The 144,179-nt window shown below is 41.2% G+C and overlaps 5 protein-coding genes, 2 long non-coding RNA genes and 1 pseudogene across 8 annotated transcripts; 2 read left to right on the top strand and 6 right to left on the bottom strand.

Moving 5' to 3' along the window:
* Positions 1-17,989: 17,989 nt before the first annotated feature.
* On the bottom strand, positions 17,990-19,556 carry LOC307044524 (uncharacterized protein). The gene is made up of 2 exons (XM_079689833.1): positions 19,118-19,556; positions 17,990-18,969 (listed from the first exon to the last, which is right to left on the bottom strand). The coding sequence occupies exons 1-2, from the start codon at positions 19,244-19,246 to the stop codon at positions 18,196-18,198; spliced, it is 903 nt and encodes a 300-aa protein (XP_079545959.1). The 5' UTR covers positions 19,247-19,556; the 3' UTR covers positions 17,990-18,195.
* A 15,629-nt stretch (positions 19,557-35,185) lies between these two features.
* On the bottom strand, positions 35,186-81,704 carry fxn (frataxin). The gene is made up of 6 exons (XM_079688575.1): positions 81,516-81,704; positions 80,386-80,463; positions 79,527-79,600; positions 79,326-79,446; positions 38,729-38,826; positions 35,186-35,536 (listed from the first exon to the last, which is right to left on the bottom strand). The coding sequence occupies exons 1-6, from the start codon at positions 81,552-81,554 to the stop codon at positions 35,398-35,400; spliced, it is 549 nt and encodes a 182-aa protein (XP_079544701.1). The 5' UTR covers positions 81,555-81,704; the 3' UTR covers positions 35,186-35,397.
* A 967-nt stretch (positions 81,705-82,671) lies between these two features.
* LOC307043775 lies at positions 82,672-97,458 on the top strand. Its single transcript, XR_013809447.1, has 2 exons — positions 82,672-83,479; positions 97,029-97,458. It is a non-coding gene; the product is annotated as an uncharacterized lncRNA (long non-coding RNA).
* Positions 93,081-96,794, bottom strand: LOC307043771 (putative nuclease HARBI1; annotated as a pseudogene). Its single transcript has one exon. The product of its transcript is annotated as a putative nuclease HARBI1 (transcript).
* A 1,864-nt stretch (positions 97,459-99,322) lies between the features above and the next one.
* LOC307044374 (3-hydroxy-3-methylglutaryl-coenzyme A reductase-like) lies at positions 99,323-116,924 on the bottom strand. The gene is made up of 20 exons (XM_079689546.1): positions 116,768-116,924; positions 114,822-114,998; positions 113,533-113,644; positions 112,801-112,888; positions 112,632-112,716; positions 112,446-112,551; positions 111,462-111,568; positions 110,738-110,857; positions 110,452-110,612; positions 109,708-109,946; positions 109,469-109,629; positions 105,019-105,213; positions 104,772-104,930; positions 104,091-104,248; positions 103,880-103,985; positions 102,940-103,110; positions 102,179-102,319; positions 101,917-102,075; positions 101,196-101,350; positions 99,323-100,363 (listed from the first exon to the last, which is right to left on the bottom strand). Exons 2-20 carry the CDS (start codon positions 114,984-114,986, stop codon positions 100,312-100,314), a joined length of 2,640 nt encoding a protein of 879 aa, XP_079545672.1. The 5' UTR covers positions 114,987-114,998; positions 116,768-116,924; the 3' UTR covers positions 99,323-100,311.
* Positions 116,925-132,800: 15,876 nt separating this feature from the next.
* LOC307044583 (E3 SUMO-protein ligase ZBED1-like) lies at positions 132,801-134,675 on the bottom strand (the record flags this gene model as incomplete). The annotated part of the gene is made up of 2 exons (XM_079689893.1): positions 132,801-134,513; positions 134,655-134,675. The coding sequence occupies 2 exons, from the start codon at positions 134,673-134,675 to the stop codon at positions 132,801-132,803; spliced, it is 1,734 nt and encodes a 577-aa protein (XP_079546019.1).
* A 2,410-nt stretch (positions 134,676-137,085) lies between these two features.
* LOC307044582 (zinc finger BED domain-containing protein 5-like) lies at positions 137,086-138,219 on the bottom strand (the record flags this gene model as incomplete). The annotated part of the gene is made up of 1 exon (XM_079689892.1): positions 137,086-138,219. The coding sequence occupies one exon, from the start codon at positions 138,217-138,219 to the stop codon at positions 137,086-137,088; it is 1,134 nt and encodes a 377-aa protein (XP_079546018.1).
* A 3,189-nt stretch (positions 138,220-141,408) lies between these two features.
* Positions 141,409-143,116, top strand: LOC307044949. The gene is made up of 3 exons (XR_013809749.1): positions 141,409-141,521; positions 141,701-142,232; positions 142,670-143,116. It is a non-coding gene; the product is annotated as an uncharacterized lncRNA (long non-coding RNA).
* The last annotated feature ends 1,063 nt before the right edge of the window (positions 143,117-144,179 follow it).

Genomic DNA, 144,179 nt, shown 5'->3' with positions numbered 1-144,179 from the left:
TTAGATGAAAATAAAACAAAAAATGTCCAGTATCAAAGACTCATTTCACTTCAGGGTGATAGCAGGACATCCCATCTAGTCACTCAGAAAAAATCAGGACATTCTGATGTAGAGTTTCAAAATAAAAGACCTTTGAAATCTCTATTGTATGAGTTATCATCCATGTTTTTAGATGAGAATAAAACAAAAACTGTCCAGTATCATAGATCCATCTCACTCCAGGTTGATAGCAGGACACCCCATCTAGTCACTCAGAAAAAATCAGGACATTCTGATGTACGGTTTCAAAATAAAAGACCTTTGAAGTCTCATATATGAGCTATCATCCCTGTTTTTAGATGAGAATAAAACAAAAACTGTCCAGTATCATAGATCCATCTCACTCCAGGGTGATAGCAGGACACCCCATGTAGTCACTCAGAAAAAATCAGGACATTCTGATGTACAATTTCAAAATAAAAGACCTTTGGGGACAGGGATGATAGCTCATATATGACACTTCAAAGGTCTTTTATTTTGAAACTGTACATCAGAATTTCCTGATTTTTTCTGAGTGACGACATGGGGTGTCCTGCTATCACCCTGAAGTGAAATGAGTCTTTGATACTGCACAGTTTTTGTTTTATTCTCATCTAAACACAGAGGGATGATTTTTTTTTTGGACTCTACCGTAATGCATAGGATATTAATATCACGTGAGGGCTGGCTTGACTAGGTTTTCCCGAGTGGAGGATGGCTTGACCGCAGTTAGTTTAGCATACTCAACCCGACTCAGCCTGGTTGTTCCTGGCCCTAGAACCACGATTTTATGGGGCCATTACATCACCCGAAGTCCCAATTTAAGGGGTCATTTCTCCCAAAAAAAAAAATGTTACTCACTATATCAACAGCCCCACCAAAGATATTTTCCACCAGCCGCCACTGCCTGTTAGATAAATGCACGTTTTTTCATCCGGATAATATCCACATGTCTACCCTACTTTTATAATTTTCGAATCATAAATCTATCGATTAGATTTATGATAGACTTTTGAAACTACAAGAAGATAAGGAGGACTTTTACAAACAAGTATTAGAGATTTTTGTCCAGAAGGATAGGCAAATGGACTCCATCTTCAAGTCAAGGTAAGACCGCAATTTTATTGAAAATGGGATCTTACTAAGAGAGAACAATTACATATTTAAATGATAAAATTACATTTTTTGAGTATCCTTTTGTTGAACTGTCTGTTTAAAATTAATCGAAGCATCAGACAAAAAAAGCTTTTGAAAATAATATTATATTTTGATTTAGGGGAAAATATTATATTTGTAAACCTGAAGAGTCAGTGCCAGTGCCTCACCAGCCATGAACCTCACTGCAGAAGCTTATATTTAGAAATCTAAGTTTTCTGTGCCCCACCACTTTTGTACATAACGCCACTGTGTAGCATGACCGGTCGTGTCCACATCCGGTCTCCTACATCCTGTTAGCTCTATCACAATAAAAGCATAACAGCTAACACCACATCTCCCTTTCTTAAGAAAACAGAACAGACTGTCACATTTATATACTGTGACTCAGAAAATTCAAAATCAGGTGATAAACTGAAAACTCTGCAAGAACCTCAGAACATGTCATCACACTTCTTTCTGCACAATCACATAGCTATTTACTCAAAAATAGAACATTGCACTCTTAAGGCTTCTCATGAAAAATAAAAAAACAACCACTGAGTCAGGCAATATCCTTGTGAGCATAAGTGATCTAAACATCAAAACACAAAATTATTCAACATTCTTCCCTTTTCACATTGTCTTTTTTTTTTTTTCTCTTTTTTTTTCTCACATTCATTTGTCTCCCCCCCCCCACAGTTCACAAGTCCAGTCTGTGAGGTTTTATCACCACTCTGCCATACCTAGTGGTAGGGCTGTGTGTGTGTGTACGGACAGGTGTGTGCCCCTTGGGAGCCTGTGTTGGTGACTCAGGGCGTTCTGGAGAACCCAGTGTAGGCTCACCTGGTTGGGGTGGTGTGCTGGGTGTTGGAGTGTGAGGTGTGTGTGGTATAGTCTCTGGAAAAGGGACAAGATAGTGTCTGTTCCGCCTGATGGTGCCTGAAGGCCCGTCCACTATGTAGGAACGTGGAGCTGAGTGCGACGAAACCACTGTGCCTTGAGACTTTGTATCTGTAATCCACACTGGCAAACCTGGTGTGAGCTGACTTAGATCTCTCACACGGTGCCTTTTGTTGTAATTTGCAGTGTCCTTCGCCCTCCTCTCCTTTTCTTTAGCTGCCACAACAGTGCTGTCTGGAAGCTCTGGGGTGAGTAGAGAGGGATGCTGGGGCACTGGAGTGCGCAGTCTCCTACCCATGAGGAGCTGGGCAGGACTGTAGCCATTAGCAAGTGGTGTAGCTCTATAGGCCAACAGAGCCAGATAAGGATCCTTAGCTTTCTTTAGCAGCTGTTTCACAGTCTGAACGTGACGTTCCGCCTCCCCGTTACTCTGAGCGAACCTAGGGCTACTAGTGACATGTTTGAACCCGTAGGCTACTGCAAAGTCCTTGAACTGTTGACTGGACTACTGGGGGCCATTGTCACTAAAAAAATTCTCTGGGACCCCATGTCTAGAGAATATTGATTTGAGATGCACAATGACATCCTGAGATCGTGTGGGAGTTAGTTTCTACATACCTAGAGTAGTAGTCCACTACTAGTAGGTAGTTATCATGGTTGAGTGTGAATAAATCAGAACCTACTTTTTGCCATGGTCTCTCTGGGAGCTCACTGGACATTAATGGCTCCACAGGATTGCCAGCTCTTTGATGCATGTTTTGCAATTTCTCACCAGCTCGTTTAATTGGCCGCTCAAGCCAGGTCACCATACCGTCTCTCTGGCCCGCTCTCTGCACCTGGTCATCCCCTGATGTCCCTCGTGTAGTGCATCGAAGACAGTGTTGCGCATCGCTGTGGGAATGACTAGTCTGGAGCCCATGAGCAGGAGTCCATTATGTACAGTAAGTACAGCTCTATCAGGCCAGTAAGCTTTAACTGGACCTGTGAGCTGGCTGCGGTCAGGCCATCCTCTCTGACAGTATGACATGACTTCAGAGCAAACACTGTCTTCCTGCAGTCGCTCTCTCAGTTGTGCCATGTATGTTGAGCTGGCGGGCATGCTATTGATTATTTCAACCACATAGATGTTTGTGTATTCCATTAAGTCGTTGTCTGTCAGTTTTGAACTTGAGTTTTGACTGACAGGTGAACGTGAGAGAGTGTCGGCTGTAAACAGGGCTTTGCCAGGTGTACCTCATGAGTCTGAGTCGAAACCGCTGGATCTTGGGAGGAAGCTCAGTTAGTGCCTGGAGACCTAGCAGGCTGACAAGTGGCTTGTAGTCAGTTTCCATGGCAAAATGTCTCCCAATTAGGAAGTCTCTAAAATGCTCGCACCCCCATGTCAATCCTAGCGCCTCCTTCTCCACCTGGGCGTACCTCTGTTCTGTCTCTTTCATAGAGCGCGATGCATACGCGACTGGTTTCCACTGCTCTCCCTCCTTCTGTAGGAGGACCGCACCCAGTCCGTAGGAAGAGGCATCCGCAGACAGTTTCAGCTCTTTGTTGGGGTCGTAAAGTGTCAGCACTGGAGGTGATGTGAGATCATTTTTCAGCTGGTCAAACGCTTTGTGTTGTGCACAGCCCCAGACCCACTGATACTTCTTTGAGAGAAGGTCTCTCAGCGGCTTGTCCTTTTCGGCTAGACCTGGAATGTATTTTCCCAGCTGGTTTAACATTCCCAGGAAACTGCAAACCTCTCCTGTGTTGGACGGCTCTCTCATGGACATGACAGCCTTTACCTTGTCTGGGTCTGGCTGCACACCGTCAGCTGACAGAATATGACCTAGGAACTTGACTTCACGTTTGCTTAGCTCACACTTCTCCATGTTTAGTGTGACCCCGGCGTCTTGGAGCTTGTTGAAGACAGTGTGTAGTCTGATGTCGTGCTGCTGTTGATCTCTCCCCCAGATGAGGACATCATCCATGTGACATACAACCCCCTGCAGCCCGTCGATAATCATTGACATGGTCCGCTGAAAATGTTCTGGAGCTGACGCTATGCCGAAGGGCAGTCTGTTAAAGTAAAAGCGCCCAAAGGGAGTTATGAACGTTGTGTACAGTGACGACCCTGGGGATAATGGAATCTGCCAAAATCCTCTGTTGGCATCTAACTTGCTGAAGATCTGGGCTCCTGCCAGAGATCCAATTGTCTGCTCAACTGAAGGCAATATGTATTTCTCTCTGCGAACTGCTTCGTTGAGGCGGGTGAGGTCGACGCACATGCGCACTGAGCCAGTCTTTGTAGGCACCGGAACAATGCCCGAACACCAGTCGGTCGGCTCTTCAACTCTGGAGATGACCCCAATGTCCTCCATTTTTTTGAGCTCCTCTTTCACTTTGTCGAGTAGAGGGATAGGGACCCGTCTAGGTGTGGCCAGGGAATAGGGAATAGCGTCTGGCCTGAGTTTAATAGTGTATGGCTGCTGCATCATACCTAAACCCTGACACAACTTTGGGTAGGACTCTTCCTTCTCTGACTTGTCTATGCTGTCTGCTCTGTAGACTAGTTTAAGCTTTACACTTGCTGGTCTGCTTAACAAGGCTACGTTTAAGTCATTGACAACGTAAAAATCCTCCTGTATCACCTGCTCTCCTTTGCATAGTGACTCTCTGTATCTGCCTTAAACAGATAGAAGCATGCGACCTGGGCCAAATAGTGGTCTGTTAGGCTTAGCTAACTGTGTGTTGCTCTCAGCAATGGCATAGTAGGTCTGGGCTGGAATAACTGAGACATCAGCTCCTATGTCTATCTTAAACCTGACCTTATGGTCCCTTATAGTCAAATCAGCATACCATGGATCTAAACCTGCATCTACTGAGCCTAGGAACAAGGGAGTGTCATCATCATCATAGAATCTTTCTGTTTCTACAGCATGTACTGCTTTGGTAGATTTACATACTTTACTGTAATGACCTCTCTTTCCACATGCATGACATGCCACCTCTCTGGCTGGGCACTGTGGATTTGCATGACCAGGGGACTTTCCACATCTGTAGCATGACTGGCGATCAGATGATGGCTGTGGTTTTGTTTATGGGTTTATTGGTTGATGGGGGGACTTTGGGGTGAATGGGTTTTGTCTTCTGCCTTTTGTTACTGCATCAATGTCCATTCTACCCCCTCCTCTGAGGTCTGTTTGCTGCCTTTTAATCACTTCGGACTGTCTGGCCATATTGACTGCTTTTTCAAGCGTCAAATCCTTGTCTAACTGCATCCTCTCAGCTAGACTGGTGTCTCTCAACCCCACTACGAGCCGGTCTCTTATTAACTCGTCGCGGAGTGCTCCGTATTTGCAGTTTTCTGCTAGGGCAGGGGTTCCCAAACTTTTTCAGCATGAGACCCAAAACAGAAATGTTGTGGGACCCGAGCTCAAAAAATGTCATGATTTTCCATAATATCTACATTTATAAACAAAGAATGCAACACACCATGAATTTAAAATGAAAATGTTTATTTAATTATAAAAGTGCTTCGCAGCAATTAGGTTTCTCACCATAACAACCTTCCCTTTGAGCTTGCCCAGAAAAAATAAGGATCAAAGCAGAGAGACAAAACATGGGAAGTGCAGTCAAGTATATAAAGTACAAATCAAATTTAAATTATACAATTATCAAAAGTGCAATATTAAGTTTGTCACTAGCTCAAAAACTATGTACACACCATTTTAAACTATTTTAAATGAACCAGGAACAAACATGTTGTAAACAGAAAGGGACAAAACACTAACTATAGAAAGTGCAGTCAAGTGTATACAGTACATCACAGGTGAAACCACATTTAAATGATCAGAAGTAATCATTAAATGATATTAAGTTTGTCACTATATCAAAAACTATGTACACACATTTTTTAAACACTTTTAAATGAACAGAGCTGTTGTAAAACACTGAGAGACTAAGAAACTCCAACACTTGGCAACTGATTAACTTTACTGACTTATTTACAATATGTTCTCATCTGACATGCTAGAAGGGGTATTATATCATATATTGATACATGATATAATATTACATTACATTGCATTTAGCTGACGCTTTTATCCAAAGCGATATAGCGATAATATAATAACAATTACATCTAATGAGAGGTATGTGGCTGGTTGAAGTTTTCAACCAGCAGATGTATTCTGGGCTGAGTTATTGACGGTGCCAATCTGAGGTCATGCTCAGGATTTAGCCTGTTTCTGTGTTTGTTTTTCAGGTATGCTAAAGTAGAAAACCCAGATTCACACAAGTATGTGGTGCCAAACTGTATCAATACTTGTACAGCTATCTTAGCCAAGCAGGAGAACTCAGTCTGCTGGAAATGAACAACCCAAAACTGTGCCAAAGAGGTTGTTTCAAACAGCATCTTACTGCCCCTGTTAACCTGCAGTGTGACCAGTGCCTCTAATGGCACATTTACACTGCAGGCCTTGCTCAGCCTCGCTCCGTTTAGTTAGGCCAGGGGTCTGCAACCTTTTTGACCAAAAGAGCCATTTTGCTCCTTTTTCACAAATTATTTTTTGTCTGGAACCTTAAAACATATTTCATAGTTTGATAGCTAATAAAGTTGTATTTATTGTTATATCAGACAAAAACTACAGTTTTTTTGCATTTATTAGGCTATTTATTACATTATATACAACTGTTAACCTCTAATAAGAAACAAAGAACTCCTATAAGGAGAATTACAAATAATACACAGGCCTACTTTAAGATAAATTAAACACAGCACTTGGGTAGTCCTCTGCACATTTGAAGGAAAAAAATATATAATTAAAATGGGCCCACTTTGAAATAAATAAAACATATAGCTGCACCCTAAAAAGAGTTAAAGGTAGGGTAGGTAAGAATGGAGAAACCAGCTCGAGTGCGCTAGAATTTGAAAATACACAACCGGAAAAAATAGCAGTAGGGCCTGGCTCATTTCGTGGCTTCTGCAGGCAGTGGCAAGTACTTCCGGCATCTGCCACAGAGGCCGCTACTCCGTGGTATCTGTGGCAAGTATATGCCACAGATGCCACAACTTGCCGTGGCAAGTATATGCCACAACCATGCCACAACTTGCCGTGGCAAGTATATGCCACAACTTATATATGCCACAACTTGCCGTGGCAAGTAAATGCCACAAGTTAAGAGTTAAGAGAAGGTTTACGGTAGCTGCCACTCGCCTTCCGTGGCAAATGCTGATATTTAAACCCGTATTTATCGCGTAAAATGTCGCTGTTTTGGCATGACTTTATCGGACTGATCTGTACACAAGACTGATGATCTGTTACTGATGGTCCGATCTCTATTTTTCAAAAAGATTAAACATTATATGTTCTATAGATTTTACGTGGAGAACGTGGTTTGTTAAAATAAAACAACGTGCTATTTTTATGATAATACTCAAGATATATTATTATAAAACATCATCCTTAAAATTCTTTTTTTAAATGTATTTTTAAATGTTCTAAATTTGAAAAAACTAGATAAAAATAAACTCAAGTTAAAATCTTGTTTTTCATGCCCCAAGAGCAATAAAAACACTTGGTAAAAAAATCCTGAGTGAGGCTTTCATAATTCATGCATGAAAGGGTTAAGAAAGACACATGTTTCTATTGGTTTTAGTAAGATGATTTATTATAGTGTATTCTTACATATTCAGTAGGCTATATTGTTTATTCTTTAGATACTCTGTAGATAAATATCTACTAATAATGTGTAAATTATTTCCTGTTTTTTTTTATTATTATTATTTTATGTTTCCTATCCCTTATCACTGCTGTAACGCAAAGATTTCAACATTTTAGATAAATAAAGTAAATACAATGTATCATATCAAAATCTGTTTATGTTAATTAGCAACACAATGATTTGATATTTGCATGCATGACATATAACCTTTTTACTGATGCACAAAAAAAGTTTTAACAAGGGTGTAATTATATTACATTGTAACCCTCTTTCCTCAACATATTAAATCAACTTTATACGGTTAAATGAGGATTGCTTGGGGTATCATGCTTAAGAGAACATTCTTCATGTTTATTTAAGTATTTATTCTTCTGATGGTGCTGCCCTAAGTCTGTAGCCAAGTCTAATAACACCATTGTACACGTTGCTGTGTCAATACAGATATTTATTTTTTGATTATTTGTCTTTACTAGTAACAATACACCTGGTTATTGTAGCTAGCAGTGGAAACTCCCCTCAAGAAGCGACAATTGCCAAGGGCTTGCGTTGCAACGCTCACTTGCCAATATTTTTTTTTTTATTACAATATAGGCCTATGTTTAGCCTACTATCATAGATATAGCACGTTTGTTTATTTTAACAAACAACGTAGGCTATTCCAAGTAAAATTGAATATAAATGATAATTTATTATCTTTTTGAAAAATAGAGATCGCACATCAGTCCTGTGTACAGATCAGTCCGATAAAGTCATGCCTAAAGAGCGACATTTTACACGATAAATACGAGTTTAAATATCAGCATTTGCCACGGAAGGCGAGTGGCAGCTACTGTAAAACTTCTCTTAACTCTGGCATCTTGTGGCAACTCCCGTTCAGCATGCGCATGCCACGGCAAGTTGTGGCATATGCTTGCCACGGCAAGTTGTGGCATCTGTGGCATTTACTTGCCACGGCAAGTTGTGGCATATACTTGCCACGGCAAGTTGTGGCATCTGTGGCATATACTTGCCACAGATGCCACAGAGTAGTGGCGTCTGTGGGAGATGCCACAAATGCCAAGGCACATGCCACGGCGAGTAATGGCAACACTCATTGTGTTCTAGTATGATAAATAAAATAATATTGTACCTTGAAAATCAATGCATTCGTTCATTTGACACGTTGGTGGTTTTAGGTAGGCTATACAGCGACCCCTGGTGGTTCTAGTGTGAAGTAAAAGTAGAAGTAGCCCACCTAAATGTTGGAATACTCTGTTACAAGTAAAAGTCATGCATTAAAATGTTACTCAAGTAAAAGTAAAAAAATGATTAGCATAACAATATACTTAAAGTGCATAATACATGTTTTTATTATAATGATTGATCATGAAAGTGTTCTCAAAGCTGGTAAAGGTGCAGCTAGTTTTAATGACTTTGTATACTGTAGTAGGGTATCTTGTGAATTTACTCCAGGAGTAACTATAAAGTCTGATTTAAGACTTGATTATATGTATCATCATTAATTAGAATCTGTAGTAAGTAACTAAAGGTAGCGTATTAAATAAATGTAGGGGAGTAGGCTCAGGGGCGCCGCCAGGGATTTTGGGCCCCATGAAGATATACCACATTGGGCCCCACCACCAGGCACGGGCCACGCAAACCAAGCACAATTGCTGTAACCACACCTCCAGAACCCAACCGACTTATTTATGCTTTAAATAACTCTACCTGCACAGGCTTGCATCTATCTTGTAGTCCAATACTAAGCGATCAATATTTACTGACACTGAGCTGTGAACATATAACACTGTGCAGACTGCAAATTCTACTGCAACATTCTGCTGCAGTAGAATTCACTATTTGATATAACACTAACATTCCTGAAAATAGACCTCAATCTTTTATGGTGTACATGCCTTTTTAATAACATTTTTGAATGGAAAATTCATAAATCAAAATAAATATTACTTAATTATACATGACCACTTAAATTAAAATAAAGTGAACATTAACACCAATATTATCATTTATAAAAATGCTATCACAAAAAAAAAACATAAGCAGCAGATTTTCTAATTAAATATACATACCAACTACAAAATAGGTGGGTATTAAAGTGTAAATGGACAACAAAACGGAAGTGAAAAGGCCTGATGGTGGTGTTAAATCAGAGCAAAACTGGGTGACATACTGTCACTCTCTCTTGTCTTTCTCTCCTTTATTTTCTTTTTTGAAAGCCTGACTTTGTTAGTCGTTGAGACATCGTACACACGTAAGTACTCGCATCCCTGCCTCACATGCTCTGACTCTGCTAGAAAGAGCGGTGCCGCACAGCGTTTGGAGACAGGACCAAACCATTACATGTAAATAGAGGGGGGTATACAGAGGCTTTGGATAATTAACTTTTCGAACAAAAAAAGTGAAATGAATCGTAAGTTTAGTGAGTGTATTATCAATATAATGTTATATTAATGTTAATTATTGATGATTGATGAAAGGTTACTTAAACATTTTTTCTTAATGTTCTACACTTTTTGGGGCCCCTGTCAGTCACGGGCCCTTAGAATCGTCCTAACTTTTCACCCCCTTACGGCACCCCTGAGTAGGCTACAATTACACAATTTACCTCTGAATTGTAGTGGGGTAAGTAGCCTACTACGTAACATACCATTTACATACTCAACTAAATTACAAGTAGGCTATTTCTAAATCACAAATACAGTACTTGAGTATACAAGTTAGCCTATTTCCCACCTCTGGTCAACAATGTTAGATCTTTATGTCAACTTACTAATAATATATCTTGAGTATTATCATAAAAATAGCACGTTTATTTATTTTAACAAACCACGTTCTCCAAGTAAAATCTATAGAACATATAATGTTTAATCTTTTTGAAAAATATGATCGGACCATCAGTAACAGATCATCAGTCTTGTGTACAGATCAGTCCGATAAAGTCATGCCAAAACAGCGACATTTAAATATCAGCATTTGCCACGGAAGGCGAGTGGCAGCTACGGTAAACCTTCTCTTAACTCTTAACTTGTGGCATTTACTTGCCACAGCAAGTTGTGGCATATACTTGCCACAGCAAGTTGTGGCATATATAAGTTGTGGCATATACTTGCCACGGCAAGTTGTGGCATGGTTGTGGCATATACTTGCCATGGCAAGTTGTGGGATCTGTGGCATATACTTGCCACAGATACCACATCTGTGGCATATACTTGCCACAGATACCACGGAGTAGCGGCCTCTGTGGCAGATGCCGGAAGTACTTGCCACTGCCCGCAGATGCCACGAAATGCGCTTGCTGTCTCTCAAAAATAGGCCTCTTCCTTCAGACTTTCTTACAGAGTCCCTCCTCCAACACACACGAACGCGCATCATCAATGAGGCCACGAGATAAATTTGTGCACAGATGGAAGGCTGACAGGCAGGTAGGCCATCCAGTTATTTTAGCCGGGTCGGCTAAAATGATTGGTCGTGATTTTTACAGCGCTACGGCTTCCAGAGATTCATTTTTGTATGTATTTATTGTCAAAGCATTTAATATATTCATTGCTATCGGGACGTTAAGAGCATTCCATGGAATATAACAAAAAGTGTTTTCTGAAATAAATTACATACCCCATTGAATTATGACTGAAGATCGTCAGCTGTCTTCCTCTCCCTTGTTGTTCCTCGATAAGTAAAGGCTGCAGCAACTTTGACAACTTCTCTCTACACATCAAACATACCGGTAAACCAGCATCGTTTGCTGTGAAAGCATATAACTCTGTCCACACAGAATTAAATCCTGTGTTCCTCCGGTACTTTTCTTTGATTTATCCATAGTTCGCTCATCGAGCCGGGGGTCCCCGCGCGAGTGCCTCCAAGAAAAGGCGCTCGCACGGGACCGTAGCAGGATGTGACGCATATTTTAGTTGACCTAATTAAAACCGTTTTGTTTTTTATTTATGTGTCATAGTATCACCTCAAAATACAAGATACGAAACATTTTCAACCGTGCAACAAAATATAAATAGTCCTACAAATACTTTTATTTTATATCCTTCTTATTTTTGTCTAAGCTCAAGGGAGCCAGAGCAGAGGGCTTAAAGGGCCGCATGCGGCCCATGGGCCGCGGGTTGCCGACCCCTGGGTTAGGCCTTATTAGGCCCGGCTCACTTTAATGCTGCGCTCAAATTACAGTTTAGGAACTGGGGTAGTTACTATAGTAACGCGGTGTAGGCAGGGCGATCGGCTTTTTGGCGGGCGGAGCGACGCTGCATACAACTGCCGTGACGTCATCATCAATGCGACAACTCAAAAAACACAACAACAATGGAGGATGTGGAAGTCATCGTGTCCTTGCTTCTTGGTATATGGTTTTTTCTTCTTAGGTTCACTGTTTTCAAAAATGCTGCAAGGTTCACTGTTTTCAAAAATGCTGCAAGCGTCCCTTAATATATGCGACACTAGGGATTAAGTCGCGCGAGAATTGTGACGATTTTCTCTGACCAATCAGCAGTCGTCACTAGTTTAGCATATTCCGCCCAGTTGTTGGCCCTGCTTGTTGGCCTCGATAGAACCACGATTTAGTCGGACCAGAAAAAGGGTGAAAACGTAGCCCCGGGCCAAAACTAGGCCAAGTGGAAGTGCAACCAAAAACGGCCCCCGCCCGGCTTGGCACGCTTAAAGTGAGCTCCGCGCTGCAGTGTGAATGCGCCGTAACTCTGCCTGACTGAGACCCAGGTCTTGTGATGGCACAGCTTGGAAGGGAAACTTCACCCACTGAAGGTGTTGAGCTCTCTGTGAGTCAGGGAAGTACCGCTTGAAGTTCTCCTGTAGTTGAGACAAGTGCTCGACTATGTTCTGCTTCACAGAGTCACTCAAGGGAAGACCGGTGCTTACTTGGTAGGCAGTGAGGAGAGGAAACATTGCCAGTTCTCCTGCAACCAGCTGGGAATGCCACAGACCAAGGCGTGCTTCGAATCCTTGTATTCCATCTTCAAGATCCAATATGCTGTTCTCTTTTCCTTGAAGGCTGGTGTTCAGCATGTTGAGCTTGTTAAAATTGTCCACAAGGTAGGCAAATCTTGCCAACCAGCGCTTGTCCTCAAAATGCTTGGCAAGGTTAGCGTCCTCATTTTTCAGGTAAGCCATGACCTGCTCTCTCAGCTCCCACACTCTCTGTAGTACTTTTCCCTTGGAGAGACACCGTACCTCACAGTGGAAGAGTAGGTGCTCATGCTCTGCCCCCATGTCCTTGCAGAGCTCTCTGAAGAGCCTTGATTGTAGTGGTCGCTTTTTAATTAGATTTACCACTCTAACAACCACATCAAGAACCTCACCTAAGTCCTCTTGCAATGCTTTGCTAGCCAAAGCCTCCCTGTGGATAATACAGTGTGTTACCTTCACATTTGGGACCACTTTATGTACATGAGCCACAAAACCAGACCTGCACCCAGTCATGCTCCTTGCACCATCAGTGCAAAACCCTATACAGTTTTCCCATTCTAATTTCAGTTCTTTCAAATGTGTGTCCACCACTCTGAAAATATCCTCTCCCCTTGTTGTTGTGTGCAGCTGGTCACAGAATAGGAACTCCTCCTTGATATCTTTATCACTAATGTATCTGGCAAAGACCATTAACTGGGGAATCCCAGCAACATCCACAGACTCGTCTAGCTGCAGTGAAAATAATTTGTGCTGCAATATTTCCTCTGTGACTGTTTTTTGGAGGTCAGCTGACATATCCTTGATTCTGGATGCAATGGTGTTGTTTGAGAGTGGGACAGACTCAATTTTGTTCGCTTCATCCTCACCCAAGACAAAGAGACACACATCTTTAAGACAAGGCTTGATCAGCTGCTCCCCGATGGAATGGGGCTTCTTTGCTTTGGCAATATGGAGGCTGACTTGATAGGATGCCCTCAGTATAATAACAGAGAAGATATTATCATTAACATTGCTGGGTTATTGGGTGATTTTTAACACCAGCCGGCGTACGCTGTATACCCAATGTGGACCTGGCAACTGCATTTATAGCGCATTACATTACATGTTACTTGTTAGACGCTTTTATCCAAAGCGACTTACATACTCAATACTGTGGGGAATCCCCACAAAGGGATTTTGACAGGGTTGTTGCACAAAAGATCCAAGCGCGCACAGAAGAAATCTGAGAGCAGACATTTCACGAGCACACAGAAACAGCCTGAGTGCGAGGAGAAGGTTTTAAACTGGAACACAGGAAACCTGTAGGCAGCAATATATCTGAGTGCAAGCGTACAGTTTGAGCAGAAGCAGAGCAAATCTAAGTGCAAGCAGGCACTATTTGAGTGTGAGGACAGGGTTTGAGGGAAAGAAATACATATTCTGAACGTGAAATCAATAAAGTATGCTCTCAAATTTAAAGACCACGCTCTTGAATAAAGATAGGGAATAACCCCCATATGTATTGTGCATCACACTGCAGCAGTCACGTCCGTGCGGCTGCAGTGAAAAAAGCTTTCTCTCGCTTTCCTTCTCATACTGCCTGTCACTTTCCCTTTAATCTTCCTGTGGTTATTGTTTCTCTGTTTTTCTCCCGGCCGTTTTAAAAACATTTTAGGCTAGTAAAAGTTGAAACACCGCTCTGTGCCGCTGCAGAATATAGTGGACTCGCGGGAGCGAGTAGAGGACGCGCGAGAGCGTGCAGCTGGCGGTCCGCTCTGGGACTCAGTCTGCATTTCATCCAACTTTGCATTAACGAAACAATTTCACAACAGACCCTGACAAACTCACAAACAAACAAATCAAATGATTAAAATGAGTGACTTTTCCGCCGTCAAAACACTGAAAAATAAAATACAAAAATTATTTAAAAAAATTATTTGCAACGCAGCCATCAGCTCTGACGCTGTGTGTGTGTCGCAATGCATTTAACATGGCGACCCAATCAAAATGGGGTCGCGACCCTGAGTTTGGGAAAGGCTGTGCAAGGACATACAATGCAGTAATGAAGGCGTCTACAGCTTTGTTTGGTTGCTGCACTCTCTGATTTAATCTTGCCCTCTCATATATCACGTTCTTTCTAGGCAGAAAGTACGTTTCAAGTGTGGCTTTTACCGAAGTGTACTGCTGTCTCTGTGCGTCGGATAAATCATGACCCCGTAGGATGTCGTCTGCTTCATCCCTCATGCAGTAGATCAGCGTGTTCACCTGGTTAGCTTCTGTGCTAAGATGGAGGTTGCTGGCCAGTCTGAATCTCTCAAACCTGCGTATCCATCTTTCCCAGTCCTCCTGAGTCTTTGCAAAGTCGAATGCTTCAGGTGGTTGGATGGTGAACGTAGCACTCGGAGGAGCGTTAGCATTAGCCTGTAGCTGGGGAGGTTGTGGAGGCTGTGCAGCCAGTGCGGCTGCAGCTCCGTCGTTGTCTAACATCTCGCCGCTTGCAGACGTTAACTTTCCACAACTCTCTTTCAAACTTCAACCTAGCTCTTTACCGCTGCTCACGTTCTGACACCATGTCGTGGTAAGCGTAAAGTAATACAGACGGTTTAGAGCATGGTGGTTACTTTATTCAGGCTTGTACTCTCCATGTCATTTGGTGGTAGCATGACCAGTCGTGTCCACATCCGGTCTCCTACATCCTGTTGGCTCTATCACAATAAAAGCATAACAGCTAACACCACACCCGGTACAAACACACTGCCTGAGGAAGGCTATGTGCATTTTTTTTGGGGCCTCATTTATAACGTTGTGCGTAGGATTCACGTGGGAAGGTTGCTTACGTAGTAGAAATCCCAAAAATAGGTACAGAAATGTTCGGACATTTTCCGATTCACCAAACATTGCGTACCGGTGAGGAAAGTGCGTACAGCACTTCCTACGCCGGTTTCCCTTTATAAATCCCAATCGACTCGAAATGCGGTGCAGCTTTTGCGGGCTTCACGTAACGCCCATATTTGCCTATAAATAGTCAAAGAAACGCCCATTCATTCATTCATTTTGACTGACTTTATGAAGAAGATAGCAGGAAATGACGACAGAACAGCTAAAAAAGACATCTCAAACCGTGTCAGATTTTGGTTATTTTGGGGAGGTCGAGATAAATCATATTGTTTGGTGGATGCAGTTTGAACCAGAGTAGCAGCATGGAGGTCGGATCGTCACCAAAATAAATAAATAAGTGGTCAGAAAAAGGTTAATGACAAAAATAATACACATAGGCCCTTTCTCATTTCGTCAAATCCCCCTCCTCGACTCCTCGACTCCTCTGTCCTCCGGTAGTGACCTGGAAATGAATTTCAGCGCACCATGTTGAAGGACATCTCATTTCTCTAAATGCAATTCAAGGACCGAGGATCGAGCGTCGAGGAGGCTCTCTGGAGGAGCTCTAACCGAGGATACACTGATGGGTCCTCCACGGTCCTTCGCGGCTCCTTCGCGGATGCATTTCCGGGAACGTTGGGTATAAAATAGGCGTGACACACCGCTGGAATCATTTCAAAACCATGGCGGGAGCAATGCACAAATGTAAGTGTTGACAATGATACGTTGCATTAGTTATTTAAGAAGTGAAATGCGCGATCCAACTCCGCCCGTCTGTATGCAGTTAGAGCACTCTAACCGCATTCCTTATTGACATTTCACCTGATATTCTTTATGTTTTTATCCACATTTTAACTACACCCAATCCTGCTACAGCATGCCATGATATTTAAAAGTGCAAACGTTAATTTTTTTGTAAGAGTATTAAATCAACCAGAACTTTGTTTAGCATTCAGCACCATAATTTGGTTTGGGCTATGTTGTACACTAGAATCCATCGCTCATTACAGTCTGTAAATCTTCCAACAGTTTTAAGCTACACCTTTTACTTTGTCTTTTCACAGGGACAGAGCAAGACACTCTGACCCTCATCAAAGTGAGGGTCGAGAACGATAACCTTTTTACCGGCCGAAGGCACACTGCCAAGAAAGCCTGGGAGTGAGTGACATTTTCCTGGATTGGGACATAATAGGTCCGTATTTTACGGCCATGCATGAGGCCATCGGTGGGAGGCCATCCATCGACCCTCCCACCCTGAAAGACTCGGCCACTGCTGCTGTGGCTTCTGGCAGTGGCTCAACATCCACTGAGGCTGTCCAGAGCCAGGCCAGAGGATGAGGAGGCCACAGAGTCTGGCTCGGACAGCCAGGAGTGTGTTGAGCCATCCACCTCTGCCGGTCCCCCTCCCCGAAGAAAAAGAAAAAGCGCTTTGCTACAGTTCCTGGAGGCAGAGGCGGACAAGGAGGATGACCGCTTCAACCGCCAGCAGGCAGCCTCGGAGGAAGCCTCCGCCAAATTCCTCAAGCTCTTCGAGGAACTAGTTAGGAAGGAATAGTGTCTTTTTTTCTTCTTCTTTTTTCTGTACTTTGGATGTGTTCATTTATTCTTTATTTATATATGTTACAACATTTAGTAAACATATTTAAGTTTGACCTTAACTGGTGGTGTGTTCATATTTCTGTTATTCAGCCAGTGTTTGTGGGTCTGGTGGCCCCGAACACCCTGTATGTAATATAAATGTGTGTGGGGGGGGGCGGGGTACAGTGGGTGGTCACTGAAAATGTGTTCTGATATCTGTTCTTCACAGAAAATTCTATTAAAATCCTTTATTTATCCAGGTGAAATCCCATTGAGATCATTAATCTCTTTTTCAAGGGAGACATGCAGAGCCAAGGCCATTAGTGAGTTAGAGAAAATAAATTATCAATTTTCTTTAGAAAAATAATAAACGGGTCCCACAGACCCGAACACCATACAAGGGTTACATCAAGCATGAAGCCTTCTTTACAATTAGACATACAGAAACACACATGTTTACTGAAGATACAAGGAGATGTGTATTTTATACAAAGCTGAATATACATTTTATGATTGTGACCTCACTGAAAAGCCAACGTTTTTAAAGTCTTTTTGCAACCCAAGGCATAACTGTCTATAGTCATACAGAAAGTCATGGCCACTGATTTCCGCTTTTCTTAAATCTCCACCTCAAATAATTCTGCACATAAACCAACCGTGTGTAAAGTATCCAAATGCAATATCAGGGATGTTTTATTATAAATAATATATACATTAACATTGAGGCAAGTTACTGCATGTAGCTCAAACCCTACATAAGTAAAATTGCTAACACATGTCTCTTCTTTCTTTTCAAGTTCAGTCAAAGCATAACAATATTTTATCACTGAACATGACTCAATGTCAACACTAAACGTAACACTTTCAAGAGATTGTGTGATGGCCTATTTCGCATTCAATAAAGATATGGGTCTGTAGAGTCCTTTGCTCTAATTAAACTTGAGCAAGGTGAAATTGGAAATAAGGCATATAAATGGACGAACAAAAGAACTGAGTAATGCATCTGGCCAGTAAATGCATTTTTCATCGGTGAAGAAAACAAACGTGTAACAAAAAAACTTGCCATAAATAAAAATCCTCTCAACAATAATCGTGGTCGTTCAGCTGGACCGGGTTGTGGTCAGGGGAGATTTGGTTTGCCAGTCTGTCTCTCCGGCCCTGTCCACCTCGCTCCCCCCTTACAGGACGAGGTGGAGACCTCTCTACCCCCTCCTGCTGCTGCTGCTGCTGCTGCTGCTGCTGCTGCTGCTGCTGCTGCTGCTGCTGCTGCTGCTGCTCCTCCTCCTCCTCCTCCTCCTCCTCCTCCAACAGTTCAGTCATGTCTGCAGTAATGCTGAGATTGTGCAGTACACAGCAGGCAGTTACCACAGCAGGGAGAAAGGTGTGGTTCACCTCCAAGGCCTTCGACAGGAGGCACCTCCATCGCCCCTTCAGTATCCCAAAAGCGCGCTCAATGATGCTGCGCGCTTTGGCTTGGTAGCCGTTGAAGCAGCCCTGTACCCTCCCCTGTAGTGGCTCCCGATACGGGGTTACGATCGTTGTGGGGTGTACAATGCACGGATAGCCACCATCTCCCACAATAAAGTACCCTGGTGGAGGGTACAGAGCCTCTTTGTATAAGGTACTGTTTTTTAGGACACGGGTGTCGTGCACTGAGCCCGGAAATCCTACGAATGTTTGTAGGAATTTACCCTTCCCATCGCATACAGCCTGCAGCTGTATGGAAGGAAAGAGCTTCCGATTTATGTAGTCCTGGACACTGGGTCCGGGTGGGGTCTTTATTCTAATGTGGCACCCATCAATGGCACCCACACATGATCTAAATGCCGGGCTATCGGCCAACTGCTGGAAGCCCTGCCCGAAGAATAAAATGTACACCTTTATCCATCAAACTAAACTCCACATACATATTCTGTCATAACAAATTAATTTATTGATGTATTCCAATGAAAAAAGCTAGCTATTTTTCAACTATTTAAAACAATTGTAATCGAACACTCACCTCAAGATGAAGCAGGATGGCTTTGCGCATTCTCGCTTTCCAGCGCTGGGATCGGCGTCTCTCCTGATTCCTGTTGTTGGTCAGAAGTTTTTGCCACTGCCGTAAGGCACATGCTACAGCGGGTTTCATGACTCAATTTGTTTCATGTGGTCACTGAATATGTTTTTCGTTGTTGAGATTTAAATCACAGGTGTGCCTGGACCTTATATAGCCTGTCAGGTCCCTCATGATTCGTTAATTATTTGGATTAGAAATTCGTTGCAGGTGTTTTGTGAAAGAGGTGTGAGTTGATGATTTATCATGTCGTTTAGCCTGCTAGTTTAAAAAGGTTAACATAGCCTATAGTATAGTGTATAGACAGTCATTGTGTTTGTATGTGTGCATGTGTGAATATATGAAACGTACATAAGCCTCATGTAGCCTACTGTATATGTCTCCCTTTATTTGTAGGGTACTTTTTATAATAATGTTTTAGTGCTGCCCAATACAGAAGAGATGCTAGTATGTGTCGAAAATACTCATACATTCGTGTCATACGTGTTGCAAATGGAATTAAAAGTAAATATGTGGGGGAACAATGTTCAGCTGATCTAACAGAGATTACAAAATACAGCGCTCTAACAAAACACTCACAGCTGATGCAGCTGTTGCCACGTCATAATTAACGGGCGTCGCTTAAATATGACCGCGCAGAGGAGAGGAGTTCTCATTTCTCTAAAGGCCCAGATACACCGGCTAGTCACCTGAGAAGTCGCCGACGCCGACACCGACTGTTGCGTCGCCGGACTCTCCTGCGTATTTGCCGACTTCGCGCACTGGAACACACCGCAAATCCGAGCCGAGCACGTATGAACTGCGCATGCGTGAGTGGCAATAACTCTCCTTACCAGCAGGTGGCGGTAGTGTGTATTCATAATTCAAAAGAGGCAACAACCGGAACAACCGGAAGACAGAGAAGAAGAACAGACTCCGTGATATAAACAAACAACAAATGGCGTTTTTCTTTCCATTTTCACTCTCGTCCATTGAAAACATGAACGAACAGGAGCTCTATAAACCGATGAGGTGAAATAGCTGTCCGTGTGTGTTCCATCTTCCATTTTAAATCATTTGTTTACCTCCCTCACTTCCGTTAACGCTTCTCATGCACTGATTCGCTAGCTGAACAGCCAATCAGTGTTATCCCTTTGTCCGACTTCCGGTGGTGTTCCCGGCAAGAAAAGGCGTCAGGTCGGCAGAAAAGACCCGATGGTGCGGCGCACACCACTCCAAATAGGGCGTGTCCACGCTCATGTTCGGCCCGACTCCAATTTACTGCCGATTTCGGGCCGGTGTATCTGGGCCTTAACCGCCTGCTGCTTCCCCTCCTCTCTCATCGGTTCTCCTCCTCGGCTCCTCGGCTCGCATCTCCTGTGGGCGGGACTAAGTATCGAGGATAGGAGTCGAGGAGGGGAGTCGAGGAGGGGAGTTGGAGAAATGAGAAAGGGCCATAGCCTTCCTCAGGCAGTGTGTTTGTACCGGGGAAAGAAGACACCCCCTTGATGAGAAACTCTAAGAAATGATCGGGGAATCCCTCCGGAGTGGAGTCATGACGACTGGATCTGAATGATGTTTTCCTATTTGGTGGTTTGTGTCCCAGCTGTCGATCAGCTGTGCGCAGCGTCTCCACTGCAGCAACTCTATATCCACCAGTTAAAGGAAATACAACTAATGTGTTGCGTTATATTAGCTGTACAATTTACCACATATGGTGCTCTTAGTTTCCATACCTCCTGTGTTTTATGAGCGACTTATCAAGTCTTAGCAAACGGCATATAGAAATGCAAAACGGCGTCAGTTTAGACGTAATTCTGTCCTCCTGCTTACCGCATAATTTATGAGAAAACATTTCATAACATTAACACAACATATTGGAGGTGGTTTTAAATAACATATCCGTATTTATTTATTTCTCCAATTTATGTTTTTGTGTGCACTGATCATTTTAAGATTGGCTTTGATCAATGTTTGAAAAATGAATTCTTCATATATGATAAATGAGAGGTAACATTTTATTTATGGTATTATTTCCACATATTTCTCTCCATTCTTCCTTCTGCCAACGGTGTCGCAGTTTCTCGTCTCTCCCGTTTTTGTGCCTAGTGCGTACGCATGGGTTAGATTTTGCGCGGAGGACCGCATGTTTTCCCGTGAAGTTAGTATTTTATAAATCGCAAACATTGCGTAGAAACTGGTGTACGCCATATTTTTTGCGTATATCCCTTTATAAATGAGGCCCCTGGTCTTTCTTCATGCCCCCCTTCCGTGCTGTCCCCTCAGAGGAAGTGGGAAAACGGGATAAGACCTCTGGACACCACGCTGTCTCAATGATCCACACTGTTAATATGAGAGGAAAATAAATGTTTTAGGAAATTAAAAATATGAACTTAACAAATAAAACATAGCTCAGGGGCAGTGAAGGACGGTAGGTTTTCCTACAAAGAGAAGTAGTAAACTCAGCCTCTATTGATTTTCATATCAAATTAGCATGTTAATAAAATAAGCTATCATGGCTTATACTTGCATATCCAAACAGAATCATGAAAGCATGTTGGTAGAGTGAGTCAGGCACACAAGTCCGTTAGAGTGTGTGCGCCGGTGTCTGAATGCTCACTCACTGCTAGCTATGTAGCAAGCGGCAAACTCTGGGGCAGAGCCGGGACGCCAATAAGGAAGTGCCACAAACTGCAGTTCATCTATTGGCCGATAGGCGATGACTGCAGAAAGGATACATTTCCATAGACCCCCATGTTAAAATGCCCAACTTTACAGCAGAAATAAACATGTTTCTACCCCTGGATGCAATACAAATTATTCAGGATATAGTTAGATTCCACCTTAATGATTATTAATTGTTGAGTGAATTGTTTTATAATGCGACCATTTGATTTATATTAGGTCTTAACGTTTTTGCATAAATTAGTGCGTGGTCACTTTGATGGACAGGTACAACTTGTCCACTCTGCTAGGCTACAACGTTAGCTAGTTGTAGTTACTGTACTTGACGCTTTAGCCGTGTTCGTGGTGATTGTGCCTTTTAGGGAATGTTGTTACAAATACCAGACAATTAAAATGTCGTGCTGTGCGGTTGAATGTACTAACAGAACTTCCAAGAAGTCTAAAATGATAATATTATACATGTGAACCCCGTTAGCAGATGTTTGTGTGCGTGTTAGTTTAGCTTGTTATATAGCTTATTAGCCAGCTAAGGACGTAACCCTTTATACATATATACATATACAGTTTAGTTTATGATTCAGCCTTGGGTAAGACTTTTATAGTCTGTGGCTATGATGCCCATAATGCTAAACAGGAGCAAATGTTAAAAGGGGACCCAATAGAGAGCCGCAGTGACGCGTCGTAAAACCCGGAAGTAAGTTAGCATTTTTAGCACTTCCGGTTCCTTCCTCAAAAAGCAATGCATTTTTTCCATAGGGTTTTGGAAAATAGCTCGAAATAAGGTCTGTGGTTGACACAAATTTAAGAGATAAATCACGTTTTGTTCTACGACATTAAATACATCAGCAGTGACCCCACTGGGGATTTTTGAAGAGTTTACGTGTCTGAAAAACGATGGTTGTTACCGAGTGGCTGAATAGGACTACAGAAATTGTCGAGGCCGTTGTACGTCATTACGCCGAACACGTAAACACTCCCGCTAAGTTTGTTTTCCCCTGTGTTCTGCTTGAAAGCAAGTACCTGCCTATCTTTAGAATCTGTATATCTATATCTGACTATTAGAATCTGTATTTTTGAAATTGTCGTTTTTAACACCGTAGTTTTACAAATTATAGAATAATTAATTACCAGTGTTTTCCAATTTTACTCGGCAGTTCGTTTCGTTAGCTAACGTTAGCTAAAGCTAGCGCTACTAGTTAGCTACGCAATGGTTTGTTGCTTTGCTCCGGGTTGCAGCCACAGGTCTTCGCATGAAACGTGATTGTTCTATCGTTTCCCGGCCAATGTTTTCCAAAGGAGAGTCTGGATTCGTGCCATGAGGTAAGCTGACGTTACATTTTTGTCCATGTCACGGTGAAATGTAAATGATGGGTAGTGACTGTATCGCCGTTTTAGAGATGGCGCTGCTGAAAAGACCGCAACATAAGTAAAGATAACGAATACATCCTATTAAAACCTGTGTGGCTTATATGATAAGTCTAATTAGTGCAAGCAGCATAAAGTTTCACCATGTAACTAAAGATTGTAGTCAGGGAAATCAGTTCGACATATTGAACTAATAACAAATCACCTCTGGCTGGCAGAGAACTCTCTGCTCCATAGCTTCTCTTGGACATAAAATCACATGTACATTTTACATTTATATTCAATTTAATATTCCATCCCTCACATACTTATGTATATATAATAACTTATATTTTGTTTTTCTTGTTATGCTGCTGCAACACAAACATTTCCCAAATTGAGATCAATAAAATAATATCTTATCTTAATTAATTAAGAAATATAACTATTATAATTAGTGTAGCAGCTGACACCTATTTTCAATATGGATTAATCTACCATTTATTTCTTTAGTTCAATTTTCATCTATAAAAATGTCAAAATAGTGAAAATGTTCACGAGACTTATCAAAGTGCAAGGTTATATCTTTAGATGTTTTGTTTTAGCCTATGTAATGTATGTCTTAATGCTCTTACAGTATATGTGACGGTGTGACTTCCATGAAACTAATATTTGATATCTTCCCAACAGACGAGCTGACAGGAAACCTAACACTCTAACAACCACAACATTGCAAAGACGAGTAAATGTAAATTAAAAACAATTCACAATTTTTTTATTTCTTCTTCTTTCTTACAGTGAGGTGAAGCTGACCTTGCACTTGGTGCCAGTAAGGATGTTCCTCACGCAGGCTGAATGTTTCTCCTTCCTTACTGACACAGAAGCCCTTGATTTGCAATGCTTCACTAATTGTCATTTCCCTGGCTCCGTAGGGACACTTTACCTCCAGCACAGCGGAAGACCCTACCTACCAGACCATCTGGAGATGCCCCCAACAATCCTGATAGGGAGAGCCACAAATCTGACTCATGGACCTGCATCTGGGTTGCAGTGGTGAATGCCCTGACGCCCTCACATTCATTCATAGTCCCCCACTGTACAGACAAAACACCATCAAGGGCCTGTTGTTGCCCTAGCACCCTGGCAATAAAGGAAGCAGCCACACGCTTTGACCTCAGGACAGCTCCAAAGTTGCTGGCAATCAACCTTCCTTTCCTGAACAAATGCCAGTTTGGGTTGTTTCGCTGACCAGTGGTAGTCACCTGAATTGCCCTCTGTTGCTCTTCAGACAATGCCATGCTTGCCACAATTGCCTCAGATCCCTGATGCCCAACAGATTTGATAATTTCAGGAACAGTAAGTGTTTCCAAGCTGTAGTGTTCCTCTTCTGGCTCGGGGGAGAGAAGCCAAGAAATTCCTGAAAACCTGCCCCCGAGTCTGTCCCTCAGCCAGTCACGATCTTCGGAGGTGGGCTCTCTTGTCAGCAGGTTAAATTAGTTATTGGTTTCAACAGTCACATTAAAACAGTTACTAAATCAGCTTGCTATCACCTAAAGAACATATCTAGGATTAAAAGACTAATGTCACAGCAGGATTTGGAAAAACGTGTCCATGCTTTTATCTTCAGTAGACTGGACTACTGCAAATGTGTCTTCACAGGTCTCACTAAAAAATCTATTAGAAAGCTGCAGCTGATTCAGAACACCGCTGCTCGAGTCCTTACCAACACTAAGAAAGTGGACCAAATCGCTCCAGTTCTGAAGTCTTTACACTGGCTTCCTGTGTGTCAAAGAATAGATTTCAAAAATACTGCTGCTGTTTATAAAGCACTGAATGGTTTAGGACCAAAATGAATTTCTGACCTCCTGCTAAATGATGAACCATCCAGATCTCTCAGGTCTTCAGGGACTGGTCAGCTTTCTGTCCCCAGAGTCAGAACTAAACATGGTAAAGCAGCGTACAGTTATTATGCTCCAAATATCTGGAACAAACTCCCAGAAACCTGCAGTTCCGCTGCAACTCTTACTACTTTTAAATCCAGGCTGAAGACTTTTCTTTTTGTCGCTGCTTTTAATTGAACTATTCATATCTTAGACTGCACTGTAACTTTTATCCATGTATTTTTTCTTTTAATGTTTCTTTTATTAGCTTTTCTTTTTAATGACTAATTTTAAATGCAATTCTTTTAATGTCTTTCATTTTTTGTAAAGCACTTTGAATTGCCTTGTGTTGAAAAGTGCTATATAAATAAACTTGCCATGCCTTGCCTAATAAATATTTAATGTGACACATACAATTGATTTGTTGATGGAAATTAATGTGAATAAATTAACTCTAGGTTAACGGTACTCTTGCTATCACTACTCACCGACACTAGAAACCTTATCCCTCATGATAGCCCTGACAACACCGGTAAGTACACCTTCATCTAGGCTGCACTGTTACGTGTCCTGACTTGTAGTGGTTCTCTCCTCTATCTACACTCTTCTCATCATCTTTGTAAAACGATATCAGACTGGTAATTGACACAGCCATGACTTCTAGTTAAATTCAGTGTGGCTAAAATGAAAAGCTTTGTTAAAATATGCAAGCACGCGAAAGTCAAATTCAGCTTTATTGTCAAAAATTCTACATGTGTTATACATCCAGAAATATCGTTTCCCACAGTGTGACATATATAAAACAAAACGGGCCTAGATAAACGTGGTATACATTAAACAAAACAAAAAGGGCCTAGATAACCGGGGTATACAGTTTAAAATGTTAATATATTTAAAGTGTTCTAAGTGCAGTTTCAGTGCAAGTCAGTTGAAACTATCTTAAGTTGGCGTGACGTTGAAGTCGTGCGACCCTGCTGCTGCACTGGCTTGTAGTTCGTTTATAGCATAACGTTAGCATTTTCCTTTTGGCGACTAGATTTATGATTCAAAAATTATAAAAGTAGGGTTGACATGTGGAGATTATCCGGCTGAACAAAACGTGATCCCTCTCTTAAAGTCCATGTAATGTCCAAAATAAATGTTATTCTGTGTTAATAAATCGCTTCATCACTTTCCACTGTTTCATTTGACATATCAACATCAATGATTCTTTCCATAAATACCCCCCAAATAACATGAAATGTGTGCCACTTTCCCGTGTTATTCCGCTCCGGTAGCGAAAAGCTTGCCAGCCATTAACCCAGCTGTGTGACGTCACACGTGGCAAACACCAGCCTCGTCTGGATTGTTTGTTTTGTATCCTTCTGCTATTTTCGCTCAACATAAGTGTAACCGGACCTCGCTAAACTTTTTTTATCTAACAATTCATGATGGGGAAGCGATGTGTAGTTGTGAGCTGTGAATGTTTCCTGATTGCTATAAACATTGATCATGGGTGCTGGAAGATTGTGCACAAAACTCGGGTCAGAATTAAGTTACTACAGGTGTTATGCCAGCTTGAGCTAAATGTCACCAGAGTACAGTGAACTTGCCTCGTGACTGAAATATATAAAAGTTGAAGTGAAATAAGTAAGGCCAAAAATGAATTACGTCTGAATATCTTTATTATTTTTACCACTTTTAATTATTTGTGGGCTCGCACATATACCAAAATAGACTAATGTACACTGCAATAAAGATAAAATGTTACAAGTGAAAAATTAACAAAAGAACCCTTTTTTATTTATCAAACAGTAAATTAATACAATCTTACAAATTTGTGATTTGGAAAATGTTGTTATATTTACATGTTTCTTTGGAAAAATAATATTGTAAATGATGTACTTTGTAAATTATTTACATCATGCGAAACCATTTTAACCAGTTCAGCTGCATGACTTATGTCAAATTACAGATTTGGCCATTGAAATCCCTGATAGCGGCCTCCCGGTTCAGGGTAAGTCTTCCGTATCTCGGTTACAGCACATGCAGGCAGCGGGACTTTGATTTTTGGGCCGAGTACACCCCAGCACCAACGTACAAACTGTCGATAAGCTGTATATCGATACTTCCTAATGAAAAAAAAGTATACAGATTATAAATATATTTGGAGAAAAATAAAATGTTATGTAGTACTATTATGTAGCAATGGTTACAAATTGGCTTATAACATGATATTTTTATTTTACTTGTACAAAATAAATATGAGGTTATACATGACTGCTTGACAGAATCATAGACCTCTTATATATTTCCTCATGTGTAGTTGTTTCTTTTCCCAAGCATACATTGAACTTGCATACACAGAAAAAAATAAAAGCCAAGCTGTTTTTGACTGCTTGAAAGAGTTTAATGGTATCTTTAAAAGTGTACCATATCTGTAGCGACTAAAAGTATTATATGAAAGCAAAGCTGCAATAGGCAGTTGGGTCAATCAATATTTACTTACTGGTGTAGTGGGCCATCAACTGCTCTGTGTTGTTGTTTGTATTGAAGATACGCTATTTTCAGTGTCCAAACACTGAGACAGCCTTCTCTAAAGCCTGGGTGGCTAATAATGCACCTTGGTTTCTCGTCGGTGTCTTCTGGTCAGTAGGTTGCAAACTGTCTATTTGTTCCATCACCTGCCAGATCTCTCTGCAGCATACACATTCATCTGCAGTGGGCATGCTTTCACAGCATTGACATGTACACCTGAATATTGTACATAACATTAAAAAACAAAACATCTGCCGGACGTATGAGGAACAGATGACAAATTAAGATCGACATTTAGTGCAGGTCAAATTAAATAAAACAGAATTTAACATTCAGTATTGCCGACTCGAGTCTCGCCGGCTGCGGAATCCGCTTCTCTTTCACAAGTTTCTGCCTCGTTGTTTGATTGCTGGGCAGGAGGCTCTTACTTATAAGGCAAAATACCTTGAAGTGAAAGGCTAGCTGGTTCACTCTCTACTTCTGTAACTGAATCCAGATAAAACCACCGAATCTGAGCTTGAATGATCGCTGTCGCTGTCGCTGTCTGAAGTTATCGCGTTGCTTGCCATTTGGACTGATTTGATCAAATGGCAATGTTTGCCACGTGTGACGTCACCGCTCGTTCGGGAGTGATCGGGGGCGTACTCGGCAAACTTCGGAACCAACATCGGTTTTTAACGTATATGTCATTTAATTATGACGAAACTTTAAACATTTTTATTTATTTTTATTCTGGTGATATCTAAACTACATGTTAAAAAACACCTGTGTTAGATGCATTACATGGCCTTTAAATGTGTGTCAATCACAGACCTTATTTCAAGCTATTTTCCAAAATCCTATGGAGAATTTGCATTGGTTTTTCATGAAGGGACCGGAAGAAGTTTACTTCCGGGTTTTACGACGCGTCACTGTGGTTCTCTATTATCTCGGTGGTGGCCGCTGGAGCTAACGGAGCCGCAGACTAGCTCCAGCCGGCGTCCCGGAGCTAGCCCCCTGCGGCTCCGTTAGCTCCGGGAGGCGGAGTCCGGCAGTATAACGGCCCCTGCCCCTACACACGGCGGCGTGCGTTACCGCTTCAACGCTCCTGCCCATTCACTTTGAATGGGGTGACGTCACGCCTCGCCGAACTGCATTGTGGGATCAAAGCGTAGCTTTTCTCGCGGTGCTCGCTGCAAAAGTAGAGCAATGTTCTACTTTTGACGCTTCGACGGAGGCGTCAGCCAATCAAATCATATGCCGTACAAGCTCTAGCCAATTAAACCGCGTGCTTGTGTGTCTGGGGCGGGAGATTCATGTGATTGGTTGTTCGTCGAGTTTCAGCTCCCCCCACCGGCAAGCGACAACGCACGCCGCCGTGTGTAGGGGCCTTAATACCTCATTCACACCAACGCAACTCCGGTTCAAGCTCCGTGCTAGAGCTTTTCAGGTTCAGAACCGGTTCTTCGGTTTAGCTCCGGCTCTTTTCACACCTTTTTTACATGATGATGCCGTTTAGACAATATAATAATAAAGGGCGGTGCCGGCTGTCAGCGAACCGATCCGGCCTTTCTGCGCGACTATCACTCAAATGCGGGACATAGTCTCAATGTGTGGGACGCGGGACAAATAATAAAAATGCTGTGTGTGCAGTCCCGCACAGTGCGGGACACCTGGTCACCCTACACACACGGTTCTGCCCCTCACACACACACGCGTCAAATCAAGTTGCATAAATGCTTGAGCTACGTTTTTTTTATAATTACTGTGAAATCTGCCTATTATGTTTTCGTCGTTATTACAACAAACACACACTTGCAACTGATAACACTGGCAATGATTTTAGATGTATTAGAGTCTAATACATCTAAAATCACCTTACCTTTATCTCCACCAGATGGTTTTTTGGACAAACTTCAGGATTTCAAAATATATTTGGAAAAACCAATACCCAAGAATCAGATACAAAGTTCTAGAATATGACAAAAACAGTGGAGGCCTTAATGTTCCCAATCTGGAGCTTTATTGTTATTCCTTTACGCTTAGAGCCTTAAAAAACTGGATTGATGAAAGCACCAATGTACCTTGGATTAAAATTGAAAGAAGTATAGTCTATCGGATAGATATCTAATAATTAGACTATTAAAAAAAGAAATCATGCTTCAAATAAGTGGGGGAACGGCGTACCCCCACAACACCACTGCCAGCCACCACAAGGATCTCACACACCCTACCAGCCCCTAACAGACAGGGAACCAGAGCCTAAATACATACACACTAATCAGCAATTAGACACAGGTGGGGGGGGGGAAAGGGGAACACTTTTCAACATAAAACTAGCAAACAGAGACAGACAACCTAAACCACAGACAGATGCACACTCTACATACATTTCGCCACCAACAAAGCTACACAATTCGTAACGGAGGCAGAGATCTATGGGCTCCGTTACATGTTTTTTGTCAATCTTAAAAAATCATATGTCTTCAAGTGGAACCAAACAACATCTTTGTGCGTGCTTTTTGGAAATGCGTGTCGGACGCTGTCACCTAACCTGATGTGGCTTCAGAAAGCTTAAAACCCAGGATTAGCCACTTCAGTAGCTTTGGTATAAGTTAAACTCTATTCATCAGAATGATCAGATCTCATATTAAATGTGTGTTGTGGCTGTGCTGCAGGTGTTGAAAACAACAACAGCAGCTCTGGTGGAGGTGAACATCAGTAAGAACCTGGTGGGCTCTGCCATGGCCGGAAGCATCGGAGGATTCAACGCACACGCATCCAACCTGGTGGCTGCCATCTACATAGCCTGTGGACAGGTAAAGAAATATCCTGCACCTCAATCAATCAATCAATGTTTATTTATATAGCCCAATATCACAAATGTTACATTTGTCTCAGTGGACTTCACAGTTTGTACAGAATATCAGTATGACAATACGACACCCTCTGTCCTTAGAGTCTAAGGACAGAGGGTGTCGTATTATTCTAAGGCTTAGACCCTCACATCGTACAAGGAAAAACTTCCAGAGAAAACCCCACAGTTTAAAGGGAAAAATGGGAGAAACCTCAGGGAGAGCAACAGAGGAGGGATCCCTCTCCCAGGACGGACAGACGTGCAATAGATGCCGTGTGTAAATTGAAAAGATAATACATTTGCAACATAGGTAGTCCAAATGTTTTGAAATGCATGTGTGTATAATAAGAAGATGAATCCACGAGGATATCCATCCAGGACTTATGATCCAGGACCGCAGCCACGACTCAAGATCCAGGACTCGCAATCCATGACACAGGACCGCAGGATCATCCATGACTCCGGATCCCGGCGTATATAGACACCAAAAAGAAAGAAATTTGGGGAAGCTGGGTTAATCGGAACATGAGAGTACACAGGTATAGACAGAGAGAAGGAAGAAGTAAGATGTCCCCCGACAAACTAAGCCTATATCAGCAAAACTAGGGGCTGAATCTAATCAGCCCTAACTATAAGCTTTATCAAAAAGGAAGGTCTTAAGCGCACTCTTAAAAACGGATAGGGTGTCTGCCGTCCGAACACAAACTGGAAGCTGATTCCACAAAAGTGGAGCTTGATAAGAAAAGGCTCTGGCTCCCATTGTACTTTTAGAGACTCTAGGAACAACCAACAACCCTGCATTCTTGGAACGCAATGCCCTAGTAGGACAATAGGGTATAATGAGTTCTTTAAGGTAAGATGGCGCCTGCCCATTAAGGGCTTTGTAGGCGAGAAGAAGAATTTTAAATTCTATCCTGTGTTCTATAGGGAGCCAGTGTAAGGCAGCCAGAACAGGAGTAATGTGGTCCCTTTTCCTAACTCTGGTTAGTACACGAGCTGCAGCATTTTGAATCAGCTGAAGCGACTTGACTGACTTCTTGGTACACCCTGATAATAAGGAGTTACAATAATCCAGCCTTGAAGTAACAAATGCATGGACTAGTTTCTCTGCATCGTTTTGAGGCAAGATATGCCTGATTTTTGCAATGTTACGTAGATGGAAGTAGGCGGTCCTTGAAATGGATTTTATGTGGGTGTTAAAGGATAAATCCTGATCAAATATAACACCAAGATTCCTTACAGTCTCACTGGAGGCCAAATTAATGCCATCCATAGTTAATATATCTTTAGATAATTTGTTTCGTAGATTCTTCGGGCCAAGTACAATAACTTCAGTTTTGGTCGTGTTTAACATCAAAAAATTTAAGGTCATCCACGTTTTTAAGTCCTTGAGGCAGTCTTGAATTTTATTTAGATGATTAATTTCATCAGGCTTGATTGATAAATATAGTTGAGTATCATCCGCATAACAATGAAAGTTTACAGAATGATTCCTTATAATATTGCCTAACGGAAGCATATATAGGGTGAACAAAATAGGTCCAAGCACTGAGCCCTGTGGCACTCCATGGCTAACTTTGGTTTGCATGGAAGATTCATCGTTGACACGTACAAACTGAGAGCGTTCAGATAGATAAGACCTAAACCAGCCTAAAGCAGTTCCCTGTATGCCAACTAAGTGCTCTAGTCTTTGCAATAGGATATCATGGTCGATAGTATCAAATGCAGCACTAAGATCGAGCAAGACAAGAATAGAGACAAGTCCCTTGTCAGAGGCTATTAGAATGTCATTTGTGACTTTAACCAGAGCTGTCTCTGTGCTATGTTGTGTTCTAAAGCCAGACTGAAAATCTTCAAATAAATCATAGTTTAAGTAATCACACAGCTGTTTTGCGACTGCTTTCTCAAGAATTTTTGAGAGGAACGGAAGATTAGAAACAGGTCTATAGTTGGCTAAAACCTCTGGATCGAGGTTGTGCTTTTTAAGAAGCGGTTTTATCACTGCTACTTTGAATGATTTTGGAACATAGCCTGATAATAAAGACATATTCATAATATTTAATAAAGAAGTGCTAATTAATGGAAAAACTTATTTTAACAGCTTAGTTGGAATCGGGTCTAAGATACACGTTGATGGTTTAGAAGAGAGAATCATTGAATTTAATTGTTCAAGGTTTATGGCTGAAAAGCATTCTAGTTTACTATCTAGTGTAATATTATTAGAACTTACGTTTCCGGGAGCTGTTGATAACACTATACTGGTCAAAGGCAAGAGGTCATTGATTTTGTTTCTAAGAGTAACAATTTTATCGTTAAAAAAGCACATAAAATCATTACTACTGAGTGCTATGGGAATAGAAGGCTCAGTCGAGCTGTGGCTCTCTGTCAGCCTGGCTACAGTGCTGAAAAGAAATCTTGCATTATTCTTATTCTCATCTATTAATGAAGAGTAGTATGCTGCTCTCGCTTTACGCAGTGCTTTCTTATATTCATTGAGAGTAATATGCCAAATTAAACGAGATTCTTCAAGTTTAGTGGAACGCCATATCCTTTCAAGTTGTCTCGACTTTTGCTTTATTTTGCGGGTTTCGGCATTATGCCATGGAGCTAATCTATGTTGTTTTATTTTCTTCTTTTTCAAAGGAGCAACAGAGTCTAATTTTATTCGCAGCGCATCTGTAGCACTATCAACAACATGATCAATTTGGGGTGGTGTACATTTTGTATAAGTTTCCTCCCCTACATGCAGACATGCTATCGAGTTAAGTATTGGTGGAATCTCTTCCTTAAATTTGGCTATGGCACTAACAGATAGGTTTCTGCTGCAGGAGCTTTTGGCTAATGCTTTGTAGTCTAGTAACAGTACTTCAAAAGTTACTAAGAAATGGTCGGATAAAGCAGGATTATGCGGTTCGACTAATAGTTGCTCAATTTCAATACCATAAGTCAGAACAAGGTCAAGAGTGTGATTATAGCAGTGGGTTGGTTTATTTACACTCTGACAGAAACCAACAGAATCTAATATAGAGTTAAATGCAACAGTAAGGCTATTTTTATCATCGTCAACATGAATATTAAAGTCACCTACGATAATTACTTTATCTGTTTTAAGTACCAAAGCTGATAAACCTGTGTATTTTCATGTCTTCTTGTGTTTCCTGTGTTAAATCTGTGTGTGTGTGTGTGTGTGTGTGTGTGTGTGTGTGTCCTCAGGATCCAGCCCAGTCAGTGGGCAGCAGCAACTGCATCACCCTGATGGAAGCGTCAGGACCGACTGGGGAGGATCTGTACATCACCTGCACCATGCCCTCCATAGAGCTGGGGACTGTAGGGGGAGGAACCAGCCTGCCCCCCCAGCAAGCCTGCCTCCGGGTACACACACACACACACACACACACACACACACACACACACACACACACACACACACACACACACACACACACACACACACACACACACACACACACACACACACACACACACACACACACACACACACACACACACACACACACACGATGTTGGGGGGCAGTGTGGGATTGTGTCATTGTTGCATCATAAACTGCTGTGAGCTGAATCATCTGTCACCGTAACCTCAGCATGGTTGGGATCCACTCCGGACAGCATTCTGGGAAATTAGGTATGTGATGTCACTCCAGAGGAAAGCCGCTGTGAAACACGCAGGTCCAGTTCCAATCCGACCCCTACATCCTGGCACTCAGCCAGCAGTCTCACTCTCAGCTGAATGAGGGTTCCTACTTTAGGGTGGAGGTAAGTACAGTGGCAGCCGCCACTTAGGACCAACTCCACTCTGAGGTCCAACCAGAGTTTAGAATCAGAATCCATCAGGCAAAAAATCTCAAATTAGAATTACAATAAAATCTGCTTGGTTTTTGCAACAGTCCTTGTTAATAACCTTGGCAATCAAATGCAAACATAATCTTTTGTAGACTAGACGCAAGGGTATGATTCCAAGGAAAACAATTTAAATGCAGTGTAATTTTGACGTTGTTAACATGACATCTGTATGACAATATTAAATTATGTTGCACTATTAAATGTTGCATAGCACTATCTATACACTGTGTTTCATGAGGGACACAAACAGTGGAGCACCTGATGAGGAAGGGGAGGGGTTTAAGAGTCGGTTTGGAAATGGGCCGCAGTGTACAGAGCCCTGAATAGTTAAGAACATGTCATTTAAATCAGATCATTTGATATCAGTTCGGAAAACCATTCCACAGCTGCTGCTGCTGCTGCTGCTGCTGCTGCTGCTGCTGCTGCTGCTGCTGCTGTTGCTGTTGCTGTTGCTGTTGCTGCTGTTGCTGTTGCTGTTAAACTAAAAAAACATGATTGGTCGTGTTTTTATTAAGATGAAGTTATCTACAATAGTGTCTTATAGCTTAGTGACTGTTTGTTAGTGTTGACACTAAATGTCTAATTACAAAGATATGTATTCTTTAAAGGGGCCCTATTTTTGTGGTTTCCCCTTTCCTGAAGTGTGTTCTATAGGTTTGTGTGCATGTTAATGGTCTGCAAAGGCTACAATCCCCAACTTCATTTTTCTATTTCATTTGTGCCGAATAAGAGAAAAATTACAAAACCCAGATACACTAAACATGCACAGGCCACTGACTGCTTTGTCCCAGATCTGAACGATTACGTTAACACCCAAATAAAATGTTATTTGAGGATAACTCCTTAAACATTGTGATGTAACTAGGTAAAGGGTTAGCGTATATTCTTTAGACTACAAGACTTACTGCAGCCTTTGGTTTGATTCTCTTGAAATATTTAATGAAATCACAATGAAATACAAATGTACAATCGATTATTATAGGACATATACATTACTCATTATATATAACTGCTGTCCTCAGGGCTAACGGTGATGGGTAAATGTGGAGTTGTGCATCTTTGGCTTCCGTTTTGTCTCACAGTAGTTTGTATGGGTCGCAGTAGTTTCAGTGCAGGTGTTTTCCTCAGGAATATGTCAGGTGAGACAGGTCAATGTCTTTATTGAAGATGATGGAAAACTCCTTAGAAAGCAGCTGGTGGAGGCTCACACCATCATGAGCGTACACCCAGCGTGCACCTGTCCAATCGTAGCGCTTGGGTCCACTGCAAAAAGAGAAGCAAAGGAATTAGCTCAGATGCTGTCAATTCAGATTTGTCAGAAAAAAGAAAATTATGTTGGCAAGAAAACAAATAAACTATGAGTGATTCATCCATAAAATCTGATCTGATATTCAAAAGGCATTACAAAAGACAAATGATCCTTCAAAAAGCCACTACAAGCCAGCTTACAGTGAAGAGTGTCTCATAGGGGTGTAACGGTTCACGTACCGAAATTATTCGGTACAGGCCCTTCGGTTCGGTACACGTGTGTACTGAACGAATATAAGGTAAACCTAAAAAATTGAGAACGTGAACAACTTCTTGGAAGTAATCTCAGGTGCTGCGTCGCAGCGTTCAGAGTAATTTGCTCACATTGGGTTCAACGTGTCATAGAGCGACCAAGTCATTTCATTGGACGAGAGGCATACTATGAGAGCTGCTCACAGGGATGCGTTCAAATGTAGTCAGTAATTTGAGGAACTGTCGAAATGGCGAACGCAGATAAAGTTCAGCTCGAAAATCCTCCAGCATCATTGAAGTCTCCGGTTTGGGAACATTTTGGTTTCGCAGTTACGTGCATGCAATATAATCTGGCTTCGTAGGTTTTATAGCAACATGAGTACAGCTTTTAAATAGCCTGCCATTGTTGTTATTGTGATGTGCGTGCAGAGATTAGATTTATGGTGGAGTAGCACATGATGCAGATATACATGGTGGACTGTGAGGGATTTCGTGAGCTAATGAACTGCATGGAACCAGGCTATGGCATCCCCTCAAGAGGTACAATTACCAGCCGCATTAAGAAGCGGTACGCGAAAAATAAAGACGTGCTCAAGGCGCAGCTACTTTCCGCTGACAAGGTGGCTATAACTACTGACTGTTGGACTGTAGAAAGTTACAGCACAGTTCCTGATGAACTCAGTCATGTTATGGCCTGAGCTGAAGACACAGTAATACCGACCTCTGAAGAATATGGAGCCGTGACTCAGTCGGAGCAAAGCGCCACCAAAGTCACAGTCCTGCAGACCGCATACGTTTATTGTGGAGAGGTTTGGAGTCGGACTCAGGGTTACTTTTTATTTTCATTTTAAGCAGTGATGCACAGTACTTTATGTTAATGTGACTTTAAATATGTTATCGTGAGCTTGAGAGTATTCTTTTTGCGCTCAACTCACTCCTGAGTCATGACCTGCGCGGATATGTTTATTGTGGAGAGGTGATGAGTATTTTTTATCTTCCTTTTATACAGCAGTTTGTTTATTAAGGCGACTTACAAATGCGAAATAAGCGTATATTTGGAAAAATAACTGTATTTTGTATGTTTTTATTTTATTTGGGGGGGTTAATCATTAATCAATTCATTGATTGTTAACATGTTCAACGATTGGTTTAGGAGTTTGACGAAATGTGCAACCCTGCTCAGCATAGAACTACAACGAATTTCAGTGAAAAAGTCGGAAATGAAGACTTTACTGCTCTTATCAGTCCTGAGGCCGTATGTTTGAAATGTCCCTGTGCACGGACACAGAGGAGAAGCACTGTGTGCAGCAGTGTGTGTGTAATGTCAGCAGAGCAGAGTCGTAGCAGTGCACTGAGGCAGCTGTCTGAGTAGCTCTGCAATGGTGTCTGTGTGTGTGTGTGTGTGTGTGTGTGTGTGTGTGTGGGTGTATATGTATGTGTGTGTGTGTGTGTCTGTGTCTGTGTCTGTGTCTGTGTATATGTATGTGTGTGTGTGTGTGTGTATATGTATGTGTGTGTGTGTGTATATGTCTGTGTGTGTGTGTGTGTGTACTCAATGTATCAAAAAGTAGTGTTCAGGGGCCTCATTTATAAAGGGATATATGCTCAAAACATGGCGTACGCCAGTTTCTACGCAATGTTTGCGATTTATAAAATTCTAACTTGACGGGAAAATGTGCGGTCCTCCACGCAAACTCTAACCCATGCGTACGCAGTAAGCACAAATACGGGAGAGACGAGAAACTGCGACACCGTTGGCAGAAGGAAGAATGGAGAGAAATATGTGGAAATAATACCATAAATAAAATGTTACCTCTCATTTATCATATATGAAGAATTCATTTTCAAACATTGATTAAAGCCAATCTTAAAATGATTAAACAAACGCCTGTTTGAGACTCCTCAGTGCACACAAAAACATAACTTGGAGAAATAAATAAATACAGATATGTTATTTAAAACCACCTCGAATATGTTGTGTTAATGTTATGAAATGTTTTCTCATAAATGATGCGGTAAACAGAAAGACAGAATTACGTCTAAACTGACGCCGTTTTGCATTTCTATAGTTTGTAGATACGAGCATGGTTTTATATACCATCACGTTTAATCATGTTTTATGACGTTCACCGCCTTACTTGATAAGTCGCTCGTAAAACACAGGAGGTATGGTAACTAAGAACACCATGTATGGTAAATTGTACAGCTAATATAACACAACACAATAGTTGTATTTCCTTTAACTGGTGGATTATGGATATATAGTTGCTGATCGAAGCTGGAACACAAACCACCAAATACAAACAAATAATTCAGATCCAGTCGTCATGACTCCACTCAGGAGGGATTCCCCGATCATTTCTTACAGTTTCTCCTCAAGGGGGGGGTCTCCTGTCCCCGGTACAAACACACTGCCTGAGGAAGGTTAGGCTATGTGTATTATTTTTGCCATTAACCTTTTTCGGACCACTTATTTATTTATTTTGGTGACAATCCAACCTCCATGCTGCTACTCTGGTTCAAACTGCATCCACTAAACAATATGATTTATCTCGACCTCCCCAAAATAACCAAAATCTGACACGGTGTGAGATGTCTTTTTTAGCTGTTCTGTCGTCATTTCCTGCGATCTTCTCCATGTAGTCAGTCAAAATGAATGAATAAATGGGCGTTTCTTTGACTATTTACTATATTTATAGGCAAATATGGGCGTTACGTTAAGCCCGCAAAAGCTGCACCGCATTTCGAGTCGATTGGGATTTATAAAAGGGAAACCGGCGTAGGAAGTGCCGTACACACTTTCCTCGCCGGTACGCAATGTTCGGTGAATCGGAAAATGTCGTAACATTTATGTACCAATTTTTCGGATTTCTACTACGTAAGCAACCTTCCCACGGGAATCCTACGCACGGCGTTATACATGAGTCCCCAGGTGTGGATCGACTGAAGTCTCACCTGGAGGGGGAGGAGAGCCAGATCTGTTTGTTTGGAGTCTGCTTGTTGATGACGTAGGTGCCGTGCTCTCTGTCCACCTTCACTGTCAACACGCCACTCTGTACAGAAACACATTAACACATGTATTCTTAATGCTCTGATTTACCTTATATATATACACCCTGAACAAAAATATAAACGCAACACTTCCCATTGTTCATGAGCTGAAATCAAAGATCTATGACTTTTTCTATGTACACAAAAGGCCTATTTCTCTCAAATTTTGTTCACAACTTTGTCTAAATCTGTGTAACATAACATACCTGTAGTGGTGGTAGTAAGTAGATTTAATGAAGTACTGTACTTATATTGAGGTACTTAAGTATTTCCACTTTTGCTTCTTTGTAATTCTGCTCCTCTACAGTCCAGAGGCGGTATACTACTTTTACTTAAGCACTTGATCTGAGTACTTCTCCCACCTTACACAGAGAGAGAGAGAGAGAGAGAGAGAGAGAGAGAGAGAGAGAGAGAGAGAGAGAGAGAGAGAGAGAGAGAGAGAGAGAGAGAGAGAGAGAGAGAGAGAGAGAGAGAGAGAGAGAGAGAGAGAGAGAGAGAGAGAGAGAGAGAGATAGATCTCCGCACCGAACACGTTAGATGTCAAGGGAGATGTATGCTTCATCATACTTTGTTGATTTGGGCATTATAGCTGAAAGGCTGAAAGACTTCTTCCCAAGCGTCACGCGCCCCCCTGGTTGGGAACCACTGGCTTAAGCTGTTAACAAGGTGAACAACTTTCCTGCTGGCGTCCATCTTTTCACACGACCTTGTGTTACGGAACACATTTGACTCAGATGTGAAGTCACTCCCAGTTCCGACCTCAGACTTCCAAAGTAAATGGAACGCAGCATTATCCCTTTAAGCATGCTTATAGCTCAGTTATTGAAGCAACTGTGTAAAACCAATGATTCTGTGATGAAAAGAACAATGTGAAGAGAAAATTATGCCATAAAGATTTACTCCATCACCTCTCTGATATCATCTGCAGTGCTTCTACTGCCTGTTATTTAGCAACAAAGTTGCAGATCTTTGGTTCTGTGTGTGTGTGTGTGTGTGTGTGTGTGTGTGTGTGGTGTGTGTGTGTGTGTGTGTGTGTGTGTGTGTGTGTGTGTGTGTGTGTGTGTGGTGTGTGTGTGGTTTATGGCCCCATATGTCACTGCAGCCAGTTGAAAAAGGGGGTCAGCTGCCAAGATTGGAACATTGGCAAATCAGTCAGAGCCATCAGAGACAGCCGCTGTCCAATCAAAACGGCAGACACGGAAACACACACAATCATACTAGGGGTGGGAATTTGAAGGCAAATGTATATTCGAATATTCGAACCCCCAAAAAACGGTTAACCGGTTAACCAAAATGTACATATCCTATAAAAAAAAAATTGGGTAAAAAGAAAAAAAAATGGAGTTTTTTTTTTTCAATACTTTTTGGAAATAAATACATACATGTTCAAAGTGTAGAAAGCAAGTCGAATTTGTCAAATGTATTGAACTGGTGATCACAGTTTGACAGCTATAAGCCTACAGCTTTCATGTGCAGAGGCGATTCACAATCAGCCCAGCTGTAGAAAAGACCCTCATAGCTGGAACGGAGGTTGCGGGTATAGCAAGGTATAGCATGTATATATAAGTTTAATTTGGCATAGTTTGACCTCTACACCGCACTCACTAACCTGGTCGAAATATTTCCACACATTACTCCTTTTTGACGCCATGTCTGTTGTGTAGGACTCTTCTTAAGAGTGTAAATAATTACCGGACTATGACTGGTAAAGTATGTTGAATACCGGCAAAACTAAATCTCTCCTGTCAAAATGTCTATGTACTTTGCCGCCACACACGGTTGCCAAGCAGTGCTTATTGTTGTTAAGGCTGGCCACTCATGTGTCGCGAGTGTTGGGAGCACGCTCATGAACTGTTAGCGCCGGAACCTCGCTACTGCTGCGGAGCGCATTTGCGGCCGAAGGTGATCTGCGTGTAGGGAGGGGCAGCAGCCATATCATTGGCTAGAACTAGCTAGATCTGATGGATTTGGACATAAACACGAGTGAAGTATAACCGGACACGAGAGAGAGATCAGCACCTGCAGCTCTGCCCGCTGTGAGGTACCGGTGAGCGGAGCAAAACACACCTTTAGACGTCAACTAACACATTTAGCTATGGCACTGTCGTATATATATACATTGAATTATTCAATTTGATAATATGTAATCGACTTAGGCATCCCTTCCAAAAATAAATAAAAAAATGAATACAAATATTCATAACTCATATTCGAATACATGAATAATTATTCGAATACCTGAATAATTTCGAATATTCGATTAATCGTTCCCATCCCTAAATCATACACAATTAATCACGCTCTGAGGGACAGACTTAATACGGTCACATGGAGGTATAACATTGGAAAGACAGACGATGATAACAGGAAACAAATTGCACCTTTAGCCCCCACCCATACACTTCATATCCAACTACGACAGTCACCTCTACCCTGCTCATTTTGAGACATAATAGTGAGAGGCATGAAGACTGTTTAGAACTTTAGATGGTGCTCACAGTCCTGTCACCTGCAGAAGGTTTCAGATTACTCTGCCTCCGTAGGCTGTATCAGAAGGGGAGAGGAGCACTTGACCGCACCTACAGGGTATGCTAACTCACAGCTAGTTAGCAGCTACAAGGATTCCAAGGAACAGGAGGGCTGTGTACCGGGTAATAAATCTACAAGTGGTAGTCCTCCCTGGAACTCTCTGGGTGCAAAGCCCAAGAGTAAATCATTTCCATGGGATTTGGGAGGACGAATAACAGGCAGAGCCCAGCGCTCTGAAATCTGTGATGCGACCGGCTGGCCTCCATTGTTATCACCAGGGAATAGCATCTCTTCAACCCCAATTCATACTAGGAAACAGCCGTGGACAGCTGCTAAAGGGAGAACTACAAACAATCCTCCTAAACCACCAAGTGTGCCAATCCAGAACAGATACGATCCACTGACCCAGAACCGGAGATCTCTTTCTGATGACCTGGATAACCTGTCCTCCTCACACAGCAGGGTAAGGACCAACAGCTACTCCAGAAGTAAAAGGCTAGAGGGAAAGCTAACGACTGGGACTGAAACTCTGATTGTGGGTGACTCTGCTGTAAGAGATGTAAAAAGTTTGTGTAGTAAGAACAACACCAAAGTACTCTGTTTTCCCAATGATGTGGTCTCTGACTTGGCTGAGAAGATCCTGCATATTGGGGCTGAACATCCGACTGTGAAGAATGTGGTACTGCACATTGGAACAAATGATGTTGTGAAACAACAGTCAGAAGGGCTGAAAAAAGACTTTAAATGTTTGTTGGAAACTGTCAGCTCTCTAAATGCAGAGGTGTTCATCAGTGGCCATCTACCGCCAGTCAGAAGAGGACTCAAGAGATTCAGCAGACTGTTTGCACTGAACACCTGGCTTTCAACTGCCTGTACTGACCATTCTATCCATTTTATTGACAATTTTAACTTTTTCTGGGATCGCAGACATCTTTATAAGGCAAATGGAGTTTGCCTGAACAAGTCAGGAGTGAAATTGTTTATCTCTAACATATTCAACTGCCTGCGTCATCAATCTGTTCCCTCTGCCAAGGACAAGCGGCAAGAGGAATCAAAACAGGAGAAAGACACAACACATCGCGCAGAAAACCTTGAAGAAGTATCACAGCACCCACCTGAGGAATGTTCTGATTATGGGAGACCTATGACACAAATGGAGGAGTCTCCACTGCCCGTCACCCCCCCTGTCAACGCCTTTGAGGATACTCTTCATTCATCCCCCAGCTCTCTCTACTCTCCGCTCACCTTTTCACCCTCGCCCACCCCCCTGGAGTTTGATGAGCAGATGAAGGAGATACAGAGGGTTGGCACCAAGTCCTTCCTGGTGTTCAATGACCGCATGAAGGCGATACGCAGGGTTGGCGGCATGTCCTTTACCCCCGCCCCTCAACGACGCCCACCAAAATCAAAGAAGCAGAGACGCGCACCATCTCCCCCAGCTTCATCATCATGCCTACCACAATCATCCAACCCACAACAATACAAGGAAAATGGAAGCAGATTTCCAAACCCCCCTTCCTACAGTGTAGACCTCACCCTGCCCTCCTATGATGAGAGGAGCAGGGTGGTGGGTCCTCCCTCCCCTTCAAAGCCTGATAGGGATGTGTGTGTACAAAACACTGCAAACAGATATTTGCTGGGTCCAGGCTCAAGGGTGTATGGCACTCAACTTTTTCCAGGACATGCCGGGGCCCTGCCTGCCTGTAGCTTTGCCGATATCTGTGTTGATAGGTAATATATTAAGAGCAGTGAATCATCTTAGCAGCGACGTGCAGTCAGGGGAGGCAGGGGAGGCAGAGCCTCACCTGTCATACTCCAATGTAACGGAAAAACAACTAAAGAAAAACTAAATAGTAATAATAATAAAATGTCTCCACTGATCTATGATGTAAGTGTGATTAATGTATGATTCCAATCACTTTTTAAAGTCAAAATCAGCAAATTTGCCGAGCTCCGCTACAACTACGGGTAGCGATGAGAAGTGAGGCAGGGACGAGCTCTGCCTCTCGTAAGCCCACAGTAACTTGCTGGAGCGCGGTCACTAATTCAGCGCGGGCACTTATTTTGTGAGCGCGCTCAAGCCAGTTACTGTGGGGTGAGGTGAGGCACAGATGAGCTCTGCCTCACCTCAGAATGTGTCACCCCACAGAGCCTGGCTGGAAAGCGGGCACTAAGCGCATGCCTGTTACCATCTCACTGTAGGTCACCAATGTAATGTTTGTAGATCCCTTTATTAAATTTATCCTTGCCATCCATAGTCTCTAAATAACTTATTTAACGTATATATGATATTTAGGCTCGCTGGTCTCATCATATAACGGCAATGAAAAAAGCAGCAGGAGAGGCAGCCATAACCTCTGCCGCACTGAAGGGGGCCCACATGAGCCCACAGGAGCCCACAGGTTCTTGTTGCTACTGTTATTCTACGCAGAGACGGTAGACACAAACAACAAACTAGACTTTTGAAACTACAGGAAGATAAGGAGGACTTTTACAAAAAACGAATAGAGATTGTTGTCCAGAAGGAGAGCATGGACTTAATCTTCAAGTTAAGGAAAGACCACAATTGTAAGGAAAATGGGATCTTACTAAGAAAGAACAATCCAATATTTAGATTTTGGGTATCCTTTTGTTGAACGGTCTGTTTAAAATGAATCGAAGCATCAGACTAAAAAAGCTTTTGAAAATAACCAAATATTTTGATTAAGGTCAAAATATAACATTTGTAAATCTGACTCTGAAAGAGTCAGTGCCTCACCATCCATGATGCTCACCGCACGTCACTGCATCTTAGATACAGGAAGCGCTCAAACATTTGTGTGAGTTTATCAAATTTAGCAGTGATTCCATGTCAGCCACAGCTTGTTACAAAAAACCTGACTGATAGTGTATTCAACAAACTTAAACTAGCTTTATTAAATGTCAGTTCTTTGGCCTGAAAAACATTTTTAATCAATGATTTTATCACTGAGCACAATCTCGATTTTATGTTTTTAACGGAAACTTGGATTGAACAAAATAACAGTGCAGTTGTTCTTATCGAATCAACCCCTCCCAACTTTAGTTTTATGAGTCAGGAAAGAATGCATAAGAAAGGGCGTGGAGTTGCTATTTTGTTCAATGATTCCATTCAATGCAGGAAGACATCTTATGGGAACTTTGCTTCTTTTGAATATGTGGCCCTTCAGTTGAAATGCTCCTCTCGAGCTCTGTTCCTAAATATCTATAGACCACCCAAATACTGTGCAAGCTTTTTTGATGATTTTACCGAGTTGCTGTCTATAGTGTGTATTGACTTTGACCGTCTAGTCATTGTTGGTGATTTTAACATCCATGTTGGACAGAGGGGCTAAAGAACTGTTTTGTGTTCTTGATAGCTATGGACTGACTCAGCATGTGACGGAGCCCACGCACAATAAGGGGCACACTCTGGAATTAATTATCTCAAAGGGTCTGAATATCTCTAAGGTTGTGGTGACTGATGTTGCACTCTCTGACCATTCCTGAGTTTTCTTTGAGAGCTCTATTTCTGTTCACAAAAATGTTCAAAAAGAGGTAACCACAAAGCGATATTTAACTGAAAATACTAGGGAAATGTTTACTCGGAATTTTTCTTCCAGACTTGCCCCTGCTAACATCTCAGTAAATGAGCTAGTAGATCATTTTAATTCAAAAATTCAAAATGTTATAGATGCCATTGCTCCAACTAAGGTAAAGGAAGTGTCTGGCAAGAAAATATCTCCATGGAGAAAGGCCATGACTGTGAAAACAGAAAAAAGAGAATGTCGAAAAGCTGAACGCAGGTGGTGAAAAACAAATCTCCAGGTTCACTTTGAAATCTATAAAGAGAGACTTGGCCTTTATAATTTGGAATTGAAAAACACACGACAGTCTTTCTTCTCGGACATCATTAACAAAAACAAAAACAACGCACGTGCCTTGTTTGCTACCGTCGACAGACTAACTAACCCCCCAGTGTCAGTAGCCTCTGTTTTTCTATCCACCAGGGCGTGCAATGATTTTGCCTCCTTCTTCACTGACAAAATTCAGAAAATCAGACAAGCAGTCAGTGCCTCTGTATCAGGTACAGCAAATGTGTTGTCCCTATGTCCACCTAATATCAATTCAGACATCATGACACAATTCCATCAGATTAATGATAAAAACCTAGAGGACATTATTCAACTTCTGAAATCCTCCTCCTGCTGCCTTGATATTATTCCAACAGGATTTTTCAAAGATGTTTTTCCTTGCATGGCCTCAGATCTACTTCATATAGTAAACAAATCTCTTCACTCAGGTATTTTTCCACAGGCCCTGAAAACTGCAGTCATTAAACCGCTAATAATCTAGATCAGGGGTGCCCACACTTTTTTGGCTGGTGAGCTACTTTTGAAATGGCCAGCTCACCGAGGTCTACCAACCAAAAATAAAATCCCAAATTGCAAGGGTTGCTGAATAACACGTTTTATTTATACATGGGATGACTACAATAGGGCTGCAACAAACGACTAATTTGATAATCGATTAATCTATCGATTAATGAAACGATTAATCGACTATTCAGACTATTGCTGTATGCCTTGCACAATTTCTCAAACGCTCTTATTTAGCCATCAACTTTTAGATTTAGCTTGAGGTTGTTTTAGGCATGTGGAAATTAACAATGAAGACAATAAAGATGAATACTTGATTCAAAAATACAAATATTATTAAATTAACTTAACAAATTGTGAACAAAATTAACATAGCTTTTTATTAATTATATAAATAATATTTCACATCAAAAGAAACAACAATGTTTTAACAAATCGTATTAAATAATCTGACGACAGAACTGTAAACAGAATAGCTGAAACTTTAACAAAAATAAATAACTCAGTTACCTCTAATCATTAACCCATGTTTGTATAATTGAGTTAACTCTGTGTGGTGCTGCTAGCATACATAACACCTGACGTGGAAACGTTACTCGTGGATGGGGCTACAGAGCTACTAGAAAGACAGTCGAACCCGGTGCATTTCTCCGTCTGGATGTGGTGCACTTTTGCTAAATGTTTAGACAAATTGCTCGTGTTACCGCCCTTACATGCTAAACTCTCTTGGCAAGGAGCATTGTCCACCTCAAGACGGGTAACATTTAACCACACCTTGGAGCGCTTCTCTCCGCTATCCCCGCCGTGTGTTGCTGCATGTAGCAGCTGCGTGTGTAAACTGCCCCGCCCCCCTCGAACACAGACGGGGAGAGAGAGATCTCGTCCGGATTTTTCGTGTTTATCGTGTTATTAACTCCTCAATTAAGTGGCAGGGAGGCCAAGGGAGGAGGGATCATGTCTTAATCATGTCATTAATGAATGACTCGTGATCTACCAGCATTGCCCCCGCGGTCGACCGGTCGACCACGGTCGACGTACTGGGCACCTCTGATCTAGATGCTTCAGAAATGAACAATTACAGGCCCATATCAAACCTGCCATTTCTAGGTAAAATTATTGAAAAAGTTGTTTTTCAACAGTTGAGTAACTTCTTGCATTTAAATAACTGTTTGGATGTGCCAGTCAGGCTTTCGTCCAAACCACAGCACTGAGACTGCTCTTGTAAAGGTCTTCAATGACATCCACTTAAACACAGACAGTGGCAGAACTTCAGTGTTAGTATTATTAGATCTCAGTGCTGCGTTTGACACTGTTGACATATTACTAGACCGACTGGAAAACTGGGTGGGACTTTCAGAAACAGTTCTACATTGGTTTGAATCCTACTTAAAGGACAGAAACAACTTTGTTTCTATAGGTAAATACACATCTGAGTTGACAAATATGACATGTGGGGAACATCAAGGCTCCATCTTGGGGCCTCTTCTCTTTAACGTTTACATGCTACCACTGGCTCAGATAATGAAGAACAACAAAATAAGTTACCATAGCTATGCAGATGACACACAAATTTACGTAACAATTTCACCAGGAGACTATGCTCCAATTCAAACACTGAGTAAGTGCATTGAACAAATCAATGAGTGGATTTGTCAGAACTTTCTCCAATTAAACAAAGATAAAACTGAGGTAATGGTTTTTGGAGCCAAGGCAGAACATATAAAAGTTAGCGCTGAGCTTCAGTCTGCAATGTTCAAAACAACAGATAAAGCCAGAAATCTAGGTGTAGTCATGGACTCTGACTTGAGTTTCAACAGTCACATTAAAACAGTTACTAAATCAGCTTACTATCACCTAAAGAATATATCTAGGATTAAAAGACTAATGTCACAGCAGGATTTGGAAAAACTTGTCCATGCTTTTATCTTCAGTAGACTGGACTACTGTAATGGTGTCTTCACAGGTCTCACTAAAAAATCTATTGCTGCAATTGTTACTACTTTTAAATCCAGGCTGAAGACTTTTCTTTTTGTCGCTGCTTTTAATTGAACTATTCATATCTTAGACTGCACTGTAACTTTTATCCATGTATTTTTTCTTTTAATGTTTATTTTATTAACTTTTCTTTTTAATGAGGGATTTTAAATGCCATTTTCTTAATGTCTTTCATTTTTTGTAAAGCACTTTTAATTGCCTTGTGTTGAAAAGTTCTATATAAATAAACTTGCCTTGCCTTGCCTTACACAGTAACTTGGAGAGGGTCCGAGTCCGACTCTCGGCAATTAAGTACAGGGGTCCCTCAGGGCTCTGTCCTTGGTCCCCTCCTTTTCTGTCTGTACACAAACTCAGCCCGCATGGTTTTTCATACCACTGCTACGCTGACGACACCCAATGAATTCTGTCGTTTCCCCGTTCTGAAACCCAGGTTGCACGCATCTCTGCTTGTCTAGCAGACATCTCTCGGTGGATGTCTGCTCACCACCTCAAGCTCAACCTTGACAAGACTGAACAGCTTTTTCTTCCAGGAAAAGAGTGTCCCACCCTTGACCTAACAATCAACCTCGGCACCTCTATTGTTTCCCCGACTCAGACTGCAAGGAATCTGGGTGTGATAACAACCTGTCCTTCACAGCAAACATCGCTGCTACAACCCGCTGCTGCGGATACACTCTTTACAACATCAGGAGGATACGTCCCCTCCTGACCCAGAAAGCGACGCAACTTCTGGTCCAGGCTCTCGTCATCTCACGCCTAGACTACTGCAACCCCCTCCTGGCTGATCTACCTGCATGTGCCATCCGACCTCTGCAGCTCATCCAGAATGCAGCGGCTTGTCTGGTCTTCAACCTTCCAAAATGTTCCCACACCACTCCGCTCCTCCACTCCTTTCACTGGCTTCCAGTAACTGCTAGAATCCACTTCAAGACACTGGTACTTGCGTACCATGCTGTGAATGGATCTGGCCCTTCCTACATCCAGGACATGGTTAAACCGTACACCCCAGCACGTGCACTCCACTCTGCATCAGCCAAATGGCTCGCTGCACCCGCACTGCGAGGGGGACCCAAGTTCCCATCAGCTAAAACATGTGGGTTTGCTATCCTGGCTCCAAAATGGTGGAATGAGCTCCCCATTGAAATCAGGACAGCAGAAAGCTTGAAACTCATCTCTTTCGACTCCACTTCGAGCAATACAATTACTAACAAAGCACTTACATACTAATAAAGGACTGGCTTATGTAAAGCCAGTTGAGTAGCACTTGAAATGTTTTGGCTCAATGACACCTGATGTACTTATATGATTCTTTCTTCTTCAAGTTTGTATCTTCTTGGTCAAATGCCCTTATTGTAATTCGCTTTGGATAAAAGCGTCCGCTAAATGCAATGTAATGTAACATCATCAATACGAATTAAGAGTAAATGGTAGATTTATAGACTCAATAATCTCATCAGGACCGTCAATCTATCAAATTATATTTATATAGCCCAATATCACAAATTCCACATCACGCCGCCTCTATCCTTAGCCCCTCACATCGCTCAAGGAAAAACTCCAAAAGAAATCCCACAATTAATGGGGAACAAATGGAATGAACCTCAAGGAGAGCAACAGAGGATTGCCAGGATAGACAGAAGTGCAATCTGTGTCGCGTGTGTGTATATCAAAAAAGAAAAACATCCACAACATAAGGGCTTTGTAGGCGAGAAAAATAATGTAAAATGTTATCCTGTGTTCTATCGGGGCCCAGTGCAAAGCAGCCACTACAATACAACTGAAGACCCTTAAGAGACTTTTAAGTGAGCACGATATACTTTAGTAGTAAGTGGAGCGCACAGGAGACAACTGTTTCATTGCAGACTGTTGTGTTTATGTGGGGAAATGACAGTGCATACATTATTTGAGATATATTTCAAACTCGGACTTCATTTTAGGGACATTTCGGCTTATTTGTTTAAGCACCGGATTGGCAAAACAGGAGAGTCTGTAAACCAGTCTGCCCTGATCTATGAATTCTGACTCTCACAGTATCTGCTATCTGCGCGCAGAGAGCTGTGTCTTTTACGCAGCGCCTTCACTGTGTTTACCTTCAGAACTGCTGAATAGAGATCGAGGCTGCTACGTTTCACACACACACACACACACACACACACACACACACACACACACACACACACACACACACACACACACACACACACACACACACACACACACACACACACACACACACACACACACACACACACACACACACACACACACACACACACACACACACACACACACACACACACACACACACACACACACACACACACACACACACACACACACACACACACACACACACACAGATTATTCCCCCTATTACTCGTTTTATGAAGGATATGTGCGGTCACCAGGGCATGATGTGTAAATAATCTAATTTGTGTTCTGTGAAACTGAAAAGGATATGACATTGTTTTTGTTACTTTTGTTGCAGTTGTGTATGTCTTAAATGTAATTTAGGTTAACTTCCTGTTTTATTTAGATGCTTTTATTTTGAAGGCGAGTCTACGCTGTTGACAGGAAGTTGTTGTTGCTATGGAAATGTGAAATGCTACATGATGTGTGTGTGTGTGTGTGTGTGTGTATGTGTATGTGTATGTGTATGTGTATGTGTATGTGTATGTGTATGTGTATGTGTATATGTGTGTGTGTGTGTGTGTGTGTGTGTGTGTGTGTGTGTGTGTGTGTGTGTCCGACACCGCCATTTGTTTTCAAATGACCATGAACAGTAATTTACACACATCTGGCTAACTCCATATGTGTATTCCCGAGTGAAAGAAGTTCGTTTAATCTTAATCTCGATGTAGGCTAGTACAAACACCACTATCATAATATCTTCTGAAAACAAATGCCTTCAAATACACACACACACACACACAAACCAGAGTCCTGCACAGGTCTGATTTTCAAGACCCGCACCCGCGACGTGCAATACCGAACCCGCCCCGCTACCCGCACATGTTACCAATTAGTTCCGCAACCCGACCCGACCCGTCGGCACAGGATCCGCAACCCGACCCGAACCCGCATATATATATGAGCAGTGAAAACGGGCAATTATTAACACACGCAGTTGCATATTTCTCTCAAAAAGCGTGGGATGTTGGTTATTCTCTCCATCTAGGAGGACACCAAAAGCCTCCCAGACGTTGGATTTCGCTCTTGAGGAAGTGTTGGAAAATGCTGTATTCTCCGCTAGAGAGCTTCACCTCAGCCATTCAGAATGTGGCGCGCTCAGAAGCAGATTGATGCGCTGCAGAGGTTATGATTATGCACGGTCCCGCGGGGGAGAGGTCTGAGGATTTAAACATTAAACTAAATTATTATTATTTAAATATATTTATTATGCAACACCCGCGACCCGACCCGCATCATCTTTGTTTTACCCAGAACCAAACTCGGAAAAAAGTGTTTGAAAAAATACCACCCGCGAATCACCTTTTTTGCGGACTCTGACACAAACACACAGACACACACACATGCCCTGGCAACCGGACATCTTCTTCATAAAACTAATAATATGGCGTAATAATCGGGCAGTTCGATGTGTCTAACCATAAGAATGTATCTTGTGCGAACGAGAAAGTATATCGTGCAAATTAATAAAACTAATTAATAAAACGTGGCCTCGTTTTATTTAAAGGGGACATATCATGATATATTTGAACAATATATTCTAGGGCTATACCTATACAAAGTATATAAATATAGTTTTTTTTCAAAATACCAAACAGATCCTGCATTTTAGCCATGCCTCATTTCGCTCTTTTCAGCCCTGTTTTTGCAAGGGGCTGTTTCTGTGAGCTGCAGCTGACCACGCCCCCCTGCAGGAGAGGGGAGCGTGCTTTGAGATCAGCTGCTGGGCTGTCAGAAGAGGGGGAGAAAAACAGATCTCCGTCCTCCGTAAGAAGAGAAGTAACGGGGCAGAAACCCTCCTTTTTACGCAGCAGTCCAGACATAGACATCAAACGGCGACACATATTCAGTTGCCAGTTACTTTGGCATTAGGGCAGGGATATCTAGATACTTTCCAAGGTTTGACACCTTCATGCCGATCTAGATCTAGATCCCTCCGCTTCGCGTCTGGCTCCTGATCAGCCTGTCGGTGTTCTTTTCCCCATAATGACCGCGTACCTGCACATTATCCCTTACATATGATTATACAGAGTCATTCATTTGTTTTAAAGCAGCAGGAGCAAACGCTTGCCTCTGGGAGGGAGAAAAAGAGCCACAGCGGAGAATAAACAGAAGGGCAACCATGGCAACCATGCGCGGGAAGTCTTCTTCGCTGCTTTTGTGGCAGACTACAGCGCCACTTACAGGCCTGGCATATGTACTACAGCGTCTCCAGCGCTTTCGAGCGGCAATGGCAGGCTGTGGCCCAACCCCCCATTACCCTGATAGGTGGAAAATTGACCATATTCGGAGTACCACTTCTGTGACGTAGAAAATAATTCAAATCTGGATCAGTCTGTATCAGATGCGTTACAGCCCCTTTTTTAGAGATTTGGGTATAGAGGAAAAGAAAGAGGGTTGTGTTTTCTGACACACCGGGGACACATATTCATGTATAAAAGACGTACAAGAGTGCATTTTGCATGATAGGTCCCCTTTAAATTGAGGCCACAAATTACACCTTGTGCGCACAAATTAATAAAGCGTGGCCTCGTTTTACTTATTTTTCTCTCTTTGAACCCTCCAGGGCTCCGTAGATGTCAATGTTATTTTCTACACATTATTTTGGATTACTACAAACTCCATGTTTTTGTCATGTTATAATTGTCCCGTTATTTTATGTATCTTATCGAGAATAGTAATGTGTTTTACACAGTCTTTCTCTGATTATATTTATCAGCAGCTGTTATCAAGCCTGGGTGTGAGTCCAGAGCATCAATAAAGGCAGCCCATCACAGTCCCTCGCCCCGGGGATACAGTGGGGCAAGAAAGTATTTAGTCAGCCACCAATTGTGCAAATTCTCCCACTTAAAAAGATGAGAGGCCTGTAATTTTCATCCTAGGTATACCTCAACTATGAGAGACAAAATGAGAAAAAAAAATCCAGAAAATCACATTGTCTTATTTTTAAAGAATTTATTTGCAAATGATGGTGGAACACAAGTATTTGGTCAATAACAAAAGTTAATCTCAATACTTTGTTATATACCCAGTGCATGACATTAAGGATTTTGGGAATCCTTTTGGGAATCCTTAATGTTAGCTTAGATGGCCCTGTGGGCCATCTAAGCTAATTTACAGATGGCCCTGAGCCCAATAGAGATTGCCCTGAAAAATGCGTGCGGACGAAATGCCACAAAGGGTTTGGGTATTTTTTTTACATCTGATGAAGGCAAATGCCTTCATCAGATGTAAAAAATTAGAAAACATTACATTCAGTTGTAACTGCCAAAACAAACATTATTTACACTATTATGGCCCCTGTTAAAAATGTTTGTAATGTTATCTACTGTAAATTGGTCGAACGAATGCCTCCTCATCCGGAAGCTGACCGAGCAGACCCGAGCAGCAGTCGAGAGGAGCCGAGCGCATCCGCGAAGCATACAAAATGGCGACGTCAGAGTTCCCGTTGGCCAGCAAATCAAAATCTCTTCGGTCACAATAATTTCCCTTCAGCACAATACCGCTTCAGTTGCGCCACTTATGTGACAGACAAGAAGAGTATGTGACAGACAAGAATAGTCAATTCTAATGTCTAACACTTAATGTGGAGAAAGAGATGTCCTGTATGGATTGATTGTGCGTTGATCTGTTGGTAATGCCTCGGGGTTCCGCTGGGCATGTAAACAAATGCATAATGCTGCGCTATACTTTGTGGCCTCACCCAGTTGCATAGCGACACTTATTGTTTAGGTGTCTTTTAATAAGCAGGTAGTCCTATCATTAGCTAGAACTAGCTAGATCTGATCAATATGGACATAAACGCGATTGAAGTCTAATCTTACGGGAGAGAGAGATCAGCTGCTGCTGACGAGTCGACACGCAGCACTGCATGATCACATGCAGCGGTGAGTGGACAAAACACACACTTCAGGTTAGAATATAACACGTAGCTATTTTAATTACCTCTGAAACTACCTAAACTAGTTATAGATATGTTTAGTTTTACTGTCGGGTCATTCATTACTGGAACCGCGAGCTGCTGGCATAATAGATTGCCCGATCGGGCAACCAGCAGGTGAGGCTTCATTGCCCGAGCTAAATACTAGATGGCCCCGGGCCATCGGGCAGCCCTTAATGTCGAGCCCTGATACCCTTTGTTGGCAATGACAGAGGTCAAACGTTTTCTGTAAGTCTTCACAAGGTTTTCACACACTGTTGCTGGTATTTTGGCCCATTCCTCCATGCAGATCTCCTCTAGAGCAGTGATGTTTTGGGGCTGTCACTGGGCAACCCGGACTTTCAACTCCCTCCAAAGATTTTCTATGGGGTTGAGATCTGGAGACTGGCTAGGCCACTCCAGGACCTTGAAATGCTTCTTACGAAGCCACTCCTTCGTTGCCCGGGCGGTGTGTTTGGGATCATTGTCATGCTGAAAGACCCAGCCACGTTTCATCTTCAATGCCCTTGCTGATGGAAGGAGGTTGTCACTCAAAATCTCACGATACATGGCCCCATTCATTCTTTCCTTTACACGGATCAGTCGTCCTGGTCCCTTTGCAGAAAAACAGCCCCAAGGCATGATGTTTCCACCCCCATGTTTCACAGTAGGTATGGTGTTCTTTGGATGCAACTCAGCATTCTTTCTCCTCCAAACACGTCTAGTTGAGTTTTTACCAAAAAGTTCTATTTTGGTTTCATCTGACCATATGACATTCTCCCAATCCTCTTCTGGATCATCTAAATGCTCTCAAGCAAACTTCAGACGGGCCTGGACATGTACTGGCTTAAGCAGGGGGACACGTCTGGCACTGCAGGATTTGAGTCCCTGGCGGCGTAGTGTGTTACTGATGGTAGCCTTTGTTACTTTGGTCCCAGCTCTCTGCAGCTCATTGACTAGGTCCCCCCGTGTGGTTCTGGGATTTTTGCTCACCGTTCTTGTGATCATTTTGACCCCACGGGGTGAGATCTTGCGTGGAGCCCAGGATCGAGGGAGATTATCAGTGGTCTTGTATGTCTTCCATTTTCTAATAATTGCTCCCACAGTTGATTTTTTCACACCAAGCTGCTTACCTATTGCAGATTCAGTCTTCACAGCCTGGTGCAGGTCTACAATTTTGTTTTTGGTGTCCTTTGACAGCTCTTTGGTCTTGGCCATAGTGGAGTTTGGAGTGTGACTGTTTGAGGTTGTGGGCAGGTGTCTTTTATACTGATAACGAGTTCAAACAGGTGCCATTAATACAGTTAACAAGTGGAGGACAGAGGAGGCTCTTAAAGAAGAGGTTACAGGTCTTTGAGAGCCAGAAATATTGTTTGTTTGTAGGTGACCAAATACTTATTTTACACCATAATTTGCAAATAAATTATTTAAAAATCAGACAGTCATTTTCTGGATTTTTTTTCTCATTTTGTCTCTCATAGTTGAGGTATACCTAGGATGAAAATTACAGGCCTCTTTCATCTTTTTAAGTGGGATAACTTGCACAATTGGTGGCTGACTAAATACTTTTTTGCCCCACTGTATGTCAATCTGTACAGGAGCTGACACACACCAAAATAGCATCCTCTCGTAGGAACACGTCATAACCTATGGTCAGAACTGATCTGTTTATTTGTGTGATATCTTAAGGATCCAGTATGAAGTTAATGAATCCAGATACTGGCTGAGGCCGTACTAAGGCACAGAGGTGCAGTGAGCAAAATGCTATTGCCAGCATGCTCACATACTCAATAGTAACAAAGTGGTGCAGGCATGGGTAAAGGAAAATAGCTAACATTGGGCTAAATCAGCAAGGCTTCACATCACCACTGATAAGCTAAAGGTGGCTAGTGTTCAGCGTGAGTAGTCTCATTTAGCCACTTTTATGCAACCGCCATTTTGTACTTGGAGGCTCAAGAAATTCCTACTCCGGGTACTAAATGCCATATTTTAGAACAACACATGAAAAACCAAAGACCTCACTTTGGGAATCTTACCAATAAAATCATTCATTAAATATTGACTGCGAGAAGAAGAAGCCCAGAACTGCTAAAATGCTAACCCATTTCCTGGTTTATGACTCGTTCCTTAACCACTCTATACAGTGAGCATGACTTTTCAATGTCCTATCTCTCTGTCCTGAAATGTTTTCCCCTCTGAAAGGTCAGGCTCACTGTCTCTCTGTAACTCAAGGATTTACAGATGTATAGCTTCCTGCCAGATAAACTGGAGCTGTCTGCCAACAAGAACAACAAGCTCCAAGAGTGTTGATTCTACAGGGCAAGAAATCAATAAGGCAACAGAGCACAGCAGCCAAAGAGCAGGCCTCGCCCCCAGTGGCGGCGCCAGGGGAGGGCTGGGGAAGGCTACAGCCATACCAGGAAATGGCTTAGCCCCACCATGAAAAATGATGTTAAAGTAAGCAAAACAAAGTCTGCCAACTCGCGGAGTAAATTGCACAGACAGCAGTTAGTAAGATTGATTTCAGTAGCCACTTGTCTGGAAATACCGAAGACTAGAAACGGTTTTGAAAACTTTTGTCACGTATTGATCGTCTTCTCAATAGAACATCTTTGATAATGTCTTCTTGCCAATCAGAATCAAGATAACGGTGTGGTGTTGTTGCAGGAAGTCCCGACGGAGAATACTTTTGCTGTAGTACATCTCTATATACACATTACAACACGTAATGAAATAAGACCCCACGGTTTGATGATTGATAGGTGTGTGGGCTGTCTTTCATTTTGACACACAGAACAATGGGGGCTATCCACAATGTAAAGTAATTCACACAGCCTCTTCCCTCTTCTCTCTGTGAGGAGCAGCAGGTTCAGCTTTCATAACAAAGTAACACAAAACTAAAATGGCATTCATTTTCTTTTTTAAATATGTCGTTTAGTAATAGATTTATTTATTTTTCTTCTCAAGAGTACCAGAATGTCTATTTTATGTTAGTATTTCAAAAAATGTCCTGGGGTGAATCCCCCAGACCCCCCTGCAGGGGTTGGGCTTTCAGCATGTCAACTCTTTCACTTGTGGGGAAATTGCAGGATTGGCTCCAGGTCGCCCTTTTTATTTACGACAAGACAAATGTGCCTTTTTATTTCATACATTTCAATTTGGATTGAGACAGGGAAATAATCTAAACCTCACACGTGAAGTTTCACTGTCAAGGGGAGCGTGTACTGAAGTATTATTTGAATTATTTGAAGGATTAAAGTAACGTGTTATGGCAGGAAAGTTCAATCTGGTATATTGATTTTAATGTCACCTTATATAGAATGTGTGTTAAACTTGTGATTTCTGCATTGAGTGACTTCTGCCTAGCAGATACCAAGAAGAGGCCCCTAGGGTCTCTCTGTTAATTATCAATAGTCCTTGCAATCAACAGGGGAATTCCCGGATACATTTTCAGATATAAGGCAGTTAAAGTCTTGTAGAATTAATGTTTATCTCCTACACATCCTGCAGGCCTTGAGACTTCGGTCACCCAGCAGTAAATGAGATAAAGGTCCTTTTGAGCTTATCAATAAAATGTATTCATTCCTAGTAAGCTGACTTTGGGGTGAAGGGAAGTTAAGGGAAGCCATTAAGCCACAAGAACAATTAGTTGGGTGATTCGGGGACTGTCATGGGACGATGGCGTTTGGATATTTACAAATATGGCTTTCATAGAGAAAAACAGGTGGCTGTTGTGTGATAAGATACATGATACGATGTTGGTGTGTGTTGAAGATGTTTAGGGGGAATGAGTGTTCTGTCAAAGAGTCCTTTGTCATGACGCCAAATCATTGATTGGGGGATCTGCCTAAGGGGGGGGACGGACGGACGGACGGACGGACGGACGGACGGACACACACGGACGCACACACACACACACACACACACACACACACACACACACACACACACACACACACACACACACACACACACACACACACACACACACACACACACACACACACACACACACACACACACACACACACACACACACACACACACACACACACACACACACACACACACACACACACACACACACACACACACACACACACACACACACACACACACACACACACACACACACACACACACAGATGCAAACGATGGAATCAACAACTGCGGACTTACTATTTGGGATCCTGCCCAGAAGGGAAACCGACCAATGGAATACTGCCAACTCACTGTCTAGCTCGCTCAGAAGTGAACTCTGTGTATAAATGTTGTGATCATTTTGAAGATCGGCGCTCTTGTTTTTGACTTGCCGTTCCTGAGACGTGTCTCATACGGTGGTAGAACCTGAGCCCGTACTACTCTGCAGAGTGCTTCGTGATTCGGTGATGTATTTGTATGTTTGCACCATTAAAGCAGATTATTGTTTAACCCTTATCCTGGCTGCTTTGAATTTTTCCTTCTTTTGAGAACCCGCTCATATAGGAACGGCGCGGAGTAGAGATTCTGCCCCAACAAATGGTGTTTCCCCGACGTGATGACGTGGTGACGTCATGAGTAGGGTTTTTGAGAGGAAAATCAGCAGCCAGCGGACGAATGGTCCGGAGAAGAGGCCTAGAATAATCTCTGACAACTAAAACGAGGATCCTACAATTGAAAGGTGAGCAGACAAGCCTGTTTCTATCGAAGGTCTGTAATTGGCTAAACTAAATTTTAGAGTTGTCAGAGACATATTCCGGTGTCATAGTTGTTGCGGTGGAATATACAAATACATATTTTAGATAGGTAGGAAAGTTATATAACATAAAAGTGAATCAACGAGGTATGTAAGACGAAGGTGAAAGGCCCCGTACTTTTTTCAGAAAGGAGACGGCTGAAGACTCGTTGGGGGATGTTCAGTGGCTGTTTTCAGACGGCATCTGGAACAAATCTGAATAATAATTCTTAGGTTCATAGGAATCGAAGTTGAGTTATAAGTAAATCCAAAGGAGAGTAACGCAACCTTCAAAAAGCAATTTTGAAGTGACCGGACCTCATTAATCCTTTGTTCTGTGGGGGTTGAATCTATAAAGCCAAACGTCACGATAAAGAGTTCTGTAAGCCTGGGTTACGACTCCATGTCAGCGTCACATCGTTGAAAGACGGTGTTGAAGCGCGCTGAGAGGCTCGCTAAACTTGTTGGAATAAACATCGGACAATAAAAGCTGAATAGACTGTACGGGGTATTTTTTCTGTGAATATTTACTGGTAACAAAGACAGTAAGTCAGATCAATAGATACGAAGTCTGTGAATATTTACTGGTAACAAAGACAGTAAGTCAGATCAAAAGATACGAAGTCTGTGAATATGTACTGGTAACAAAGACAGTAAGTCAGATGAATAGATACTAGGGATGCACCGAATATTCGGCCGCCGAAAATTATCGGCCGAAAATGGTTAAAAAGGCCCTTTCGGCTTTCGGCCAAAAGTGTTTTAGCACCGAAAAATATCACCGAATGTCAGGGAACAGGCTTACGTTGATCAGCTAACGTGTTGTTGTGATGACGTAATCAAAACGCGGGGACAAGCACGGCGCGCGACCATGCTCGCGGCTGGCTCACAGCCAACATGTCTGGCGCTTGGAGATATTTAAAAATATCAGAGAAAGAGGCGCGGATTGCGATTTGTAAAACGTGTTCAGCTGACATTTCTCGAGGAGGTGTAACTGCAAAGACTTTCACCACTTCGGGATTAATCCACCACTTGAAATCAAAACACCCGGACAAATATGCGGAGTAAGATCAAATCACAAGCACTGACAGCGAGAGACTGTTCAGCGCTGCCTCTCATGTGCTTGATGAGAAGAGGAACAGACTTATGGCTGATAAAGCAGAGAAGCTACTGTTCATTAAAAATAACCTCCCACTTTTCCTTAATAAGTAGACAAGGCTGGCTTATCATAAGCTTATCTAGTTCTACATGTCTACTCTATACCCACTTTCCTGAACAATTTTCATTGTGAGTTATAATTCACCATCTCAGGTTATCATTAGGGGGAAATGACAGCAGCACAGTGTTCAATATATTGTACTTTTGGTATCTAAATGATACAATGTTGTTTACATTGCTCATGAGGACAGACCACCTTATTTGCAGATTCTTGAAATTGTAATTTAATTTGTAGTTGATTGTGGATTTTGTATCCAGTTTTCACTTTATGTATCTTTATACAATGTTTACTACTTTGCTTATGAGGACAGAAAGCCTTATTTACAGATTCTTGAAATTGAATTGTAATTTCATTTGTAAATAGTTACATTCATGTGGATTTATCCAGTTTGCACATTTGTATGCATGCACTTATACAGATGGAGCGATTCATTTCGGACAGTTTGAAACGCGAGGGCCGTGATTGGTACGTGATCTGCCCTCGCTCAAGGGAAAACCTCCAGCTTGACTTGAGACCGCCCCCGTGATAGATAAATGTATTTATAATGAAGCCAGCTGCAATGGATCATTGATCCACCAGGAGGTGCAGTGGGGTTCCACACTGGAGCTCATGTGAAATAAAGTGAGATACAGTACGCTGGATGTACAGCGGAACTTTGTTAAGATCCATATGTCACGGATATCATACTCTGTGCTAAATAAGAGGCATGTAATCATTTACAAAACATCAACATGTTGTTATTTAAAAAAATAATTTTGTTATTCGAAAAAAACGAACGGGAGGAAATGCAGCCCGGCTCTCGATTTTTAATCCTAATTTAATCATCATCTTCACCACGATCGTTTATGTTTATGTTCGCCGAATTGACATGAAATCACTGACACATATGAATATACTGTATTCAACTTCATTAAAACGTTATTAACGTGCCTAAACTCAGTAATTCACTAAAAATATGTATATTTTAATGGAGTTTCGTCGGTCGATCAGGATCCCAAAGTGTAGCGGAGGGATCCTCATCTGGATGAAGGGTGTTATTTTCCCCATAAAGAACAAGTCGCTGCAAATTATCCCGCTTATTACATGGCCACATTCTCAACAAAGTAACGACATGACTCCCAATATTAATTGAAATGTTTTTATTGATTTAAAAAATAGTTGTATGTATTGATTTAAAAAATAGTTGTATGTATTGATTTAAATTGACATGCATCCGCTAAGAAAAATAGTCCGTTGTTACAGTTTTTTTAAACAGTCTGAATGAAACGGCAGCTCTCAGCTGTGTATTTACACAACTAATGGCCCATCAACCACAGCTCTCTCCCCCCCTCCCCCCCTGATCTTTCTTCTCCAGCAGCTAAATTAACAGTAGGTTACTCTGAGTGACCATAGACTGTATGTGACAAGCTTACAGTTAGTGTCGTAACAACACCATAAAAGCTGGTGGGTTGAAAGCAATACGGGAGGTAAAAATAACTACAATAATTGTGACTTATTTATTGTGGCTTTTATGTTTTTAGGTATAAAATGTTATGTAATTCAGGCTTATAGTTCCCCCTTCTCTAAACGCCTTCAACAATGACAATATTCATTGTAATTTAATAAATCTTTCCAACACACATTGTAAAAAATAGCCTACTGTAAGTTAAGAAATCATTTCAATATGTACATCTTCTGATGTAACAACAATAACATTATAAATAGTAACATAGCTGAACATGGTATTGCACATTTAGCTTTGAGTGTTACTGACCTGAGATGTTTTTATTACATGAATTAAGGTGACTGAGGCTTTTTAACATACAGGGATGCAAACTCATCAGGTATGAAAAAGGTGACAAGGATCCGAGCCCCCGGCTCCCCCACCCCACGGAATGACAGAGGATTTTAGCAGTCAGAACAACTAAAGCAGCAGTGTTAATAATAACAGAAACGCCAAAGAGTCACATAATAGAAATATATAAAAGCATTTATTTCAAATTGTGGAGCAGTCAGTTTATAATTTTGGCAGCACTGTTGAGCATTTTGAAAATGTATTTTCAGGCCTCTGTGCAAGGCTTAAGTCTTTTTATCTTTATAGCCACATGGTGTAAAGTAACTAAGTTCATAAACTCAACAAGTACTATACTTGGGCACAATTTTGAGATACTTGTACTTTATTTAAGTATTTCAATGTTTTGCTACTTTGTTCTTCAACTCCACTACAGTTCAGAGGTACATGGTGTACTTTGACTCCACGACATGTATTTAATACCTTTAGTTACTTCACAGATCTGGATTAATTAAGTGAAATATAATCAAGTGTTAAATCAGACTTTAGTTCCACCTGGAGTAAATCCACAAGCTACCCTGCAGTATACAAAGTCATTCAAACTAGCTGCACCTTTAGCAGCTTTGAGAACACTTTCATGATCAATCATTATAAAACATATCATATTTATTATTCTGAAATGGACCAATCTGCACAATGACTACTTTTACTGTAGCTACTTTCACTATATTTTGATGATAATACTTTTCTACTTTTACTTGAGGAACATTTTGAATGCAGGACTTTTACTGTAACAGAGTATTCCTACACTCTGGGACTATTACTTTTACTCAAGTACAAGATCTGAGTACTTCTACTTTTACTCAAGTACAATATATATACTTATACCACCTCTGTTTATAGCCTATGAAAAAAACTATTAGAAATAGAAGGCTAAAGCTAACGTTAGCAGATAGTGACAATGTATGCTAGCTAGCTAGCTCAACGATTCCTTAAATAATATTGCCACAGAAAAACTTTTCAGTTCACATCAAGCTCTGCCGCTCCGACAGGGAGCTCTGCTCTGAACACCTGAACGGCCCGTTCTAACAGCTGTTCACCAGCGGTCCAGTCTGTGCCACAGTGACTCCGGACGCACAGTTAATATTAACGAACGCACCCGTAGGTAATGTAGCTGCTGAAGCTAGACCATCATCTCGGAGCAGCAGAGCCTTATTATACATCCACGAGCAGAGCCGACAGGCAGGAAGACTCGAGCACACAGCTCGTACTTCATTATAATATATAAAAAAAGAACACCATGCGTGTCATGATGGCACATAACAGCTCACGGCCGCAGATTACTCCGGGTCCCAGCCCCCCCATACCCCAAATATATTTGTATTGCAGATCTACATGAATCACACAAACGACTTATTTTGGATTCAAAACGGCGAATTTCGCCGAAAGGTGACAAGTTTGCATCACTGAACATAGACAGAGCACAACTGAAACATAACATCTGAAACGATGTAACAACATAATACACTTGTGGGGATGCTTGGGATGTGAGGAGTGAGGGACACGGCTTAGAACGGGCGTGTCGCCTGGCAGGACAGGAGAGTGTGTGCACCAGTCTGCCTTGATCTATGAATTCATGTCCGTGACACTCACTGCTGCCCACAGCTGTTTTATAGAAGGAAATTCCTTCACTTCATAAAAGTGTTTTAACCACACACACATGACGGGTGTTATTTTCCCCATAAGGAACAAGTCGCTGCAAATTATCCCGCTTATTACACGGCCAAATTCTTAACAAAGTAACGACATGACTCCCAATATTAATTGAAATGCTTTTATGGATTTAGAAAATGTTTTTATTGATTTAAAAAATAGTTGTATGTATTGATTTAAAAAATAGTTGTATGTATTGATTTAAATTGACATGCATCTGCTAAGAAAAATAGTCCGTTGTTACAGTTTTTTTAAACAGTCTGAATGAAACGGCAGCTCTCAGCTGTGTATTTACACAACTAATGGCCCATCAACCACAGCTCTCTCCCCCCCTCCCCCCTTGATCTTTCTTCTCCAGCAGCTAAATTAACGGTAGGTTACTCTGAGTGACAAGCTTACAGTTAGACACAACACTGTCATTGCAAGTGACCCTCAGTTAGTTGACTTTTATGTTCAACTGCTAAATTCGTTACTGATAAAAAAGGGCTTCTACTGTACCTAATTACCTTAACACTAGAACCGCCAGAGGTTTTTGTATAGGCCTACCTAAACCCGTCAAATCCCGCTATTAGAATGCAATTTTTAACAACATAGGGTGCTACATAACACACTTTCAGGAAAAGTCAGGGACTGGGAGACTTTAATATTTTATTGAAAAAAGGTTACATTGCACACACACAACACACATCACACAAATTGACCCGATTGGCGGTTCTAGTATTAAATAAACTCACTAATTAATTAAACCAGTTCAATACGCATTATTCTTATTCTTATCATTCTTTATGAGCGCAGAAATAGTCTTAAAATCAGATCTGTTTTTTAAATGAAATCTGACGGCAGACATTTAGCTCTGATCACCTATGACAAATGCGCCGCACCTAATCGCTGGCCATTCAGCCACAGACACTGTTCGAAATGGGGGGGAGCTAGGAGGAGCTTGGCTCCCCCGAAGAGGGAGGGAGCTCCCCTGAAGGCTGACTTTGAGATAAATAGGGGGAGCCCAAAACAGTCGTGCATATTTGTGTCACACAGATTAGAAATGTTGAGTTTCTGTAAATAACAGTTCTTGAAATAAATAATGGTTATTGTTCATTACAGTTTCTGAATATTTGTTTTATATTTGTGAATATGTCTGGGTGTTGCCATCTGTATGTGGCGGCGCTGCATTCTTACTTACGTTGCTATGATTATGGCGGTGATGCCGGCGCGGTATTTGAAATGTTCATATTGATATTTTTTTAACTCTGGCTGTGTAATAAAAAAATATGGCAAAACGAAAACAGCCAAGCGTCACAGCTTTTGGATTCACAAGCAAAGAAGCGAAGGAGTCTAAAAATTACAGCGTGAACGGAAAACAACTTTTAGTTGGCCGGCTGTAAGCGGCGTTAGGGTCGAGTTTGACAGCTCCACACCGAGGGAGAGGCCTGCCGATGCGGAGCCTGAAGAGGCTTCAACAACGGCCACATCCGCCGGCATAGTGACACCGTCTGTATTAGTAGAAGAGTGTTTTTATAGCAATTGGTCGCATCCGCGCTGCTGCGCCAGTCAACAGAGCGTGCGTGTGACATATTTAGTAGCAGGATGTGCTCTGAAAAATAGGGCTCCCCGAAAGCAAATGGGTAATTCGAAAACTGACAGAGCTCCCTCTATACAAATCAAACTGTAGACGGTGTGAAAGCACCTATTGTTTTAAATAATGGTCGGAATGTGACCTGTGAGCCTTCTGAATTACCGTGGGACAGCACATTCTAAACTAAAATGTTCAATCAATAAAGTAACATCTTATCTTATCTTAATAATATCTTCATATTAATAATAATAATAAATCATACAGTATGTGTCCGAAAGGGAGCAGGAGGAAGCAAACACAAAAATATACTGCATATTAAAGCAAACGATTGTAAAGGTTAAAGTATGAGCATAACAAATAAAGAAGTGTAATGTAAACATTTACATTATAATTATGATTATTTAATATATAAAGACTATATATTATTGAATTACAAGATTAGATATACTTTAGTTGATCTAAAATATTGATGTGTTCAAATGCTCTTCAAAACACAACTGAAAGTCTATGAAACTTGTCTTTCTGTATTTGTGAATGAAGCGCCATCTCCTGGTTAAAACCTGAAATTGAAAATCTGGCAACGCCCTCTTGGAAAATAGTGGGAGGGCTTAACATTCCTCTATACTGGTCTTTGGCTGGTGGTAGGCAGGAAGCTGTAAGCTGGAGTCCGAAATGCAGTGCTCCATCTGTAGGTGCATTTGTTGTTGTTGAAGGCCTGGCTGTTACAGTCTTTATTTACACTATTTTGTTGTGGGCCTACTGGCCTAGATGTTTAAGCAGTTTTAAAGCACCTTGGCTTTGTTCTGAATGCACTTTGTTGTAGTTATCCTACAGAGAAAAGAAAATGCACTTGACTTGGAATTAATTTACTGTATACATTCAAAAGTGCTGAATAAATGTTTTATGGACCCATAATAGTGATTATTATTTAAGTTAAGTTAAGTTTAGCCATAATCATGTCTTTTTCCATAATCAGACAGCTGAACAACATTGGTAAAAAATGTATACATTATATATATATATATATATATATATATATATATATATATATATATATATATATATATTTCTATTAATCATTTTCGGCTGTTCGGCATTCGGTTTTCGGCCAACTGTTTCCTATTTCCGGTATCGGTTTCGGCCAAGAATTTCCCATTCGGTGCACCCCTAATAGATACGAAGTCATAATGAAGGGAGAATTTGAACGAGAGGAGCGTGAGTTAAGAGCTTACGAGAACAGTGGGTTCAAGCAGAAAAATTGAATAAAAGGATAGCAAAAGTGTTAATTGTTGAAGGAAGCCCCCCTTTTTTCCTCTCGAGAGCAGCAGCAGCAGCCCGGAGTGTGTCTGCTTGCTTTTTTCTCTAATGCCTGAAGTTGGAAGGAAATCAATTGAAAATGAACAGATCAATGTGTGATTTGAAGTGGTAGATATATTGAAATAAATAAGAAACAATGATTTGCTGCTATATAAACATAGTCTTTGAGAACTGATTGATACAGTTGCATTGCGTTGTGAATTTTATGGTATTTGTCATTAACTAAGGATTGTAATTAATTATACTTCAAGGAAAATTATATTACATACAGTAACCTTAGGGGAAAGTAAAAAGAGATTTACTGAGTATATGAAGTACATTAAAGTTAAGGTTTTATTCAAATTTAAATATGATAGGTGGATTTTTCCATCTAGAATACGACATGGAAAGAGGAGAATTTGTTAGACATGAAATAACGAACTCACTGGAAGAAATATATATTGTAAGGTTATTTAGTAGTTATTATCATATACAGTTACTCTCAGTTGATGGTTGTTTAAAGTAGATAGGAAGCGGAAAACGTAAACGATTCACCACAATGGTGTTTTTAAGTTTATGATGAAGGAGTAGAAAGTAAAAAGAAGGTTTTTGTAAATTTGTCAGTCAGAGGGAATCTGTTCATGTTTAAGCATGACAGAGGTCCTGCACGAGGTTTTGCTCCAGCCATCTCACACAGTTTCACAAAGGGGTGATTTGTGAGGGGCTGGAGCGGAGGCAGCTGCAGGGCGCAGTGAGACAGAAAGACAGGAGAAATGAGACGGTTTGAAAGAGTAGAGAGAGTACAGGTTATATAAAGTTAACTAATATTCGGGAAAAGGTCATATTGTTTTGTGAGTAACATAAAATAAGAATATATTTACTAGATATAAGAACAACACGCTTATCTAGGTTAACAGAAAATTGCTATTAACCAGTTTCAGCTGCAACTATCCTATCTTTGTTCTGGGGAGAACATACGTTGCATTTACAATTAATATTAAGAAAGTTCACAATTGATACCATTAAAGACCGTTTGGGATTAATAGGACGAGTTTGTCATAAACATTCGTGCTTAGATGGAATAGAAGTGTTGAGAGATGTTCTCAAAAATGGGAGTTTTCACAATGCTTTTAGTTTTTATTGAAACAATTAAGTAATAAGGACAGAAAAATGTTCCGTGATGATTTATTTAGGTTTCAGCTTTAGTAATAATTCCTTTAAGTGTTCCAAAAATATATTCATTAACTGTAGTCAGATTACTTGTTTTAAATATATAGCGCTGGATACAGTTAGTTTTGTATTCTGTTACAAATCTAACCATGCTTGTAACACACAACTTAGATAAACAATTTGAAAAGAATAGAATAAGCAAGAAGATTAAAGATGAATCTATAGTGGTTAAGAAAAGTTTTTTGTTTTGCCTATTAACTGAGAACTGAAGTAATGAAGAATAGGAAGACTGTTACCATTAATGGGTTTAACATTCACATGTTTCAGCATTCCTGACCATATAGACACTCAGCTGTTTTATTTTGTCACCCGCTGGGGGAGAGATTTACATTGAGTTTTTCTCAGTAGCTGATTTGCTGTGATTACAGCAGCATTGGATAGTTGTGTGCCACCTTTGGGTTGTACTCTGAATCAGTGTGTTGGTGAAAAGTTGCTCATTACAGGAACAGAAGAACTGTGCTAATAACGCATCTCTGAGGAGGTTTTGACAGTTTGCTTGTGCATCGTTGTCAAGGCAACAGTGGTGTGAAGAGGTACTGCAGTTTTTGGGGATTTCTGCTGTACAGAGGACAATGTGTGTCTGCTGATTGTATCACATTGATCCAGAGGTCCCTTCCCCCTCAGGACATCCCAATGCCAGAGAGAGTTTCCTTGGAGCCCACTGACCAGGGCCGGTTCTAGCTTTTTGGGGGCCCTGCCACTAACTACAGCTGAAGAGGACAATGAATCATTGACTGTTCTCAATATAACAAGATCAAGAGACATGCTGGTCTCAGTCTGTTCAGACTCTGAAGAAATCATGCAATGATTTTACAGCATAACTGTGCAAGAGTTTATCAGAAGGTGGTGTAGAACGATATGCTTAAGCGTTTAGGAAGGGAGGCTGATTGTTTAATGATGGTCTGGAATGCTGAATAGAATAAAGTTTAATATCCTTGTTTGGCAAACAAGACATCTGATTATTTTGTCCCACATGATAGATCTTGACATAGTGACTAGCTATGGGTAAACGTGTGGACGTTATACCATTATTATCATGAACTAAAAATAAATAGGGAAATAGTATCTGGTTAAAGATGAATGGATTTCATATCCTAGAGAGGATTAGTTATATTGTGAATACTTCACAAGGTATTTACTAGTGTATTTTGAAGAACACATAAGAACACAGGTCCAGTTTTGTTTTGTTTCTAGATTAAATGTTCCATGACCAAAACTGTTCAGCTTAGGTCTAGCTTTAGACTTTGATAGTAAAAGAGTATTTAGGCTTATTTTTGTATATCTGAAATTTTTTAAATATGTTGGCTATTCACTAGATAGAAAGATGGCATTACTCTCCATTTGTTAAGAACATTTCTGACGATTAAATATTTGTTTCATTCCTAATATTCCTATTTAAGACGTAATTTTAGAGTAACAAGGCTGATGCTGAAATTGGAAAATATGTTAGTGGTTTGCCTGATGTAAACAAAAAAAGGTTTTGTTTGTTCAACCTCCAGTTAGATCTGAAACAGTAATAATGATTGATTTGGCCAAAGCTTAGTTTAACATCCTGATGTAACATTATGAGGTATGTTCACTTCTAAGGGTAAACAAATTGATAAAATTGATTATTGTTATTATTATTGATTAATTTGGAATATTAATTCAAAAGGCCGTTTTCTGCAGGTTCACTTAAGAATGCCTTGCATGAACATTTGTCTTGTATTGTGTTTCCTAGGGGCGGTATATTAATAAAGTGTATTGATCATTTGTTTGTTAAACATCTGAAGAAAATGGTGCTGCGAACACGAGAAAAACTTTGTTGCATTGGTTGACATCAACACAATGATGTCACTCGTACAACTCCAGCTAGTAGAATATTAAAGTCTCTGCAGAGCACGACAGATGGCCAAAAAGACTGAGACCAAATGACCTTTGACCCTGACTGACAGTGTGACTTGAGAAAAGCACCATCAATGACTGACTCTGGGGCTGACCGAACTTGACTTTAAAACCTGACAGTGTGAGTGTGAATGGAAGGCCGGCATGTGATCAGTGTAACTGCATGATTCTAAAACAATAACTAACCAAGCATGTTTTTAGACTAACACATTATTCTGGAGCTCCAAGGGAAACGAGAGGTTTCCTAAAAAATGTTGACATGTTTCTAATATTGATTGAGTTATAACAGGTAACACAGATGCAGAATCAGTGGCCAAGGGGCTACTGAGAGAGGTAATTCCAGAATGAGAATACCAGAGAAGGTGACCTGTGATAATGAAACCATTTTGTAATATTTCAACAGGTATTAAGTAACTGAGGTTTGAAATTTAGAAAGAACATATTACAGCTAAGTTAAAACATATTAATGTAATGAGATAGAATTTAATTTAGACAACATCTTGTAACTAGCCTGCTAAAGAAGTAAAAGCCATAAACTTTTTGGTTTAGATCATTATTGGGATGTACATTTAATTTAAATTCATAATGGAAAGACATTGGATGACAGTATGTTGGATTTCTGTATTCATTTTTTCAGCTCGATAATATCTAAGCACTGACAGGTAGAAGCAGTATCACCAGGAAATTATTCACTTTGTCAGTATCATGATTTTAGTTGTTTTTAATCCATAACATTAGTGTGTTCCATTACCAGAAACATTAGCAGTTCATATTATATTTAGATTTTAAATAGGATCTCAAGGATTTCATTTATAATAACAAAGATGCTTGTCAGAAATTCAGAGCTATTGAGATATGTTATTTAGTTCACCTGAAGATGTTGGGGTTTATTTTGTTGACACAGGCCAAGTATTAGAATTCTGAAGCGGCCTACCAGTGGTGGGTCAAACACCTGAGGGCCCAGAAGCCCTGAGCGTAGACTTGAGGGGTGGGTATCAGATTTCTCCACACAGGTTGCTGACGCCAAAAGGGGGACTCGAGGAGCAGGAGGCCGACACAGCGGAGTTCGTCTGGCTGAAGGTCGTCAGGCCTACGTGGCTCAACCCCAGGTTCTCCGCCCTCTACAGAGTGACCCAGAGGACATCTCATGCCGTCCGCCTAGGAGGAAAGGGGGACATCTGGTACTACTGGAGCCAGTGTGCAGCGAGGAAATCACCGGCTAGGACCATGGAGGACATCAGGACGGACCTGGCTATCATCAACGAGGACATCCCTACAGCAGACGACTCGGAAGCTGTCATCAGCGGACTGGAGGAGAAGGACCTCGCGGACATCCCTACAGCAGACGACTCGGAAGCGGCTGTCAGCAGGCTGGGGGACTTCTCGAGGCAGCAGAGGAGTCTACTTCTCTCTGATCAGATTAATCAGTTCCACCTTTGAAGGAAAGGCCGCATCTCCCCCTCCCTATCAGCTGCCCTTGTTGGCGTTTTCCGCTGAGGGGAGGGGAGGGGGCCCTGAGGATTCAACAACACGCAAGGATGCTGCTTTCTGGCACTCAGGTTCGCACTCTGATAGTTCCTTCACTGACATTGAAAGTTGTGTTCTGTTCACAAAGGTATACTGTTAGGGACAGACACAATAGGAAAGAATGACAGTAGTTGTGTTTCAAATGTCTTATGTGAGTTGGTCTCGTGGGGTGAGACCAAAAGGGGGAATTTAAGTATTATTTGAATTATTTGAAGGATTAAAGTAACGTGTTATGGCAGGAAAGTTCAATCTGGTATATTGATTTTAATGTCACCTTATATAGAATGTGTGTTAAACTTGTGATTTCTGCATTGAGTGACTTCTGCCTAGCAGATACCAAGAAGAGGCCCCTAGGGTCTCTCTGTTAATTATCAATAGTCCTTGCAATCAACAGGGGAATTCCCGGATACATTTTCAGATATAAGGCAGTTAAAGTCTTGTAGAATTAATGTTTATCTCCTACACATCCTGCAGGCCTGGAGACTTGGGTCACCCAGCAGTAAATGAGATAAAGGTCCTTTTGAGCTTATCAATAAAATGTATTCATTCCTAGTAAGCTGACTTTGGGGTGAAGGGAAGTTCAGGGAAGCCATTAAGCCACAAGAACAATTAGTTGGGTGATTCGGGGACTGTCATGGGACGATGGCGTTTGGATATTTACAAATATGGCTTTCATAGAGAAAAACAGGTGGCTGTTGTGTGATAAGATACATGATACGATGTTGGTGTGTGTTGAAGATGTTTAGGGGGAATGAGTGTTCTGTCAAAGAGTCCTCTGTCATGACGCCAAATCATTGATTGGGGGATCTGCCTAAGGGGACGGACGGACGGACGGACGGACGGACGGACGGACGGACGGACGGACGGACGGACGGACGGACGGACGGACGGACGGACGGACGGACGGACGGACGGACGGACGGACGGACGGACGGACGGACGGACGCACACACACACACACACACACACACACACACACACACACACACACACACACACACACACACACACACACACACACACACACACACACACACACACACACACACACACACACACACACACACACACACACACACACACACACACACACACACACACACACACACACACACACACACACACACACACACACACACACACACACACACACACACACACACACACACACACACACACACACACACAGAAGCAAACGATGGAATCAACAATTGCGGACTTAATACTTGGGATCCCGCCCAGAAGGGAAACCGACCAATGGAATACTGCCAACTCACTGTCTAGATCGCTCAGAAGTGAACTCTGTGTATAAATGTTGTGATCATTTTGAAGATTGGCGCTCTTGTTTTTGACTTGCCGTTCCTGAGACGTGTCTCATACAGTGGTAGAACCTGAGCCCGGACTACTCTGCAGAGTGCTTCGTGATTCGGTGATGTATTTGTATGTTTGCACCATTAAAGCAGATTATTGTTTAACCCTTATCCTGGCTGCTTTGAATTTTTCCTTCTTTTGAGAACCCGCTCATATAGGAACGGCGCGGAGCAGAGATTCTGCCCCAACAGTACGTAATTACATTGCAAATACTGACTTGAGCCCCTCCACTGTATGGGTTAGCCCAACCATAGATTACCCAACAAAAATACTCTGGAGCCGCTACTGCTCGCCTCCAACAGCTTTATGGAGCACAGAGATGTTTCCAACCAACAATCCTACATCACACCTTCCTATGGATTTACAGACTATAATTTAAACACTGTGGCAGCTGTCTGTGTTTCAATTAATGCGTTTCTCATGCTATCATGGACCACTGAGGATGTCCAGCCAATGGCGAATGTTCACCAATGTATAGGTTGGGGTTTTTGTGATAGGAGGAGGAGCTATAAAGACCTTTAGAGGAATTAGATGTTTATGTACTTGAAACAAGTCATGCAGCTGTCACCAGTAAAGCATAGCAGTCCAAAGAGAAAAAGGTTTGCATCCACTAACAGCTTGGTTAAATAGATTATCTCACTTTCCCTAAATAGTCTACTTTTCAGCAGTGTGAACCCAGAAATGTTGAGTACCCCAAAGTTTTATGTCAGAAATGTATAGTACAGCACAAAGAAACTGCCGGATGCTAACTTGGACAATATGCACAATTGGGAAAAATTGCATTTATTAGCAGCGATTAGCATGTGCAGACAAAAGCTCAAAATTGGCTTGGCCAATTTGGACAGTTTTCATGTAGATTTTGAGAAATATTGAGGAGGTTGAATCTATTTCTGCCATTTTTAGGATAAAAAAAATGGCAGTTTAAAGTCCCCCTATTAAAATTGACCGAAAATAAATCAAAATAGCCCACAGAGATTACAAATATGGCCACTTTCTGGTTAAAACTGCCATTTGTGAGATCAAAATCTCAGAAATTGATTCAACATCAACAAAACCACAAAAAAATGTGCCAAGCCATTTGATATTATTGTCTGCATATGCTAATTAATGAAACTTATGCTTATTGTGCAAATTGCCCAACGTATGCAGGTTTGTATCTGAAAGTTTCTATGTGCTGGGGACCCGTACTGTACATTTCTAACATAAACTTTGGTGTACTCAACATTTCCAGGTTCACTACAGGACTATTTTAGCTGGCAACTAGACTATAGCCTTTGTGTTAGTTAAAAAGCCTGAGTGGTTGGAGAAGCTTAAAGGCGGGGTATGTCATTTTGGAGAAACCAGCTCGAGTGCGCTAGACTTTGAAAATACAGAGCCGGAAAAAATCTGCCCCTTCCTTCAGACTTCCATACAGAGCCCCTCCTCCAACACACACGAACGAGCACATGACCAATAAGGGCACGAGATAAGTTTGTGCACGAGATGGAAGGCTGACAGGCAGGTAGGCCATCCAGTTATTTTAGCCGGGACGGCTCAGATGATTGGTCATTTTTTTTTCACAGCGCTACGGCTTCCACAGATGACATTTTTTTATGTATTTATTGTCAAAGCATTTAATATATTCATTGCTATCGGGATGTTAAGAGCATTACATGGAATATAACAAGTGTTTCTGAAATAAATGACATACCCCACCTTTAATTTACGACTGGCACCTTCCTATTATGATGCTAAAAAATAATGCACACTCTCCAGCCAATCAGAATCCAATACACACTTTGGATAGTTTAAAATATATTTACACATCTGAGCAATAAACAGTTGGTTGTAGCAGGCGGAGGTTGTACATGCAGGGGTAGACATTAAGGGTAAAATGCCACTGGCCCTCCGGGCCGGTGGAATTGTATTAACACTGGCCCCACCATTGTAACCATTGGTCCGGAGCATTCGTCCAAAAAAAATGTATGCACTAACTACATTACTACTTGTACTACAACATTTGAATCATCAGTTCTTCCTCATTTTCCTCAATTGTTCGTATTTGGTTTATTAAAATAATGATATTGTGGTCATTGTTAAAAAATGTCTGCTATTATTATGAGTATTATTATTTGTATAATGCGCTTTCCGCCTTCCTGTCATTAGGAGTTAGAAATGTAATGGCTATGTAGTAGATTAGATTAGAACCTTCATTATCCTAAACTGCTGGGACATTTCTCTAAAGCCAATACCTTTATATGTTCTACTCTTCACTTGTCAGCATAGGTCGGCATTGATGTACAGAGCCGACAGAAGACCTTGTTTATATTGGCATCATATTGAGAGGTGCAGTGACGCGCCCTAAAACCGGGAAGTAAGCTGCTGGTTCCCTCGACAAAAAGCAACGGGATTTCTCCACAGGGTTTTGGAAAATAGCTGGAAATAAGGTCTTTTGGAAACAAACCTGTTTGATAAATGCACGTTTTGTTCAGCCCGATAATCTCCACATGTCTACCCTACTTTTATAATTTTCGAATCATAAATCTAATCGATAGATTATGAAAGGGTTTTAGGACGCGTCACTGCACCACTAGAAGCCAACTCCTTCGATCAAGCTAGTTGAAACTTTCTCTCCCTCTTCTTCTCATACTCCCTGTCACTCTCCTTTAACTCCTCCGGTGACTTTCTTTTATTTGAAGATTGTTTTTTGCCCGGCGCTTGGCCGGTTACCGCTGGTATTAAAAACATTAATGGCGAATGGTTAGGTGGCGCGATAGTCTGTAGTGAAGGAGCGTGCTCCCGCTCACGGGAGCCTGCTCGCGCTGCGCTCCCGCTCACGGGAGCCTGCTCGCGCTGCGCTCCCGCTCACGGGAGCCTGCTCGCGCTGCGCTCCCGCTCACGGGAGCCTGCTCGCGCTGCGCTCCCGCTCACGGGAGCCTGCTCGCGCTGCGCTCCCGCTCACGGGAGCCTGCTCGCGCTGCGCTCCCGCTCACGGGAGCCTGCTCGCGCTGCGCTCCCGCTCACGGGAGCCTGCTCGCGCTGCGCTCCCGCTCACGGGAGCCTGCTCGCGCTGCGCTCCGCAGCAAACAGCTGTTTGCTTTTCACCGACCAACAACAACAGACTCACAAAACGCTATGTTGTAGCGTTAATAAACGAAACAATTTAACTAAATTGCCAGTCAAAATACCAATACCACAGGACAATTCTTTTTTTTAAAGCAATATTTTTAGCGGCCCGAGCGGGCAGCGTCTATCGTTAGATTTAACCACGCCCACTTCCGCATTACGCAAGGATCGACGTAGCTCTACGTAGACACGGCACACCCGCGAAATTCATCATTTAATATTAATTCCTGATGGATATAAGAGGGATACATTAGCAAACATCTGTATATAGCCTATGTATAATGTTTCGTTTTTTTGTTTGTCATGTAACATGTTAACGTTTATTTAATATTTTATAGACATTTATAATATGTTATAAATGTCTATTTTAACATTAATATATATATATGTTTATAAATGAATAAATGTGTGTAGGCCTATATATATATAAAATAGTATCATTAAATAATGCTAATACTTACACCAGCTGAGATGATAAAACACCAGTAAACATATGTGTGAGCACATATAAGTGTGTGTTTATATATATATATATGTTTATAAATGAATACATTTGTGTAGGCCTATATATATATATATATATATATATAAAATAGTATCATTAAATAATGCAAATACTTAGAGTGTGTGTTTATATATATATATATGTTTATAAATGAATAAATGTGTGTAGGCCTATATATATATATATATATATATATATATATATATATATATATATATATATATATATATATATATATATATATAATAGTATCATTAAATAATGCCAATACTTACACCAGCTGAGATGATAAAACACCAGTAAGAAAAAAAAAAACTATTCCTGCTTTACCGCGACCGCTATGGCTATAACTGCCGAAGATGAAGTCTATGACGCTAAAGCTACATTATTGCGTAATGCGGAAGTGGGCATGATTAAATCTAAACTGGGTTGGAATAACGATAGACGCGAGCGGGCAAGTGGAAAGTACGTTATGCTGGCCCGGGGTGTCTAAATAGTGCTTCCGGGCCAGCGGGCCATTTATAATGTCGAGCCCTGCCCCTGACATGTCATGTCTCACTAACCGGGCAAAATGTATTTAAGCAAGCAAACACATTAAATAAAAGTCCTACTGTATGTATAGAAGAGAGCAGTTGATTTGTGAACAGACCCAAATACCTCTTTGCTTTCAGTTACATAACAATCTCAGTGACATATGTTCAGTAATCATGAATGCTGTTTTTTTTCTTCTCAGAAACAGATATATTTGTATAAATTAATTATATGTTACATCACATAAATGTGTGGATATTTATGTGGTGACTAATCTGCCTGAGATTCCTGTTAACTCACATAACTGTTCCCAACACATCCTTTCCCTTTCTTTTGAATTCAATGCCATTTACATTTATTTTTTTGATCTGATTTGATATTTTTTGGATCTGCTTTAAATACACTGTAAACCCTTAAAGTTGAAATAAACATTCTGAATGTATTTACTTTGATACAAAACGTTTGCAAGGCTGTTTTCTCTAAACATGTTCTATTTATTCATGCTGCTTCCCTGATGGCTTCCACAGGATTGTAGCTGACATCTTCGTGGATTCATCTTCTTATTACAGACACATGCATTGCCTAACATTCGGTCTATATGCTGTAAAATGTATTATCTCTTCGATTTACACACGGCATCTATTGTACGTCTGTCTGTCCTGGGAGACGGATCCCTCCTCTGTTGCTCTCCCTGAGGTTTCTCCCATTTTTTCCTCTTTAAACTGTGGGTTTTTTCTCTGGAAGTTTTTCCTTGTACGATGTGAGGGTCTAAGGACAGAGGGTGTTGTTTTTCTCATACTGATATTCTGAACAAACTGTGCTGTTGTATTTGCTGTAAAGTGTCTCTACTGTAGGCTATTTTTATTATATGTAAAGCACTTTGGCTCGACCAAAAATCGTTTATAAATGTGCTATATAAATAAAACTTGATTTCATTTGATTATGCTCCTCTATAATCTTCCAATGTAGCTACAGTTTAGTGTTGGGAGAGGATTGTGCTCTTGAGACAACATTATCCTTAGCTTGTAACACGAGTGATATTAAGGTCATGACAATAACATGTTATATACTGACTACATGGTATAACTAAGACACTCGAACAAATATTTAAAGGATATTACTGACATGTCTGATTTAACAGTCTTATTGCCAGTTCTGCCAGAGATGTTGATGACAAGCTCTGCTCTCCACCATAAAGATTTTGGTGAGCAGCTCCCCCTAGTGCACTGCACTGAAGATAGTTACTGTCTTCTTCAGGGTGAACTGTATCCTAACCTCGACATTAACAGGTTAAAGTCTTCTTATAGCAATCATTACTTCATTTAAGATGGAAATACAGTGAAATTAAGTGGATTTGAGTAGTCTCTTGGATTTGCTGATGTGAAACCTGTCTCTATAGAGTGGTGCAGTGATGACGATTAGGACTCAAACCCTGCACATCTTATTGTAATCCACTATAGGTTACATAGATCTTGCTCAGCACATTGTTATTTCAGTGCATTAAGATGCACTGAAGTCTCCATGTAGATTTATCTCATTTTATCTGATTTCTTAAACTCATCCATGTACACAAAAGCAGAGTTCTATTTGGATGTCTACAAGTGCAGGTCAAAGACTTTCCATAGAAAAAGATGAGCAAAAGGATGGAGGGATGCACCTATACATATTAATTTTAATGTCATCAACAATCTGTCCTTCAAGGAAACCAAAAACTGACATGCAGCAAGTATGCGTGGATTTATAGTAACTGGGTTGTGTGGTAAATGGACCTGCATTATTTTTACCCAAGAGCGCTGCGGACTAGAGGAACTGGGGACCAGATTCACAATCTTATGATGAGGGGGACAACTCACACTACAGTACATCCTGAGCCACAATCATTAATGTGGACACTTTCTCTGATGCCCTGCATAAGCTGGGAGTGCACGTGAAAGCACTGTTTGTGAACAGTGATGCAAACACAGGTATGGTGAAAAAAGAGAGAACTATTCGAAGCAGAAAAAAAACAGCGTAATATACCATCTGACAATGACAGATTTTTCTTTTGGGATATTTTACAAATCACTCCCCTTTCAAACTCTATTCTTGTTATTTTTAACAACTTTTTTTTGTTACTGTCATATAGTATGTTATACCTGTTAATAATTGAGTCTCTAAAGTCTCATTAATAACTATAATGATCATATCAAGGTGTGCCTTAACCTCACTGAGCTGAGGTTATTTGAGCCTCTCAGGAGAGAGCTCTCTTCCACCTGGTTGTAGAAAAGCTCTTTAAATTCGTTAGCATAGCTAGCTAACCAGATGCTAATAACAACAGATCGCAACTGTGCTTACAACTAAAGACACAGCCTCGCAAACACTGCGGCATGTGTACGGCTCCTTATGGGTACTGCAATATTTGAAGAGCTGGAGCAGCGTTCCGATGCTCTCCGTTACACCTTCCAGACGAGACATAACCACGTGAAGACCTATGGTGAAGACACGTTACGCTCGTGTTGTGTTCAATTAACCTGTCCTTGGCCAGGAAAAACAGGCACTCGCTTGTTTAATTATTTTGCGATCTAGATTTCTTCTTCTTTTTTGAAGTGAGAAGTTGAAGTCGCCAGTCGGACGGACGGACCCCCCCCAAAACGAAAACTCTTCGGTTCTCTACGAATTACACAAGTCACCCAAATCAGCGTTAAAAAAGCGGGAGGCGCCGAAAAGCGACTAATTTGCATCACTGTGTGAAGGAGCAACCCCAAAGTGTTTACTGTGAGCTTAAAGGGAACCTTCACTGATATTCCACATCAACATGTTAAAGGTGTCGGGGAGTTCCACTGCCTGTGTGTAAAAAACCTTCTTGTGGATCTAAGGAAACAATAGTATAATAGTTAGATAGTTAATACGTGTTTCCCATTTTCAAGGTGTAAAAAATAAGAACTTCTATAATAAGCCTGCTCAAAGTTCAGTAGCGTGGGCGTACGATGGCCATCAACCTATTATTAGTGTGTAAAAATACCACATACAACATTCAGGTGTTCCATAGTGACAGTGCACAGGACATAGTGACTTACAGAGAAGACAACATCGTAGTCTGCTCCAGTGAAAGCTTCATCTGTCAGGTCCTCAAAATACTCTGTGAGAGAATCCAACGTGTCCTCTGCCAGCTTCTCATACGCTGCTCCAGTCAGCTCACTGTACACAGTGACACACTTGTTATTATAAATGTAACCATTCAACTAATGATGTTAGAAATGAGATAGAACCTGGTTTACCTTTTCTCATGCCTTATTGGTGTCAGGTGGAGGTTTCTCCTCCATATAGCACCATCAACCCTGTTTTCAAACCACTGACACAGAAACAGAGAGGTCAGAAACGAAACCACAAGCACTCAGCAGTTAGTCATCATCACACTTCTGACCAGTGATGTAAAGTAACAAAGTACATTTACTCAAGTACTGTACTGAAGTACAACTTGGAGGTACTTTACCTGAGTATTTCAATTTTGTTCTACTTTGTACTTCCACCCAACTACAGTTCAGAGGTAAATGGTGTACTTTTGATCCACTACATGTATTTAATCCCTTTAGTTACTTTACAGATCTGGATTAATGATGTGAAATATAATCAAGTGTTAAATCAGACTTTAGTTCCACCTGGAGTAAATCCACAAGCTACCCTGCAGTATACAAAGTCATTCAAACTAGCTGCACCTTTAGCAGCTTTGAGAACACTTTCATGATCAATCATTATAAAACCTATCATATATATTATTCTGAAATGGACCAATCTGCACAATGACTACTTTCACTTTTGGTAGTTTAAGTATATTTTGATGCCAATACTTTTGTACTTGAGTAACATTTTGAATACAGGACTTTTACTTGTAACAGAGGATTCCTACACTCCTCCTTCCTTTTACTCAAGTACAAGATCTGATTACTTCTTCCACATCTTCTTCAGTCAGTCATCTTTTACTTTCACATTTGACCTTGTAGGGTTTTTACCGTCCACTTTGATACAGCTTAACTTCATAATATATCGTTCTCCCAGAGCTTCTGTCCCCTCACTCTGATGACGCAGTGAACAGTTAAAGTGTGTAACTTGTGAATAGAGTCCTGCAGCAGCACTCACTTTGTGTTGAGGTTGACACACAGGATGCAGAGTGTGTGTTGTAAACGGAGCCCCCCTCAGCTGAGACATGCTCCTGAGCTGAAACATATCAAATAAACAGTTAACTGTGTGTTAGAGAGATATGACGCAACGGCAGGAGTTACCGCTTAACTGGTGATGTTCTATAACGGTAGGAAGATGTATCAGGGTCGTGTACTTTGAGGAGCAATTGATATTACCAAGTTACACAGAAATAGATACAAAATATAGGAAAAAAGACCACAAAGATAAAAGCTTTAACGTTAAGATAAAAACCAAAACATGTTCACAGCAGAGTAAAAATTATGAATATATGTGTTTGTTCTCAACGTATGTGAGTATCCTCGTCATTCGGTTTGTGTTGCTGTATCGATGCATAACGAAAGTTAACAAAGTAAACAGTCACATCTTATCTGGATAAGTGTTTAATACCGTTTTGATAAGGGATGTGTGTGTGTGTGTGTGTGTGTGTGTGTGTGTGTGTGTGTGTGTGTGTGTGTGTGTGTGTGTGTGTGTGTGTGTGTGTGTGTGTGTGTGTGTGTGTGTGTGTGTGTGAGATAGCCACAGAACATAAGTCGTATCACAATTTATCCTGGGCGGATCACAGCTCCACAGCTGAAGATTTCTCCAAGCTGCTTTCAAACTGTGAGTAAACTACGTGTGCTTCACTTGTAGGCTGTCTGAAGGTGTACACAGGTCTCAGATGGACTTGGTATCACATTAAGAACGATATTCAGTAATAAGTCTTGCAACAATAACTGGTTTAAATTATTTATTCAAGCTTGCAATGTTTTGAACGGACATCCCCAGTCAACTCATTGTTATTTTGTAGTCCTCGCTGTACGCGTCCGGATATCGGCATCGCCACCCCACACACTGGTACTGAATGTGCATCAAAGTGTTCCTATCCAGCCAAAACACCAAAAGATGAATGAAAACGAAAAAAAAGCGATCGAAATGTGTATTTCCTAGTTATTCGACAATGGCTCCTCAAAGTACACGCTCCTGACACATCTTCCTACCATTATAGAATAACACCAGTTAAACAGCTAATGTTAGCTTCATGACATTAACTGAGTGTAGCTCCGCCGGTTAGCTTTAGCTAACGTTACCTGTTTCAATATGTTCCCGAGTCTCTTCGGTGCCCCCATGTTGAGCTGTCAGCGGTTACATATACAAATAAATACCAGGGAATCTTTGAGTGGAGGAAAGCATGTTCCCCGCTGCCCTGTGTGACCGCCAGGCTGCTCCGTCCTCCGTGTCAATGGACCGAGGAGCCGCTCCCTGCCGGCCACACTGCCGCCTGCTGGGTGGGAGAGTATGAGAGATAAACTCAAGATAGCCGAATTTTTCTGACAATGAAAATATGTAATGTTCATATTGAATATTATTGTGAAGTTCAACATTGTGTATTTGTTCTACGAATGTTGCGTATCTTATATCTGCACAGCTTTCCACTTGTCATACCACTGCATATACTGCACATATTTTATTGTATTCTATTTTAAAAAATGTACGTGTTTATCTATATTTCATGTAAATATTGCTATAATTTAATGTTATAATAATTTGTTTTAATAGTTTTATTTTTGGGTTATTTTCTTACAATTTATCTTATTTTAATGTGTCATATATATACTCCAAGGCAAATTGGTTAACTTTTATTTACAGAATCAGAAATCAGAAACGGGTTTATTGCCAAGTAGGATAACTTATATATTTCAGCGCTGCTGAAAAAAAACAGCATAGACCAGCATGGAATGTCGGACTTTTGGAGTCCGTTAGGACCGAGGGTTAGAGCAGCTCATAGTCAGGGCTGCACATAACTGGTGCGCAGTTCATAAAGTCAAGAAACCAGATTAAACCCCCCATTGTATGCGCGTGTAAAAGCACATTTTCCGCTCGTGAGTGCTTGTTTTGCGCGCTAGAATATTTACCCAAACCTGACTCCATAGGTAGGCTACGGTTCATTTCATTTTAAGGATGCGCACCAACCACTATATCCAGGTGCTCCTTTGAGAACCAGGGCCAAAAAGTTATGTGCACCCCTGTGTATACCTTATTATAATCATTAGGTCCTTAAAGTTGTAAAATGCACTAAAAGCCGAATCTAGATTTATTTTCTCTCTCCATTCATTCTACTGAGCCGAGAGTGGGAGCTCGGGGGGCGGATGGTGATATCACAAGGATAGTGTGTTGATTAGATAGATACACACTCCTACCACAAGGTGTCGCCACATAGTTGTGACCTATGTTTGAATACAGATGTACGGTAAGGGACCCGAACAAGAGCTTCATTAAAAACGTGGCTAACACTTAAGCATGGAGCACGAGTCAGTTCATTAATAGACCAACAAACAAAACATGGTACCAGGAGTAAATTATGAAGTAAAATAAAAACACATTAAGTGAAGAGTTGTGACAAGCGACATGGATTCATTAAAGCCACCGGAGACGCTAAAACTTTCGGGAAATGTCGACAGCAACTGGCAGACCTTCAAGTAGCAGTTCCAGCTTTACATCACGGCCATGGGACTGGAAACTAAGCCGGATGCAGGCCCACAGACGATAGAAGTGTACAATACTTTTGTGTATGAAGAGCAGGCTGATAAAGACAAACTGGATAAAGTGCTCGAGAAATTTGATGCCCACTGCTCTCCCAGAAAGAACGAAACATACGAGAGATATGTATTCCGTTCACGTGTGCAGCAGCATGAGCCTTTTGATAGCTTTCTGACTGACCTGAAGCTAAAAGCACAGTCATGCAACTTTGCTACGCTGAGGGACTCCATGATACGGGACCAGATCGTTTTTGGCGTGGAGGATAAAAAGGTCAGAGAAAGGCTGCTAAGGGAAACGGAGCTGACATGTGAAGCAGCTATAAAAATCTGCCATGCAAGCAAGCTGTCCCAAATGCACGTCAGGACTTTCAGCGAGATGGCGGGAGCGGCTAACGTGAGTGATGGCGCAGCAGTTGGTGCGTGCGGTCTCCAGCCAAGGCAAATGGCGCGCACAGACGCGGCCTACACAGCGGTCGGAAGAAGGGACATTCAGCTGTAAGCAGAGGCGCGGGAAGGTATTTTGAGTGGGGGTGCTGAGGTGCTGGACTCCAGTGAACACTATTACGGGCACTATAGAGCACGCAGAAAAAAACTCCCCACACGCAAACGCACAGTAAACCCGCGGCTGTTACAATGAAGGCTGGATAATCAGCTCACGGCATATAGGCAGGGGTAAAGTGCTATTTTTTACGAGTGGGGAGCGGACCTCACCTCCTCTAGGGGGGTCCGGGGGGATGCTCCCCCGGGAAGTTTTTTTTTAAATATTGAAGTTAAAAGCATCAATCTGGTGCACTTTGAGAGCAACATTAAGAGATCTATGGATACATCTCTCAACACCCAGATGAAACACAACTGTAAGCAGATGTTCTTTTTCTTTATGGATATTTTACAAATCACTCCCCTTTCAAACTGTATTCTTGTTTTACTGCCATATAGTATTTTATAACTGTTTTTCCTTTATTCTCTTATTTTGTTTTATAACTATAATGATCATATGAAGGTGTGCCGCGGAAATAATCTTTTGAATAATTTTTGACCAAACCGTTTGAGACCCACTGAGATAACTTAGACTAAAGTTAACTATCTAAACACTCAGAAAGTCCTTTAGCTCACCTGAGCCTCTCAGTCTGAGAGGAGAGCTCTCCTCCAGCTTGTTGTGGAACAAACAGCTCCGTATGTCCGTTAGTGCAGCTAGCTAACCAGATGCTAACAACACGGTCCCTGCTGCTGGCACCGGTCTCTCTCTCTCTGCCCCTCTCTCACACACACTAAATGCGCTATTTCCGCACACACACAGAGCCGCGAGTTTGAATGACACAAGCACACTTTTATTTCCATGCATCTCTCTGATTGGTCTGGTGTCTTGCCTCTGTTGCATTCACTGAACACGGGAAATTACAGTCCTGCCGTCCTTTCTAGTGTCTTGATGAGGTTCACGTAAAGCACGGTTAATGTATTATATTATTGAGGTAGAATTGTCCGGGGCTACAGAAAAAACATTCGGGGCAGGCCAAAATATTATTTTACCAACAATGTGGAATTTATTGGCTACATATTACACAGATTATGCACAGCGGGAGCAGCAATAACCGTCAAATAATAATTCAGACAGGGGAGCTCCGCACCCCCTGCCTGCCGCTAGGGGGTGCTGCAGCGCCCTCAGCACCCCCCTTCCCGCGCCCATGGCTGTAAGCACTGCAGCTCGAAGCACAAACCACGACAGTGTCCGGCATTTGGTAAGCAATGCTCTAATTGCCAGGGCCAGAACCATTTTGCAAAGCAGTGCTTCTCAAAAGGAAATGAGAGGAAGAAAGGAAAGTCTGTAAACATAGTGGAAGACAATGATTTAAGTGAGACATTTTTTGTTGGCATGGTGAACTGTGAAACTGAGCAAAAAGAGGTTAATTCAATCAGAGAAGACAAATGGATAGCTCCACTGATGATTAACGGGACAATAATAACTATGAAACTGGATACTGGTGCAAAAGCAAACCTGATGAGCCTGTCTGACATCAAGGCAATGAAAGATAAGCCACAAATTAAAAAAAGAACACTAAAAGATTATAATGGACAGAAAATCAACAGTTTGGGCGTGTGCATATTAAAGGTAACCTCAAAAGGTAAAGTGCACCACCTACTTTTCTCTGTTGTCGCTGATGGACTTGATTCACTGCTGAGTGATAAAGCATGTGAAGATTTGGAACTTGTCAAGAGAGTGTATTGCATCAACACGACTGTGAGTACACCAAATGACTATTGATTGTATAGTACAGAGTTATGCAGATGTGTTTAAGGGTTTTGGTGTGTTGCCCTTCACATACAAAATCCAGCTCAAAGAAAATGCACAGCCAGTTGTGCATGCTGCAAGAAGAGTTCCAGCGCCACTCAGAGATCGCTTAAAGAAAGAGCTTGACAGAATGACAATGTTCGGAGTGATAAAAAAAGTTGAGTCGCCAACAGACTGGGTTAACTCGATGGTCTGTGTAAAGAAGAAAAGTGGTGATTTAAGAGTGTGCATGGACCCAAAAGATCTTAATGAAAACATCAAGCGTGAACATTATCAGATACCCAAGCGTGAGGAAATCACAAGTGAAATGGCAGGTGCCAGCTTCTTCACAAAGCTTGATGCATCTCAAGGCTTTTGGCAGCTGAAACTGGATGAAAGCAGCACCAAATATTGCACCTTTAATACACCATTCGGCAGATATTGCTTCCTCAGACTGCCCTTTGGGATCATCTCAGCATCCGAAATATTTCATAGAGCGATGGAGCACATCATTGAGGGGCTGGATGGTGTTCGAGCATATGTTGACGACATCATTGTGTCGGGCTCTACACTACAAGAACACAATGAGAGGCTGAAAAAGGTGCTGGAGCGCATACACAAGTATGGACTCAAGCTTAACAAGAGCAAATGCGAGTTTGGAGTTCAAAAAGTTTTCTTTCTCGGAGACAAGCTCTCTGCACAAGGTGTACAAGCTGACCAAGAAAAGATCAGAGCCATACAGGATATGCCAAGGCCCACAGACAAGACAGGTGTACTTCGCATTATGGGAATGGTCAACTTCATAGGTACATTTATTCCAAACCTATCTGCAAAGACATCTTGCATCCGTGAGCTCCTGCACAAAGAAAATGAGTTTAAATGGACAGTCAAACATGAGCAAGAGTGGAAAACACTCAGACAGACGCTCACAACTGCACCTGTATTGACATTCTTTGACCCAACAAAGAAGATTAAAGTTTCAACAGATGCTTCAAAGGATGGAATAGGCGCAGTGCTCCTACAAGTTGAAGGTGAGCATTGGAAACCAGTGGCCTATGCTTCCAGGTCAATGGCACAGACTGAGTGCAGATATGCTCAAATAGAAAAAGAATGTCTGGGACTGGTTTATGGCTTGGAGAAGTTCCACAGCTACATTTATGGCCTACCTTCATTCACAGTAGGGACAGATCATCGTCCACTTGTATCCATCATTAAAAAGAATTTAAGTGAAATGACACCAAGGATACAGCATCTCATGATGAAGATGCAGAGATATGACAGAGCTGATCTACACACCTGGAAAGCACCTGAGATGCTGACGCTCTCTCACAAGCACCTACAGTGGATTATGTGAGTACAACAGAAGAGGATGTGAAAAGTCATGTGAACATGGTGTCTGCTGCTCTTCCTGTATCAGACACAAAGTCCAGACAGATAGCTGAAGAAACAGCAAAAGACACAGAGCTGCAGTGTGTCATTGCAAATATGCTAAATGGATGGCCTGTAGGTTCCTGTCCGCTCTTCTACCACATCAGAGGTGAACTGAGTGTCGTTGATGGATTATTACTGAAACAACACAGGATTGTCATTCCATGCGCATTGAGACAGGAAGTACTACAAAGAATACATGAAGGTCATCTGGGTGTTGAAAAATGCAAAAGACGGGCGAGAGACAGTGTTTTCTGGCCGGGAATAAATAAAGACATTGAGAGACTGATTGGTACGTGTGACACATGCCAGACACACAGAAACAAACAGACTAAAGAGCCCATGATAGTGACTGATGGATAAAGTTGGAATGGATTTGTTTCATCTCAAAGGTAAAGACTATTTAGTGGTCATTGACTATTACTCAAACTTTCCTGAAATGGCACTACTATCAAACTCATTATCAACATGTGTCATAACACATTCAAAATCAATTTTTGCCAGACATGGCATACCTACCACAGTAGTGAGTGACAACGGACCGTGTTTCAACAGCAGAGAGTGGCAAGAATTTGCTGAACAGTACGACTTTAAGCATCTGACCTCAAGTCCTCATTATCCACAGTCAAATGGGAAAGCTGAAAAGGGAGTTCACATTCTCAAGCAACTTCTAAAGAAAGCTGATGAGAGTGGCTCAGACCCATACCTCGCTTTACTCAGCTACAGAGCCTCACCTCTGGAGTGTGGACTGTCACCTGCTGAACTTCTGATGAATCGTAAGTTACGCACAACACTGCAAAGCTATTCAAAGCAAAAGAGACACCCAAAGCTGCAACACCAACTATAACAACAAAAGATGAAGCAGAAAACATGCTATGACGGAACAGCTAAGCAGCTTCCATTACTATCAAGTAATGACACAGTCAGGATTGAGGGTCCTGATGGATGGAGAACTAAAGCCACTGTTCTTCAGGAAGTAGCACCGCGATCCTTCACTGTGAGGACAGAGGAAGGACAAATCTTCAGACGCAATCGTCGCAGTCTTATGAAAACAAAAGACGCTGGTCAACAGCTCACTGAATCCATCATTGAGTCTGAGTCCAAACCTTCACCACAGACAGACTGTGATACTAACACTCCAAGTGAACATGTGGTCAGAAGATCTACAAGGGAAATCAGAAAACCAGATAGACTGAATCTGTAATTGAGAGACTGGTTTAATGGATGTTAAAATGGTGTAAATGTTTAGACCATTTTCAAGTTTGTGCTAGTTAGCAGTCTGAGTACATTAGACCAGATGTTTATTTGTTATGGCATGGTAGAGAAATCAAAATGTTTGCTTAAAATTGATGTTGCACTATTTGTTTATATTACCTCAAAGAAAGGGGAATGTGTTGATTAGATAGATACACACTCCTACCACAAGGTGTCGCCACATAGTTGTGACCTATGTTTGAATACAGATGTATGGTAAGGGAACCGAACAAGAGCTTAATTAAAAGCTTGGCTAACACTTAAGCATGAAGCACGAGTCAGTTCATTAATAGACCAACAAACAAAACAGATAGTAAGCTGGAACGTAAGAGGTTTGAATCACCCAGTTAAGAGAGGGAAGATAATGGCACACTTGAAACGTTTGAAAGCTGATGTATTATGTACAAGTTGTCTTCAAGAGACACACATTAAGAATACGGCTAAAGACAAACTTCGTATGGGATGGGGACCACGAATATACCAGTCAAACTACGGTGCCAGAGCTAGAGGGGTAGCCATTATCATTAAGAAAAATGTTTCATTTGAACATAGGTGTACAGTCAGTGATCCAAATGCAACCTGATCGTGACTCCACCACGCAATGCGGTGTTAAGGAGTCGTGGTGGAGTCACGCATTCTGGTGAGATCAGGTTGTCCAAATGGCAGATTTATAATTGTATCAGGCACACTCAACTCTGCTACTCACCTTTTTGATTTGCTTTAGCCATAGAGCCACTATAGCCACAAGTATACGGCGCCGGCGGCATCCCGGAATATCACATGTCTCCATTAAAGGGCAGAATCATCAACTGTCATTATAAGCGGATGACATTTTGCTATATGTGTCCAAAACCACAGGAATCTATACCTTCAATTATGGAGCTGTTTAACCATTTTGGCTCCTTCTCAGGGTTTCAAATAAACTGGGATAAGAGTGAATTAATGCCAGTGTACTTGAACCAGAACAGCTCCACACTGAAATCTGTGCCCTTTAAGATAGCCGAGGACAGGTTCACTTACCTGGGGGTGGCAGTCACCAGAAAACCCGAACGGTTACTTGAGGAGAACTGCAAACTGAGAATAACCCAGTTTAAGCAGAACATAGATTTCTGGAAAACTCTCCCTCTGTCACTGGTTGGGAGAGTAAACTGTCTCGGAACTTCTCTCCCAGCCCTTCTGAATAGCCCAGTTAAGACTAATAAATTAATATATGCAGGGAACTTTCTGGTACACAATTCTCTTAAAATATGGAAACAAATTAAAATATACTTGAAAGCCCCAAATATGTATAGAGAGCCCAATCTGTGGCAAGCTCGCCTTTAAACCGGCCAGCCTGGATTCCGCGTTTGCTCGCTGAAAGGAGAAGGGAGTGGAGTGCTTGAAGGACTTGCACCAGGGGGGCCACTTGATGTCCTTCGAACAATTGAGAAACAAATACGATCTCCCAGCCTCACACTTTTTTAGATATCTACAGATCCGGAGCTTTATGAGGTCTCATATAGCTACATTTGCAGATATACCGCATCGGGCACTTGAAGAGATAATAAGGTTGAAGAGATAAGGAATGTTAGACCAGGATGTAGAGGAGCAGTGTCAACCCTATACCAGACACTTCTTATTCAGGAAGTAGTCAGCACAGAAAAGTATAGAACTGAGTGGGAGACATGTTTTAGGAATATTCACCAGTGCTCAGTAAATGTTAGATTAAATCTGATACAATTTAAAGTTGTACATAGGTTGCACTACTCAAAAGTTAAAGTAAACAAGATGTATTCCAGTGTATCAGCTTTATGTAACAAATGTAAAAATCAACCTGGCACCCTTACACACCAATTCTGGACATGCCCCAACCTCCACTCATTCTGGACTTCTGTATTTGATTTTTTTTTCAAAAGCATTTGACAAGCAATTGAAGCCTGATCCCCTTGTGGCCATTCTGGGGTCCACGAGTGACACTGATCTGAACTGTGGCAGTGACAAATGGCCGGTGTTTTTTTGGTACTGTTTTGGCTAAAAAACTTATTTTGAGGTTTTGGAAGTCTGATGCTGTGCCTACATTTGAGATGTGGCTGAGAGAGTTGGGTGGGATCCTCTACTTGGAGAAACTTAGATTCAAGAATGCAGGAAGGGGGAGAGTGTTTGATAAGGCCTGGGCTCCAGTGATGAGACACTTAAGAGGTCTGGGTGAGGATAAAGGTGTGGGATGAATGATCAATAATGTTAATCCTGTAACTTTTATCTTGTTTTTTTTTCAATTTGCTATGTACATTTTTTCTTTTTCCTGATGTGCTCTCTTGGACTGCCCTCTTGTTTCTGGCATGAATATTGCATTTCTTGTTATCTCGCCCATGGATGTGTTTTAAAACCGCCAACAGCCTAATTGTACTAGTATGTTCTGAATCCGCTGTTTTGTTGTTACTGAAAATGGAAAATATGATTGCTTAGTTATATCAATGCGGATTCTTAAAAAAAAAAAAGTAGCATAAAATGAAAATACTCGATTGGTACAAGACCATCCAAATGTTGAGTAAATGTACTTAGTTACTTTAGACTGCTGGTGGAACATCTGCAGCAGCCTTTGGTATGTGTTGAAAGACCAGAGCTTTCTCACGGAGCATCTTGCTCAGACCCTTCCTGTAGAGGGCATCAGTGTTGTCACTTCAGTCCAGTTTATGTTCATTTGCTCTCCAAGTAACTCAAACTCCAAACCTGAAAAAAGGGAACCACCTTCCACTGGATACTGGGCCTGTTAAACAGTGATTGTGAAACCATCTCACTCTCAACATGAATGAATTGTTTATACCGAGTGCTGCTCATTTCAATTTGTTATCAAACACTCAGATACAAAATCACGTTCATGATTTGTCTTTATGAATGACGCAAAGATAATTTTGTGATTACTCTGCATGTTGTGTTTTAAGCCAACATTGCTCAAACTCTGACATTTTAATTTCAGCAGTATCTGTGGAGCCACAAACATCTGTTCATGTTTTTGGGATGCCCAGGGCCCAGGAGTTCAACACTTTTAATCCCTATCTGATCAACTCAGATTTGGATTTTGGGGATTTCAAAACCAAAAAACAGGATTAGGATCACTTTAATATCCGATCAGATCAGGAAATCCAATCCAAGCTTTAATCTGGATCAAATCTTCAAAATGGGTAGTTCGAACCGACAACACAGGATTGGGATCAGTTTGATCCCAAAAAAAACTGGATTATCCTGATCCCACCAGAGGGGTGGATTTCCAGTGGATTACCAGAGCAAAATGTACTGTACAATTTATTTTAAAATATGTTTCAATTTAAATAAAATGGCAACGTTTGTTAACTGAAATAATACACAATTTTTAGCCTTCATGGGAAATACATTTTATTTTTTCCATTTTTGCTCACGTTTGTGGTGGCCTATTTGGTTTTCAACCAAATGTTGATGACATAAATGTTTATGCTCATAAAAGTATCACAGCAAAGATTGTCAATCACAAATGTAATTTAGATTAAAGAAAAAATATCTTCAACAAAAAAAAAGTCAATCACCTATCATCACCTTTCAAAAGTAGCCTAATTGCGGACAATAGCATCTCGCCTTGCACCACCACTCAGGCCCCGGCCCCACGAGGACGAAAACGGTCGTTTGCGTTACTGTTTAGTGTCATATAGACCGTTCTGCCACACTAGGACGACCGAATATGACAGTAAATAACTGCGGAAACGATAACGGGTCCCAAGGTACTGCGGTCAAGCCAGCCGTCTTTCACTTTTGCGTGGTCAAACCAGCCACCCCTGTATTTCGAGTGCGCGATTAGTTACAGGTTTACGGTAATGCAATAAAACAACCCTGGGAAGCTGGATTTCAAAGTAAAGGCAGGCATGTGGTTCATTTCTATTATTTGCGATTGAGGAACAGGGTAATTTATGAGAATCATTTTAGGACTTATTGCTTCATAAACTTGTTGCACAAATACTATGAACTACTTTTACTGTGTACTTTTTGAGAATGGCAAAATTCCCTCCAGAGAACAAGGAGCATTTTTGTCTAACTTTGACGTGGGATAAAAAAAATTTCTTCCATAAGTAGTTTATGAAACTGCCATGTTTGTACTTAATACTTCTAGGACTACTTGCAAACATAATATGAACTACTTTTACTGTGTACTTTTTCAGTAATTTGAGTTTCAAAGTCCTCTCCAGAGAACAAAAATTAGCATTTTTGTCAACTTTAATGTGGTCTAAAAAACATTTCTTCCATAAGTAGTTTATGAAACTGCCATTTTTGTACTTAGTACTTCTTAGACTACTTGCAAACATAATATGAACTACTTTTACTGTGTACTTTTTCAGTAATTTGAGTTTCAAAGTCCTCTCCAGACAACAAGAATGAGCATTTTTGTAAACTTTAATGTGGTCTAAAAAACATTTCTTCCTTAAGTAGTTTATGAGTCTGCCATGTTTGTACTTAGTATTCTTAGACTACTTGCACAAATAATATGAACTACTTTTACTGTGTACTTTTTCAGTAATTTGAGTTTCAAAGTCCCCTCCAGACAACAAGAAGGAGCATTTTCGTCTAACTTTGATGTCGGATAAAAAACATTTCTTCCATAAGTACTTTATGAGTCTGCCATGTTTGTACTTAGTACTTCTTAGACTACTTGCAAACATAATATGAACTCATAAACTACTTATGGAAGAAATGTTTTTTAGACCACATTAAAGTTGACAAAAATGCTCATTCTTGTTCTCTGGAGAGGACTTTGAAACTCAAATTACTGAAAAAGTACACAGTAAAAGTAGTTCATATTATGTTTGCAAGTAGTCTAAGAAGTATTAAGTACAAACATGGCAGTTTCATAAACTACTTATGGAAGAAATGTTTTTTAGACCACATCAAAGTTAGATGAAAATGCTCATTCTTGTTCTCTGGAGGGGACTTTGAAACTCAAATTACTCAAAAGGTACACAGTAAAAGTAGTTCATATTATTTGTGCAAGTAGTCTAAGAAGTACTAAGTACAAACATGGCAGTTTCATAAACTACTTATGGAAGAAATATTTTTTATCCCACATCAAAGTTAGATGAAAATGCTCCTTGTTGTCTGGAGGGGACTTTGAAACTCAAACGACTGAAAAAGTACACAGTAAAAGTAGTTCATATTATGTTTGCAAGTAGTCTAAGAAGTACTAAGTACAAACATGGCAGACTCATAAACTACTTATGGAAGAAATATTTTTTAGACCACATTAAAGTTGACAAAAATGCTCAATCTTTTTTCTCTGGAGGGGACTTTGAAACTCAAATTATTGAAAAAATACACAGTAAAAGTAGTTCATATTATTTGTGCAAGTAGTCTAAAAAGTACTAAGTACAAACATGGCAGACTCATAAACTACTTATGGAAGAAATATTTTTTAGACCACATTAAATTTGACAAATGCTCATTCTTGTTCTCTGGAGAGGACTTTGAAACTCAAATTACTGAAAAAGTACACAGTAAAAGTAGTTCATATTATGTTTGCAAGTATTCTAAGAAGTACTAAGTACAAGCATGGCAGTTTCATAAACTACTTATGGAAGAAATGTTTTTTAGACCACATTAAAGTTGACAAAAATGTTCATTTTTGTTCTCTGGAGAGGACTTTGAAACTCAAATTACTAAAAAAGTACACAGTAAAAGTAGTTCATATTATGTTTGCAAGTAGTCTAAGAAGTACTAAGTACAAAAATGGCAGACTCATAAACTACTTATGGAAGAAATATTTTTTAGACCACATTAAAGTTGACAAAAATGCTCAATCTTTTTTCTCTGGAGGGGACTTTGAAACTCAAATTATTGAAAAAGTACACAGTAAAAGTAGTTCATATTATTTGTGCAAGTAGTCTAAAAAGTACTAAGTACAAACATGGCAGACTCATAAACTACTTATGGAAGAAATATTTTTTAGACCACATTAAATTTGACAAATGCTCATTCTTGTTCTCTGGAGAGGACTTTGAAACTCAAATTACTGAAAAAGTACACAGTAAAAGTAGTTAATATTATTTTTGCAAGTAGTCTAAGAAGTACTAAGTACAAGAATGGCAGTTTCATAAGCTACTTATGGAAGAAATGTTTTTTACCGCAGTCCCAAGGTGGATAGAACGGCATACGCAACGCTCTGGGGGGTCCAACGGCTCCGTGTGTAAACCCTATATAACAGCGGTTTTCTAAGTGTGAGGCGCGCCCCCCCTGGGGGGCGCCAGAGAGCTTCAGGGGAGGCGCAGCGTGAGACACAAAAGAACGAGAAAAAGACGAGTTAAGTGACACTTGCCCACTTGTGGCTGTCTGTGGAGACCGAGTTCCCCCACCTCGCCAAAAAGGCTGTAAAAGTGCTCATTCCCTTCACCTCCACCTACCTGTGTGAGTGCAGGTTTTCCGCATTGACTTTGATCAAAAGCAAGTACCGGTCAAGGCTGCAGCCAGAGGATGATCTGCGTTTATTCCTCAGTGCATCAAAGACGCAGACTCATTGTTCCCACTGAAGTAGGGGTGAGTGTAATGAGGAGGCAAAGTTGACGTTCAGTGTGTTACCGGGAGCATATAAGGATTTATCCACCATGTTGAAAATGTTAAAAAAAATAGGTCTTGAGAACACGGCGTGCGGAAATATACGGGTCGTGCTGCAGCTAGATGTGCCTGTCCTCTGTAAGAAGGTGTCGGCGACTGACATGCAAGGAAGAACGGCTGTCCACAGGCTGTTCCAACTTTAAAAACTCTATGAACTTCCAGGGTAGTGAATTGAACATGCAATTGTAATTGGGTGTGTGGTATATTTTCATGCACGGACACGCATGTTCCACAACACACAAACTCAACAACACTCAATTTTCCGATCGCTACCAGCGTCCTTCCGATCTTGTTATAATAACAAGTGCACGTTACTGATGCAATATGGTTGAGACTATTCGGGCTTATTCTAGAGGGGTGCAAGGAATAGTCCAAGTATTGGGGGAGTTTTATACAATATGTTTAAAACATAAAAAGGTTTTAAAAAGTTATTATTTAATGTTTTAAGGAGGTGACGCTACTCAGCCAATCAAATCGGTGCAGTCAGCACGATAGATTCAAACACACACACACACACACACAGAGACGAGACAAGAGGAGAGAAACAGTCGGAGTAATAGCTAATTTTATTTTAAGTAAAGTCATAACTATTTTATGTAGTTTAATCATTTTTATTTAGGTGGTCACTCAGTTTTTAAAATGTACACCACTCGCCAACAGGGGGTGCTGCAGCACCCCCAGCGCCCCTACTTCCCGCGGCTATGCCCATGGTAGGAGTGGGTAGGCACTGTCGGCTAATATAACTCCATCCGGCCTGTTGAGCAAACTTATGTGGTGCAAAAGCATCACATAAGTCACGCTTACGTCGAGGCGGGGGCAGGGGCAGGGGCGGGATCAACTCCTGAACAACAACAAAAAGCCGGCGTTTTATCCAGTTTGTACACAACGATGGAGAAACTTAACAAGCAGCAGTGGTCCACTGAAGAGACCAGCTACCTACTGGGAATCTGGTCTTCCGAAGAGGTAAAGAGGAAGCTGGAGCACAATCGGCCATTGTTGTTGTTGTCGGTGTGAGCTGTGAGGGGTTTCCGCGCGGTTTGGCTTTATGAAGCAGGCACGCAAACGGTTACCTCATGACTCAAACGATGACGCAATGACGCAGCACCAGTCGGACTCTGGGCAGTGTGAAAAGAGCCGGAGCTAAACCGAAGAACCGGTTCTGAACCTGAAAAGCTCTAGCACGGAGCTTGAACCGGAGTTGCGTTGGTGTGAATGAGGTATCTGAAGATACGTGCATCGTGGACTGACCCAGGCCATCTCACAACACAGTTGGTGATAGCAAGGTCAGCATCTCCCACAAGTTGCAGATTGATGCTGTGCCTCCCATTCCTGTTGACATATTCCCACTCCCTCTGACGAGCGCTTGAATATGTACATGGGTGCAGTCGATCACCCCAATGGTGTTGGGCATGTCTCCCAGAAGAAAACACTTCTGCTTCACTTTGGCAATCTGGCCATCAGTTGCAAAAGTCACAAAGTGATCCAGCAGGCGAGCCAGTGCATCAGACACAGTTTTCACCACTTCACCCACTGCTGTCCTGTGCACTCCCATGCTGTCAGCTATGACCTCATAGAATGTTCCACATGCGTAAAAGCGCAGGGCAATGAGGACCTGTTCCTCTACAGTCAGAGCATGACTCCGCAAGGTTCTGCACTGCAGTTGTGGCCTGACCAGATCAGCAATGTAGTTGATGTCATCAAGTCCAAATCGAAAACGATTGTACAGTTCTTCTGTTGTGTACTGTTGGAGAGGTTTGGGGTTCTCAGTGTGGACCCTTTGGCGGTAACCTCTCCTTCCAGCATGGAAGATGTGAACAATCCCTGCCATGACTGTGTTCTGACTGTTCTTTCAGTCAGTAGGCCTATCAGTCTCTGAATAACAAGTTATTGCAAATATACACCTGGAATGCATGTCCACATTGGTTAGAGCCTGGTTAATTATGTAATTAATAGCAAAGCCAGACCTATAAAACTAATTGCTGACCTGACCAAACCATTGAGTTGGAAAGATGGACAAAAAGGGGCCTAATTCTACATCTACTGAGACCCATGCACTGCTGCAGGGTGTAAGGAACAATTATGACTCCATAGTTGGTAGCTTTAACACAGAGGGTGGAGCGACTAAAGTAAGAGCGGAATATGGATGGAAGTTACAGACAATGTGAATGCCACAGGATCTGGACACAAGAGGACGGTGGACCAAGTGAGGTTGAGGTGGAAGAATTTGAAGCAACAAGCTACCAAAGACCACAGCCAGGCTAAAAACCCACAGACGGGTAACAAACCATATAAAAGGGGACAATACACAGATGTGGTACTTGATATCATGTGTGATTTTATCCTTGTCCCTATAGAACTACAATTATTATCTTGTATAATTGTTATTTTCATAGTACTACAATGGCTATATGTCTTATATAGCATCCTAGTACTACAATTTTCCAGGAGCTTGCATGCTTGTGATCATCTTATTAAGGGGTATAAAGTATATTGATAAACTTTCATTTCAGGTCGTCAATGCACCTGATGTGACACACACCATTGAAGATGAGGTCCTCCTGACCCATGTGGATCCAGAAGCTGGACCTTCAGCCAGGCCTGATGACACACTGCAAGAGCCACCTCTAAAGAGAAAATGCAAGCGCACCAGAAAACCAGAGGGGTGATGCCTACGAGACTCTGCTGAGCCGTGAAACGGAGAGGGCAGAGATGCAGATCCGTCTGGCCGAAGAACAAATACAGCTGTGCCGGCTTCAGCAAACTGAAACCTCACTAAGAATTCAGCTCCTCAAAGCACGCCTGGATGATCCAGCTGCCTTTGAATGAATGTTTTATTGTTGTTACCCTAGTGGGAGTCTTTTTTTAAATTACAATTTCATTATGATTTGATGTCCTTTATGTATTTAAAAATATAATTAAACATTATAGATGTCTCTGCAATGTGGTCTCTTGTCTTCCTTGTATTATGTTCATGTCCACTAGATGGCGATCGATTAAAGCACTGATATTCAGAATCTTGTCATCTTGAAAAATCGTAATCTGGATCAGGCTGATCCTACCCTGAATTGCTTTGAACTCCAGGGACAAAATTGGGCCTGGATCACAAAAAATGGGATTTCGAAATCTGATCGGATCTGATTGAGATTAAAAGTTTTGAACTCCTGGCACCAGGCCTCACCAGTGTGAACAATACAAAAGCATGCTTAATTTGTCAGTAATGTTAAATAACATAAATGTGTTTGTTCTAGTAGCGTTTAACATGTTCAATCTTTGCATTCTTACATCCTAAATTATAATAATTCATGAAATACTGCATGCTTGCTGTGTCCCAGGTGCTGATTCATGTAGCTGTGTGAGAGGGAGGAGCGTATAGCTGCTCGACCTGTTATGTAACTGCAAACACCATTATTGTTGAATCTGCAGCCGGGGTTTAGCCAATCAGTGCGCTCACAGCTGGTGAGATGTGTTGGCCCTCCTCTGATTGGCTGGAGCTTCTCTGGTGAGGGCCGAGAACTGTGAGATCAGTGGAGGATCTCTGAGTGCTCAGCAGATCCATTGGATAGGATGTGGGTAAAAGGGGAGAAAGTTCAAGTGGCTCATCAGGAGAGGACTAACCTACACCTGTCACTCATTGATTACATTGATCTGTGTCCCAGCCGCGTCCATTGGTTCATACAGTCACACCTCAGACCCTCATACCTGCTAGAAGTCAATCTGGAGACTCCTGCATCACATTTATGACTAATGGTTAAATGTGATTTATGAAAATAATCTCAGTTGCACTTCTGCGGACCATTTTCCCGAGGAATACAATGTGATTCCATTTGTTTTGTTCCATATAAATAATATGTCATTTGTAATAGATTAGTTAAATCATGCAAAAAAATCATTTAAATGTAAAGTTTAATTGAACATAACCAACGGAAGTTGTTTAACAGTGTGTCCCATTCTTGCAAATTGTATACTTTTATATACAATACACACACATAATACCTATAGGATATTTATATTTTTCTCAAAAGATACATTTTCATTTTATAAAATAATAATGATAATAATTTATAATTATTTTACTTGTCCCTCATCAATTCTCCTCTTCTATCCTTGCCTGATTTCATGTTTCTCTGTCTGTACAGGCAGCAGGCATTCGGCCTCGGGCCCTTTTGTTTGGAGATAAACTGGCACCTGTTTTCTCAGGCTCTCTTCATCAGCTGTGTTACTTCTTAGTATGCATGAAGCAAGGTTGTAAACGTCTTCTCCTTCAGATAATGATAAGTCAGAGAGTAAACCGGATCAGACCGAGGCCTTCCGAACTGGTTATGTCCTCTGATGGAATGTCTGATTACTGACTCTGTGTGCGGAGAAGGAGCACTTTATTGTTGGTTCTTAGCAAATGTCTGACTTGCTGGCTGTAACTTCAAATGAGTCTTCAGTGTCTGACATCAGTTTGAAGCTCTCCTTTGTACTCCTTGTGTTCCAGTGCTTTGCTCCAAGATGTAACCCTTTGCATCACAATAATAATAATGTTATTTATATGGCAACACAGTGAACCTGTTGCAGATCAGTGCACAGGTGCTTGCTTTTCAACGTGCCCGCTAATGTTTCTATTATTAAATGTCTGCTGATAAAACAATCTATGAACAGTGAAACAGAGCCATGCCACGTTGCATCTTTACTGTACATGCAACACACTTCAAGATTTCATACAAACTAGACGGAAAAACTGCAGACATGAACCTCAGCTCTTCAGCAACGTGTTCCATATTCCAATTCTTGACAAAGCATTAATCAAAACAGTACAATGTTGTTGTTGTTTAAGTCCTTTTGTATTTATTACAAAATATATCCAAAATGGAAGAGTCTGTCACTTTCTGTAGATCAGGGGTGTCCAAACTATGACCCGGCGGCCAACTCTTTTTCCTTTTCAAATAAATGCAGTCATTTCTTATAAATGTACTTATGAGGCAATATCGGTAGTGGTCCAGCATTTTTTAAATATTTTTCTCTATGTAGCCCTCAGCTAAAACAAGTTTGGACACCCCTGATGTTGATCAAAGCAGACACAATGCGATGGTTTGCATCACACATAAGAACACTGTTCTTCAGCCCTGTTTTTGTGACAGGAAATGCACTGCGGGTGGGTTGAGAATTGGTTTCCTTATGGTAATTAGAATGTATGATCCCAACAGGAATGGGCTGATGATTAAAGGATTCTTTGATTGGGACCCCACCTGTTGTGAGAGGAAGTCAGCCTTAAGTGAGGTGTGCAATCATTAATTATCTGGATCCAAGATAATTAATTATTCATATGTTCCCTTATTCTTTCCTTGTTGAGTCTGTTATGGTTATTCTGTCTGTATGGTTCACAGAAATGTATGGGCTGAAAACTGTGACACTGTATGATTCATTATATTCAGTGTGGTCATGTGTTCCCATGCACATTCAGCAGTCACAAACATTCCCTGTGTCTGTTTCCCACTGCTTCATTTGGCAACAGGACAACAGAAACATTTGAAGCAGAACAGCTAGACAGCATTCTTACTGTAAATGTGGGAATAAAAGAAGCCAGCCCCATAAACACACACAGATACAGAAAATGAAATATGTCCACTGAAGAGTCTGATTAGCATCATATCCAGCATAAGAGATTGGTCCAAAGACACTCCAGTGTTGTGTTGAAAGCCCTTGAAAGACAGCTGAGCTCTGCTTCGATGAATAATGAATAATTGTTTTCTTCCATATTGTCCATATGTACTGCTCTGTCCTGTGACCTGGGCTCAATGCAGGAGGCTCTCAGGAGGCTTTCTTTGTGCACGTCCCTGGCTCCTGTAGGTTCACTTTGGATCTGCAGACACAGACAGCAGTCAGGTCAGATTCATCATGATGTATGGTGAATACACACTGGTTGTACATTCTTCACTTACATTTCTATCTATTGCAATTAAGCTATGGCTGTGCTAATGCTGTGCAAAGTGAAACATGTATGTGCTCTTAAAAAACATGTATTCAAAGGTTTAACTATGCTAAGAAAAGGTAGTTGCCTTGTCCCATGTTAGTTTATATTATTGAGACCCTGCAGACCAGGACCCAAGCCTGTAATAAGTAAGTCGACCTGGAAAACAAGAATTAGAGCGTTGCCGCTGTCTCAAAACCTTCAATCCCAAAAATCGGTTGTAGTTTGAAATGCCACTAAACACCATGTACAGTATATATAAATATCCCTGTAAACAAAAAGAAAGTGAACAATCTTTTCAGTTCCTTTCTGTGTCTTCACAGAAACATACACGTGTATGTTGTCACTGAAGAAAGATTAATTGATGAATAAATGTTGCTTACTTACATAATAATAATAATAATAATCATACCTAACAAGCTAGCTAGTGTGTTAATCAGCAACAGATGTGTTAGCTTGTAACTCTGATGCACAAACAGCGACAAACACAAAGTTGGCAAGCCTTTACATTTTTTCTATCTTTCAACAAAGATGTTTCCAATTATCAGCAGCTGTTGTGTTATTTACGTAGTGATGCTAACACTGATGGGGACCAAGTTCTCTGAGCTCACTAAAACCAGTTCTTAGTAGTGATAGAAACATTTTTCTTTTGCTTATCTTTCTGCTGTTTGTGTAGACATAGAGGAATCATGTAAATGTGTGAATGAGGGTTGGTCGCTCTCACCTGTTGTGTGTCATGTGACTCTTGACCAGGTGGCCTGCAGCCAGAGCAGACATCAGTGAAAGCTCTCCAGCCAGCACGGTGGCACACACTACCCGCGCCAACTGCCGCGCGTTCTCCCCGGGACAGTCCAGACTGGCGCCCTGCACGCCCAGCATCTGCACACACACACAAACACATGAATGATTGCTCTAGCAAATTAGATTAAAAGTATTGTGATATATGCTTTTCACATTCATTTCTTAAGTTCTCAAAGGTAATACTGCTTTGGTGTCGAATAAGAAATCATTTAACAATCCCAGGGGAAAGTTGTTTTTTTTACGTTTGTTCCATAAAATAGAATAAAATAAAATATATCATATAAACATAGGGAAACATTTAGCAAATAAGGTAAAATATGATGTATGAACAACAGAAATAAAAATAATATGTTCAATTAAGATAAAATAACATATAAGAATATGAAATTATTTAAAAAATATAGACCTTCTGGGTGAGAAGATGTAGACTTTCTGCTGTCCTGATATCATCAATACTTTAGCTGGGATGTGTGTGTGTGTGTGTGTGTGTGTGTGTGTGTGTGTGTGTGTGTGTGTGTGTGTGTGTGTGTGTGTGTGTGTGTGTGTGTGTGTGTGTGTGTGTGTGTGTGTGTGTGTGTGTGTGTGTGTGTGTGTGTGTGTGTGTGTGTGTGTGTGTGTGTGTGTGTGTGTGTGTGTGTGTGTACCCGGAGGCAGGCTTGCTGGGGGGGCAGGCTGGTTCCTCCCCCTACAGTCCCCAGCTCTATGGAGGGCATGGTGCAGGTGATGTACAGATCCTCCCCAGTCGGTCCTGACGCTTCCATCAGGGTGATGCAGTTGCTGCTGCCCACTGACTGGGCTGGATCCTGAGGACACACACACACACACACACACATACACACACACACAGATTTAACACAGGAAACACAAGAAGACATGAAAATACACAGGTGCAGGATATTTCTTTACCTGTCCACAGGCTATGTAGATGGCAGCCACCAGGTTGGATGCGTGTGCGTTGAATCCTCCGATGCTTCCGGCCATGGCAGAGCCCACCAGGTTCTTACTGATGTTCACCTCCACCAGAGCTGCTGTTGTTGTTTTCAACACCTGCAGCACAGCCACAACACACAGTTAATATGAGATCTGATCATTCTGATGAATAGAGTTTAACTTATACCAAAGCTACTGAAGTGGCTAATCCTGGGTTTTAAGCTTTCTGAAGCCACATCAGGTTAGGTGACAGCGTCCGACACACATTTCCAAAAAGCACGCACAAAGATGTTGTTTGGTTCCACTTGAAGACATATGATATATTGAACAATAACTTTCTTTTGACGTTCAAGAAAAAACTAATAAATTCAAAATCCATATTTCATTATTTTGATCAGGCAATCGTCAGAAATAAGGTGACACAAATAATGGGCTAAATGGTGCGCCAAAAGTACTTGAAACAAGGTGCCAAACTATTGTCCTCTACTATAGAATGATGCGTCAAATAATGTAGTTGGAAAACTGTAGGCCTTCCACCATCTTACCCAAAAACTCACAAATGTCTGGTCCATTTAAAGCCTCGCCCACAGCGTAATTGTGGAGGACTATGTTTTAAAATCTGCAGCATTGGGTAATTCAAAGGTGTTCATTCTTGACTTTCAAGTCTCCTTCAATGGATTTCTGTTTGTTTCTGTGTATATAGTAAAGACCACGGACAGTAAGCTGCAGCCTCCTACCTCTCTGACCACTTTAGCGGGGATGGTGGCCTCACAGACGGCAGACTTGCCCCGGCCTTCGATCCAGTTGATGGCGGCAGGTTTCTTGTCTGTGCAGAAGTTCCCACTCACAGCTATCACCTGCACATCTGGGAAGTGCTGCTGCAGTATGCTCAGAGCCTGCTCTGTACCCTGCAGGAGAACATGCTTCCTTTAAAAAGAGAGTAACATCTTCTCACACAGCCAGGGGGTGCTGGGTGATAAAGGCTCTAGCAGGCTAAGTGACAAGTACCTCAACATTGTACTTAAGTAAGTGTGGTTTGTTGCTTTCACCCCTTTTATTCGGAGCGCATTAAGGGACATGGATAACAACAATTCATTGAGAAAAAGATATTTTCTCCTGCAAAGTTACCAGTGCGTACAGGAGGAGCTGGAGTGTGCAGGAGACCACTAGTTAATTGCAGACTGTTACGTTGATGTGTGGAAATAACAGTGAATAGAATAGAATGGGAGGGATGAAAGCCCTCTTTAATGGTCACACATGCAGAGCACACAGCACACAGAGTGAAATACATCAATTGAGCTATATTTAAAACTCATTTGAAAGGACATTTACGGCCAGAACTGTAGAGCTGTCTGTTTAAGCACTGGAGTGCACTGATGATACAATTAAATTGTATTTGTTTAGCCTAATATCAAACATTACACTTGTCTAAGAGGGATTTACAGTTTGTATAGCATACCCGCGAGGAATTAACTCTCTTCAGCATACATCGGCAAAGAAGGAGAGTCAGTAAACCAGTCTGCATCGATCTATGAACTAATGTCAGGGATGTTCAACTCATGCGCACAATTTTTTTTTTTTTTTTCCATTAGTCTTTGGGGGGCTCCGTACTTTTAATACACTAAGTGGTTGTATGAAATTGCACCCGCTGACTATCCACACAGCCACAACAGTTACCTTCGAGATCATATTCATCCCCATTGCATCCCCGGTCTTGGAATGGAAGCGGATGTAGAGATTCCTCCCGGCCAGACCGACCAGCAGCTTCTGCAGCCGAGCAAACCTGCCAACAGCAACAGACCCTCTAAACACAGAGACAACACGCAGACACACAGCACAGCCCAGACTCTGAATCCTCGTCATGTCCATGTCAGCGTTTCTATTTTACCTGCTGGTGTTGTCAAAGGCGTCTCTGATGGCCTGAAAGCCGTCCGTGCTCTCCAGCCAGGCCTTGACCTCCGCAGCATGGCAGGCAGAGGGCAACCTCACCACGGGTCCTCGCGTCATGCTGTCGGCCAGGATACGACAGTTGGCTCCGCCTCCCAGCTGTGAGATACAGTACATAGTATTAACATAAAGTCATCACATCGCAACCCTACTGAAGAGCCAAGATAAATTGAAAAGGCTGAATGAAATAACCAAAAACTTTCTTTTTTGAAATTACATTTTCATATAATTTTCAGGAGTCATGCTTCTGATATCAGCTGAAGAAAAAAGAAATAGCTATAATTAATCACTTGTTTTTGTTCTTCAGGAAAACACAAAGTCTGGGTCTTCCATGTTCAAACCATTTGAACAGATCACCAATTTTTCTTGTGAACACAGTGTGTAAATTCAATGTTGCCATAATATAAAAATACAGTAAGTTGTTTGTGGTTATTCTGGCTGCACACTCCTATGTGTACCCGATAACTCATATGTAAATAATAACTAATCTAACTTCACAAAGCTTGATCTGTGAAATTATACCAGAATGAGCATTAAATATACATTAATTTCTGTCAAAGTGAAATTATTGTTAAATGTAAATATATTTTGTCCGCCCTGTTACAATCAATTGGACACTTACAGCGATTGCTCGACAACCACGGTTAGTGCTGGCAACCAAGCAACCCTCTGTGGTTGCCATTGGAACCTGGAACTGCTTCCCATCCAGATGCAGGGGTCCAGCCACGCCCACAGGTACGGGCATGTAGCCAATCACGTTCTCGCAGCATGTGCCTATCACCTGGAAAACAGAAACATGAATGAGAAAAACGTGCGTGCGTGCGTGCGTGCGTGCGTGCGTGTGTGTGTGTGTGTGTGTGTGTCTTCACCTTGGAGTAGTCGTAGTGGGTGTATGGCAGGGAGGACAGTGCAGAGGGAGAGGGCAGTTTGGAGGATAAGATCTGTCTGCGTATGGCCACTCCTCTCTCCGGTTTCTCCATCATGGCCTCCAGTTTGTATGCAGGGATGTGTTTGGAGTTGACCAGCTGCATCACCTCAGCATCGCTCAGGAAACGAGCCCCCATCTGTAGAAACACAACCATGCAGGGACTTAAGGTGTGTTTACACTGGACGCGGAGGGAAGATTCATAATTTGAAATCATTTGTGTTTACTAGTCACTCAAACTAGACGCGCTGGCAAGGTGGTGGGGCTTATCTTATCGTTCCTGTCTATATTTACTTAAGATTGGATAAACCAAAATATATATTTTTTTAATATACCAGTGAAATAAACCCACACTTTGATTGAAAGTGCTGTTGAGAAATAATATTGAGAGCTTCAGATTCAGCCCATTCCATATTTGAACACCAATTATCAATAAACTGTGTGACATAATGCTTGTCCTATAGGGCTATAGTGTTGGCTTGCATTCTACAATTACAATTTATAGGAAATGGATTACAACCAACTGCCTAATATTTAATTTCATAAAAGCACCAACAATTTTTTTAGCAGATAATCAATATTGAAGCAATATCTGGACTCCCTACAATGGGATGTTAGCCTTTGCAGCCCATTTACATGCACAAAAACCTATATCACACACTACGGGAAAGGTAAACCCCATAAGCCTTATAGATCTTTTTTTAAATCTCCGCTTCTGATCATTTCAACATGTCACGTGAAATATCCTCCTCCCCTCATGCAGTGCGGGAGAAGTGAAAGCTGGACCTGCACGAGTTGAGTTCAGGCCAGAGGAATCAGTGTCTTATCTATTGGCGTCATGCTCTAATTGGTTCAGCCTCAAAGAGAGAGTGGAGTGAGTAAGCTTATTACAACGCTCTTAGATCAGACTACTGCCTCAAACCTGCAGTCTAATTGGTGTGGCGACTGAAATAGACACCGGAGCTAAAGGTGTGCCGAGGTAAAGTATAAGCAAACCCCCGACTTGTTTGAGACTTCAGATGTGAAAGGTAGCTTTTCTCTATATTTTACAATTGATTTTAAAATCCTTACATTTAATTTTCTGGCACCCTCTTATCTCACTGATTCTCTGTCATTCTGTGTCCCTGGCCCTAATGCCTTCAACAGCAGGCTTTTTAAATATTTCAAATGTCCCCCAAAATAAAACTGGGGAAGCAGATTCTATGCCCCTAAACTGTGGAACATCCTACCAAGAGAACGCCAACTAAGTTTGGCGGTGATGGCGAAGTCGATAGGGACTTGGCTTGGCAACTGGAAGGTCATCAGTTCAAGTCCCGGCAAGACCAAGGGCTACCGAGATGCCCCTGAGCAAGGCACCGTTCCCTACACTGCTCCCCGGGCGCCGTTCAAAATGGCAGCACACTGCTCCTAACACTACAATGGGTCAAATGCAGAGAAACAATTTCCCCACGGGGATTAATAAAGTATATCAAAATTTTAAAAAGCCTTAGTCGGCATTTTTGTTTTTCATTTGCCGATTTAACCTCCTTGTAGTCCTTGAAATATCATATATCACGTACATACAGTATGCTGCATGTGTGTTAACAACTTTTGAACTTCTGAGCTGAATTTATTTTTTCTGTTTATCTTGCGTTGTGTGATTTTGTTGAAACACAACTTTAACTTAGATGTTTATCTGTCGCTAAATTCAAAACTAATTAATTGCATTTATTATTTTGTGTATTTTTCTAGAATTCTATGGAATCATGTGTTATAGGGGGGTCATGCAGAGTAAGGGCGCCTATCCCTTTAAGAGAGAGGGGGGGGTTACATGTGTGGAGTGTGCATGTTGAGAGCGAGCGAGATGAGAGTGAGTGTATGTCTGGAAGCAAGGGTGTAACTTTGGTTTGAGAAGTGGGGGGGACACAAAACAGAAAAATGTTCTCAATTTAATTCAATTTCCTGCCTTTCTACAAATATATTAGGGACTATGGTGTTAAAAAATCCAAGAAAAATGTGTAGTGTATATAATGAGTGTGCACACTTATCTAGTATCCTATCCATGTGAACCTGTTTTATTTGTGATGACCTCACATCCTCTAGTCTGGGGTCTGGGGGCATGCACCTCGGGAAGAGTCTTTTCTTAAAATGAAGTTAAATGCATCAATCTGGTGCACTTTGAGGGCTACATTAAGAGATGTATGGATAAAGCTCTCAACACTCATATGAAACAGAACTGTATATATTTCAATAAACAAAAAAACTTTTTTTTTTCTAAATATATTAGGGACTATGGTGTTAACAAATCCAAGAAAAATGTGTATATAATGAGTTTGCACACTTATCTAGTATCCTATACATGTGAACCTGTTTTATTTGTGATGACCTCACATCCTCTAGTCTGGGGTCTGGGGGCATGCACCCCGGGAAGTTTTTTCTTAAAATTGAAGTTAAATGCATCAATCTGGTGCACTTTGATGACTACATTAAGAGATTTATGGATAAAGCTCTCAACACTCATATGAAACAGAACTGTATTTATTTCAATAAACAAAAAAACATTAGAATATGCTCACAACCAATAACAAATATTTGATAAACTCCTCTCTCCTATCTTTATCTTACCTAGTCGGCATTCTTTATTTTTGTTTATGCATATTTGACTAATCACTCCCCTTTCAAACTGTGTTTTTTATTTTTGTACTGACCTATAGTACACATTGGAAGGATTTCTTAACTTATTTTATATACAACTAATATGGAAATATTTGTTTACATAGATGACCAAACCATTTGAGACCCACTGAGATAAGACTTAGACTAAAGTTTACAATCTAATCCCTCAGAGTCCTTTACCTTCCTGAGCTGATGTTATCTCTCTTAGTCACACAGGAGAGGACTCTCCCTCTCCTTATTGTTGAAACAGCTTCTAATCTCCCTTAGCTCCAGTCCAAGCTAGCACCAAATGCTAACAACAACCCCCAAAAATCTCTCTCTCTCTCTCTCTTTTTATCTCTCTCTCAAACGATGGGCTCGTGCCCCACACACACACAGACGCTCCTCCGTGACGATGACCGCTCGCGTAAAAAAATAATAATACACATTTAAAAAGTGGGGGACACACAAATGGGATTTGAAAAGTGGGGGGGACATGTCCCCCCTGTCCCCAGTGGAAATTACGCCCATGTCTGGAAGTGAACGGGACTAGCAGCAGCTATAAATCTGAATCCAATGTCAGCTAAATTGCAAATAAATACAACGGCCTCCGAATATGAAGCTTGACTGTCTGTTTTATTGACTGGATAATTGAACCCCCTGGACGACTATCCCCTGTGTTCCTCTGCAGTCTGGGAGCTTCAGTTCAAGTTCAACAGATGTTTGCATCATGTACTCATGCTTCATGTGTGCTAACGTTTAACGTTAATGCCTTACTTTCTGTTTGTCTTAAAGGTCCCATGTCATGCTTTTCCGGTTATTACCCGTCCCCTTGTGTGTTATGAAGCTTTTTATGCATGTAAACGGTGTGCAGAGTCAAAACCATCAAAGTACACCCTGTAGCGAGTAAAACTCTAACACAGAAAAGACCTGTCTGTGCTGCCCCAGAACACCTCGTTGGAGATACGTCATTGTCCATTGTTTACTTCCTGGGTATCGTGACGTAGGAATGGCCAGTAGCCGCGCCCAGAGCTATGACGCGATACGGTCATGCGGTAACCGGAACCAAATGGACCAATCCGTGGAGCCGTTACGTCCGCGGAGCCCTTACGTTAAGCCCCCGCTGATTGGTCCAAATTGACCAATCCACGGACTTCCTCACACACACACTCAGTGCAGGCAGCTCTGCTGATTTCTCCTCCCTGGCTGCAGGCTGATAACAGACAGTTGGGATCGCGGCGAAATTCTCTCTGCAGACCCATTCTCACAGCGTTTATCAACCTTTTTCTTACTCAATATCAAGCCACACTTATTGTTTTTACTTCAGTCGGACTTTGTGTGTGCTCAGTGTGAGTTTGGCTGTGTTTCGCTGTCGCTAAACATGGAAACCACACCTCCACGGAGCTCAGCGGGATTCACAACGTCCCGACCAATCAGAGCACACTGTGCTCACAGGGAGGGTGGGGGCTGGAGCTATTGGAGCTATAACGAGCCATTAAAGGCAGAGAGTGAAATTCAGTGATAACACGTAGTTTACAGAGATGCTGTATGAGAAACCAATGTGAGTTTGGAAAATTGCACAATATAAATCTATTCTAGTAGACCTCAACAATGGAATTATGATCAGTGGAAATGGCCATAACATGGAACCTTTAAGTTGTGTGCCATATTGTAAAAGCACTACGAGCGGCATCCTGTGTATGAAAAGTGCTATACAAATAAAGCTTTATTATTATTTGTATTATTTATGTGTAATGTACCTCAGGGTTGTTGAGGATGGCCACACATTGGTCCAGGTCTCTGGGTTTTTCGGGGAGGCTGGGCTGATTGTTCTCAACCTTGAGCTCTTCCCCCCCCACCACGAAGTGGCTCTTAGGCTGGGTGTCGGCGGCCGGGGCAGACAAGGGCCGGATCACTTCATCTAGGGAAACAAGGCGTTAGATACAACCATGCCACACAAGTCCATCCGCTACAGTATCACCACTGAGCACAGACGCACCTCTCTCTGCCTTGTTGGCGGGTGGCGGGGCGGGGGCGAGGGGTCGGGGGGGGCATGGCTCTGTCCTGCAGCAGCTCTCAGTGCGCTGCCGGGGGCTGGGGGCGGGGGCGGACATGGTGATGGGGTTCTTCAGTGACAGCGTAGACTCCATCTCGACCTGCTCAAAGAAGATGTACTTGATGGCCAGCAGCAGGGCCAGAGCCAGGCAGATCACCTGCTCTATGTCCATGGTGATCATCCTGCAGGGGGGAGACAGCAACATGTACAACGTCTTTTATTCTGATCCAAGCAAACACTCGCATTAATGTATGTATTAATGTTTTCTTTATGCGGAGAAACTAAAGATCACATTTTCCTTCTGACACACTGCAGTCTTTTTTTTAACAAGACTTTAACTTATTTTTATCTAACAAACGTCTTGGTGTGTCAGAAACAAACGTATTACTACAGGTTGTATATCATTCCCTATCTGGAAATACAGTACTTAGGAACATCAAGACTAGAGAGTGTAATTGAATCACTATCTTCACTTTTTCTTAAAATGTTTATTTTTGTCCATGTACTTTAACGTCATGTGTTAATATAAATGTTTGTATTCTATTTTTAAATTGTTTTATTGGACATTCTTACTTAATCTTTACTTCAAACCTAATATACAGTCTCTGCTGTACATTGGCCTTTTTGCATCTTGATCTAGCCTTCGAGCGCACATGAAGTTGAAAGCATGGCCATCACCAGCCTTACCTGGTGAGGTAGAAGTGCCAAAGTGGTTTCTCTGGCTCGATCCTCCTGGGGGAGAGGCTGTCCAGCTCCATGCCAACCTGAGGGATGCCCCCTGAGGTGTGGATGGACAAGGGCTCTGCGATCCAGCGGCTGTGGGCGTGAACCATCACCAGGCCCAGAGACTGCACAAACAGCATGCCACACAAATCACATTATTGCTTTCCACTAACCTAATACAGTTGTGTGAAATCTGTTGACATAATACATTTGATTAAAGTCAACGTTTCAGTTTTTTCAGTGGACCTACCATGATCATTTTGACCCTCTGGGTGACGGGGTTGGGTTTGTGGTCCTCCTCCTCCTCCATCACTCTGGAGAAGTGGCTCAGCTGCCAGATCGGGTGTCCCTCCCGACTGTCACGGGACAACTAAAGCAAACACAACACCATCAGTCACACCAACCGAAGCACATACAGGTACACACCTACACTGGAACATTGCGCCAGTGCTGAAAGAAGTATTCAGGCGCTTTACTTGAGTGAAAGTACCAATACATTACTGTCAAAATACTTAAAAGTAAAAGTCCTGCATTCAAAATCTTATTTAAGTAAAAGTACAATAGTATTATCAGCTAAAGTATAACAAGTAAAAGTAATCATTGTGCAGAAAAATTGTGTGTGAATATGATTATAATTATACTGTATATGTGAAATTTCTAGATAATAATGTTACATCAAGTAGCATTTTACTGTTGTAGACAAATAAAGTTCTGATGCACTTTTGTAAAATATTTAAATAATTGGACTCAAAGAGACAGTGACTTAAACACATTTAGTCCACTAGTTTAATTTATAGAGATGCATTTTTTTTAAATAAATATAGTGGAGTAAAATTACAAAGTAAAGTATAAGTATGAAATAGCATTTCATGGAAATACTCAAGTGAAGTACAATTATACCTCAAAATGGTACTTTAGTTCAGTACTTGAGTACAAATACTTAGTTCCTTCCCACCTCAGCACTGCACCCTTACCTCCAGCACCAGGGAGACACACGCAGGGAAGAAAGTCATGAACACAAAGTAGTTGGCCAGGACCGACATGCAGCCGAAGCAACACATGATTTCCAGCTGCCGCACACCTGGAGGACACGAGACATGTCAGAGGCCACAATGTCACCCCAATGACCAAACAGAAAGCCACCACTCCCTTCATACAGTGGGGGCTGCTCACGGTGCTGCTCTTCTGCATTTGCTATCGGGGAGATAATCTGCTCTGTGTCCGCAGGGTAAAGGTTACAGCTATGCATTAGTTTGTACAATGTAGGAGGTCAAATTGGCAGCTTTATAACAGCCACACTGTTTTTAGACAATGCATCTTAAATATCTTGTTATGTCAAAGACTCTTGAAAACATCTTCATTTGAGAAGTATCTCAGATAAAAAAATGTTTTTAAATCACCAACTAACATTAAAAAAAACGACCACTTTTGAGCAATTTTGGATTATATTTGTAACACACCATATTTAGTTTAAAATACATTTTCCTGCTAATACAAGATCTGATTTATCTTAATATCCCATGTTATTTCAAGAAATCTTACCAAACAAATGTTCACTTGTTCTATTGGCAGATTTGTTTTATTTATTACGAGGCATAACACATTGTTTTCATTATTTTTTTACTTTTTTTCTTTAAATCCTGCTACATGACACACGTGCATCATGCTTGACATCACTTAAGCAACTTTCAGATGTGAAGTGTTTCTAATTACGCATTCTCAAAGTCATGTACAGTTTTACAACAAACTTTCTAAACTGCACAATTATCCTATAATTGAAAACAATTCTATGTGTAATTCATGGATCAAAGGATCATATGGGATCCAAAAATGATTTGTCTATCGCTGTTGACTACCCGTAGTGGTCCGCCAGCCTGGGCGGGAGTTCACTCAGCTTCAGTAACCACACCTAACACTGATTTCACACTAACAATAAAAAGTCTGAAAGCAGTGAGTACCTGACATAGTTCCCACTCCGATCACTAGACACTCCACCAGGGCGTCCAGAGTGAAGGTAGGTCCCAGTACTGCCATGCCACGAGCAATGTTCTCCCTCACCTCATCCTGATATAGAACAGTAAATTAGTTTACTGTTGAATTGTCTGTGAAAGTTTTGAGTATGATGAGTGCATATTTCTTAGTACCTGAGAATTAGAGCTTAAGGCGAACTTGGCGAGAGCGCATGCTTTGGAGAGGTCGATGAGAAGCAGGAAAAACGGCAAAGCCTCACTGGAGGACAGAACAGAACAGTCATGTTGAGTTTTTTTAACAAAGACACTGGGGATGCATGAAAGGATGCAGAGTTGTCCTTACTTGAGGCCCGTGAGCTCTTTATCCAGGAAGTGAATGACCACTGTGCTGAATACGAAGCTGGAGAATATGGTGAAAAGACCAGCAATGCCTGCAAGAGAGTACATGAGATGCATATTATAGTATATACAGTGATGGATAGTAACAGAGTACCATACTTAAATACAATTTTGAGGAACTTTTACTTGACCTGAGTATCTCAGCCTAGGTTACTTTATTTTTCTTCTCCACTACGGTTTGAAAGCCAACATTTTACATTTTACTCCTCTAAATTAATTTGACAGCTTTTTTCCTAGTTACTTTTTAGGTTTAGATTATTAGCTAATACAAAATATAAATCAATTATTAAATGAACTTTAAGCAGAATATAAAGTTATTCTAATTAGCTATACATTTACCCGTTAGGATAAAACACATCAATAATGATAATATAAACCCAGTAACTCCATGTATGAACGATTCTGAAATGGGCCATTACGCATAAGGAGTACTTGTACTTTTGGTACTTTGAGTATATTTTTGATGCCAGTACTTTTGTATTTTTAATTAGTTAAGGTTTTGAATGCAGGACTTTACTTGTCACAAAGTACTTTTAAAATATAGTATTGCTACTTTTACAAGAGTACTTCTTCCACCACTGGATTTATATAGCTAGCTTCTTCCTCTGCCGTCATTACATCCACATTATCATATTCACCATGTTATAAACATCTTCTGTACCCTTAAATACTTTACCTAAAATATATTTTGACCCCAGTTGTCTCAAGTTCTGGAACTGGAAGTAAATATAAACGATGGCGATGCAGCGTGTGATGGTCAAGATGATGATGTCACTGCTGAGGATTTGCTGTGAAGAGAGAGGAACAAATGCCTGGTTGAGTAAGGGATGAACTAAAAAGAATAGTTGGGCATATTGGGAAATATCCTTAGGCTAGAGCCGTCAGCTGGTTAGCTTAGTTTAGCACAAAGGGAGGAAACAGCTAGCTGACAGGCTCTGTCCAAACAAAATCCACACAGCAGCACCTCTAAAGCTCACGTATTAACCCATTCAATTCGTTGTATTCATACTGTTCTTAAAAACAATATGATGTGATGTTTTTGGAGGTAATGTGTCAGAATATTTCATAGCCTGCAACAGATGTTTCTTAGAGGCTTGTTGTCATGCTAGGTTGCCAGCTAACCAGTGCCTGATGACAAATCAGAGTATCACCATACATATTCTCTGGATGTCTTTTCATGGCAAAAAATGGTGGATCCCTATAGTTATGGACTTAACCCCCCTCCCCTCTGGCAGGAGGCTGCACTTCATCAGGACCAAACCTCTCGCCACCTGAACAGTTTCTTCCCCTCTGCTACCGGCCTCATCCAATCCAATCCATTTTATTTTTGTTCTCTATCTGTATTTTAAATTTGTGTTTTACTTTTATTTATGCACCATGACATCAAGTCAAATTCCTCATATGTGTCAACCTGGTAATAAACCTGTTTCTGATTCTGATTCTGAAAAATGCTGCATGTTTTGTGGAATTTATAGCTATTAGTCATGAGTCATGCAAGTGCTTATTGAAACTAGGTTGGTGTCCTACTCTCCGTTGTGTGGTGGATCAACTGTCAAAGATAACGGATATATTCAGAATCAGAATAGATTTACACATACAAGGAATTTACTTTGGTATGAATGGTGCATAACGAGACACATAAAGACAAACATGTAGCACAAAACAGTACTTTTATAAAAGTTATTTAAAATAACTATTTTAAGACTATTGTTACAAATTAGAAATAAAGAAAATAATTACACAACATATAATTATGAGAAAACCTGGGTACAGTAAAATATAATAACATATTACAAAAACTATATTCAGAATGAGGAGCTGTGTGCAACATGTTGAAAAGATTGTGCAGGATTTACAATATTAAATAGAACAATATATTGTTTGCATGATGTGCATTAATGTAATGCTTAATGTTTTTATGGGATGGATACAAATAATACTAATGTTCTTGATCATCTGACTCACCTCCTCTGTTTTTGGGCAGTCAAAGTTCCAGCCACAGATTTGGTCGTTGCCAGTGAACATGTTCATGGACATCATACAGATAGTGAGGGTGACTGTGCCAACGATCACCTCCCAGGGGTGGGAGGCCACCAGGAGGCCGTGCATACGGAACAGACGGGTCAGCATGGTGCAGCAGAGCTAGCAAATAACACAAGTACAGTCATGTTAGCCAGGAGGAAGGAGTCAGCTCAGATCCGTAATCATCGGAAACACAACCACAACCAAACATCAATGATTAGAAGTGATGATAATAATGATACATTAAAATATATTTATAAATCATCCATGGTATATAGTTAAATTGACAGCTCCTCCTGTAAATGCATTGATATTAATAATGATAATCCAGGTAAACTGCAGATAACAACACATATAATTAAAAGGAACATTCTGCTTTATGAATTGGCTATCTTGAATTTATTTTATCATTTATTATCTATATTTTATAATTTTCTTTCACTTTCACATAAATAGCCTACCAAAAATTAAACGTTACATAAAAATATACTGTATTTATTTTAAGGGAGAGAATTAAAAAATAAAAGGAAAACTCAACTGTTGTACAGTTTATGAGTTGTTCTGTACTTTTATTTGTATATATTGAATATATTATTACATATCCATCAAATGTGTAAATTAGTCAGTTTACTCTATGACATTCAGCAGCCACAAAACAAATAATTAATGATATTTTAAAAAAGTAAAACATTTCCAATTAAATCTTTATACATAAATGGATAACAAATGTATTACTGCTTTTGATTGCTATTGAAAGAAAACATTATAGCCACCTGGTAATTATTTAAAAGTAGTTAAAGCACAATGTGCAGAAATACCATAATAATGTGTTCATCATTGTTTCACATGTATGACACGCATTGGGCAGTCATTACGTGTTCATGTGTTAAGGCGTGTAACACAGATAGTGTTTAAAAATGGTTTCCATATTACACATACATTTTTGATGCGTCACTTCTTAGAGTGTATACTATATTGTAGGCCTAGACTAAAATGTCACATTGCCTGCTTTTGCTGATTTTCTTCTTTTTGGACACCTGGTTTGTAAAAAAATACTTCAAATCCATACAGTGAGGCCATTTTCTACACTACTGCCGGAATTGTATTTATAGTTTTCACTTTCTTTGGTTCATTTGTTATTTTTCAGATTGAGTAGGTGAACCTATATGTTCATAACATAGTGTAAATGAGCTTAATCCACTGTTTAAAATCGAAAACGTAGCTTTTGTTCAGATTTTATTTCAGCTTTTTTAAACTGTATAGTATGTGGTCATGTGTTGTGCACTATTATGGTTAGACTGAATAAAATAATGAAATAAAAGGCAGGAGTTGCTTTAAAAAATTTAAAAAACACTCAGTACATGTTTTACTTAATAAACAGTCACATATCAAGCCATTGCATTGCATTTGATATTAAGGTACAAAAGTATCTGAAAGTGATCAGGTTACATTACTATTCTATTGTGATACTTAGATTAGTTTTCTGATTTAAAAACTACTTTTAACGGAATACAATTTTCAAGTAACACTCCAAGCCCTGGTTAACCTACACTGACTCATGTTTACATCTTACATCTTTTAATTATTATTTTGTATTTATCATTAATGTATTATGAATTGAATATCAGCATGATCCTGCACAATAATCACTAACTCACATAATTTTTTCTATTATGTTTTCTTATTTCTAAATGTATTTGTTCTTGTATTCCTTGTGTCTCTTGTAAAGAAAACATGTCGTTCTTGCATTTATTCAAAAATGTTTATGAATTTAACAGTTCGTTTTAAATATCTATGTAGGCTATAGATGTCGCAATGTACATAGCTTTGGCAATACAGTTTGGTCGTGCTAATAAAGCTATTTGAATTGAGTAAAGAGTCTGCCTTACCTTCGGTGGTTGGAGAGTGATAGTTGAGACAGCCCAGACTCCCGGAGCATAGACAGCCGCTCACACTCACCGACACACGGAGTGAGCGTCTCCCCTGCAGCTCACAGGACAGATGGAACGATGGCACGCTACTGCATCATCCGACACTGCAGCCAATCACGTCGGTGACCTGCTTCACCAGCGTGTTTTCCACGCCCCGTTTCCTAGGCGACAGCCGTAAAGGGGCGGGGCCAGCGCGAGGACGCCTAATCTCGCCACCACACAGACTGAGAAAATGCATAGAGAGCCTATGGGCTGTGAGGGAGTGTATGGTAATCTGAATTACAGGGGAAAACCTTTATACTTTGTAGACTTTTGTCACGTTAAATCGAAGGTGTTTAGTAGAACAAGATACACGTTAGTACAAACTTCACAAACTATGTGTACAAAAGGTTTCACAAACAGATAGAATGGTGGTGGCCATAGGCTTAAATCAGAGGTGGGGAAAAAAGGACCTAGAGCTTTATAGGCTAGCATTACTACAGTGTACAAATACTTTAATTTGTAGTCAAGAAAAAGGACAGCATTATTCTAAAATGTTTGTGTTATTAATACAAACATGTTTTGTAATAATGTTCTATCTCTGCAAAGTAACTAGTTACTAAAGCTGTAAAACAAAAAAAGTGGCATAACAAGTAGGATACAGCATTTGCCTCCAAAATGGAATAAAAAAGTATCATAAAGTCAAAATACTCAAGTGAAGTACAAGTACCTCCAATTAGTACTTACTGTAAGTAGGCTACAGTAACTGAGTAAATAAACAAAGTTAAATGATTCTGTGTGAATGGAAATGTTTTGAGCAGGAAATCATGTTCCATAAGGAAATGATCAGAATAAGAAAGAGGTTTATTGCCAAGATCTTTTCACGTTTTCAGGAATTTGCCTTAATCCACAACGCCTATAGTAAATGATTCACTTACTGTAGGACCAGCATCTACTCGGAGTGACCTAGCATCAGTGGCTATTAGATAATAGCATAGTTTTCTCTTTACATGCTCTTTACACAAGGGGTGGGCGGATCGATCCCAAAATATCGATACTTCGGATATTACGTTACGTTACAAAATATCGATAGGCCTACTCGAGCCAATAGGATCGATACTTTTATACTTCTTTATAATATCTGTTTTTTCCGTCTCCTCTACTTGTCAATTTCTTCAAAAAACTATGTGCAGACCCTATGGTGCAGACGAACACAAGTATAGTCTTTTCTTCTCTCTCCACTGCTGTTCTCCTCTCCTGGAGGCTCGCGCACGCGTAGCGCGCTCCCTGCCTGAACGCCGATTATCAAACTGACTGACTTGTTTGCGTGGTGCCGACACGTAAATGTAACAAAGTTCGTGACTCCAGCACGCAATGCGGTGTTAAGGAGTCGTGGTGGAGTCACGCATTCTGGTGAGATCAGGTTGGACTGACAGCAGCCAGCAGGGAAGGACAGCAGCAGCCAGCGACTCGCTAGTGCAACACACACACGCGCATGATGGCTGAGAGAAAGAGCAGCGTTGTGTGGAGCAATTTCACAACTGGCAATTCAAATATAGCGAACTGTGATGTGTGCAAGAAGACAGTTCGCTACTCTGGCCACTTTGTATTGTTATTTTTCATGTTTGCACTTTACATTTGAATCTGATTCGCAGAATGAATGGAAGAAAGTAAAGAAAAGGATTGAGAATGAAGAGTCCGCAGCTAAGCTACATCCAGTGGCCTTGACTAAAGCGATTCACAAAGAATTTGGATCGATAAAGCAAGCAAGATTTCTGAGCAAAGGACGGATGTTGGTTGGATTGATGAATGCAAAACAACAGGAAAAGTTACTGAAAATGAAGACCCTGAATGAAGTTTGAATTAAATGCCATGTTCCTGGAGCAAATCGGAAAATACTTGGAGTTATCAGTGGAGTTCCCATAGAAATCGGCATAGAAGAACTCAAGAAAGAAATGAAAGGGGGAAAAGTGTCTGTAGTTAAGCGTCTTCCTACTAGGTATCAGGGTAAGATAGTGGATAGTTTGTCTGTTCTTCTTCAGTTTGAAGAAAAAATACAACAGAAGATAATGATCGGTTGCTTTCTAGTAAGACAATTCATCGCTAAACCTCTGCGGTGCTTTAAATGCCAAAGGTTTGGGCATGTGGCAGACAAGTGCAAAGCAACTAAGACCAGGTGTCCGACATGTGCGGGGGAACATGAATATGGTAGTTGTATTGCAGGTGCTAAGGTGAAATGTTGTAACTGGTGGGGAACATAGTGCTGCGTATCAGGGCTGTGAAGTGCAGAAAAAGGCCAAGGAGGTGCAGAGATACAAAGTGCAAAATAAAGTCTCATATGCTGAAGCAACAGAAAAGGTTTCACTAAACATAGCTAGGAAATCCCAAGTAGCATCAAGTATGTTCTCTTCAAAAGATTTTCCCAAACTCCCACAGGCAAAGGAAAGCTCCACAAAGTGTTCACATAAGTGTGTGATACAGTAGGAGAGGATGCATTGATTGTTAATAAGTACAAATGTGTGGCCTTTATTGGAAAAGTAGTGAATGTTGCTTTGCAACAAACAAAAAAGAGGTCAAGACTGAAAACAATAGTGGAAGCAGCACGTGAATTTTTGGGGATAAAGAATATAACCGTTGAAATTATACATGATATGCTAGCCACCAATAATGATGATTCACAGATTAGTGAATAGATTAATGGTTTTTCTCATTCTGCAATGGAATGCTAGAAGCCTTATTGCAAATGGACAATAATTCAAGACCTATATATATCAGTTAAAAGAAAAACCAGACGTTATTTGTATTCAAGAAACATGGCTGAAGACTCATTTGGACTTCATAATTGGGGGATATACTGCTATGACAAGATAGAAATGATGGCCAGGGAAGGGGATGTGCAATCTTTATCAGAGAAGTAATGTCTTATAGTAGGCTAACATTTAAGAACAGTCATGATTTAGAAATAGTGGGTGTAGAAGTTTGGATTAATAAAAGGAAAATTAGTGTCCTGAATTTTTATAATCCATGTAATAAACTCAAAATAGAGGAATTAGACAGTCTTTGCCAAGGAAATGAATTAATATGGTGTGGTGATTTTAATGCACATAATACAATGTGGGGAGGGAGATCAACAGATTACAACGGACAGGTGGTGGAGGATTTAATGGAGGCAAAGGAATTAGTTTGTTTAAATAATGGGCAAGGTACAAGACTCAATTTTAGAGATGGAACAGAGTCTGCGATCGACCTAACTCTTGTAACAAGTGAATTAGCTTCTGGTAGCAGTTGGGAAGTATTGGCAAATTACAGCTTTGGGAGTGATCATCTTCCGATTATAATCAAGTTTGATATAAATCATGTGGTTGAGCTAGACGGTATCATGAGATGGACTTTTTCTAAAGCAAATTGGGAGATGTTTGCTAAATTGTGTGATAATGAATTTGATCAGATTGATATGGCAGGAAGTATTGATGAAATAAATGAGCAATTTACTTCAAATATAATTAAAAGCGCTAATCAAACTATTGGGAATAAAACTGGTAAACTTAGTAAATGTGTTAAGATGGTACCGTGGTGGAACAAAGAATGTAATGATGCAATCCGAAACAAAATCAGGCTGTTTGGAAAGCTAAGAAAGACACATTCATTACACAATTTATTAGAATATAAAAAGGCACAGGCTCAGGTAAGGAACATTGTTAAAAGAGCAAAAAGGGAGTGTTGGAGAGGATTCTGTTCAAGTATTGGGAGAACTACACCATTAGATTAAGTATGGGGAATGGTTAAGAAGATGAGGGGAATAAGACAGCAGAGTAACCTGCCAGTGTTAGAGATTGGAGGGGAAGTTGCCACTGGTGCTTTGGAGAAGGCAGAAATTCTAGCTAAAAATGTTGTCAAAGTTCATTCTTCGGAAAATTTGACAGAAGAAGGTAAGATCAGGAGGCAGGAAGTGTTAGATGAACATCCTAATGTATATGAAGAAAGACATTCGTCGCAGAGGGTTGTAAATATACCTTTTTCTATTCAAGAGTTGAGAAGAGCATTAAGTAAGTGTAAAATGACTGCTCCTGGGAAAGATAATGTATGTTATATAATGTTGACCAAATTAAGTGATTTTGCATTCGGAAAGCTGCTGGAGATGTACAATAAGATCTGGGAGAAAGGGAAGCTGCCAATAATATGGAAAGAGTCTGTCATTATTCCTATTAGGAAACCTGGGAAAGATCCAACCAGTGCAGGGAGTTATAGACCTATAGCTCTGACATCACACTTGTGTAAAGTTATGGAAAGAATGATAACAGAAAGGCTGACATACTACATTGAGAAAAATGAACTAATGACTCCTTATCAGAGTGGGTTTAGAAGAGGGCGGAGTACTTTAGATCCACTGCTGTGCCTGGAGTCTGAAGTCAGGAAAGCCCAAGCGAACAAGGACTGTGTTGTAGCTGTATTCTTTGATGTGGAAAAAGCTTACGATATGATGTGGAAGGAAGGATTATTAATGAAACTTTATTTTTTACGAGGAAAAGGATAGGTGAGGAGGTTAGGTCAAAACTTTATGGACAAGATCTAAAGAAAGTGAAGACATTTAAATTTCTGGGAATATGGTTGGACGAGAGAGTCACATGGAGTACTCACATTGATAAAGTCGTAGATAAATGTAAAAGGGTTTTAAATGTTATGAGGTGCTTGGCAGGCACTAAGTGGGGGGCTGATAAAGCTGCTTTGAGGAACGTATACACAGCCTTAATAAGATCAGCCATAGAATACGGACTAATAGTGTATGGTTCAGCTGCATATTCTTCTCTTCAAAAATTAGATAGAGTCCAGGCACAAGCACCAAGGATATGCTGTGGGGCAGTCAGATCTACACCAGTGTCGGCACTTCAGGTAGAGGTCGGAGAAATACCAATTTCTTTGAGGAGAAAACAGTTAATTGTTAATTACTGGGCAAATCTACAGGGCCATAAAGATACTCACCCTACTAAACAAACTGTACAAACAAGTTGGGAAAGTAACAAAATAAAAAAAGAAAGTTTTTGTGTTTGTGTTTCGGAAATATGTAAGGAATTCAAAGTTAAAGAATGGAATATTAGTCCGACGGTGTTGTTATCAGCTGTTCCACCATGGTTGCTACCTCAACCTATAGTAGATTTATCATTATTGAAACGGTTACAATCAATGAAAAACAAAATCAATGTACAGGCTTATGTGAACACTGTTCCACATGAACAATATGGGCACTTTATAAAAATATTTACTGATGGATCCAAAAGTCCAGAAAATGGTCTAACTAGTTGTGCATTTTATGTTCCTGAGTTAAAAGTCAAAGTGGGAAAGCGTACAAGTGATGACATTGCAGTATATACAGTAGAGATGATGGCTATCTCTCTAGCACTTCAGTGGGTAGAGGAAATACAGCCAATGCGAGTGGTCATTTGCTCTGACTCCAGTGCAGCTCTGGAGAGTATAAACAACTTCTCGTCAGAATGTCGTCAGGATATTTTACATGACATTTTACACATCATGTTTAGGCAGTGCTTGAATTGGAATAAAAAAGGTGCCAGTACTCTAAATCAGCAACAAGTATTTGGCACATAGTCATAGTATATCCTATAATGCTGGTGGGTTTGTCTCTTTACTGTATATTTTAGAAAGGCTCACTGTACTTAAACAAAATGACTCAGGGTGCATCTGAGATTAAAGGGGGTGCAGTGGTAAAGTGCTATTTTTATAAGTGGGGAGTGGACCTGACACCCTCTAGTCTAGGGGGGTCCGGGGGCATGCTCCCCCGGGAACATTTTTTTTTAAATATTGAAGTTAGATGCATCAATCTGGTGCAATTTGAGAGCAAAATGAAGAGATATATGGATACCTCTCAACATCCATAATGAAACAACTGTAAACAGATTTACTTTCTTTATGGATATAAAAGAAAGTAAAGCTTGACTCCTACTGGCTGGTTAATGACTCCTCGTCCCTGAGGCCACTACCAGTTTTTTGTGCCATTTTGCTGGATTTATTTGTCAATAGCGTTGCTGCACAAAGTGATAGCCCTCTAGTTTAAATCTACTACCCAAAAAGAAACATATGGAGATGGGTTACTATTTAAAAACAATTGCAAATCTATTTGGGAACAGTGGGGCCGGGCCTCAAATCCTATAGGGAGGTCCGGGGGCATGCTCCCCCGGTAAGATTTGTTTTTAAATGTTGGACTTAAATGCATCAATCTGGTGCACTTTGAGGGGGAAATAAAGAGACTACACCCATATGAAACAAAAATGTATACATTTAAATAATCATAAAATCATAAGTACATGGCCATAACCAATAACATACAATATCCAATATGAAAAAACATTGAAACTTGTTTATTTATTTGTTTTTGGTTCATTTATAGTTGTGAGTGTGTCTGGGCTCCTGAATCGGCCTCTCCTGTCTCCCTCCTCTCCCCCCTGCTCCTCTTTGAGGCAACAGCAAAGATTAGTTTTAGCTCTCAACAAGTTTATCTTACCTTTTTTCACCTAGTTAACATTTTGTTTGTATTATTCATGCATATTTTACTAATTACTACCCCCTCAAATGGAAATATGTGTTTACATAAATGGTGACCGAACCGTTTGAGACCCACTGAGATAACTTAAACTAAGTTAACTATCTAAAGACTCAAGAGAGTAATTTACCTCACCAGAGCTGTAGTTATCAGCCTCTCAGTCTGACAGCACAGGACTCTCCCTCCACCTTGTTGTTGAAAAAGCTCCTTATATCCGTTAGCGCAGCTAGCTAGCACCAGATGCTAACAACAATACACGTAACCGGTGCGCGCGCTTTCTCGCTCGCTCGCGCCACACATACACCAACACACACCCTCCCGAGCTTGAATGACACACAGAGACCAATCGAGGGCATTAGTATGATCTGTATGAAAGTGGCAATGTCGGCAGGCCACGTCATGTAGACAGCCAGTCACCCTCTGTGAGGCAGAGTCAGACCCACATTTGCGCTGCGTTGCATTTACAATATATACGTATATAGCCGGCGGCTGAGTACCGGCATTTTACTGAGTACCGGCACCTTGCCGGTACTCAGTAAGAAGTGCCGGTACTACATGGGTAAAAATCAGAAGTGCCGGTACTGCGTACCGGTGAGTACCGGCCCAATTCAAGCACTGTGTTTAGGTTAGTTCATCTGGGAATTGTTGTGCAATTTGTGTGGGTTCCAGCACATGTGGGTATTAGAGGGAATGAAGTAGTGGATCAACTGGCAAAATGTGGTTTGAAAGCAAACCAGATTGATATTATGGTACCCATCAGTACAGCAGAAGTAAAATATGTTACAAAAGTGGTTATCAAGCAACAATGGCAAAAACTATGGGACAGTAACACCAAAGGGAAGACATTTATACCAGATACAAAGGGAAGTAGGAACAGGAAGCACGTGGGGGAGTAGTAGAAGAGAACAGAGCATTAACAGCAGGATAAAATTGGGACACTCAGGATTAAACTCATCACTGCATCTGATTGGAAAACATCCAAATGGCAATTGTGATGCTTGCCAACAACCAGAGACAATACATCATGTATTTTTTAGCTGCCCGGATTATAACAGACAAAGATTCATTCTGAAAACTGCACTGGAACAACTCAACGTCAAGGACATGGATTTCAAGTCAATATACGAAAGTAAATCAAGAAATGAAGCAAACAAGCTGATCTTCAAATTCCTCAAAAGCACTGGTCTGAGGACAAGAATTTTGTATGAACATTTAATAACTCAACAGTAGGTGGCGATATATGCTCCAAGTGGAAGCGATTCGCCATTAAAGAGAAGAAGAAGAAGAAGAAGAAGAAGAAGAAGAAGAAGAAGAAGAAGAAGAAGAATCCAGATTTTGTGTTATCGCCCATCTATGGTATCACCCACCCCAATCATTTTCGCGCCGCTGCGCCAGTACTGCCGTACCTCCCGCCTTTGGGTCTGATTTTTCTGAAGCAAAGGAACCAGAAAGAGAAGGCAAATATTTAGGACCAGAGAGACACAAGAGTGTTTTTCCAATTTCAGTTTTACAACATTTTAATTTATTTGTCCAATTTCTGTTTTAAAAATTAGCAGATTTTAAAGTTAAGTTCAGATGACATAGGATATCTTTGTAAAGAATACAAAGGTACTATTCAGAGGATTAGTAACTCATTTTTTCCAAGTACTTAAACATGTCGCCAAAAGACACCAAGTTAAGACCAGTCGCAGAGCCAGGCTCAACTGCAGATATCAAGGAAAGGGTAAAAATCAGATCAGATGCTTTAACAGTTCCAAGTAAAAGACAGAAGACATGGAACCAAATGGAGAAACTGTTAGAACAGTGGCAAACAAGAGGATTGATTCCAGCAGATGATCAACCTGGACCAACGGAAGCCCATAGAAAAGCTGTAGTTGAACATGAGAATGCTGAATACCTACAACAGGAAAAAGCATGGATCAAAGCCGGACAACCCTCTTGGTATGGACCTGAAAATATTGCTATGAACAGAGCTGAAAAAAGAAAAGCTATGGTTGCAAGTCTGGTATTCCATCTGGAAGATGCCAGCCAAGGATTGACAAACAGCTTACATGTGGTAGAACTCAGCAGAAGAATGGAAGAGAAGACCAACAGAAGAATGGAAGAACTCAGCAGAATAATGGAAAAGGAACTTGGGAGAAGAATGGAAGAGGAGACCAACAGAAGAATGAAAGAACTCGGCAGAATAATGGAAAAGGAACTCAACAGAAGAATGGAAGAGCAGCTCAACAGAAGAATGGAAGCAGAACTCATCAGAGGAATGGAAGAGAGACGAAAAGCAGATGAAGCACATAATGACATTATTGAAGAGAGACGAAAGGCATTTGAAGCCCATAATGACATTATTGCCGAAAGACAAAGGGAGGAAGATAAATACCAACAACTTCTGGCGGAAAAAAGACAAGAAGATGTAAGATTTCAGGACATGAAGGCAGATAGACAAAGGAGAGAAAGGAGAGAACAAGAAGAACTTAGAACTCAAAGAAAACGCAGAACAAACTACTCTCCTGACTATTCCGAAGGACAGGGAGATGAAGATGACTACGGCGGTACACAGTCTGAAACCAGTAGACACTCCCCATACCATGAACAGCCACAGCAACAACGCGGTTTTGCATCTCCTCCTGAGAATAATAGTAGCGACGAAAACAAGCAACATTACCCTGGGACATGCCCCAAAACGAGAAGAACCAAGGAAACTAAAAGAATCAAGACCGGTGCACATACCTCCATTCCATTGATAGCGGCTGGAAGAGGAGGATTTCAATACCAACCATGGATTCACAGGGACATGGAAGCATTAGTGGCAAAACTACCTCCACTCACGAAAAGAGGTCAGAAGTGGGTGATTATATGGAGAGATACACAGCCCAAGATCACCTGTGCTTGGGAGACATGAGGGCCCTGCTCGGACGGATTGAAGGACGACTGGAGGCAAGAGCAGTAGATTCCGAGGTCAATCGCACGCACGACCCAGATGACACTTCATTCAACTACATTGGGCTGCTATTCGTCACATCTACCCGACAACACGCAGTTTACATGCCCTCACCGGCCTGAGGAAAGGCACGGAGGAAAACATGCATGCCTTCCTGGATAGATGCGAAGGAGTGTGGGAGGACTGTACTGGAGAACGACATGACGTTTCGCCGGCTGTCACAATGCTCTGGAAGGACGCGGTCATTAAAGCCCTTCCCCAATCAGTGCAGGCACGCCTTAGAGATGTGGTGGGGTTAGAAGCTAAAATCCCAGAAGAATGGAGACTACATCTCATTCACCATGACATCAAATACCAGGAAATAACAAAGGAAGATGATGAAGAAACAAGGAAACTGGAAAAAATACTTTTGAAGATGCAGGTGGCTGAGAAAGATACTGAAGCTAATCAGATGGCCATACTAGCAGAGAAGGCAGGGTGGACACCTCCAACAGTTCAAACTCAGGAAGAACCAGAGAATCAAATGCAGAACCAACAAAGCGGAGGAGGAAGTGTATGTCCACAAAACCAAGTTCAGCAGATACCTGTGTATCTTCCTACGCAAGTACAGTCACAAGCACCACAGTATCTTCAACAGCAGACACCTGTATATCTTCCTACGCAAGTACAGCCACAAGCACCACAGTATCTTCAACAGCAAACACCTGTGTATCTTCCTAGGCAAGTACAGCCACAAGCACAGCAGTATCTTCCCACACAATTCCAGCAACAGCAAATACCTGTGTATCTTCCTACCCAAGTACAGTCGCAAGCACAGTTATACACTCCCATACAGCATCAACAAAAGGGACAATGGAGAGGAAAGCAACGCTCAAGAGGAAGAAGAGATAGCGGCTGCTTCATATGTGGTGATTGTAGACATTTGGCCAGAGATTGCCCCACTCAGCAATATCCACCACAAGGTATCACCTCACAATACAGAGGAGAACCAGTGTTAGATATGAGAAAAATTGAGGCGGAAGCATATGCCAGGGCCATGACGAATATTTCTGTTGGACCAGGGGATTGGGTAAATGTAAAAGTCCACAAGATGAACTTGTTGCGACCTGTATGGAGTGGACCGTGGGAAGTTGTAGAACGCACTGCAGATGCACTCCGGATCAAAGTTAAAAAAGGAACATGTTGGCACCCACTTACACAGTGTGTAGCCGTACCGCCACATTTCCAGAAACGGCACGGCAGTTAGAACTGATTTTGGAAAACTAGTACAAAACAATAAGGAATCAAATTTTTTTAGGAACGACAGCACCAGGAGATGAGTAAACTCAAGAACCTGTAGAGTATAAATACATAGAGAAACACATTTTACACTCAAACTGTTTGCACATCATAGACAAGGAATTTAGAATATAAATAAATGTTCACCAAAAGTAATAAGTATAATGGAAAGTAGACATAGGCCTATACTTGAGTCAATGATATTACTGTGATCTGATCAGTGTGCTCTGCAGGTTTACTATTGTTCTAAGTAACAGTGGGATTTAGAATATTGGAGAGAGTGTGGAGATGTTCTTTCTTAGTGTGTGAAATATGTGATGCTTGAAACATGTAGGTATTCCAATTTATAGGAGAAAATGGTTTCCTGAAAGAGTTATGTTGGGTAAATATGTAGCAATGGTTGAAGTAATTCTTGGAAGGAGTTTATGTAATATCATTAGTAGACATGAATTGTGTTGTTTAGATCAGTGATTCTTAACCATAGGGCCGCGGCCCACACTTGGGCCGCCAGCGCCCCCCAGAGGGCCACAAAAAACTTTCAGTTTTGCACCTGTGGGCCGCAAGGGCCGCGAGACTGCGTGCAGCTTTCGACCACGTGGTGGCGTTTTTTTTTTTGTCAATGTATCTTTATTACCACTCAGTTGTTAACAAGCGCCAATACACATAGATGAAGCGGCAAAAATGGAGAAGTTTTTAAAAAGAAAAAATGAAGACGAATGTCCTGCCAACCCCCCCACCCAAAAGACAAAGTTTTTACGGAAATACAATCTCGACTTCATTAAATACGGTTTCGTAAATGGAGGAACAGAGGCAGTGCCAAAAGCCCAGTGTGTGGAGTGTGGGCTAATGCTGTCCAACGAAGCCCTCAAGCCCTCAAAACTACAGCGGCATCTAGAGACCAAGCACCCGAATCTCGTGGGAAAGCCGGTGGAATATTTTAAGAGGAAGGAAAGTGGGCTGCAGATGCAGAAAATGTCTGTCGTGTCACTGACAAGCAACTCTAAATGTGCATTGAAAGCGAGCTACCTCGTAGCCAGACGTGTGGCACAGAGTAAGAAAGCATTCACCATAGCGGAGGAGTTGGTTCTGCCTGCCGCTGTTGATATGTGCCGTGAGATGGTCGGAGAGGCCGCTGCAAAAAAGCTGCTGACCATCCCACTCTCAAACGACACTGTGAGTCACCGTATCGCGGACATGGCATCAGACATACAGCATCAACTTATAGAAAGAATAAAAAGCAGCCCTTTTTTTTCTTTGCAATTAGACGAGTCCACGGATGTCACGAATGCTGCACTGCTGCTTGTTTTTGTTCGCTATCGCTGGGACAGTAGTTTGCACGAAGACATACTGTTTTGTGGAGAGCTACCAACACGAACTACGGCTCAGGAATGTTTCCGCTGCATGGATAACTACTTCACTGAGAACGGCCTGGACTGGCAGAACTGTGTCGGGGTGTGCAGTGACGGTGCAGCATCAATGACTGGCAGGCATCATGGTGTCATTAGACAGATCCTTGATCGTGCACCAGAAGCTAAATGGACACACTGTTTTCTCCACCGTGAAAGCCTTGCAGCAAAAAAGATGTCACCAGACCTCCACCAGGTGATGGATGTAAGTGTGAAAACCATAAACTTTATTAAAAACAATGCTGTGAACTCCAGATGTTTTGCTAAGCTTTGTGAGGACATAGAAGCAGATCATGTCCAACTGCTATATCACAGTGAAGTGAGATGGCTTTCCAGAGGACTGGTCCTCAATCGTTTGTTTGAACTGAGGAATGAGGTCTTCTCTTTTCTCAGTGAGAACAAATCTAATCTTGTAGATTACTATGCTGACACAATGTTCACAGCAAAACTTGCCTACCTCTGTGACATTTTTTCACTACTGAACCAACTGAACACCTCACTTCAAGGAAGAAACAGCAACATATTTTGTGTTGCAGACAAAGTTGAAGCTTTCAAGAGGAAACTTGCTTTGTGGACCAAGAGGGCCCAGGAAAATAGGATGGACATGTTTCCACTTTTGTCTGACATTTTGGAAAACTCCCCTCAGGTGAAGATCAGCGACTCAGTCTCCCAGCACCTCTCACAACTGGCAGAGAAATTTGGTGACTACTTTCCTGAGGATCCCAGAGAGGGAAACATGTGGATTTTGGACCCATTTTCAGTGGATCCCACTGCAAATGATGTTGCTTTGCCCTCACACCTGGAATCCCAGCTTCTGGACGTTTCCACTGACAGCACTTTAAAGCTGCAGTGGGGCAAACTGGACCTGGGCTCATTCTGGGTTGCTGTCTCAAAGGAGTACCCATGTCTTGCACTGAGGGCTGTGAAACTCTTTCTCCCATTCACAACTACGTACCTGTGTGAATCAGGATTCTCCATTGTGGCCACAACTAAGACCAAAGCCCGAAACAGACTCAGAGCAACACTGGAGTCTACTCTGAGAGTGAGCCTTTCTCCCATTCCACCCAGACTGGATCTGATTATGTCTCAGAAGCAGGCCCAAGTGTCTCATTAAGAGGTCAAGATAAAAAGGGAGTTGTATTATTGTTGTTATTGTTGTTCATTGTTGTTATTATTTGTGTCATTGTTCATTTGTCACAGATATAAAGATTATTCTGGTTCTGCCATGCAAAAATGGAGACTGCTGAAGCAATTTTCAAATAGCTTTGCAGATTATAAGGCTATAGTTTCATTTGCACTTTATTTCAATTTCATTTAGTTTATTTATTTAATTTAAAAATAGATTTATATTATTTGAATGCATTTATTTTATCACCCCCTTTTATTGATTGATTGATTATTTATATATATATATATATATATCTTTTTTTTATTAATTTAAAGTAAAATCCTAATATTGGTCTTTTTTATTATTATTTAAAAGCCTGACTTGATCCTTGACATTTTTTCTTGTCACAGCTTGATTTGGTCCAGGAATTATCAGCCTGTTCGGTGTCTTGATACAGTATGTGTAGGTTTACATACACATGTTTAATAAAAGTATTTGTGATGATCCCATTTTATCATGTCATTTTATTTGATAAGGTTTTTGCTTGTTAAACAGTTAGTGGATTTGGTTTATTATTGAATACAAATCAAACCGAGAATGAGGTCAATTAAACCTATACAGTGTTAATATTTAATGGGCCCCGGGCCACTTTGTACTATAAAAATTGGGCCTCAAGGTCAAAAAGGTTAAGAACCCCTGGTTTAGATGGCATCTGACAACTAAGACAGATAGTATGATTAGAAAAGACAGAGTGGAAAGGGTTGGATTTATTTAACCTCAATGTGCTAGACTTTTCTATAGGTAATGCGTCCAGAGACCTGGACTCCCCCTCTGCGTCAGAAAAGCTACGACCCCGACCCTCCAAGCAGACAAAAGACCTAACCCAACAGGAGACTCCTCCTTCTCCATCGAACAGACAGAGAACCAGAGCTGAAACAACAACAACAAGACTGCATCCAGAACTGCAGCAAGAACTATCTCCACCTGAGGCATCCAGAACCAAACTTTATGCTGACATACAAAGAGATACTCTCATCAGTCCCTCAGACGGGGCATGAAGTTCCAAGCTGAGCCACGAGATTTGGCAAGAGCAAAGTGTGGGACGTGAAAGCTGAATCCGCCCTCCATGAAAGCAGCAAGGAGACTGTGGAGGAGGACATGAAGTGCAGAGTAGTACGGGAACAGTGGCATGATGTGGACTGCAGATGTAACTGGGCCAAAGGCTGCCTACAAGAGTTAAAGCGGATGGATTCAAGAGCTGATGGACTGAAGAGAAGACAGAATCAGAGGAGTTGGCAAGGTCGATTAGAAGTGAGGAGGCCGGGGTCACGGCTTGAGAAAACCAGAGGTGGAGAAAAGGAAAACGGGAATGAGTGAGTTTACACATAAACACACTTATTCACAAAACGCACATAAAAGAGACCACATTTAAAGAAGTTGAATAGACTTGATAAATACGTAAAGACAAATTGATGTATTAACCATGAATGAATCAATTGGTAAATAAAAAATAGCAGTAAAGAAACTATTAAAGTAAAATGAGAAAATCATCCGAAAACACACTGAGGGATAAAGGAGGAGACATGATGGAAATATTCACTACACTTTAAGCAGTGGGTGTTTTGGAGTTAGGAGTACAGAGTAGAACCATATTCAATGTTTTCATCATGTTAACGAATTATTCTTTTAGATATTTGTATTCATGTGTGAATACAGTATTGATCTCATTTGTTCACCATTAAAATGATAGTTTTAGGAACCACTCTATAAGACAAATCTTTATTTGTATAGATAATGTTAAAGGGACAGCTAGTGCCAAGCCAAATATAGTATTCCAATCTAAAGTATTGATTTCACCATTGTAGCATAGTTATTACCATAGGAGGGCTTTAAGATGGAAATACGAAATGACTTCTGTTTTAAAATCCTTGATAAAGGAGGGAGTAATTGTTGCATGTTCGGAAACCCGGGCTTCCACACACTGCTAAAGAGTTTAAAATTCTTCTTTAAGTGGACCAGAATTGAAGATAAAGAAGTATAATGAGCTATGAAATGCAGAGCTGCACAGATCCTAGTAATGGTTTGACTCAAGATAATAGTTATGTACACAAGTTTCTAGGGCTGCCCCCGACCAAAGATTTTCCTGGTCGACCACTGGTCGTCAGGTAAGGCCACTGGTCGACCACTGATCGACCAGTGGCGCGAATGAAAGCGCACGCAGAGACAAACCGCCTTTTTCGCGCAACCGGCAAGTAATTAAATTATGATTCTGAATGTGTTGGAAAAATCAACAAGGAGACTGTCTTAACATTTTGTTAATTTATTTCAACACAACACACCATATAAAAACATCACACAAATTATGAACTTTTAAAACCAACACAATAACTTTATAAAGCAAACAAAAAACAGTCTTCTGTTAAAAAACTAAATTTAAACTATATTTTTCGTTTCTTTTAAACATGTAAAATAAATATAAATTATATAAACAAACGAATAAATAAATATAGGCTCAAGCCAACTTAAATATTTAAATATCAGTGCAAAAGTAAACAGGCCTATAGAGAAGTATTCTCAACATGAAAATAAAACTTTCAGTTTTTTCCTGAGGTCGGAATGCAAACAAAAATTATAAATATACCGCAAAAAATTAACTTAAACACTTCAGTTTAACGAACGAAGAACGAAAACTATAAACTACAAAACTATGGTGTTATATTAGGCTAGGCCTATACCTGACTTTCAGGGTTTCCCTCCGATCTTAGTCTTCTCATATTATGAGACAAGAACACGAGTTTGTCTGTGTTGTCCGGGAGAAGTGAGCTCCGTGTCTTGCTCACAATGAAGCCGGCTTTGGAAAATATGCGCTCCGATGGCGTGGATGTGGAAGGGATGGAGTGGATGCGCTTAGCTGCTCTGGCAAGCTTGGGATAGCGTTCCTCATTCATTTTCCACCAAATCAGTGGTCCCTTGTCAACCTTGGTTCTGTCCTCCAAGTATGTCTTCATTTCATTTTTCTCTTCTTCCGTCTGTTGATCTTCATCATAGGCCATCAGCATTGATATGTCCTGCTGCTTTTCCCTTTGCCTCTTTGGTGTGGGCTCACTTTCCTCTGCGCCGCTGCTGTCCTCTCTCTGAGCAGTAGCTTCTTCTGCTGGAGATAAACTCTCAGCCAGATCCCACACCGTTGTGTATGCATCGTCCCGTTTCTCTGCACCGAGGAATGACAAGCTCTTGAACCGTGGGTCAAGGACTGCAGCTTGAATATATATGCTGCCCTCAAGACTCCCTGTGAGCTCCCACCTTTTGTCGATTTCCTCTGTGATTTTTTTCTTAACTGCCTTCACGGTCGTGCTGTCATCATCACGACTCAACAAGTGGCGCCTCTTCATGTTGACGAGCATCGGCAGCGTAGCAGACAGAGATGCATTTATATCTTGTGAGAGCAGCTCGGTGAGGGTGATCATGGGCCTCAGCACGGAGACAATGTCCTCCGCTGTCCTCCATTGGGCAGTTGTGAGATCCAGATCTCGGTCAGACTGGTGGGTGGTCCCGGGTTCTGAAAGCACAGCTGTAACCGGACATCTCTGTTCCAGAAGACGCTCCAGCATTGAATAAGTGGAGTTCCATCGTGTGGACACATCTTGTATCAGTTTGTGTTCAGCCACATTCTGTTGCTTCTGTTTCAAAGTGAGAGCTGCTGTTGCCTTGGCACTTTTTTTGAAGTGTCCCACAAGGCGTCTGGCAGCAGCAATCACTCGGCAGATGGGATCTAATTTAACAGCCGCGTTTATGCACAACTGCAAGGTGTGCCCCGCACAACGAATTCCCTGGACATTACCCCAGCACGGGTTTTGAGATAGCTGTTTAGCGCACAACACCATATTAGCGGCATTGTCGTGTACCACAGCGACCCTCTTTTCTGGCGGAATCCCAAACTCCTCCATCACTTCGCTGAGTCGCTCCGCTATGTTGGCAGCTGTGTGGCTCACCTCCAGCACTTTAGTCTCCAACACGAATGAATGTAATTGCCATTTTTGGGAAATAAAGTGTGCCGTCACAGTCATGTAACCATCCATTTGGTTGGAGGTCCATGTGTCAGTAGTGAAGCTGACTGCTGTGCAGGCTTTAAGTTTCTCCAAAAGTACCTGTTTGGTCGTGTTATATTTGTTTTTAATGGCGTGCATTACGGTGTCACGTTTGGGTACAGTGTAACCCGGTTCGATGAACTTCATCATCTGTTTGAACCCTTCCCCATCGACAATGTTTACAGGTCTCATGTCCAGTGCCACAAAATCTGCAATTGTGTCGGTGATGTCTCTCTTCCTTTTCTCGGAAAGAGGGGGCTTCAAAACGAGTGTTGTCTGTGAGAGTTTCAATGGCGGCTGCGAAGATGAAGTTGAGGTAGATGCGGTGGCCCTATCAACGTATAGTGGATGAGCCTATTGAGAGAAATGCACATTAATTTAAGTTTACACTAAGCCTAATAGCCCATAATATGACAATACATTTTATCTAACAGGCTTTTTATTAAGGCTAGAGCCGCAGAGCGTCCATCTTTTAATGGCTTGAACGGTACTTACATGTTTCAGGTGATAAGTCATGTTTGTAGTTGATGAATGATAGGAGAATATTTGCTTGCAAAGTTTGCATATCACCTTCTTCGGGTTGTCTTTTACTTTTTCGAAATGCTCCCAAGCTCTTGATTTTACGCCTGACATGGTTAAAACTATCAGCTTATCTGACGTGAAAACAAGTGACTCACTGTCACCTCCTGTTTCCCGTTATTTTTTTTATTTTTTTTCTCAATCTTTTTTTTTTTTTTTTTCGGCGACCAACGACCAATTCAATCTTGACCGACCAAAGACTCTTTGGCCGACTAACCTTTGGTCGACTAATCGGGGGGCAGCCCTACAAGTTTCTGAATTAGATCTATTAGACATTGTAATACTAATTAGGTGTAAATGAATTGCAGTAGTAGTAGTACTATAAGGAAGTGAGTTGTGTACCAAGTTTCAGGAAAGATGGGAGGCAGAAGTCCAAATGGAAAGTTAGAACCATCTTGAAAATCATAGTTGAAATCGTGAATGAATAAGGAATGGCGCTCCACATATGACATATTTTTGTAGATAAAGGGAACCCGCCTATGCTGAAATACCTCTGAAAAGACTCTGCAGAGCACGACATGGCCAAAAGACTGAGACCAAATGAGCTTTGACCCTGACTGACAGTGTGACAAAAGCACTGTCAATGACTGACTCTGGGGTGTACCTGACCAAACCTGACTTGACAACCAGACAGTGTGAGTGTGAATGAATGCCGGCATGTGATCAGTGTAACTGCATGATTCTAAAACAATAACTAACCAAGCATGTTTTCTGACTAACACATTATTTTGGAGCTCCAAGGGAAACAAATGTTTCCTAAAAATTCCACAAAAAGTGGAAACCGCACTTGTGACCCGTTTCTAATCTACTTGATGATATTTTACTCCCACAGGAGTTGGCGGTTTGCAAATGTAAAACTCAAACTAAAATCTGAAGATTCTGTTTCTTTTGGGCCTGAAAGACGGAGAGAAACACTTATTTTCACTGAAGTGTTTACTGTGGAAATAATAATAATGGATCTAAAATTGTAAATAATGTTCGTTATGTCCCTAACCAATATTTACCTGAAAGTTTTTTCCCCCTCCCCATTACAGGATTTTGTTAAACATGAGTTAATGTGTAAATAGGGGGGAGTGTGTATAATGTCAACATGGTTGTAAATGTAAAATTCACAATTTAAATTTTTCTTTTACACCAAGTACCACCTGAGAAAACAGTTGTCTCTCCAAGTACCACCATATGAACAATGTTAAAATACAGTCTATGTACAGTTCATGCAGGACTCCGAGGCAAATATATTCATAATAACATTATTTATTGTCAGCAACAGCTACTTGTACAAAGGGCAGTCCCTCTCCCACTCACTCACTCACTCACTCACTCACTCACTCACTCACTCACTCACTCACTCACTCACTCACTCACTCACTCACTCACTCACTCACTCACTCACTCACTCACTCTCCCTCTCACTCACTCACTCACTCACTCACTCACTCACTCACTCACTCACTCACTCACTCACTCACTCACTCACTCACTCACTCACTCACACACCACAAGTGAGATCATAAAGGACAAAATAATAACTTATTCTCACACAACAAATGACAACTGTACAGTACTTCAATCATACATACACACACACTCAATTAAATGCAATAGCTTTATTAGCTGGACCATAGTGACATATATTGCCAAAGCTCTAATTTGCAACATCTATACACAAATACACACATAAACAGTTATAAACAAACTGCTTAGAATTTGGTGTATCAGCTCAGTTTGATTCCCTCAGACTGTGGCAGGCAGAGACAAACTGTCCTGCAACAATGCAGCTCTCTTTATATTCCCCGAGTAGTATTTTTAGTTTTTCATTTTGAAATATTTGAGGCCACACATACACATCTGCCCCCCCCCCACACATGCGTGCACACACACACACACACACACACACACACACACACACACACACACACACACACACACACACACACACACACACACACACACACACACACACACACACACACACACACACACAACACACACACACACACACACACACACACACACACACACACACACACACACACACACACACACACACACACACACACACACACACACACACACACACACACACACACACAGCAAGTGAGAACAGAACACAATAATAACAAATGACAACTGTACAGTACTTCATTCATACACACACTGTCACTCTCTCTCTGCCACATGTTGGTGTCCATTGACAAGTCACCTAAATCTAATGAGAAGGTTGCGCCTGTCTCCGTGAACACAGTCCTTTGATGTCTGGGGCAATAAAGGTGAGCTTCAGTCTCAGGTCTGGCTCAGCATTCAGCCTGCTGTGGTCGCAAAAGGAAGGAGAAAGCGCACAGCTTTGTCAGACAGGGCGGGGTATTCTCTGTGTTGCTTTATCCAAAAGTCCACTAAAGACTGCTTTCCTGAAAGCAGGCTTTAGTGTTTCATCACAAGACAACTCTATTAAACTATCCTGCTCAGCCACAGTGAAGTTATTTGGCAGTCCAGAGGCTTCCATGCTGAACGGGCTTCTCATCCAGCTGTTGTCTTCGGTCATCACTGGGAAATACTGGCGGAACTGTTGTCTTAGCGAGACAAGGTGTGCAACCATGTTGTCCCTCACTCCTTCATCAAGGGTCAGCTCGTTCTCAGACAGAAAACTCTCTAAAGCAGGGAAAGCTGAAACATCACCTGCCTTGACTTTAATTTCGAATAACTCCAACTTTTTCAGCATTGTGTTGATTTTGTCCTGCACATCAAACACATTGATGGAGAGTCCCTGTAGTCCCAAATTCAGGTCGTTTAAACAGGAGAAAATGTCTGACAAGTATGCCAACTGGCTGAGCCACACTGTATCATCAAACACATCTGATAAGGGGAAGTTTTTGTCCTGTAAGAAGACTTGGACTTCTCTGTGCAATTCAAAAAGCCTTGAAAGCACATTCCCTCTTGATAGCCATCTTACTTCTGTATGGAGCAGACGTTGGAAATGCTCGCTGCCCATCTCATCACAGAGCACTTGGAATAGGCGAGACTGCATCGGTTGGGCCTTTATGAAGTTCACACTCTTCACAGCAGAGTCCAGCACAGACTTCAAGCCATCGGGCATCTTCTTCACCGCCAGCGCCTCCCGGTGGATGCTGCAGTGTGTCCATCGCATCTCCGGTGCGACCTCTTTGATCCGAGCTGCTACTCCGCTGTGGCGGCAAGTCATAGCCCTTGCGCCGTCTGTGCAGACTCCAACACACTTTTTCCATTCAAGTCCATTCTCTTGCACAAACGCGTCTAGGAGCTGGAATATGTGCTCAGCTGTTGTTCTGGTCTCCAGTGGTTGACAGAACAGAAAGTCTTCCTGAGCTGCACCATCATGTTCATATCTGACATAAACCATCAAATTGGCCAAATCTGCAACATCAGTAGTCTCGTCCAGCTGGATGGCATAATAGCTACTACTTTTAATGTGCTCAATCAATGTATTTTTAACATCCTCTGCCATCTCTACTATTCTCCGTGACACAGTGTCATTTGAAAGTGACACCAAATGTAACTGTTTGGCAGCCTTCTCGCCACACATGATTTCTGTCATTTCTTTTGCGAGTGGGAGACAAAGTTTTTCGATTGTGTGTGGCTTACCGGCTTTTGCAATGCGGAGGCTGGCACGATACTAGGCTTCCTGGGCCTTGGCTATGGGTGTACAGCTGGATTGGATCGTTGACTTGCACTTATTCAGTAGATCACATTTTCTTGTAAAGAATTCCGCTGGCTTGTCTTGCAGGTGGGCGTGTTTAGTTTTAAGGTGCCGGTGGAGGTGCGATGGTTTCATAGAATTATTACTTAACACTTCACCACAAATCAAGCACTGTGGTCTTGGCTCGTTATCTGTCCCACTGCAGCTGAATCCAAATTTAATGTAACCCTGGTTGTATTTCCGAACTGGTTTGTGTCTCTTTTTTATGGACTCAATTGCGCTGCTGCTGATGGAGTCACTCACAGCTATGTTAGCAGCGTTAGCACTGGGTGGCGTTGTGGCTGCGCATATCACTGTTGCGTTGCTGGCGGAGCCTGCGCTTGCGCTCGTTTTACTGTCCTCCTCCTCATTCACTTGTTCCCTTTCGCTGGTAATGTTCTCCTCTGTACCTCTCTTCCGTATACCTCCCGGTTTGAGCCACGTTTTTAGCACAATTCAGCTTTCTACTTTCTTTCATAGCTTGCTTGCAACGTTCTAATCTTTCGCGGGTAGTATGGTCGTCATAGCAACGCCAAAAATAAATAGAATCATTTTTTCCGTTTCTAAATCTAAAAACAACAATAGCCTATTTAGAACTAATTCAAACCACAGTTTAAATTATCTCAAGCTTATTTTCATTCGTTGTAGTATTTTGATAGTATGATTGAATGGCGGTCAATACAAATTCTGAAGTTTTTGCCAATCCGATAGAAAATCTTTGAAAACCGTGGATTTTTGGATCTTCAAAGAGCTCGATTACGAAGGCCAGTCAGGCAAACAATTACATTCGATCATTGGAAATCGACAATCGGTCTTGATATATGGTTAAATTAAAATCAGTCGGCGAGGCTGTAATTTCTCCAGCTGTTACTCTCTTGAGCGAGGCAGAACATAATAGTTTTATCATGCCAAAAAGCTGCTGTGTCGTTTATTGCACCTCAAACATGAAAAATAATCAAGAGTTCAGTGTTTCTGTACTTCCTCTAAGCAGAAAGGAAAGTCAAAGAAGAGCTCTGTGGCTTCAGGCTCGATAGCCATTCAAATGACAGCGTTGTTTCCCCCAAAAGTGAGAGGGGCCGTAAAGTCAGGTAGATGTTACTCTCATCTATGAAAATCGATAGCCTAATGCTATATTTAACCATATATCGAGCCCGATCGTCGATTTCTAATGGCTTAATGCAATTTAAAAAAAAATGGTTTGCCTGTCTGGCCATTGGAATCGGGCTCTTTGAAGATCCAAAAATCTTTGGTACAATTCTGATCGGGTTGGCAAAAACTTCAGAATTTGTATTGACCGCTGTTCAACTGACAGCGTTGTTTTCCCCGGAAAGTGGGCGGAGCCGTTATTTTTGCCCGGAAGTGACGCATTTGTTACTCTCATCTATAGCCTGTTTTAAATGGAAGTTGTCTGAGGTCCTTACCACCAGCTGCTCTTGCAGTAATAAGTAGTGCACCTTTCTGTCCCAAATGTGCACAATGTATAGTGACAGCTTTTCGTCTTTTTGTTTACTTAGTTGTGTTTTTTATGTGTGTGTTATGTGTAAGATAAAGGTTAAGGTCAAATAAAAATAAAATGTTTTTTTTATTTTTTATTTTTTTTTTATATTTCAGATTCCTCCACGTACCACTTAGCGGGAGCTCGCGTACCACCAGTGGTACGCGTACCACAGGTTGAGAACCACTGGTTTAGGTCATTATGGGGATATACATTTCATTTAAATTCATAATAGAAAGACATTTGATGACAGTATGTTGGATTTCTGTATTCATTTTTCAGCTTGATAATAGATAGGTACAGCGCCGTATAGACTGAGAGTTACGTCATCTCCGTTCACTCCAATGGACCACTTTTTTACAGCAATGGCGGATCGTGGAGCCTCTCAATCGTTCCCCGGAAGTTAGCGCCAAGGCTAGCAGAGCTGTAGAGTTGCAATATAATAGACCGTTCGTGACGGACTTTTAAAGGTAAGAAGAAGTTTAAAGATTTATATTGCGGATATTATCAGTACATCTGATTCAAATTAACATGTGTATTAAAGGATGTCAGTGGATTATCCCTAAATTAGTAGATTTAGGGAACGTTTACAGATAACAGATAAAGCTAGGATTCCGGATCAAGTTAGCAACACACGTTGAACAGCCTTTTAATTGTAAATTCCGTTCTCTTAATGTCATTTCGTCCAACGTTGTTGAATTAGAGAAGAGGGGCTTCTAAAAGGGATTGTATGCAGGGGTGGAGGGAGTTAAATATTAGATAAATATAACTTTGGTGCGTGTAAGAGTGAGTGTTTTTAGCAGAGCCATATTGTGTCCTTGTGATTATGTTGATTATTACCTGTCTCTATAATGTTGCAGCTCAGCTGATTTTGGATTGATGGCAAAGGGAGAGGGACTTAAGTGAGAGTGAAAACACAAGGTAAGTTTAATACTACTGTTTTATATAAGTAAGCATACTAAACATGTATTCTATCACTGTATTATATAAGTAATCTTGTTAGTAACCTACTGTATGGCAGGTGGAGGGGCAGTGATGTTACAGGTGGAGGAGCAAAACTGCAAGACTGCAAACTCACAAGACAGAGAAATCAAAGTTTGTTCTCCAGAGAAGAGGTAGATTTCAGTTAATTTATTTCATATTTTCTAAAGATGTGGAAATGGCAACAAAAAAAAAACTTGAGAGCTGCAACCAAGACAACTGTAACAACATGAGTAGAGAGCCACCAAGGTTTTTCAAGTCCCTCTCTTACTCCATTTTGCCAACCCAAACTTCCAGGTACATGACGGGACACCTTGCTTGTTTTTGTTGTTTGCGCTCCTCTGGCTGGGTGCTGGCAGGTGGAGGGCAGTGATGTTGGCAGGTGGAGGGGCAGTGATGTTACGGGTGGAGGGGCATTGATGTTAGCTGTTACACACCAGGCTCAAACTTAACACATTGCATCCTTCTTTGCAGTGTCCTTCCTGGAAGGGGAATCTGCAATTCCTGCAGAGTTTTGTAACCCGTTGGTCCGCACGCAAAGCGAATTTTTAAAGCCTTCTTAATTGTCTCATTGCTCCATTTCATCCCCTTTGTGGTGAGTCTGCCTAATGCCTTAAGTTGGTCTTTTGAAAAAGTTTTCTTATATTTGTTGTCCCTAATTTTCATTGTTTTCTTGAGAGCTGCATTTTCCTTCCTGATTTTTCTTAGTGCAGACTTTACTTTTTAGGTGATTCCTTCTTGGCTCTTTAATTTTCTCTTTAATTTTTTTAATAGATCTGTTTGACTGGCTGCTGGTTCCCTCGTATGCTGACTGGCTGCTTTTTCCCTCGTATGCTGACTGGCTGCTGGTTCCCTCGTATGCTGACTGGCTGCTGGTTCCCTTGTATGCTGACTGGCTGCTGGTTTCCTTGTATGCTGACTGGCTGCTGGTTCCCTCGTATGCTGACTGGCTGCTGGCTGAGTGGGTGGTGTCCACCCTCCCTGTCTCTCCTCACTAGCCATGTCCTCTCTTTCTTCACCCTCACTTTCCTTTCTCTCAGTCTCCTCATCCCTTCTTCCCTCAATCTTTGAGACTAATGTAAGTAGAAGACATGGCACTGTAGATTTTCGAACATTTAAAATATTATACCACTTAAAAATAAGAAATATGACTTTTGTTACTAAGAGTTCATACTTATTATACCTGTGTCACCTTTCACACTATAGCTGTGATCATGAGCTATGGGCTTTGTAGATACAGGTCCCGGGGTGAATCGTGGTGCAAGGGGCCCTTCTCTTTTTGACCACAGGGCGATGCACGAAGATGGTGGGTAGAGCCTCTGCTCTCAGCCTAGTCTTGCCCTTTTTTGTCTTGACAAACTGATCTGCATCAAAATGTGCCCGCGGAGTGACTTGAGGTTACTTCACACACAGAACAACTCAGTTTTGTCTGCCCACATACATATTCCATAGTGGTTGAATACACAGTATTAGTAAACACTTTATACTTACTGGCCATGTTATACTCATTACATACTGTATATAAAATATGAGCAAGAATGTGAGACAACTTTATAGAAATTCATATCACATCTGTTACTGATTCCATTTGTCATACTTTGTTAAACTCACAAATAATAAAGTTCCATAACTTCAGTTGGGAACAAAGACCACACCTTATCTCCCCAAGGCAATTTCCCATCCAATAGGTGTGCTATATAGGTGTGTATAACCCTTTCTCCTGTCTGTTACTCCCTCTTTCAGCACAAGAACCAGAGGGGGATTCAATGGAGCCTGAATACCTGCACTGAGACCCTCACCCTGCACCCTGAGTCTCAACTCTCAGTGTTTTTCAAGCCTTTCCCTGTTTTTTTGTATTAAACAAAACATTAAGCTTTCCCAATGGTGTGGTTTTCGTTTTGTGAAAAAGTGCAAATGCAGTGTTTGTATATAATAACCTCACATTTTTTTTTGCTGTTGGTCGTGAAATTGCTCCTGCGGACTTGAGCCAGCCATTTTGTCCTCCGCTCTGTGTCAGTGGGGAAGCCGTACATTCGTACTCCTTTCTCGGAGCGATTTGAGCATCCCCAGGCAGCACAGCAAACCATGGTGGCGACTAGGAGGCAGCACAGCAAACCAGGACAACACGGAGGAAAAGGCACAGACAAACTGCATGATATGCTATTCAATGTTTATTGAATTCCATGTATTTGCAATGGATGTTCCTAAAACAACACATTTAACATCATCATCGTCATGCTGCTGCTGCTGCTGCTAGTCCTTTGATAGTCACCTGTCAGTCTCCTGTCCTTTCTGAAAGCCATAAAGATGACATTAGTCATTTAGATAACTTGTGTCCTCAATTACCATGGGATTACTGAAACTACCATGAATTTAAGAAAATGGTAGAAATGAATCTAATCTGAATTTTGAAGCATTCCTTTAGATCCCCTCCCTCTAAATATATCAATAAACATTAGAAAGTGATGCTCCTGACTACCATACAAGTTTAAGAAGATAATATTGGTTTTAAAGAATTCCAAGCTATAAACAGCAACAGGCTCTTTAACCAAGGCACTGTTAGCCTAACATGTAAACTAGTTGTTCACACTAATCCTAATATTATCACTTAATATTAGCAAATTCTATTTTATTTTTTAAAACATATTGATCTAAATACATACACATATCGATTTGTTGTATAAATATTGCAAATCAAAACCTTTATTCACTAATAATTACCAAAATATCGTAGTTATATCTCCTGTTATCAATGCATTCACATTGCCTGCCATGAACTTCCGGGGAACGATCCTCGTCTGCATGAACCACGTGACGATAACCGTTTTTTTACTTCCGCTGTCGTAACTCTTCTATCTATACGGTGCTGGATAGGTAGAAGCAGTATTGCCAGGTGCAATCGATGGGATTTCTGCACACGATCCAAGCAGAGAATGACGTACCTTACAGGACAGACACACTCAGGAAATAATTCACTCTGACATCATCATGACTTTAGTTGTTTTTGAATCATAATGAAATTGTATTACATAACGTTAGTGTGTTTTTACCACAAACTGGAATAGTTAATTGTTATATTAGATTTGAGAAAGATTACAAGGATTTTATTTATTTATGAAGATGTTTTTTGTTTTGTAACATATGCCAAGTAGTAAGATTCAAGTATCAGCAGGTTCTGAATTATTATTCCTCTGTCCCACGACCAACAAGAATGTGGATGGGGAGAACTATATCTACTGGAGCCAGCAGAGAT

Source organism: Notothenia rossii (genome assembly GCF_949606895.1).
Source record: "Notothenia rossii genome assembly, chromosome: 6".
Taxonomy (NCBI): domain Eukaryota; kingdom Metazoa; phylum Chordata; class Actinopteri; order Perciformes; family Nototheniidae; genus Notothenia; species Notothenia rossii.
Note: the sequence above shows the minus strand (reverse complement) of the source record. Positions and strands in the feature narration are given on the sequence as shown.

Coding starts and splice junctions, on each gene's coding strand:
- LOC307044524 (XM_079689833.1), bottom strand. CDS start 19,246: ATGAAACCCGCTGTAGCATGTGCCTTACGGCAGTGGCAAAAACTTCTG. Junction 18,970..19,117: donor CCATCCTGCTTCATCTTGAG/GTGAGTGTTCGA, acceptor TTCTTCGGGCAG/GGCTTCCAGCAGTTGGCCGA.
- fxn (XM_079688575.1), bottom strand. CDS start 81,554: ATGGGGGCACCGAAGAGACTCGGGAACATATTGAAACAG. Junction 80,464..81,515: donor TCGGGAACATATTGAAACAG/GTAACGTTAGCT, acceptor GATATGTTTCAG/CTCAGGAGCATGTCTCAGCT. Junction 79,601..80,385: donor TGTGTCAACCTCAACACAAA/GTGAGTGCTGCT, acceptor TTTCTGTGTCAG/TGGTTTGAAAACAGGGTTGA.
- LOC307044374 (XM_079689546.1), bottom strand. CDS start 114,986: ATGCTGACCCGTCTGTTCCGTATGCACGGCCTCCTGGTGGCCTCCCAC. Junction 111,569..112,445: donor CGGAGTGGGAACTATGTCAG/GTACTCACTGCT, acceptor CGTGTCCTCCAG/GTGTGCGGCAGCTGGAAATC. Junction 100,364..101,195: donor AGTCACATGACACACAACAG/GTGAGAGCGACC, acceptor CTGTGTCTGCAG/ATCCAAAGTGAACCTACAGG.